This window comes from Hemiscyllium ocellatum, chromosome 10, assembly GCF_020745735.1.
Source record: "Hemiscyllium ocellatum isolate sHemOce1 chromosome 10, sHemOce1.pat.X.cur, whole genome shotgun sequence".
NCBI lineage: Eukaryota > Metazoa > Chordata > Chondrichthyes > Orectolobiformes > Hemiscylliidae > Hemiscyllium > Hemiscyllium ocellatum.
The window spans coordinates 13,393,969-13,538,147 of NC_083410.1; the positions used below are offsets into that span (position 1 = coordinate 13,393,969).

A 144,179-nucleotide genomic window follows, 5' to 3' on the forward strand; every position below is an offset into this window, starting at 1 on the left:
AATTGGATGAATACTTAAACAAATTGCAGGGAAATGGGGAAAAAAAAAGTGATGATTAGGACTAACTCAACTGCCCCTTCAAAGGCTCAAAAGCCTGAAAGCATCCTGCAGTAACTTTCAATGATTTTCTAACAGGATATATTATTAGAAACTGGAACAAGCAACTACCACTAGTTCCAGGAATGTATCTAGAAAAATTGTTTGGAGTTAATCTGCAAAAGGAAGAGAATTAACCTCATTACAGAATAAGCAGCCTACATGGTGCCATATTGGTGGCATTTGTTTACTATGTGAATTTGCATTTTTCACAAATGATACAAGTTCTATTTACAAATGCTTTCAAATTTTCTAAGTTTATTTGTACTCTGAAATATTTAGTAAAACACAAAACAGTTAGTTAAGTTTCAATACCAGAACAATCCTTTCAATGAAAAATCATATTTTTTCAAATTGCAAAAATAGGAGCAGATATGACAAATTGTATATCTAAACAATGTTAAATTTAGGCTTAATGTCTCCAGTAACATGCATTGCATCTTAACTCAAAATTCTAAAAATAAACATTTTATTACAATACTGCTATTCATAATATACAGCATAAACAGTTCCTACGACAAAAAACGTAGTGGTATGAAAATGGCTTTCACACCAACTGTCATGTTCTGGATCCCACAGAAATCTGCTGGCAATCTATGTAATTAAAGTAAAATACATTCAAAACTATGTAAGACACTATCATTTCAAAAACAATATATTCAATTCAAAATAATTTATCATTAAATTTTTCATTTAAAGTTGTTGTTTCAGAGTAGATTTAGTTATAAATGGTTTTTTTAATTGCTGAAAAACAGACATACTATCTTACACGCTTCAGAACTCACGCAAGAATACCAATTTGTATGGCATGAAATACAGGGTGATGACTGATTGGCAAGTGGATTCTGATTTGTCAAAGCCTCTTGCCAACAAATCAACACTGTTTCTCTTCCCAAACATTCCCTTTGAAATTAGTTAAAATCACATAACATCAGGTTACAGCCCAACAGGTTTATTTAGAACCATTAGCTTTTGGATTGCTGCTCCACAGCTACCCAATGAAGGAGCAGTGCTCTGAAAGCTAGTACTTCCAAATAAACCTCTTGGACTATAACATGGTGTTGTGATTTTTAAACTTTATACACCCCAGTCCAACACCAGCACATCCACATTATGGCCCTTTGAAATTGTTATTCTCACTGCTGTTCTGCTGAGTGCAATACAAAAAACTTTGGCAACACAAAAAAAAGCTTCAACATGTCTTCTTTTCGACAATAATCAAGTTCTGTACTTCATGACTTTTTTTAACAACTGCTCTTAAAAAAGCGAACCTGACTCTACCATTTTAAAAGACTCTCTTTGTGGTCAATATCACCACTAGATGGAGCACTTTTTTAAATATTATTTTATTCATACAATTATTTGGATCTGCATCAGTCATGCATGTTTGGACATGCTTAAAATCAGATGCTTTTGAACAGATGAAGAGCACAAGCTCGAAATGTCGACTCTCCTGCCCCTCAGATGCTACTTGACTGGCTGTGCTTTTTCAGCAACACACGTTTTGACTCTAATCTCCAGCATCTGCAGTCCTTACTTTCTCCTGCTTTAAAACTTGCATCCAACAGGAAAATGCAGGATATGATAAACATATAAAAGTAACATCATCAGAACCAAAGAAATGCAAATACATTTGTGAGCAGGGCCTCCAAAATGCTAAAGAGTATTTGGAATTTTGTGTAGATCGTTTTCCCTGAGTAAATAGGCCATACGCACTTGTGTTATTTGCTCAGCTGATTTCCCTGGGACTCTCCTACATATACCCTATCTTAGCTACTCATAATATACAGCATACACAGTTCCTTTCGTTCTATTCTTATTTTTTTCAGCTGGGATACTATATTTAATTGTACTAAAATCAGTTTTTTTTAAAATTCACTCATGGAAACTGGCAGGCCAGCATTTACTGCCCTTGAGAAGTGGATGGTGAGCTGCCTTCTTGAACTGCTGCCACTCACATGCTTTAGGTGGATGCACAATATCTTTAGGGATGGAATTCCAGGTCTTTGGCCCAACAATACTGAAAGAATGGCAATATATTTCAAAATCTGGATGGTGGGTGGCTTGGTGGGGAACTTGGAGGTGGTAGTCTTCCCATGTATCTGTTGCCCGGTCCTTCTCATTGGAAATGGTTGTGGCTTTGGAAGGTGCTGTCTAAGGATCTTTTGAATTTCTACAGACATTTGATAGATAGTACACAAAGCTGTGTTGGTGGCAGGGGGAGTGGCCTTTTATATCTTTCCCCTCTCACCTTGAATCTATGCCCTCCACTTTTGGACTGTCACATCGCAGGGAAAAGATCTTATGTATTTATGCTATTCATGCCCCTGATTTTATAAACCTCTATAAAAGGTCATCCCTCAGCCTCACATTCCTGGGAAAAGAGTGTCAGCCTCTTCCTATAGCTCAAATCTTCTAACACTGGCAACATCCTTGTATATCTTTTGTGAACCCTTTCAAGTTTCACAATGTCCTTCTGAGAGGAGGGAGACCAGAATTGCACGCAATATTCCAAAAGTGCCCTAACCAATGCCCTGCTGTTGAGACTGTTGTCAGATTTGCTGGCAGCTCCAGAGGACAGGACTTATCATATTGCAAAAAATATATTCATTTTTAAAAAAAACTCAATCATTGAATCTCGATGGTGTGAAAGCAGGCCATTTGTCCCACTGAATCTATACTGACCCTCCAAAGAGCATTCCATACCCCTTACCATATCCCTTGCATTTCCCGTGGCTAACCCACCTAGCCTGCACATCCCTGGACAAATAACTTTACAACTCCTATACTCAATGCTCCGACCAATAAAGACAAGCATACTAAACAACTTCTTCATTAGCCTATCTACCTGTGACTCCATTTTCAACGAAGAATGAACCTACACTCCAAAGTCTTTGTTCAGAAACACTCACCACTAAGTGTAAACATCTTGCCTTTCCAAAATGCAGCACCTCACATTTATCTAAATTAAACTGACCATTCTGCATCTCTAAACACCCATCTGGTGACCTTCAACATAATTAATCCAAAAGGACTTTGGATTACCAAAAGGGCAGCACAGTGGCTAAGCAGGAACCCAGGTTCAATTCCACCCTAGGGCGAATCTATCAGGAGGTTGCACATTCTCTCCACATCTATGTGGGATTTCTCCAGGTGCTTCAGTTTCTTCACACAGTCCAAAGATGTGCAGGTCATAGATTGGGCATGCTAAATTGCCCAAAGTGTCCAAGGATGTGCAGGATAGGTGGGTTAGCCACGGGAATTGCAGGGGATAAGGTAAGAGGTGTGGAATGGTTTTTGGACGGTCAATGTGATAAAATGGTCTGAATTCACACTGTAGGGATTTTTTAAAGAAATGCAATATAAAAAGTCCTGTCCTCTGCCAGCAAATCTGATAACAGTCTCAATAGCACAGCCAGGACTGCAAGCAGGCTCAGGAAGATGACAGCCATAGAATTTCAATGACATAGCCAGGAGAATGTTGGGTGGGAAGACTGTGCCCTCTTTAGTGGATAAGGTGGGGTGAAGGTTTTGAAGTACAAGCAGGTAGGGAGGAGGTAACTATCTTCTCAAAGGATGATCCCAGTGGGCAAAGGGCACCCTCCAAAGATAATGAACCCCTTTCTTCCCAGCCGTAACATTTTGGAGAAAACAAAATAGCTGCCAATTTGTACCTGCCCACACCAATTGTTTTATGGCATAGTCAGGGTAATATTAGATTTTGTTCAACTTTTAACAGTTTATTTACATTTGATAGATGTAATGCTGGTTTTGCCACTGTCCTTATTGAGGGTAAGCTCAAGAGTAGGTGAGAATGTGATAGCCTGGACACTTGCCCTATTTTGCATGTCTCCACACTGAAAACATACCTGCCAGATGCAAGTAATGTCAGGCTATAGTCTTTAGTAGTTGAATATTCTGTTGATTGACACCTACAAGATGGACAAAACCACTTGGAATAAAAAAAGCATCATGAACTTTTCATACTACTGTTTCCATGAAGAAGTTATTTTTGAAAACTATTGTCAACTTAAAATGATTTACTCACCATTATACCTTGATTTTTCAGTTCTCCAGTGAAAACTCTAGCAATTAATTTGAACCGTTCAGGTGCCAATTCTTTTGCTATGGTTCTCACATCATCAGAAAGGGCAAGAGTCAATGCCTTAAAATTGTAAATGTCCTTATCTCTTAGCTTAGCCTTTAAAAAAAAATAAAACTTGCTATTATCTTTCATCAATTTAAAACAATTTTGTTACCTAGCAAAGAAATTAGCTGGTTTATTTTCCTCCTCACGCTATCAAAATAAAATGGTGTAATGTTAAGTATTTTACAAGAAGTATTTTCCTACTGGAACCACTAATGACAATCTAGCATGATTCTTTTACCATGGGTTTAATCTGCTCTAATAGTTCCAGTCCAGCTGACTGTATGAACAGAGTTCCATTACCCTTTCCTATAGGCAATTATGTTGCCATTAGATGAACCCAAAAATCAAGATTACTATATTTAGTTGGCTGTTTACAGTTGTTAAATGTTAGAGATTATTTCCACATTCTCCTGGCTGCTTCCCCAACAACCCCTTCCCAAACTTATCAAACATCACATTATCTGGGATATTGAATTTCAGATGCAAAATCACACAGTGACCACTAAACCACATTTGCTTCCCACTTGCTCTCAGGGACAATTAGGGACTCCCATGAAGGAATAACAAACATCATTTTTAAAAACTGTGCAGTATTACACATTACCTCGAAAAGCTCATCCATCCTTCTTGCAACTGCAGCAAAGTCAAATTCTTTATCTGGAACCATTTTATAGGTATTAGCCATTTTTTGCTTCACAAGACTAGGTTTCCAGGTTAAAGGTTCTTCAAAGACATCATCATCATCTTCATCCAGTTCACTCTTGTCTACATGCACAACTTGAAGGATAGTGTCATGTAACCTTTCCTTTAGGATCTCATGAAACTTAATTCGAGAAAGTTGGTGACAAGAAGGATTAGATTAAGTCATAAACAATCTGCTCAGCACATATCTGTGGTATTGCTTACTTTAGAATGAAAATATAAAAGGATGGATAGTTCTAAACTTCTAGTATCTGCTTACAAACAGATGAAATTAGGAGAAGTAAGCCATTCAGCCTGTCGACCTTTCAAAAAGATCATGCCACAATTGTCTGTGGTTTCAATTTCACGTTCTCATCTAACCCTGATAATCTTGAGAGAAAGCATTAATCTACGTCCCTCAAAAAAATTCAATGGCCTGCCTCTATTTTCTTCTGATATAGAAAGTTTGAACACTCATCTTCAGAACAAAATGGCCTTGATCTCTATCTACAAAGGAGAACACAATGATACAAACCATGTCCCCCAGTCTTGGCTCACACACAAGAGAGAGAGAGAGAAAAAAAAATCATATTCACATCCACCTTGTCAAAATCATTCAGGATCTTTCATGTATCAATCAAATCACCTCTCATTCCTCAACTCTAGTGGAAATAAGACCAGATAGTTCAATATTTCCTCAGTCGGTCCACTCACTCCAGGAGTCAATCTTGTAAATCTCCTCTGAATGGCCCCCAATACATTTACATTCTTCCAAAATACAAGATTAAAACCATACACAGTATGTGAGATTTGACCTCGCCAGTGCCTTATATAAATAAAGATTATCATTACTACTTTCAATTCAATTAACCTTCTTAGTCTCTTACTGGACTTGCATTCTAAGACTTTGCCAGTTAGCCTGACCTTGCTCGTTGGTAAACATTTAGAGTCTATTATCAAGGATGAGATTGCAGATTACTTATTAGGTGCATAATAGGTGACTTGGCCATGGTAAATTGCCCCATAGTGCCCAGGGATGTGTAGAATAGGTACATTTGCCATGGTAAACATAGGGATACACGGATAGGGTAGGGAGCTGGATCCCTCTTCCAAGGTTTGGTGCAGACTTGATGGGCCAAATGGTCCCTTACCACACTAACAGTTCAACACTAGGACTCAGTCAGCACAGCTTTGTCAAGGAGAGTTCATGCATGACAAATCTTAGACTTTATGAGCAAGTTAGGCAAAGGAGATCCAACATGCATGATCTATTTGGATTTCTAGACGCCTTTGGTAAGTGCCATGAAGGAAGCTGCTAAATAAGAGTCCATGGTGTGAGAGGCAAAGTACTGGTATGGTTAGAGAATTAGCTGACTGGCAGAAGGCAGAGTGTGGAGATAATGGGGTCTTTTTTCAGGATGCTGTTTAGCAGAATGCTGCAGAAGTCCATATTGGAACAATCATTCACATTAAAGTTAATGATCTGGACAAAACAACCTGAGGGCGTTGTTGCTAAGTTTGCAGTCGACATAGGTGGAGGGACAGGTACAGTTTTGGAAGCAGGGAGGCTGCAGAAAGATATGTACAGACTAGGAGTTTGTACAAAGAAGCAGCAAATGGAATATAATGTTGGATAGCGTGAGGTTATGCAATTTGGTAGGGAGAACAGAGGCACAGATTATTTTCTATACAGGGATAGGCTTCATAGATCTGAAGTCACACCAACTTTAGAATTTGCTTCATATTAACATACAGGCAAAGTTAGAGTGGTGCTGGAAAAGCACAGCAGGTCAGGCAGCATCCGAGGAGCAGGAAAAATCAACGTTTCAGGCAGGAGCCCTTCATCAGAAATGAGGCTGGGAGCCTCCCGGGGTGGAGAGATAAATGGAAGGTGGGGTGGGGCTGAGGAGAAGGTAGCTAAGGGTGCAGTAGGTGGATGGAGGTGGGGGATGGTGGTGATAAGTAAGAGGGGAGGGTAGAGCGGATAGGTGGGAAGGAAGATTGGCAAGTAGGACAGGCGATGAGGATGGTGCTGAGCTGGAAGGTTGGAACAAGGGAAGGTGGTGGGGAGGGGAAATGGGAAACTGGTTAAGTCCACACTGATGCCCTGGAGTTGAAGTGTTCCGAGGCGGAAGATGAGGCATTCTTCCTCCAGTCCTCAAGTGGTAAGGGAGTGGCAGTGGAGGCGGCCCAGAACCTGCATGTCATCGGTAGAGTGGGAGCGGGAGTTGAAATGTTCGGCCACAGGGGCGGTGGGGTTGATTGGTGCAGGTGTCCCAGACATGTTCCCTAAAGCGCTCTGCGAGAAGGTGGGGGGTCGTGGATCTGACCAGGTAGTCACAGAGGGAGCAGTCTTTGTGGAAAGTGGCTAGGGGTGGGGAGGAAAATATATCACTAGTGGTGGGATCCATTTGTATGTGGCGGAAATTCCCCCCCAGAAAGCTGAGGGGAAACATCATCTCTGCTAGTGACTCCACCCCCTTTCACCGCACCACCACCCCCACACCTACACCAGGTCCTAGTTCCCAGCCCCCCCCAAGACCACTCCCTCATTGAGGACGAACATTCAGTCCTCAGCAAAGGCCTTACCTCCATCCCCCTCCGTCCACGCATCAATGAATTCAATATGCGTCGTGACGTTGAGCACTTCTTCCACTGCCTCTACCTCAGAGATTACTTTTTCAATCAGGACTCCCGTCCACCTTCCAAGGACCCCTCTTCACCCACCTCCAACGCACTCCATCCACTTGGACACCCCATGCTGACCTTTTACCTCCCCTCAATCTCTTCATTTCCAACTGCTGCTGAGACATTAACCGCCTCAACCTATCTACCCCCCTCCAACCTCTCACCCTCAATGCGCAGACCCTCCACTCCCTCTGCTCCAGTCCCAACCTCACCATCAAACCAACGGATAAAGGGTGTGCAGTGGTAGTTTGGCGCACTGACCTCTATACCACTGAAGCCAGGCACCAACTTGGAGACATCCTCCTACCGCCCCCTCGACCATGACCTCACCCCCCCCCATCACCAAATCATCTCCCAGACCATACACAACTTCATCACCTCAGGGATCACCCACCCACAGCTTCTGCCCAATCCTACCTCCTTCCCAAGATCCACAAACCTGACCATCCCAGCCAACCCTTTGTCTCAGCCTGATTCTGCCCCTTTGAACTCATCTTCACCTACCCCGATACGGTCCTATTCCTCCCCTCGACCAGGAACTCCCCACATACGTTCGTGACACCACCCATACCCCTCCAAGGTTGGCATTTCCTCAGCCCCCAACACCTCATTTTCACCATGGACATCCAGTAGCTCTACACCTCCACCCACCATGACCAGGGCCGCCAAGCCCTCCATTTCTTCCTCTCCCGACATCCCCACCAGTATCCTTCCACTGACACTCATTCGTTTGACCGAACTGGTCCTCATCCTTAACAATTTCTCCTTTGGATCCTTCCACTTCCTCCAGACGAAAGGGGTAGCCATGGGCACCCCCATGGGCCCCAGCTATGCCTGTCTCTATGTTGGCTACATGGAACAATCCGTCTTCTGTAGTTACACTGATACCATTCTCCACCTCTTCCTCCACGACATTGATGACTGCATCAACGCCACCTCGTGCACCCAAGAGGAGGTTGAGCAGTTCATCAGCTTCAGCAACCCATTCCACCCTGAACTTAAATTCACATGGACCATCTCTGACATCCCCCTTCCCTTCCTAGACCTCTCCATCTCCATCAATGTCGACCAACTCAACAATGACATTTTTTCAAAAAAAAACAAACCCACCAACTTCCACAGCTACCTGGATTACACCTCTTCCCACCCTATCTCCCGCAAAAATGTTATTGTCTATTGTCTAAAATGCTATCCCATATTCCCAATTCCTTTGCCTTCGCCCTATCTGCTCCCAGGAGCACCAGTTCCACCACAGAACACACCAGATGGCCTCCTTCTTGCAAGACCGTAATTTCCCCTCCCATATGGTTGAAGGTGCCCTCCAACTCATCTCATCCACAGCCCTCCAACCGTAACAAAGACAGCATCCCCTTGCTCCTCACCTTCCACCCCACAAACCTCGTATAAACCGCATCATCCGCCGACATTTCTGCCACCTACAGACAGATCCCATCACCAAGGATATAGCTCCCTCCCCACCCCTATCTGCAAAGACCATTCCCGCCGTGACTACCTGGTCAGGTCCATGCCCCCCCAACAACCCACCCTCCTGTTCAGCACCTTCCCCTGCCACCACAGAAATTGCAAAATCGGCACCCATTCCTCCATCCAAGGCCCCAAAGCAGCTTTCCACATCCAAAGTTTCACCTGCACACCCACAAATGTAATTTATCGTAACCGTTGCTCCCAATGCAATCTTCTTTACACTGGGGAGATTGGACGGCTTCACATAGGGCGCTTTTAGGGAACATCTCCAGGACACCCGCACCAATCAACCCCAGCATTCCGTCCCACTCTGCCAAGGACATGCGGGTCCTGGGCCTCCTCCACCACCGTCGCCCCCTCACCACCTGGAGGAAGAACGCCTCATCTTCCGCCTCGGAACACCTCAACCCCAGGACACCCCAGTGACTTCACCACATTCATCACTTCCCCTTCTCCCACCTCACCCCACTTCCAAACTTCCAGCTCAGCACTGCCCTCATCACCTGTCCATCTTCCTTCCAACCTATCCACCCCACTCTCCTCTCTGACCTATCACCCTCACCCCATCGCACTCTTAGCTACCTTCTCCCCGGCCTCACCTTCTTCCATTCATCTCTCCACCCGGGAGGCTCCCAGCCTCATTCCTGATGATGGGCTCCCGCCCGAAACATCGATTTTCCTGCTCCTCAGATGCTGCCTGACCTGCTGTGCCTTTCCCAGCACCACTCTAATCTTGACTCTGATCTCCAGCATCTGCAAGTCCTCACTTTCTCCCCGATCCTAGGCTTGCCACTCGAGGAGCAGTTGAGGCTCCCTCACCCACACTTACCGCGTTCTCCTCGAATACGCTAGACCGCCGATTCCGGCCCCCGGTTCTCCGACCGTCTGCCTCCACGGACGGCCTGGCGATCTTCTTACGTAGCGGCAAACCCATTCGCCCTAACGGCACCTGCCCCTTCAGTTCATCCATATCCGTGGTGTCATCCATCTCCTCTCCCAGGCTCTTAAGAACTTCATCCTCCTCATCCTCCTCCATCGCTGCCTTTTAATTCCTCTTCGCCGAGCTTCTGGACCGTTAAACCACCGTTGCCGGTTTGATTTTGAATCCGGTGCCGCGTGCTCGGCGGGTCGGCCACGTGACCGCCAACATCCCGCGCGCTGGTCTCTATGACGGGGGTATAGGGAGGAGCGCTGATTCCCAGCCCGCCCCCACCCAATAACGCACGCTGGTCTCCGTCACGTGGTAGGGGGCGGGGCGCTGATTCCCAGCCCGCCCCCACCCACCCGATCATGCGCGCCGGTCTGTCACGTGTCAGTTCTACCCGTCCCACCTGGTGGCGCATGCGCGGAGAATTGAAGCTCGGAGAGAAGTTCATAACAATCAGCATGTTCCTCTTGCTAGAGGGATAGCCCGCTGTGATAGCGATCCCCCGGTTAATAAGGACATCAATTGTCTGTATCTGTCACTTCTTCAGGCGGTCAGGAAACCTTTGGTAAAGCCGTCAATCTGTGGTGGCTGCGGGCCATAGAACGCAGTCACTGAAGTAGGCCATTCAGCCCGTCCAAGGCTGCTCCAACATTCGGGGAGATCGTGAAGGATCTGATCTTCATTTTCTTCTGGCTTTTTCAGGAATTCTTCCTCCCCTCTGTCGTAAATCTGTTTTCTGAGGTTATGCGCTCTGAGAATGTTGTGGTGGACTGTCTTCTTCAGGAACTGCAGCAACACTGGTTTTGATAGAGCCGGCCTAACTCGTTGCGGGTTAAACAAAACTTGCAACACGTTCCGTCCAACCAATCTATGACGGTTGATTTAATAAATGTTGCTATATTTGCTGCTCAAGCGGAAAGACGTGCTGTAAAGTACTGAGAATTCTGAGAGGGCACGAGTGGAGTGCTAATTATTTCAGAGTTCATTAAACCTAACGTTTTACTAAGATGGCAATATATAATAATCCTATAAAGACCTGTCTCTCAGCTGAAGTGCATCACATGGTCTGCAGGCTTGGATTGATAGAGTTGAATAGCCCGGAGCTGGAGCACATAGTCACTGTGTCTGGAGAGATTTGTTGGGAGGCTATTACATATTACCTACGGACTAGAGATACAGGTTTTTCCTTTTTTCCCTTTGTTATTCAAGTCAATTGTAAAATTAGTTTTCGAAGGTGCATTCTAGAGAGATGGGGAAATGCATAATCATGCTGTCCAAACTGTTGTTACAGAGGAACATGACCTGGACTACGTAGAAAGTGTGAGACTTCTGGGACCTGTATGTAAAACTGTCCATGTACATCTACTGTCCCTCAATACACAGCAGTTCAACAATCAATATGGACTGTGGTTCAAATGGACTAACAACACAGAGGTATGATTCAGAAAATTGACTTTGTACTATTTTCAGCCAAAATTTTTTTGAGAGACTGGTTTTCTTGAGTGCAAGCATCTAAAACTTCCCAGAGCTATGGCAAGTTTTTATCGGTAGCTTTTCTCACCTTTCCAGTATCCTCCTCAACTGACTTGTATAAATCTTAATTTTAATTAGATATTTTTCACCATCCCCAACTAGAGTCATAGAGATGTACACATGGAAACAGACCCTATGGTCCAACTTGTCCATGCAAACCAGGTATCCCAACCTAATCTACTCCCACTTGCCAGCAATTGGCCCATATCCCTGCTAACCCCGCCTATTGATATACTCATCCAGATGCCTTTTAAATGTTGCAATTGTACCAGCCTCCACCACTTCCACTGGCAGCGCATTCCATACACGTATCACTCGTGGCATGAAAATGTTGCCCGTTCAGTCTCTTATATCTTTTCCCCCCTCACCCTAAACCTCTGCCCTCTAGTTCTGGACTCCCCTATGTCAGGGAAAAGACTTTGTCTATTTACCCTATCCATGCACCTTTCTAAGGTCATCCCTCAGCCTCCAGCGTTCAAGGGAAAACTGTTGCGTGCTGACATGACAGGAGCAGCATTATGAAGTTCTTCAACTAACCTGTCCTGTACCCACCACAATGTTCACCACCACAATGTTCACCTATGGTTGTATGGTGAATAAAAATGGAGGAGCACAGAAGTGTTCCAGTATTAGCTACTGGAGACAGGAAGTACAAGGTGGCAAGTGGCAGATTCTAGCTGCGAATGGGGGAGTCATAAAGCGAAAAACGTCAATTAAAATTTTAAATGACATCCTCATGATTTTCTCAAAGGATGTTTCGATAACTGGAATTGATAATGCCTCCTACAGTAATGGTACTGACTCTGATTTGGTTTGTAGCTGAATTTTGTTGCTAATGTGACCACTATCTCATTTAAATAAAACAAAGAACTGTGAATGTTGGAGACCTGGTCTACTGTATTTGCTGTTCAATGTGATCTGCTGTACAGATGAAACGCAGGTAGGTGACCGTTTTATAGAACACCTATGTTTTGTTCATGAAAATGGACCCGACCTTCCAAATGCCTGCCACTCCAACACACCATCGTGTTCCCATGTCAGCATTTCTGATACGGGCTTGCTGCAGTGTTCCACCCCACCAAACCTCAATGCAAACTCGAAGGGCAACATCTCACTTTATGCGTGGGGATCCTGCAGCCTGTAGAACTCCACATCAGGTTCAATAACTTCAGATAAAAAATGAGGTCTGCAGATGCTGGAGATCACAGCTGAAAATGTGTTGCTGGTTAAAGCACAGCAGGTTAGGCAGTATCCAAGGAACAGGAAATTCGACATTTTGGGCATAAGCCTGATGAAGGGCTTATGCCCGAAACGTCGAATTTCCTGTTCCTTGGATGCTGCCTAACCTGCTGTGCTTTAACCAGCAACACATTTTCATCAATAACCTCAGAGCTTGATTCCATCCTTCCATGCCTTCTACACACCCTGGTCCTATCACGACATGGATTGCTTTCAGCATAGCCAAGTTGTTTCCTAGTTTCCACTATCATTGTTATTTATTCAGCCTCTTTTCTGGCCTGGCCTACCATCAACAATTAACTCAACAACCTACTCCTTTCATTGCTCTCTCTCTGGGCTCCATCTCCACCTGTCTGCTCACATCTTCAAAATGCCACTTTTTCCTGGGTGCTGTCAGTTCTGATGAGTCACTAAACTTGAAACTTTAACTGTGCTTTCTCCCTATAGACGCTGCCAGACCTGCTGAGTTTCACTAGCAATTTCTGATTTTTATTCTGCTATCTCATTTGTTCATTATTATGAAACCTATCTTTAAGTGGAACAATCGTTAATCTGTGAACAAAAACAGAAGACTAACAGTTGATTGAATGGACGTTATATTTGCTGAAAGAAAATTTTGAACTTTTTTTGTAAATTGAACAAGTATAGCCATTTAAGCCCCTTGAGTCTTTTTGACCATTTGAGCTAGATCATGATTGTTTCTACACATGTATTGCACTCTTGTTATTTCATGTAGGTATTGTTTCAAAGAAATCTGTGTGATTCCTTCGTTTTAGTTATTTGTTGAAGCATTTGAAGCCATCAGGAATTCACAATACACCGCTGTACCCCTCAGCATGATGAAGTTAACGGCTTGTCTCGAACGAGCTTTGGGTGATGTAAGTATGAAAGCAACTTTTTTTAAAATTACATACTACTTGATGTGCTGCTGACTTTGAGGGATGGCAGTACTTTTCCTTTCACCAGTAGGCAAAACAAAGGTTTGAAAGAGAGAGACAGACTGACAAATCCTCTTGAGGTCCATCCTGTCTAATAAGCAATTGACAGGATGGACCTCAAGATAGGACCATCCTATGCAGACAAGTCATATTAACTACTTGGGGAGCCAAAACAAAAAAGGGACAGAAGTATGGTGAGTTTCAGCAAATACCCTCAGAAGTGTCTTTGGCCTCTTCTGGAGTACTGTATGCAGTTCTGTTTGCCCTGCTATAGGAAGGGTATTCTTAAATTGGAGGGGGTTCAGAAAAGATTTACCAGGAATTAGCTGGGAATGAAAGGTCTGAATGCTGAAGATAGGCTGGGATTTTGTTTTTCATTGGAAAGTAGGAAGTTGAGGGGTGACCTTGTATAGGTTTATAAAATCATGAGGGGCATCAATAAGCTGAATAGCAAAGGTGTTTTCCCTAGAATGGGGGAGTTCAAAACTAGGGGACTTTTTTTAAGGTGAGAGGAAAACATCTTAAAGAGCAAGTTTGTTTCCACAGAGTGGTTCGTTTGTGAAATGAACTGCCAGAGGAAGTGGTAGATGCAATATTTAAAAGACGTTTTGAATAGGAAAGGTTTGGACGGATATGGACCAAACACAGACAGGAACGTGCTTGGTATGGACGAGTAGGACTGCTGTGTCTGTTTCCGTGTTGTCTGACTCTATAACTCAGTTCTATAATCAAGCAAATTGATTGCTAAAATACCACCATTATTCGTGTATTATCACTAGCTGTATAGGGAAAGTGGAGTTAGCTCAAGCATATTTTCAACTTTCCTTGAGTAATAATCCCATCAAAGTTGGAGCTACCAGTTCCATCTAAAAGAAATCTCTAATCTGAAAAAAATCTCTTAATATCTTAACTTTTAAGAAGATGTGTGAAATTTATCCATCAATATCAACACCCGCACGGTGGCACAGTGGTTAGCACTGCTGCCTCACAGCGCCTGAAGACCCGGGTTCAATTCCCGACTCAGGCGACTGACTGTGTGGAGTTTGCACGTTCTCCCCGTGTCTGCGTGGGTTTCCTCCGGGGGCTCCGGTTTCCTCCCACAGTCCAAAGATGTGCGGGTCAGGTGAATTGGCCATGCTAAATTGCCCGTAGTGTTAGGTAAGGGGTAATGTAGGGGTATGGGTGGGTTGCGCTTCGGCGGGTCGGTGTGGACTTGTTGGGCCGAAGGGCCTGTTTCCACACTGTAAGTCTAATCAAATGTAAACTATATGTCCAAATTACAGAGGAGGAAGTGCTGGATGTCTTGAAACGGTTAAAGGTGGATAAATCCCCAGGACCTGATCAGGTGTACCCGAGAACTCTGTGGGAAGCTAGATAAGTGATTGCTGGGCCTCTTGCTGAGATATTTGTATCATCGATAGTCACAAGTGAGGTGCTGGAAGACTGGAGGTTGGCAAACGTGGTGTCACTGTTTAAGAAGGGTGGTAAGGACAAGCCAGGGAACTATAGACCAGTGAGCCTGACCTCGGTGGTGGGCAAGTTGTTGGAGGGAATCCTGAGGGACAGGACTGATTCGGGATAGTCAACATGGCTTTGTGCGTGGGAAGTCATGTCTGACAAACTTGATTGAGTTTTTTGATGAAGTAACAAAGAAGATTGATGAGGGCAGAGCAGTAGATGTGATCTAATGGACTGCAGTAAGGCGTTCAACAAGGCTCTCCATGGGAGACTGATTAGCAAGGTTAGATCTCTTGGAATATAGGGAGAACTAGCCATTTGGATACAGAATTGGCTCAAAGGTAGAAGACAGAGGGTGGTGGTGGAAGGTTGATTTTCAGACTGGAGGCCTGTGACCTCTACTTTTTGTCATCTACATAAATGATTTGGATGTGAGCATAAGAGGTACAGTTAGTAAATTTGCAGATGACACCAAAATTGGAGGTGTAGTGGACAGTGAAGAGGGTTACCGCAGATTACAATGGGATCTTGACCAGATGGGCCAATGGGCTGACAAGTGGCAGATGGAGTTTAATTTAGATAAATGTGAGGTGCTGCATTTTGGGAAAGCAAATCTTAGCAGGACTTATACACTTAATGTTAAGGTCCGAGGGAGTGTTGCTGAACAAAGAGACCTTGGAGTGCAGGTTCATAGCTCCTTGAAAGTGGAGTCGCAGGTAGATAGGGTAGTGAAGAAGGCGATTGATATGCTTTCCTTTATTGGTCAGAGTATTGAGTACATGAGTTGGGAGGTCATGTTGCGGCTGTACAGGACATTGGTTAGGCCACTATTGGAATATTGCATGCAATTCTGGTCTCCTTCCTATCGGAAAGATGTTGTGAAACTTGAAAGGGTTCAGAAAAGATTTACAATGATGTTGCCAGGGTTGGAGGATCTGAGCTGCTGAACAGGCTGGAGCTGTTTTCCCTGGAGCTTCGGAGGCTGAGGGGTGACCTTATAGAGGTTTACAAAATTGAGGGGCATGGATAGGATAAATAGGCAAAGCTTTTCCCTGGGTTCGGGGAGTCCAGAACTAGAGGGCATAGGTTTAGGGTGAGAGGGGAAAGATATAAAAGAGACCTAAGGGGCAACTTTTTCATGCAGAGGGTGGTATGTGTATGGAATGAGCTGCCAGAGGAAGTGGTGGAGGCTGGTATAATTGCAACTTTTAAGAGGCATTTGGATGGGTATATGAATAGGAAGGGTTTGGAGGGATATGGGCCAGGTGCTGGCAGGTGGGACTAGATTGGGTTGGAATATCTGATTGGCATGGACGGGTTGGACCGAAGGGTCTGTTTCCATGCTGGACATTTCTATGACTCTATGTTCTCCATGGCAATTCTGATATTGATCAGAATCAACTTGCAACTAATCAGCACCATCTTTTCATACAATATAAATTGTTCCCTTTGGAGGTTTAGTTTCCTTGTAATTCCTTCCTGATGAATGCAAAATAAAAAGCTTCAGCAGTATTTCTTTCTCATTTGCAACATTTTTTCTGCCCCACATTTCCTACTCCACATATTTATCATCTGCAGAAATTATATCTTCACCCGTTCTCATGTATGTTTGAATCCATGTCCATAAGCTTGTTCTAATCGGTTCCTAGACTTAATGTACACCAACAGAATTAGAGTTATTGTTTATCTGTAAAGGTAGAAAGGGAGAAATCCTGTTCATCTGTGCAAACTGCATTAGATGCAAGTCCCAAAATATACCTTTTGCTCTGCAAATCCCAGTTGCTCACAAAAAGAAAGTTGTATTTTGACTTGAATTATTCATAGTTTTAAAAAAAAATAACCTTGTCACGTAATCCTTTCAAATAGCACAAGCTATGTCTGTAGTCATCTTAGGCAGTTCCTTGTGATTGAGACTAGAGGAAGTGACGGAAGCTGGTACAATTGCACCATTTAAAAAGTATCTGGATGGGTATTTGAATAGTAAGTGTTAACAGGGATATGGGACTAGATTAGGTTAGGATATCTGGTTGGCATGGACGAGTTGGACTGAAGGGACTGTATGTGATGTACATCTCTATGACTTGCTCCCACACCAAACATGAGTTCTCGGGTGTCTGAAGAGTCAAATGGACGAGCTATAGTCTCCATCACAGATGAAATAAATGGGGGATTGAAGGAATGAGAGGGTGGGATATCTGAGTTGCTGTGCATTTCTTGCTCTGATGCTTGACTTCAGCTCATTGAGACTTGAGATGTATAGATGCTTTCCTGCCATATCAGGTGACCTTGGGTCAGAGTTTTCCCAGGTTTGTCAGTGGAATTATAGCTCTTTTTCAATGAGGCTATGAGGTTGTCTTTGAAACGTTTTCTCTGCCCTCCTGAGGTTCACTTGCTGGGTTGAAGCCTTGAGTAAAGTTCTTGTTTCAAGAATCTTGTGTCAGATGTGTGGAGCTAATTGCGCATGGTCAGTCCTTCAATATTGATGGCTTTGCCCTAAGCCAGAAGATAAATGGTCATGCATCTATCCAGCCAATGAATTTGCAGCTTTTTGCAGAGTTGGCAAGGTGGTACTTCTCCAGAGTTTTGAAGTGCCTGCTGGATATAGTCAATGTCTTTGAGTCGTAAGGAAGAGATGTTCTACCATTGTTCTGTAGACCGAGCTTGTTGCTGTTTTGTGTCCAGTGCTCAAGACACTTTCTATAAGCTAGCTGTTGCACATTTTCAGGAAACATAATAAATACTTTACATTTTTATGAAAAGTTCTGTCTTTTTAATCTCATTTTTACCCCATTTCAACAAAAAGTCTTGAATTATACAGTCAGTGATAAAGTGTTCTTTTCATGATGGGAAGAAATTGCCTTGCATTGAAAATAAGTTGTGTATATCATGTCTTCTGATTTTGTAAACTACTGATTGAGTTTTTTGAAGAAGTAACAAAGAGGATTGATGAAGGTAGAGCAGTGGATATGACCTATGGATTTTAGTAAGCCGTTCAACAAGGTTTTGCATGGTAGATTAGTTATCAAGGTTAGATCACATGAAATACAGGGAGAACTAGCCGTTTGTATACAGAACTGGCTCAAAAGTAGGAGACAGAGGGTGGTGGTGGAGGGTTGCTTTTAAGACTGGAGACCTGTGACCAGCAGTGTGCCACAAGGGTCAGTGCTTGGTCCATTGCTTTGCCACTTATATAAGTGATTTGGAATTAAACGTAGGAGGTATGGTTCGTAAGTTTGCAGATGACACCAAGGTTAGTGGTGCCGTGGACAACAAAGAAGGTTACCTCTGAGTATAATGGGACCGTGATCAGATGGGCTGAGGAATGGCAGATGCATTTGTGCAGCACCTTGCAAATTACTGGAACATCCCAATTTGTGGTCTTATCAAATGAAGTTTGACATTGAGGCAGATAAGGAGATATTCAAACTGTTGACCAAAATCTTAATCAGCAGTAGATTTTAAAACATCTTAAAGTAGCACGGAGAGATAGAAAGTCGGACAGTTTCAGATGAAAATTCCAGTGTTTAGGATCCAAAAGCTGAAAGCACAGGAAACAATAGTGGGACAAATATAATTGAAGTATACTGAACTTCGGAAATTCCTTCCTCTATAAGCATTTGATTCAGAAGTTTAGCTTCCATTCATTCCATTCAGTTTCTGTTAACAGCTCAGTGGTTAGCACTGCTGTCTCGCAGCACCAGGGACCTGGGTTTGATTCCAGCCTTGTCGACTATCTCTGTGGAATTCGCACATTTTTCCTGTGTCTGTATGGGTTTCTTCCGGGTGCTCCGGTTTCCTCCCACAGTCCGAAGATGTACAGGTTAGGTGGATTGGCCGTGTTAAATTGTCCATAGTGTACTGGCTTTTGCAGACTAGGTTGATTAGCCAGTGAGAAATGCAGGGTTAAAGAAATAGGATAGGGCTGGGTCTGCTTGGGATGCTGTTTAGAGGGTCTTCCACACAGTAGGGATTCTGTGATTCAAGCCCTAACACGTCGCTTGATAACGCGGAACATAACTCCTTTCATTTTCTTTTGCAACCCCAAGCTTCAAGAGGTGTGAGAGTTGGAGAGTGGACAAATCTATGTAATGAAGTGAAATGATATAACTTTGGATTGAATGGTCTAAGGGTGAATAAACATGGTCATTGGCAGTTGGGTCAACTTTACTTGAAGATGAAAATTAACCTCTCGTGTGGTGCATGTTCTGTTCATGGACATTGTAAAGCAGATGATTTTCCTGTACATTAGGTATTCCTAACGGTTGGCAAAGAATGTCCCTTTCTCCTGAGAGATCTACTGGCTTCACAAGAGCTGGCTGCTATATTTGGACAGAATGTGGTAAGATTCTTTGCTGCTTAAAATAATAATTTTCTGTTTATCTTTTTAACAGAACATTGCTAAAACTGTATCATGTCCCCTCTAATTAAATTTATCTAAATGATATGTCCATCCCCAGTGTTCTGTGTGAAGTATGTATTAGCTCACGTTCTAGTAAATTAATACCATATGTCATTATCCAATTACAGATGAACGTGCTGCGAGTGTTCTTAGGATCACCACAAAGCTTAAATCTCCGCAACATCTTGTGGCATGGATTTGCTGCTCCTCCAGAAATCCCTCCAATGTAAGTATTTGGTTGCAAATGTCAATTCTGCCATCCTCACATTTATCTATTATTGAAAATTTAGAATAACAACTTGTGTGAAATTGGATGAAAGCAAGGAATTTACCAAGTAAGTGCAAGGCAGACAAGTGGCCCTTTAGAAGATGTAAAGGTGACAGTGTCTGTCGGAAGCTTGGCCAAAGAAATGGGAGTTAAGGAGGTTCTTAAACATGGAGGTTAGGGATGAACTTGCAAAGAGTATGTCTGAGGGTTTGGAAATGGATGAAGGGACACATGCACAGAGGCTAATGTTGGTAGAATGGAAATTGTTAGGAACTGACAAAAAATTGGGGGAAATTACGGATATAGATTAGGCATCAGCTTATGATGGAAGGTGTAAATTGAGTCATAGAGCATTGAAACAGACTGTTCAGTCCAACCAGTTCATGCCAAACATAATCCCAAAGTAAACTAGTCCCACCTGCCTGTTCCTGGCCCATATCCTTCCAAACCTTTCCTATTCATATATCTATCCAAGTGTTTTTTAAACATTGTAATTATACCCACATCCACCACTTCATCAGGAAGTTCATGCCACACATGTTTTTTAAAAAAAAATTGCCTCTTCTTTTTTTAAAATCTCTCTCCTCTCACCTTGAAAATGTGGCCCCTAGTCTTGAAATCCCATATCCTAGGGAAAAGACAACTACCATTAACTCTATCGATACATCTCACTATTTTATAAATTTCTATCAGGTCGCCTCTCAATCTCCTATGCTGCAGTGAAACAAGTCCCAGCCTATCCAGCATTTCTTTATAAATTAGACCTTCTATACCCAGCAACATCCTGGTAAATCTCTTCTGAACCCTCTCCAGCTTAATAATATCCTTCCTATAACTTGGCAACCAGAACTGGGCAGTGTTCCAGAAGAGGCTTCACCAATGTCTCAACTTGACTTCCCAACTCCTTTACTCAAATGACTGAGCAATGAAGGCAAGCATGCCAAATGTCTTTTTAACCACCCTGTCTGTGAAGCAAACCCCAAAGAAATACGTACCTGCACCTTTATGTCCCTCTATTCTACAATGCTACCCAAAGCCATACCATTAATTGTACAAGCCCTACCCTTGTACTAAAATGCAATACTTGACATTTATCCAGATTGAACTCTATCTGCCATTTTTCATTTGGATGAAGATCCTTTTGTAATCTGAGAAAATCTTCACTGTCTACTATGCCACCAATTTTGGTGTCATTAGCAAACTTACTAACCATGGCTTCTATATTCTTCATGTAATCATTTATATGAATGACAAACAAAAGAGGACTCAGAACTGAACCCTGTGGAATACTACTGATGACAGGCCTCAAGTCTGTAAAGCAATCCTTCACCACTCTGTCTCCTGCTGTTAAGCCAATTATGTATCCAGTTGGCCAACTCACTTTAAGTCCGATGTGACCTAACTTTACTAATTATTCTTCCATGCGGAACCATGTTGAAGGCTTTACTAAAATCTAAGTAAACAATGTCTATGCTCTGCCATCATCGATCCTTTTGGTAACTTAATCAAGTCCAATGAGGACTTTAAAGTGGTCAGTTACTGAGGGTGCTAGCCCATTTGGTCAAGAAAAAAACAGAATTAAATGACTGTAATTTAGTTTTCAGCATTGGAGGCTATAGTGCATTCTTGATATTTGTATAACTAGGGATTCCAGTTTCAACCCGATCGGACAATGATTTGAATATAAAGTGGGGCAGATTTTGAGCTGCTGCTTGTGTACGAAACATATGCAAGGTAATGAGAAAAGAATTGCAATTCCTGAGGTCTGCAAAAATGCACAGCTTTCAAATTAAATCCTATTCCTGGTATTTTCAGCCTTTATTAGTCCAATGTTTCATTTAAAGCAGATTATTCAATCTTTTAGAACACATGATCAATCCTTGTTTTGTTGTTATTTAATTATGTCTAGGTACATCTCTATGCTGCTGATACTAACAGCTGGATTAGGGCAGAAATTGAAGGATGTCCTGGCTTGCAGAAATCTCTCACTCCTCCATCGACCTTATTTCAAATTGACACAGCTGAAGGAACTTGCTGTCTTCCCTGGTGAGCCATGTGAAATTTATCTCTCATACTATCTCAGCTGGTTAAGGGAAGGAACTTCTGAGCTGCAAAACTCCCAACTGCACTACCAAGTATTTTCATTGATTTCCTGCCTCCATGCATCAGATTTTGTGAGGGGAGACCGAATGGGCATTGGACATCATTCCATTCCATACCATACCCCACCCAATGTATGCACACATCCCCAACTCCCACAGTCAAAGTGACCCCTTTAAAAAAACCTCAGAAGAATTGGTTCTCCTGGGTTAAACTGACTAGAGTTTCTGTTGATTATTGTGACTGCACATTGGAAGGATGGCCATTTGGTGACAGTGCCAAAGGAGATCGGGTACCTGTAAACCACCAAGGTGCAGTCAATACCTTCGGCAAAGCAAAAGTGAATGAGAAATAGACCCATTTTGCCAAAACGTTCCATCATGCACTCAGGACAATTGCAAGAATGCTACATTTCAAACAACAATTTATACTACAGAAGAAAAGAGAGTCTGTTGTCCTATTGCTTTCTCCATTGAACACCTCAGCTAATCAGACTCTGACTTGCCCATCAATTAGCACACGACAGAAGAAAAGGATACTACCTTGTTGGTAAGTCAGACTCTGGTGGAGCTGTTTTTATAGAGAAAGCAAGAGGAAAGTAGGCACTCTTTTTGTGTAGTATAATTTACTTTGTTTGAAATGTAGCATTCTTGCATCCATCCTGATGAGTTAAAGGCTAAAGATCTCAGTAACGTACCTTTCTTCAGCATTATTCAAGTTGTGGAAAACAAATAATACATAGAATTTACCACTCAAGCATTTAATGTTTTGTTTTTTTTTAAAACAGATATTAATGAAGAGGCTATTGCTGCAGCAGAGGCTATTATTGAGAAATCTGATTTTGTAGTGGAAATTATGCTGCCTTATTGGAAAGATGCACTTGCAGCTTACAAAGATCAGCGGTAGGATAAAAAGAAAGTTGACTTATTGTGGCATTGCTTGAAACTGAAGACTGTGATCCAGGAAGTTTTGGAAAAAATGTTCATTTGTTAGAAGATGCTGCACTGTCAGGAATGAGAGGTTATGATTAGGTCTCGACTGCTGTCTTAGGTGGAGTGTCCACGTGACAAAGGAGCAGTGCTCCGAAAGCTTGTGGTTTTAAATAAACCTGTTAAACTATAGCCTGGTTTTGTATGACTTCTGACTTTGGCTATAAATCACCTGGGACATCCTGTCATTGAAAACCACCACAAATGTAGGATCTTTTATTTCTGTGAAGTTGGACATGTATTCTTCATTCACACCATTGACTGTGTTGAATTGGTGTCAGAAGTCACCACTTTCATAAACAGGACATTGATGGTGGTGTTGGTTTTACGTTAAACAATCAAAATCCAAGGAGTTATAAGTCTTGGGAATTCACTATCCAAGAGGGTCCTTGCAGTTCAGTTGATGAATATATTCAAGACTGGAATCGATTAGATTTCTGGATTCTAGAAGGACCACTGGATATGCTGGTCAAGGGGTTAAATCGAGATTTATTGAAGTTTAACTGGGCATTTTCTGGACTGGGAGAAAGTGAGGACTGCAGATGCTGGAGATCGGAGCTGAAAATGTGTTGCTGGAAAAGCGCAGCAGGTCAGGCAGCATCCAAGGAGCAGGAGAGTCGACGTTTCAGGATTCCTGAAGAAGGGCTCATGCCCGAAACGTTGACTCTCCTGCTCCTTGGATGCTGCCTGACCTGCTGCGCTTTTCCAGCAACACATTTTCAGCATCTTCTGGACTGATTGAGCAGGTTCAGTGATTCTGTGGCCTTCTACTGGGTCCACTTCTTATGTTATTGTGCAACCCTACAAAAGATACATGGGCAGTGTCTAATTCAGTTGATTTATAATTAATTTTTATCAATTACAATTACTTATTCAAATAAACAATGTAAATAAAAACAATACAGAGGAAATTTGAATGGGTAAATAAGTAGACAGAAGTTCTTTGGTTGGATTTGTGTATCTTTGCAAAGAAAAACCTGAGTTTAAGCCCTTTGGCAATCAATAGCAAAAAACCGGGACTTGCGCTTAGTGGTTACGGAGGCGATGATAGACCTCTAAAAGCATCTCGCCTCAGTAGTGAGATTTTTTAGTTTAAGGGGCTTTGCACTATTGCGTTGCAATGGTGAACTCCGACACAAGGAGTTTATTTTTGATTGGGGTCCGGGGGAAAGAGACTGACTGGACTGCTGTGGAGGGAGTTGACACGGAATTGATGGGCTGAACAGCTTCCTTTTGTACCTTTATGACTTTAATTTCTTTTCCATGTTTAAAACAATTTTTGTTCCTAATTTAACTTTGTTTAAAAATTAAAATCTACAGTGAATACACACCATAGAAACCGAGATTTAGATCTGTTGAAAATCAGCTCAGAATGAACAACAGAAGTACGTAGCTGAAAATGTGTTGCTGGTCAAAGCACAGCAGGCCAGGCAGCATCTCAGGAATAGAGAATTTGACGTTTCGAGCATAAGCCCAAAGGGCTTATGCTCGAAACGTCGAATTCTCTATTCCTGAGATGCTGCCTGGCCTGCTGTGCTTTGACCAGCAACACATTTTCAGCTGTGATCTCCAGCATCTGCAGACCTCATTTTTTACTTAACAAAAGTACGTACCTGATTAAGCTCTCATTAATGTTCAGCATTGTTTTAAAGTTAGGATGTTGTGCTGCTGAAGCTTCTTTCAAGTGCATGTGAATCTTACTTCCACAGATATGCAGACTGTACAATACTGCTTTTGCCTCAACTGGAGATGGGCCTCCGCAAATTTTTTACCATTGTTAATAACTGTCCCAATAGGTTGCTGACCGCAGAGGTAAGTATGCTTCTGCCTGAGGGATAGTCTGCTCGCCCTCAGACAGACGTAAACTTTGCCTTAACTAATGAGAGAATCTATTGATTGCAATGTTATTTGTGATTTCCTGCATTTTTTTCTCATTTTGCAAGCATGTCTCTTTGTCTAGCATGAGAAAAGGAGTCTCTGAACCTCTGCCACCTCATGTGTTGTTGCTTTTAGCACTGTGGATACGAGGGTATTGAAATCAGGGCTAGGTAATGTGAAGTTCAGTTTGTTTGTTTTGTAGTAAATCTTAAAAACATGGAAGTCCACAATTGGAAGAGCAAGAGTACTGATGATGGGACACACACTTCCTGTGATCTCGAGAATCACTACGCTATCTCCCATTTTGACACAATTTCTCTCCCTTGATTTCAAAACTCCTTGCTGACCTCAATCATCTTCTGTGAGCTTCAAACTCCACACATCAAACCACATCACCTAATCATTGATTCCTGATTTACCTTATCCCTTCCAGATTTTTTTTAAACGCAGTGAACTCTTGATAATTCCCTGCACTCTTGAGCCTTGAACACCAGTTAAACTGTCAAATAGTATGGCAGTGCAACAGTACAACTCTCTGCCTCACTTAGAACATAATGGACATGGAGGGCCTACAGTATCATGTTTTATACTATCTGATATTCTGCTCCTTTACTTCAGCAGTAGGAGAGGTTGTCATGTACTTTGAATATACCAGATGGCAGAAGTGATTCAGCTTGTTTTCTGTCCCCAAACTTGTCTATTTCATTGTCATTTCCTCTCCACACAAGCAAATAAACTGAGACCTAAATCTGCAGATCAACTGTGCAGACTGATTGCAATATTTAGTCCCTATGTTCAGTGTTTCGGTGAGAAGGGACAGATCCCATCTATAGTTCTATACAGGGTGGACTCTTCATCTCATAGGCATTCAGATATAACAGCGCAGGAGGCCATTCAGTCCACACTGGCAGCAATCCTATAGGTCTCATTCACCCCCACTCTATGACCTTACCCCTCTTAAGTTTATTTCACTTCAGTACTTATTTCATGTTGTAACTATTCAGTGTTTGCATTTCCACCAGCTCTATAGGCAGAGTTCCGTGTCTGTAGCGAAAGTATGTTCCTGTCAGAGTGAAAGGAAAGGCTGGTAGGTATAGGCAATGCTGGATGACTAAAGAAATTGAGGGTTTGGTTAAGAAAAATAAGGGAGCATATGTAAGGTATAGACAGGATAGAACGAGTGAATCCTTAGAGAATAAAGGAAGTAGAAGTATACTTAAGAGGCAAATCAGGAGGGCAAAAAAGGGGACATCAGACAGCTTTGACAAATAGAATTAAGGAGAATCCAAAGGGTTTTTACAAATACATTAAGGACAAAAGGGTAACTAGGGAGAGAATAGGGCCCCTCAAAGACCAACAAGGCGGCCTTTGTGTGGAGCCGCAGAAAATGGGGGAGTTACTAAATGAGTATTTTGCATCAGTATTTACTGTGGAAAAGGATATGGAAGTTATAGACTGTAGGGACATAGATGGTGACAGCTTGCAAAATGTCCAGATTAAAAAGGAGGAAATGCTGAATGTCATGAAACGATTAAAGGTGGATAAAACCCCAGGACCTGATCATGTGTACCCGAGAACTCTGTGGGAAGCTAGGGAAGTGATTGCTAGGCCTCTTGCTGAGATATTTATATCATCGATAGTCACAGGTGAGGTGCCGGAAGACTGGAGGTTGGCAAACGTGGTGCCACTGTTTAAGAAGGGCGGAAAGGACAAGCCAGGGATCTATAGACCAATGAGCCTGACCTCGGTGGTGGGCAAGTTGTTGGAGGGAATCCTGAATTGCAGGATGTACATGTATTTGGAAAGGTAAAAACTGACTCTGGACAGTCAACATGGCTTTGTGCGTGAGAAATCATGTCTCACAAACTTCATTGAGGTTTTTGGAGTAACAAAGAAGATTGATGAGAACAGAGCGGTAGATGTGATCTGTATGGACTCTAGTAAGGCATTCGACAAGGGTTCCCATGGGAGACTGATTAGCAAGGTTAGATCTCATGGAATACAGGGAGAACCAGCCATTTGGATACATAACGGGCTCAAAGATAGAAGACAGAAGGTTGTAGTGGAGGGTTGTTTTTCAGACTGGAGACCTATGACCAGTGGAGTGCCACAAGAATCTGTGCTGGGTCCTCTACTTTTTGATATTTACACAAATGATTTGAATGCAAGCATAAGAGGTACAGTTAGTAAGTTTGCAGATGACACCAAAATTGGAGGTGTAGTGGACAGCGAAGAGGGTTACCTCGGATTACAACAGGATCTGATCAACGGACTGAGAAGTGGCAGATGGAGTTTAATTCAGATAAATCCGAGGTTCTGCATTTTGGGAAAGTAAATCTTAGCAGGATTTATACACTTAATGGTAAGGTATGTGGGAGTGTTGCTGAAGAGAGACCTTGGAATGCAGGTTTATAGCTCCTTGAAAGTGGAGTCGCAGGTAGATAGGATAGTGAAGAAGGCGATTGGTATGCTTTCCTTTATTGGTCAGAGTATTGAGTACAGGAGTTGGGAGGTCATGTTGCAGCTGTACAGGACATTGGTTAGGTCACTATTGGAATATTTCGTGCAGTTCTGTTCTCTTTCCTATAGGAAGGATGTTGTGAAACTTGAAAGGGTTCAGAAAAGATTTACAATGATGTTGCCAGGGTTGGAGGATCTGAGCTACAGGGAGAGGCTGAACAGGCTGGGGCTGTTTTCCCTGGAGCGTCGGAGGCTGACGGGTGACCTTATAGAGGTTTACAAAATTGAGGGTCATGGATAGGATAAATAGACAAAGTCTTTTCCCTGGGTTGGGGAGTGCAGACTAGAGGATGTAGGTTTAAGGTGAGAGAGGAAAGATATAAAAGAGATCTAAGGGGCAATGTTTTCACACAGATGGTGGTATGTGTATGGAATGAGCTGCCAGAGGAAGTGGTGGAGGCTGGTACAATTGCAACATTTAAGACGCATTTGGATGGATATATGAATAGGAAGGGTTTGGAGGAATATGGGCCGGGTGCTGGCAGGTGGGACTGGATTGGATTGGGATATCTGGTCAGCACAGACGGGTTGGACCGAAGAGTCTGTTTCCATGCTGTACATCTGACTTCCTCACATCCCTTTACATTTCTTGCCCAGAACCTTAAATATCTATTCCCCGGTCCTTGTAACTGCAGCTAATTGGATTCAGTTTTGAACGGCATTATCAACAACCAAACCCATATGGTTGCTTCAGTTTCTTGAGTTTAGTAGATGATAGTCAAGGCACAAACCACACAATATGAATTGGTTAACGCAGAAAATACACAAGCCTTTTATGAAACACACAAAAAAAAATCAACCTTCTATGAAGGATTTGAAAGTTGGTAGCAGAATTCTGCAATCGGCGAATTCATACATATGTCTGAGTTGGTATTCTTCCCCCAGTGTTGTATTTGTAAAAAGTATACCACAGCACTCTCTGGAAAGAAAAACAGGGAATACACTAATGATACATTTAAGGTGCAGTATGGCTAGGGCCAGTCACTGGCCCTTCTATGGGGCAGCCAAAGCAGTAGAAGTGGGTGAAAGAAAGGGAATTCAAAATGTGCATGCTCCAGTGAAACTGGTTTCGATTGCTGCATGTCAGGGGCAGTGCCAAAAATGCTTTCAAGCAGAAAATTCACTTTTTTTTGTTTATACTTAGATAATCTTTGTTTTGCTTTTCCACAGTCTACAACACTGTACACAACATTTGATGAGGTAAGTTTGCCATTTGTAATGATTAGAAAATGAAGCTTACCTGCTTCAGAGTCATCAGAGTAAAAATCTTTTGATAAATTATGTCCTGTTTCCTGATCCATGCCTTAAAAATGCTGTAAGTGATCCAGGCAGTTTTATTAGCCTCATAGTATTTTGACATTCACCAAGCAACATGATTTCTTGGGACTTCCATATCAAAGGAAGTGGCAGTTTTAATGCCATCCATGTTGGCACAAACCATGGAAGTGGCAGGTTCCTTGCTTCACTTTCCACAATCTCACATTAAATATTTAAACATTAAAGGGCAATCTTGTAACAAAAAAAATGGTATGAACAGTTCAATTCCATCCATATTAAAAATTGCATACTTACTCAGAGCATGAATGAGATCATTTTGCAGTCAGTGTTGCAGTCTTCCCCAAGATGAGGCTCCAGAGTGGCTTAACTCCACAGCACATGATTGATGCTGTCATGTAACAAGCATATGGAAGTTTTGCTATTCCAGAGTTATCAGTCTGGAACTTCAGCTTGTCACAAACATCCTTCTGTTGGATTTCCTAATCTAGCCATCAATGACAGCTTCACCACAACCAGAGTTTCGGGTTATTTTATTTTGACTCAACATAATTTCACTGTATATGTAAAAAGTCAGTTTACAATTGAATTCCTACAAAAATGTAGGATCCCTAATATTAATTTTTCTCCTATATTGCAGTGGTATGGGATGGCATGTGAATATGGCAATTGTGTATGTCCCTGTATGTAAATTCAAATTGTTCACAGACCATCTGTGAAAGCCACAGATAATATCATAACATTTGTACTTTATTTCTTTTTGTGAAATCACGAGTCACAGCAAATTTCTTTTTCTGATAGATACTGGCAAAATATCTAGACAACGGTGTTATAAACCACCTTCCGACAGCATTGGGTAATCCCATAATGGTATGTCCTTTTCAGTTGAAGTTCTCATGGCAGTGACATGCACAATAAGAAATCTAGAACTCATTATTCGCTGGTTGTACTTACCCAAAAGGAAATAAACAGATCAGAGCATGAAGTGTTGGATTTTCTGTAGATTTCATCTCATTTGTAATGATGTAGAGCAAATAACCCAAGCAGTCTTTTGTGAAATTGTTGAGTGATTGTCCACCATGTTAAATGGAGGGAAAAAAAATATAGTCTTTAAAGCTAGTTCTCACTCGGGGATCCGATTTATCCAGCGTTACCATCAGCTAGGATCATAATCTCTTTTCTCAGAAAAATTGACCCATTTCTGCAATCTGTTTAAGGTAAACTAAAGTTCTTCATCCCTGGAGTCATACTTGTAAATCTTCTCAACGCCCTTTCTAAATTATCGACTCCAGGATTAGCAAAATGTTCCAAAATGAGTCCGAACCAGTGCTTTATAAAAAAAAATTGTCATAAATTAATTTATTTTATAGTTTATGCCCTTATTTGTGATGCCTAGGATCCTTGAAAGCAATTTAACCACTTTCTCAATCTTTCCCGCCACCTTCAATGATTTGTGAATGTATCTGTTTCTATTGGCCCCACATCTGTCTTTGCACCTTTTAATATTTCAAGCAGGAATTAGCAGCTATGGTTGCCTTCTGAATGCCATCAGCAATTTTTAAGTTGCTGCAATGGGCTTGATCAGATCTGTTTGCCATAGCAACTGCTTTGAAGGGACTAGACGTGACCAGCTGAATATTGCAAATGAGCTTATCATTCTTGATTTACTGGTAAGCACCCCCAGAGAAAATCTGTTAGCGGATAAAAGAATATCGATTGCATCTCCAGGGAGATGACATGGCTGCGTGTGCAGGGTTATGGAGAATTTTATCGTAATGCTCAAGCCATCTGGAGTGACCATCATGGTCACAGGCAGCACGCTGTGGCAATATATTCAAAGAAGACCTGCTAGCATAGATGTAACAAATACAACTTAATAAAAAAAAGTGAAACCTGGATTATAACCAAATTGAGAGAGTTATTCTCTAGTTTCAATTAAAAATAAGGCGTCTCCCACTTAATATGAAGATAAGGAGAAATGTATTTTTTCAGAGAATTGTTATTCTGTGGAATTCTTCCCCTCAAACTGCAGTGGAGGTTAGGTCATTGAATATTTTTAAGGCACAATTGGATAGATCTCCGATCCAACCTGGCACTGCCCTGTTGAACTCTCTCCTAGTGCAATGATTATGCATATCATCCTATGAGGTACTGAGCTCAAAACCAATCAAATAATCTGATTTTGTTGAATTGAATTGGGGAAAAATGGACATTGCCAGACATTAGTCATTGATATAAGATATGTGTCACTTCTTTTGTTTATTGTTGTTCCACATGACATAGGAGTGCAGTCGGCCATTCAGCCCATTGAGTCTGCTCTGGCTTTCAGTGAGATTGTGACTGATCTGATCATCCTCAACTTCACTTTCCTGCCTTTCCCCATAATCCTTGTTTTGCTTGCTGATTATAAATCTGTTTATCTCAGCGTTGAGCATTTGAGAGAAGTCGGATTCAAAAGTATGGAGATTGTGCTTCAACTATGGGTATTGTAATACTACATTTGGCATACTTCATAAAGAATTGGTCCCCTTTCTTAAGGAAGGGTGTAAATTCATTAGAAGCAGCTCAGAGAAGGTTTACTGGTGTGAATGGTCTGGTTGTTTTATGAGGAATGGTTGAACAGACTGGGTTGATGTACCTCCAACAACCACAATCATCTTCCTTTATGCTAGACATGACTCCAGCCTGCAGAGTGTTCTCCTCTTGATTCTCATTCATGTCAGTTTTACTGGGGCTCCTTGATATAATCCCTAATTTCAAGGGCAGTCAATCTCTCTCCTTTAGAGTTCAGCTCTTTTAACCATTTTTGGACCAAAACTGACCAGGTTTGCTAGTCTAATACCGCCTTTGGCAGGTTACCCGAATGAGGAAATGTTGTGGAGGTGCCAGTATTGGACTGGGGTGGGCAAGGTCAGAAGTCAAATGACACCCGTTTATAGTCAAACAGGTTTATTTGAGATCACAAGCTTTCATAGTGCTGTCCCTTCGTCAGGTGAGGCTGAGGAGTGATATTTCAAGGCCTAGGAGCATGTTGGGAAAGAAGGTAGAGGAGGAGGAGGGTGCCGGAATCTGGGAGCACTGGAGAGGGATATTGTGAGGTCACAAGGATAGCATCCTGTTTTTGAATAGCTGGTTGTGTAAATTCGCAAAGTTTTGTCGTGTCTCTTCTGCAGGAGATTCTCTGGGACCTGCTAAATCACCAGGAGGGTCCTCGGCTCCGGGATCACCTAAGTCACGGTGAAATAGATTTGAAATTGTTTCCTCGAGAAATGGCTAGTCATTTGGTAGCACTTGCTGTCGTTTTGCTACATCATTGCCATAGAGGGGCAAATGGGATTTCCATGGTAACAAGATATTTCTTCCACTTATCATTTACAAAAATTTGTTTTTTTTTAATGTGTTCATCCTCTAATGAATGCCTTTTGTATATCCAGGAAAGCGAGTGTCTGAAAACAATCGTGTGTTCTACACATTCCTATTGCTCTCGGTTCCATCCGGTTGGAAAGCTTAAACAGCAGGTACCTGTCACATTAAATTGCTCTGGAGGTTTGAATTTCTTTTCCTGTCTTTAGTGCAAAGGCCCAGTGAAGGTTGTCTATCACTTACTGGGCAGAATTATGATATACCGATCTACCTGCACGAAACATTGGGAGTGTAAAAGGTAAAGTCGTCATTATCTTACCAGAGCAAAGAGCTGGTCTCCCACTGGAGAGAAATAACTGGTGGTTGTTTAATTTGTCAGTCACCATACTTCAGGCAAGGTGAAAGGTTGAGAAGGAGAGTCATTTATGGTAACCTTAACAGGTGGTGGAATTGAGCCCTGTGAGCATCACTGTGCATCACAAACCAGCTGTCTAGCCAACTAAATTGGGAGTACTCTATGCAATTTTTGGTTTAATTTGTTTAAAATTGCCCAATGACAGAATTTCTAGTTTATAGCACTTGCTCAAACCTTAGAAAAGATTCTGTACTCTTTCTGTTCACCCAACCAAACTCAGTGACCAACAGCATTTACAGGAATAGTAACGAGGCAGAATTATTCATAGGATCATTAAATAGTATAACATCGGAGGATGCCATTAGGCCCAAAGAGGCTTTGTTGGCTCGCTCAAGAAGCGCATAATTCTCCCTGAATCAAAATCACTGAAACGGATTATCTGGTCATGACAACTTTGCTTTTTCCAGGAGCTTGTTGTGAACAAATTTGTTGTAGCATTTCTGACATTACATCAGTGACTACACTTCAGTGTGTTCTCTTTCACTCTTCATGTGTTATGCCTGAGGGTTGAGTAATCATGAGGCTGTAATTTTGCTGTTGGGTTGGTTGTGGAGGCAGGACCCAACAGCTATCTCAGCCAGTACAGGGACTAAGCCCACTTTGTTACCCACTTTTGCACCACAATTTAACCAACAGGACTAATAGCCCGACATTGGCTCTGAAGTGCCTTAAATAAATAAATATAAGGGTGTTGTCTTTTTTTTCTCTGAAAGGTTGGACTCACTTTCTTGATACTTAACATTTGTAATGATGTAAATTGCATTTGCCTGCCTCCAACACATTGCTACAAACAAGACAAATGATAGGGCTTTTTAAAATTCTAAATTTGGGCTATAATCATCTATGTGAGACAGTGTGGGGCAGGCGTCTGAGTTATATAATTGTTGTAATGTAGGGACTGTACTTGTAAAATACTTTATTTGCAGTAAAAAAGCTTCAGAATATCTTCATGTGGTGATTTTTTTTAATATCATTGGTTTTTTTTAGGGATATTATCTGCTTTTAAAAAGTAGTGTGTTGGCCTTGGTTATATCCTGTGGCATTGCATTTGTCAGAGTTGAAATGGTAACATATGTCTGAGTCTGATACGGCTTAGCAACAAAGCTGCCAGCCTGGCAGGAGGGAAAGTTACTTGTTTGCTAATTTTGAGCAAAATATTCTGCTTTCTGATTTCAACTGCATCAATTTAGCTCATCAAAAAGTGCAAGAACCTATTGTTACACTATCAATTTGTCCAATCAATCCAAGTGATTTCTTTTCCAGCTTCGATGCTGCCTGGAAAGCCTCCAGAAATGGGGTGAGATGCCAAGACCCACACTTGAACAAGCATTGGATAGACCTGGGTAGGAAGACTTTCCGTCAGCAATGCTATTAAAGCCTACCTTGCCAGCCTGACTGGTAAAAATATTGAGGTAGCTGGAGTATAAAAAGTTCATAATGAGGTACCTGATGGTGTATGGCTGGTGTTATGGATGCTACGGTTGGATCCCGTAGCTATTGCTTAGGAGGAACAAGTCATCCAAAACTTTCCTGTTTCTGCTTAATGCAATCTAGTAACCTCTGCTGTGGTGTGTATGTTAACTGGTATCCATACTTGGCTATAACTTGCACATTGTCCATATAATGTTTTTCTAAAAGGCATATTTTTTTTCCACCTTGACAATTCCAAGGTTGAGTTCTACTCCGTGCTGAGTTAGCTAACCTCATTCCACTTTGATTTCTTTGCAATTGACTTTCAAGCTTCTTAAAACATCTTTCAGATGGTAAAGTCCATTATTACAGTTGTAAAAAAATGGAGCAGAGTTCTTTCCAGTGTCCTTTATCCCTCAATCAAAAAATTAAAATGTCTGGTCATTATCACTTTGGTGTTTTTGACAGCTGAGAGGAGAAAGGTTTAAAAGGGACCTGAGGGGCAACTTTTTCAGAGGATGATTCTTATGTGAAATGAACTGCTAGAGGAAGTGGTAGATGCAAGTACAGTTACAACACTTAAGACATTTGATAAGGTACATGAATAGGAAAGGTTTAAAGGGATATGTATCAAACAAATTTGGGAAAGTTGGTCAACATGGACAAGATGGACCAAAGGATCTGTTTCTATGCTGTATGGTCAAATGTAATTATTTGTAATTGTCATGCTGGAACCGGCAAGTTGATGGAGTTTGGATCAGAGTGATACCTGCCACAGCAATTCTGCTGACATCTGACTGTCTCAGCTGTCATTTGAGGAAACTGGCAGGAGGCTGGAAAAACACAGCAAGCCAGGCAGCATCAGGAGGTGGAAAAGTCGAATATGAGGAAGCTGGGCAAAGTCTTTGCTGGTGGAATCATAGCTGAGTACAGGTCACTACCCTTATGAAATCCGGAAAGAAAGCTAAAGTGGAAATAGGGAAATGTGTTATCAAGAGAAAGGTGCAATTCATGTTCGTCTTCCATGCACGGGGACAACTGGGGAAAGGTATTGATTTCTACATTATATTAATAATGCAGCAATTTGATTATGTTAAGGGAGTAAACATCAGTTATTCACAAGACAAATGTACTAATTATTAAATTATTAGTTGGTGTTTATGCATCATTAAATTCATAACCGGAAGGCTCTTTGATTAACAAGTGATGAAGAAATGTTGTTGCTGTTTAACATGGTTGCTTTGTACCACCACCTCACAGGTCTGATTATTCAGGTCCTACAACCCAAACTGTTCACCAAAGCCTGATGGAAGGACTTGTTTCTGCTCTAATAAACCGATTGCAGGTAGTTTATGATGAAGACTTTGATCCCTTACACTACTTATTGGCGGAGAAGTGAGTGTTATATTTCAGAAATTGTTTTGACTGAATATTTTACTCAGATTTGTTCTTTGCTATAGTGCATTGATGCATATTTTTTCACATGAGGTTGGTCACTGCATGAGCATGAGATGTCCTGGAACTGTAATGAGCATGATGGAAACACGAGGCAACAGGAGTAGCCATTCATCTGCTTAAAGCAATTAATTCTGTGCCTGTTTATTGAGGATCAATTTAGCTTAGTTGGCTGTACAGTAGGTTTGTACAGTGGTGATACAATCAGCACAGTTTCAGTTCTTGTATTAGCTGAGATCACCATGAAGGCTCTGCATTCTCAGTCTTGCCCTGCACCTGAGACATGGTAACCCTCAGAATAAACTAACCAATCATTACTTTCTAACAATGGTCCTATGGAAATATAGTGACTTCCATTTCAAACCTCTTGATTTCCTTGCCCAATAATATCTATCAAACTTTGATATTTCACATTTTGATTTTACCTCCAGCTTCAACAGCTAAAATTCTCCCCCTAGTTTTCCAGTTTCTGCGTGGCTTTACACATTGCTCATTTGATAACATCTTCTAGACTGCTCCTTTGAAATCATTTAAATGCCTCCAATCCTGGGCTTTCCACATTTCTGATTTTAATTTCTTCAACATTAGTGCTATTAGTTGCCTGGGCCCTAAATCTCTAGAACTTCATCCCTAATCATGTCCGATTTTTTATTTTTTAGCCTTCCAAGGCACTTCTGAAAATCTCTCTCTTTGACCAAGCTTGCAGTTAACTGTCATGATGCCACCTCACGTTCCAAGTCCATCTTTATTTGATAACACTTCTGTGAAGTGTTTTGGGACATTTTATTACAGAAGAGGCTGTATAAATGAATGTTCTCATACCCTTGCCAAGCTCTTGACAATAGATGTGAAAAATGTCTACAGTGCTGCAGAATTAACTGAGGATACTTCTTCTCATTGCAGGCAGCTTCGTCTGGTAGCTAAACTGTTGACCAACCGCATTTGCACTTTGTATTGCCCACGTGTTGTTTTGGAAGTGGTGTCATTGCTGAGGAAAATTGCCTCACAGTGCCTGACAGTTTCACAGCAGATTATGCATGGTGTTGTGTCTCGCCACCAGCAGTGGCTGAGCAAATCCCTGCGCTCACGGCAAAGGCAGAATTATCTTCGAATGCTGGGCAGGTGAGGTTTTGATGTAAGGTTTCTTTTACAGTTTGAAGTGATTTGAGCTCCCCTGACAATTGTTGTAGTCATCTAGTTCAAAAATACAAAAGTGACTTTAATGAAAATGGAGCCCTCTAAGCATTTGTGTGCAACACTAACACAAGAGTTGACCAGTCTGAATAACTAGAATTGATTGAATGGAATTTAGAATGAGGGTAACATGTATTGTCAGTCTACCTACCTATAGAACAGTGATTTGGTCCAATTTGACACCTTGTGCCAGGGCACATATCACTCCCCTGCCTCCAGCACCAGTAGAAATTCCACATGTAATATGCTGTTCACTTACTAGCCAATACACTGAAAATTCTGAATAGAGTTACATTATTTATTTCTTGAATATGTTGGAGCTATACAAGAAAAAAAATCACATGTAATTTTTCCCTCTTGCTTTTACAGAATGTGGTCATAAATTCCACAAAGGTTATCTCCACTGGATGTGTCAACTTTATCGTAAATGCCATTGGGGCTAGTTTAGTTTGGGATTACTGGTTGGACCAAAAGCTTTGTTTCTGTGCTGTATGACTCTATGTAAATCATTTGCTCCTTTCTGTCGCTCTATTATCCTCTTCAGTTTCCTCCTCTTTATGTTTTTCACTGTAGCTGTTGGTTTTTCGGTTTCTGCTTATTTCCCAGTTAGTTTCAGAAAACACAAGTCTAGTTAATGACCTTATTAACAGTATCACTACACAGTCCTATCCATGATACAAAGGGACTTTAAGCATTCTTATTTTCAAGGTGAAGACATTGATAATTGTGTTCAGGGCAGGGAAGGACCATCTTAAATCAGCAAAAACGGGACAGTGAATATTTAAGCAACTGGGTATAGGATAGTTATTTTTGCTGTGATCGCAAAATACTAACCATTGTATAAAACTGAGGGAGCCCAATTAGAAAGGATTATTTACTGTTGAACACCAAAGTAGAGCTACTATTTGTGATGTGCACAGGCTAGTCCCAGCCTGAACAGACAGTTCTGCTGACCTATCTCTGGGTCTGCTTTTTTTTATTTATTAATTTTTTTCTTTTAGCTAACCTGTTTTTCTAACCAACCTGTTTTGAATGATGTTATTACACACCTGTGGAACAGGTGGGACATAAACCTTGGCCTCCTGCTCCAGGGGCAAGGACAGTACCATTATACCATAAGAGGACTCTAAAATGCAGCAACACCCCACATACCTAAATAATTCTTTTCATCAACCTGTTCAAACGTAATATAACACACCTCTCAGTACAGGTTGGATTTGAACCTAGACTTTCTCACAGTCTGGAGCACTGCTCTGGGTCTGCTATAGAATTTTTAAAAAATGTTTATGTAATCTATTTTTCCAATCAACCTGTTCAGAGATGTTACTACACACCTATGGAGCAGATGGGACCTGAACCTGGGCCTCCCAGTCAAGGGATAGGGCGACTTCTACTGGACCACAAGGATCTCTGAGGTCCAATTTTATTTAAACCAAGGAACCCTTACTCAACGAGCTTCACAGGGAGATTAATTATTGATTTCCCCATCGGCTTTGTAGGGGTTATCACATTATTTAACTTTCACTTGCAGGAGATGGTTGACAGCTGTGTTCTTGCCTTTTACTCACCAACTCTACCCACTCCCCACCCTTTACAACCAATCCTTGGATATGTGTTGTCTATGCATGTGTGAATTGTATGTGAACATGCATCTATGGAGGAACCTCTATTTATCAAACAACACAGGTGGGGAGTATTTTGTTCAGATAATCAAATGCAGGATAACACCGTTTAGCTAAGCATCGGGACCTTGCGATCTTGTTCGGATAATCCAAAATTCAGATAATCGAATGGCAGATAATCGAGGTTCCTCTGTATATATGTAAAAATGAATTAGTTTACAGACATCTATACTAGTTCCCATACTATAGCATCCAAACATATTTTCTTATTCTTTTGCTTTTTCTTGTTGCTGTTTGTTTCACAACAACAAAACTTGGTAACAATGCAAGGTCCCACTTGTCATGACCAGGAATGGTACCAGAGTTTTGCACACCTATGTGTGTGAGAGTTGTACTTGATTGTGCATAATTTTATTTCAGTTATAGAGATGTACGGCACGGAAACAGACCCTTCAGTCCTAATTGTCCATGCCGACCAGATATCCCAATCTAACTTGGTCCCACTTGCCAGCATCCAGCCATATCCCTCTTAAACCCTTCCTATTCATACACCCATCTGGATGCCTTTTAAATGTTGTGGTCGTACCAGCCTCCACCACTTCCTCTGGCAGCTCATCTCACACACACATCACCCACTGTGTGAAAAAGCTACCCCTTGGGTCTCTTTTCTATCTTCCCCTCTCACCCTAAACCTATGCCATCTAGTTCTCGACTCCTTCACCCCAGGGAAAAGACTTTGTCTTTTTATCCTATCTATGCCCTTCATGATTTTTATAAATCTATATAGGGTCACCTGTCAGCCTCTGATACTCCAGGGAAAACAGCACCAGCTTATTCAAACTCTCCCTATAGCTCAAATCCTCCAACCCTGGCAACATCCTTGTAAATCTTTTCTGAACCCTTTCAAGTTTCACAACAGCTTTCCGATGGGGAGGAGATCAGAATTGCATGCAGTATTCCAAAAGTGGCCTAAACACACTCCTGTACCGTTGCAACATGACCTCCCAACTCCTATGCTGAATACTCTGACCAATAAAAGAAAGCATGCCAAACGCTTTCTTCACTATCCTATCTACCGGTGACTCTACTTTCAAGGAAGCTATGAATCTGCAGTTTAAGGTCTCTTTGTTCAGCAACACTTTCTTTTATTTCTTAAGGGTTTTTCCTCAAAAGATCCAAGTTATCAAGTATGACAAAGTTAAGCATGGCACTGAAAGCATCAAAAGCTCTGTTTCGTTTATTAAATCAAATTGACAGGTAGTTCTAACTGGTAGGTGAAAGAGTAGGCTACTTTCTCCAAAGGCGCTGCCAAACCTGCTGAGTTTCTCCAGCACCTGTTTTTATTTCAGATTTCTACCATCCACAATATTTTGCTTTTATTCGATTGTACTTCCCCATTCCGAATGCAACTGAGTATCTTGATAAGTTATGTGTAGTGATTATGCTAACATTTCAAATGGATTTGCTCACTGTCAGGATTTGTATCATTTTCTTTTACAGTATCCAGTACTTGCACCATATTTTCAGTCTGCTAACTCTACTTGTAACGGTGGAACTGCTCAATGCACAGACAATGAAGGATGAGGTTTCATCTGAATATCACTGCTATTTGAAGTAAGTACTGCAACTTACCAGGAAATGTCACAAGTTAGGCCATTACAAAACGCAACATTGAATGTAAAAATGTTGCTCTGATCTCATTAATAATGTGGTACATTACTGATAGAGCTAAGCGATTCCATAACCAAAGGATCAGAACAAAGTGTTGTAGACCTGCCACATCCTGTGGTGAATGGTGCGAGGCAATTAAAAAACTTAGTGGAGGAGGAAGCTCCACAAATATCCCTAGTGATGGGGGAGCTAGCACATTAGTGCAAAAGAAAATATTGAAGCATTTGCAACAATCTTCATCCAATAGTGCAAGGAGGATGATCCATCTCTGCCTCCTCCAGAAGTCCCCAGCATCACAGAGATGTCAGTCTTCAACCAATTTGATTCACTGCATGTAATATCAAGAAAGTTTGGAGGCAATGGATACTGCAAAGGCTCTTGGCTGTGACAACATTCTGGCAATAGTGATGAAGATTTGTGGTACAGAATTTGCTGCACCCCTAGCCAAACTAGCTATCCATCGCAGCTACAACGTTGGTATCTGCCCAGCAATGTGGAAAATGTCTCTGGTATGTCCTGTACACACGAACCAGGACAAATCCAGCACCCCAATTACTGTCCCATCTATCTACTCTCTCTTAATAATGTGATGGAGAGTGATATCAAGGAGCACCTGCCCAGTTGTGTTCTGCCAAGACCATTCAGCTCCTGACCTCATTACAGCTTTGTTCAAATAAGGGGACATGAGCTGGATTCCAGAAGTGAGGTAAGAATATTAGCTCTTGCCATCAAAGCTGCATTCAACAGAGTGTGACATCGAGGAGCTCTAGCAAATCTGAAATCCATGGGAATCAGGGGTAAAGCTTTCTGCTGGTTGGCATCATACGTGGCACAAGGGAGGATGGTTGTTGGAGATCAGTCATCTCAGCTCCAGGGTATCTCTGCAAGAGCTCCTCAGGATAGTGTCCTTGGCCCAGCCAAATTCAGGTGCGTCATTAGTGACCTTCCCTCCATCTTAAGGTCAGAAGTGAGGATGTTCGCTGATGTGTAACGTTCAGCTCCATTCATGAGTGCTCAGTTACTGAAGCAGGCCATGTTCAAATGCAGCAAGACCTTGATAATATCCAGTCTTAGGCTGAAAAGTGGCAATTATGCCACATAAATGCCAGGCAATGACCATCTCCAATAAGAGATGATGTAAATCACCGCCTCTTGACATTCAGAATCCCCCACGATCAGCATCCTAGGGTTACCGTTGACCAGAACCTGAACTGGCCAAACCATATAAATCTCAAAGAACAAGTTAGAAATTAGAAATACTTCAGCAAGTAACTCACCTCCTGACTCCCCAAAGCCTGCCTATCATCTGCAAGGTACAGGGCAGGAGTAATGGAATACTCCCCACTTGCTCCAGCAACTTGAACCGTCCAGGACAAAGCAGCCCAATTGATAGGCACCACATCCACAAACATCCATTCCCTCACTACGGATGATTAGTAGCAGCAGTGTGTACTATCTGCAAGATGTGCTGTAAAAATTCACCAAAGATCCTTTCACAGAACCTTCCAAACCCACAATCACTATTATCTAGAAGGACAAGGGCAGCAGATACATGGGAACGTCACTATCTCCCAATGCTCCTCCAAGCCACTTTTCATTCTGACTTTGGAAAATATCACCATTCCTTCAGAATCATTGGGTCAAAATCCTGGAGCTCTCTCCCCAGCGGCATTGTGGGTGTACTGACGGTAGAAAGTATTGTAGAGGCCCCAGCAGTGCAGATCGAGGCCATTTGGCCCATCAAGTCATCATCCCACCTAATCCCACACTTACCATAGTTAATTCACTTAGCCTGCACACTATGGGGCAATTTAGCATAACTAATCCCCTAACCTGCATGTCTTTGGACTGTGGGAGGAAATTGGAGCACCCGTGGGAGATCTGTGCAGACAAATGGACAATGTGCAAACCTCACACAGGCACATAAGGCTGGAATCAAACCAGGTCTCTTACGCTGTGAGCTACCCTGCTGCCCCTTGGACTGTAGAGGTTGAAGAAGGCAGTTCATCACCACCACCTCAAGGCCAACTAGGGATCAGGTTCAGCCAACACCCACATTCCTCACATAAGTAAAAGAAAATTTAAAACTGATCGTTTAGGCACTTCTTGGCATGTATCATAAAGGTGGTTACAGCCTGATAATGATTCTGTAATGTTGCTAATTAAGACTCAAGTAACAAATAGTTATCGTTTGGAAACCCAAGAGCTGCTTATAAAATGAGTCCATTGAAATATTTGTTTGTCCCATCACTTTTGTGTCTAATGACTACAGAATTGCAGCAAGCTTTTGCTTGATTATGTTGGTTTTGCATTTTTCTTATTGGCATTACTGGGCAGGCCACATTGGAATTAACTCATTCACAAGATCATGGATGCTCAATTGAGTGTATTCACAGGTGAAGAATAGTTAATTTTTGTACTGTAAAGGATTCAAGGCAGATAGGGACAGTTTGAGAAAATGAAACTGAAGTAAGTTGGCCATCATATTGAATGGTAGATTAAGTTTGGAACCCATTTGGCCTATCCCTACTCTTGTGGTTTATATCATTTGAATGAACTCGAGAATAATGACGAGTTTTCTCTTTAAACTTGGAGATGGAGCTCCCACTGTAACAGATTCCTAGATATTGCTGAACAGAGAGATGTAGCATCATAGAGATGTACAGCATGGAAATAGACCCTTCGGTCCAACTCGTCCATGTTGACCAGGTATCCCAAACCAATCTAGTCCCACCTGCCAGCACCTGGCCCATATCCTTACAAACCCTTCCTATTCATCTATCCATCCAGATGCCTTTTAAATGTTGCAATTGTACCAGCCTCTACCACTTCCTCTCGCAGCTCATTCCATACACGTGCCACCCTGTGCGTGAAAAAGTTGCCCCTTAGATCTCTTTTATATCTTTCCCCTCTCACCCTAAACCCATGGCCTCTAGTTCTGAACTCCCCCACCCCAGGGAAAATACTTTGTCTATTTATCCTATCCACACCCCTCATGATTTTATACACTTCTATAAGGTCACCCTTCAGCCTCTGACGTTCCAGGGAAAACAGCCCCAGCCTGTTCAGCCTCTCCCTGTAGCTCAAATCCTCCAATCCTGGCAACATCATTGTAAATCTTTTCTGAACCCTTTCAAGTTTCACAACATCTTTCCGATAGAAAGGAGACCAGAATTGTACACAATATTCCAACGGTGGCCTAACCAATGTCCTGTACAGCCACAACATGACCTCCCAACTCCTGTACTCGGTACTCTGACCAATAAAGGAAAGCATACCAAATACCTCCTTCACTATCCTGTCTACCTGTGACTCCACTTTCAAGGAGCTATGAACCTGATGTTGCTGCAACATGTGAGTGTATGTCACATCATCCTTAGAAACCTATTCTATGTAAACATAAGGAATGCCTTGTGTCTTTTTTGAATTACCCACTGGTTTACAATGTCCATTGCTTTGTCCAATGCAATGTCTTGGTCAATCAGAGTTGACTTAGCAGTCAGTCAGCACATTTTCTTTCCTCTCCGCTAAGTCATTGTGATCATTTGAAGTTTAATGCTATTGGATTTGATCTGGTAAATGCAAAAGGGAAAGCTTTGGCAAATATGTCTCTATCAAGATTCAAGTCACAGGATATTAAATTGATGCAACACAGAAGGAAGCCTTTTAGTCCATCATTTTGGACTGTCTCTTCAAAAGAGATGTCCAGTCAGAATCATTATAGGGAGGTCTGGGAGGTGTTGGTTTTCTAAGAGGTATAGGGAGGTTGGATTTGTAGAAAGCATCGAATCTCATTTAACTGACTTGATGGTTCCTTGTATTACATCAATCTATTAAACTGATATAGCAAAGTAAGGTGAAATGATTGGCACTGTTTAGTTTTTATAAATCCTAAAATATTGACAGTCTTTAAACCAGAGTGAAGAAACTCTGGTTTAATGGGGTGGGAAGATCCTAGCAGGGAGAGCTCTCTTCAGGCTCATAAGCTAAAAGATGTTTCCTTTACTAATCTGTAGCTCGGAGATTTATCAATCATGGCAATGCCTTCATCTGCATGGGCCCTAAACTCAGTAACTCCCTGACTATGTCTATGCATCTGATTCCCTCTTCTTTTTTTAAAACATGTTCATTAAAACCCACCTCTTTAGAACAGCTTATTGTTACGTGGCCTCCTATCTCTATGTTTCAGTGTCAAATTTTGTTTGATAATACTTATGTGAAATAACGAGGCTATATACACAAACTTGTTACTTTTGTTGTGTTGTATGATCCCGATTGGTTTTTTTTAATGACCTTAAGTAGCTATGCTGCTGCTGTTAGACCTCTAGGTAACTGCTGTTTTACGTACCTCTGTTTCTGCACATTGAAAAGAGCATGATCATTTAAAACGTATACATTCTGCAAAGCAAAAGTCCTAGTTTATCCTAAGCTTTCTCTAATACTGAGTGGATTTACTGCCTGTCTTAATGAATCACCGACTCTATATTCCCATTAAACTTTTTTTTAAACCCTGCCGTTTTTAAACACAGGTGCATTTCCATTCACAGGTTTCTGAAGTCGGTGTTGCAATACACAGAAAATATGGTGACATACACAAGTCCAGACAAAAACAAGTGGAATGAGAGCTGGGACCTGACTGAGAAAATGTTACTGAAAGTTAAAAATTTTTACAACAAATGGTATAATATAACTATAGACTGTGCAACTTGAACACAGTAGGACTATTTGGTTATAATCTAGAATGGCTTTAGTGGGAAATTATATTTCATATCTAAAAAGAGCAAATGTGAACAGAAAAAATATACAGTAACTTACCTTTAGTTTTTGCCACTGGAAATGTAAGAACAGAACAAATTTATCGTAAGCTGACATCACAGCATTACTTGCAGAATTGAAAATGGCCCTACAAAATATCATTGATTGGATAAAACCCAAAAGTTTTGAAAGATGATTTAGTGTGAGCAACAAAAGCAGAAGCAGTGGTAGAAGGAATCCACTAGAAGAAACTGGCGTGAAGGTTAAAATAGTGTCACAATCAAATGCATAGGTTTCTGTGTTTAAGGCAAATGATCACAGAAGATGGCAGATGTGATACAGAAGTTAGAAGGATGGTGATATCTTCAGAATGAATTATGGCTGAGGGATAAGTTAATAAGAAAACACAAACTCTGATCAAAGGATAAAAATGTAATGCTATATTTTATCCATTTTTACCGTTATACCTCAGAAACATGGACAAAACTTTGAGATCAGTGAAACACAATGGAGACCTTTGAAGTACGGATGCTAAAACATATGTATATAAATGTGTAAATAGACTGTAATACTCATAAAGAGGTTCTTGAAAATGCAGCAGCAAAGAAGAGCTCTTAAAAGTAATATCTGGGAAAGAAAATGTCAGCATCACAGCCATGTGATCAGAACAGAAAAATTGAAGCAATCTCATCTTGAGGGTAGAAGAGAGTAGAAAGAGGAATTGATCTCCGTGTAGTTGGATATCAGAGTGGTTGCCAGTGAGCTCTAGTGGATGTGTGAGGGTGGTGCAAGGCAGATAAGTATTGCGGTCCTTGACAGCAGATGTCCTGGAAGGAGCAGCCAGAAACAGCAGCTGCAACACACACACTTGTAAGTTTTCTTTCCCTCTGCTAAAGACACTTGCTAGTAGCAATTCTTTCGGTGCAGGCATAATGTGTGTGACCCTTGAACAAGGATTATGTAATGTTTGATTGCGCTGCCTTCCATATCATTCTCAAACAATCTGCTGTTGTACGCTGGACTGTGATCCACTTCCTAACCTGGGGACCCTAGTGTCAGTAAGAAAGATAGCACTACTGACAGTTGAGGGTACCTGTTCAAAAATGTATCAGAACTTGGACCCAGAACCTCCTGCTCTTTATGTTTTTAGTGCTATTGCTAGATGCCAGCTCATCCAGGGAGCTACTGCTGTCATTATTGTTCACACACAAACATTTTTTAGTAACCCTTCTCTCACATTCCGGCAGAGTGAGCAGTCTGCTACCTCTGGAACGGAGAAACCAGAAAGCAGGAAACCTGTCAGTAGCTATGATACTGTAACACTCAAAACCTCAAACTCGAGGAAGCTGAGACCCAAAGAAATTCTAATATGCCTCATTTGCTGGTAAATGCTGACGACTGATAACCTGGAACAAAAGAATTTAAAGCAACTTGGAGACCAATCATGGGGATTACGCTGGGAAATCAAAATCATTTTTGCAATGCCAGAAAGAGGAGCTTTCTCAGCAGTAGCCTTTGAGGGCTGTGAGCATCTCTGAACATGCTCAAAGAGGACCTATTGAAATGAACAATCCGATTCCATAGCCTCACATCATTGCAGGAACAAATTCTGTTACCCACTGTAATCAAATGGTTGAAAATGTTTTTGGGAGGAACAAAAGGCTTTCTGGTATGAATCTCTCAAACAGTCCCATGAAGTAGAGAATTAAGATAGTAGCAGCTGATTAAAGACTCAGCTCCTGGAATCCACACCCACCTTTGCTATTCAGGTTGATGTAAGGGGTTTGATAAACACTCATTGGCTTTTGTTTGATTTTCTTGAAGACTTTGATTCAGTTTAACTCCCACATCTTGAACATGAACATGCACAGAGAATATTCTACGTGGAAGAAATAAATATTCCCTATGACTGTCTGGTTGAATTCTGTATGATGGGGCTTCAGTTAAGCGGGATGCAAGCCAGGCCTGTGTGCTTTGTTGCAGAGAATTGCTCCATCTGCTATTTGGATTCTGCCGGATTCACAGGGAGCAACTGGCTCGGAATTAGGTGATGTGTCGTGCAGGGTCACCTCAGTTGTGAGCTGCATTAACCTTGCCCTCTTTAGCACATCTGGTTGCAAAGCTGTGTGCGGACATGGAGTCTAATCATGTGTTGTTTCATAGAGGTTAACTGTCAGTCAAGAGGAAGGCTACTGCAGAGATCTTTGGGTTTTGTACTTGATGAATCATTCATGGAAGAGGGTGTCCTGACTGACCCAGCAGTTATTGCCCAGCCCCAGCTGCCCTTGAAAAGGTGGTAGTGAACTGCCTCCTTGAACCAATACAGCCTTTTTTGTGTAGGTCGACCCACAATACCATTAAAGATGTAGTTTTAGGTTTTAACATAGTAACACTGAAGAAATGGTAATATATTTCCAAGTCACAATGATAAATGGTTAGGAGGGAAACTTCCATGTGATGGTATTCCCTTGTATCTTGTCCTTCTAGATGTTTGTGTTCTTCGGTTTAAAAGACAAACAGAAATCAACTGCTTACAATTTCAATTGCCAGGCAAGAATGAGATTTTAATAGACTTGCACAATATGCATGCCTTTGTCTCATTAGGATCAGACAAGTGTCCTTTTAAGTTTAATTACAATTGCAACTAATAATGTTGCTGGTTTTTACTCTTGACACTTGGATGTGCCAACAGTTTTGTTTCATTTGAACACATTCTAAAATGGTGAAGGTTCTTATGCTGCTAATTTGTTTTATTTGGATTCTTTGGCACAGTGCTGTTGGTTATTATGTACTGACACTGTTTCATTTTGACACAACAATAAACAAGCGTGTGTATTAACCTTGACATTTTGCTTGGCTTATTTTGACAGCTACTTAGACCCACACCCTAACCAAAAAAGAAAACAGGACTGTTAACTCTGACTTGGGTTCCTGACAATTTTCAATCCTCAATTGGAGTTGCAGGAAAATGCCCGGAATGTAGTGCTTTATAACGAAGGGAAAGGCATTGTTGATCTAGGTGATACTGCATGCTATTTGCTTGATGTCTGATTTGCAATGCAGAGTGATATCAACAGTGTGGATGCAATTCACTCACCAACAGAGTAACAGCTGTACTTTTGCAAAGGCTTCGTGATGCTGTATTCAGTTAAAAGTGGCCTTTGTATCAAGGGCAATCACTATCACCTCCATTATGGAGTTCAAGTCTTTTGTCAATGTTTGAACCAAGGCTGTAATGAGGCTTGGAGCCGAGTGGCCTTCGCAGCATCCAACCAGGTTATCTGTAAACCAGTGCTGCTCCTTCCAGCAATTTAATGCTGATCTAGAGTAGACTAATTGGGGGGGGTTATTGGTTAGATTAGATTTGACCTGCTTTGTGTGTTCAGGAAATATCTGGGCAATTGTCTGTATTGCTGTACAGATGCCTTTGTTGTAGCTATACTGGAAGAGTTTGGTAAGGGGCAGTGCAAATTCTAGAGCACATGTCTCCAGTACTACTCCAGGCATATTATCAGGGCCCATAACTTTTGCAGTATCCTTTACTTTCAGTCAATGATTGATATCACGTGGAGTGAATTGAATTTGACTGAAAACAGGCATCTGTGATGCTGGGGACCTCTGGAGGAGGTTACAATAGATCTTGACTCAACGCTTCAGGCTGAATATTGCTGCAAGTGCTTCAATGTTATCTTTTTGCAGTGATGCACTGGTCTCCAGCATTGACGATACCATGTTTGTGGAGCTGCCACCTCCAGTGAGTCATTTATTTATCCACCACCATTGCTGACTGGATTTGGCAGGGCTGCAGAGCTTAGATCTGATCCATTAGTTCTGAAATTACTTAGCTTTGTCTGGCGAAGTAATCAGGTTAAAACCATACAAGCATGCAGAAGTAACTTGGAAACAAAAAATGGACAAATTCAGAGGTAACAGGAAGGTGTTCAACAGAATATTTTGGAAAAAAAAATAAAATTGAATTAAAATTAACAAAGTTAAACACCATCTTTACAGATAGTCAAATGCATTTTAACTTCATGAAAGTATTTAATTGGGTATATTGCATAAGCAATTTTCTGGACCTAGTACAGCGATTAACTTTTGCCTGTAGAGTTTTGAACTTGGAAACATGAAGGACAGTGTTGTATGTACCGAGGGCCTGTGATCGATCTCAGTGTGCTTTTCTTTTGATCTGAATATTTTGTGCCTGTGAGAGGCCAGGGTACAATACAGTGTATTCGACCAAAGAACTGTTGTGTCCAATGTCTAGAAGATAATTCTCTCTCTCGAGCACATCAGCATAAATATAACTTATGTCAATATTGGCAGAAGTTTAATTTCTTCAAAACAGGAGGAAGGGGGAAACCATGTCCTGTATCTGTGAAGTAATGAATAGTGTGTTAGTTGCAGTTAGGTCATGTTGCCTTGAAGTGGCAGTGTATACCAGCAAATGTTTCAACAGATGAAATCTGCCATCCCAATTGTTGTGTATCTTGGGTCACGAGGTGGCAAAATCAGTCATTTAATGGAAAATGGAAGAATGTTGTTCACTTACTGGCATGTTCAAGTATCTCTTTCCCAAAAATTTTGTTGGGGGCTTGTTAATTGCAGAGAGAATGAGACATTCCTTTTTCTTTCAAAAGAGCAAGTTTGGCTGGTATTATTGTTAACAAATAGGAAATGAAAGCCGCAAAACTTTTGACTGGACTGGACCCAGGGCTATAATTACAAAGAGCATCTGCCAGTCAAATTACAAAGGATGCTATGAGCTAATATGGGCAGAATGTGGCTCAAGTATGTAAGGCTTGTTTGCTGTGGTTATTCTATCTGGATTTTACAATTATGTAAAATAAAGCACTGTTAGTACATTGCATAGTGTACTATTTCTGACACAAGAATGCAGTCTAATCTTACCCTGGTCTCTGGCTTCTAGGAAAACCATGACTGGACTCAAATGGGTTTTTGTTATGCTCTCTAGATTCTGAAATTGATCCTATTCCTCTCCATCTCCGTTCTCACTTCGACTGATAATCTATAATTATGATAGAATATATAGTCCTTTTTTGGCTTGTATGAAATTGTATGATTGTACTTCCATGAAACATATTGGGATGTTGCATAAAGGATCCTATATCAATGCATGTTGTCATATTAAAGTTAAAAGAATAGAATGCTGACATAACTCTGTTTAATGATAGGACTCATCTATGTTTTCTATGAGAGATTTAATACAGTATGAAATTTTGGTTCCTTATCGTGGAGCATTATTGAGGAGCCATTACTGAATTTGTAATTACTTGTAAACAAGTGTGATTAGGAATGATTTACGTGAGTGTGTGGCTATAAGAGACCATTACATTTTATATGTTAGGAGAAATATTGGATAAGCAATGAAACAGTAAGTGGCAGGTTGGTTGTAATGGGGTAACTCCATGTGCAGTGGTAAAGGTCAATAGTGAGGGTGAGACAGCCCTGGAATAAAAAGGGTGAAGTGATGAAAAATGGCCAAACATGTAGGGGTTGGTGACAGTTTGAAGGGGGTAGTGAGAGAATAATTCCTTGCATACATGCAGCTGTGATGGCAACACATTCCCAGCATTGACTGTATGCTAGTAACGGTGACATTTTGTCTATTAATTTTTTTTAAAATGAAGTTTGTTTAAACACTTGTGGTTTATACAAATTAATGGACTAGCCTTGTTGGTTTCTGCATCGACTGAACCTCTGCCAGAATGGTTCTTTGTTTTTCTTCCGTTGAGCTAATTGGGATTGGGTAGGTTGTGTTTTTGATAAAGCACCTCAATTTATTTTAAAGATGTTTTATTTCCCTCCGTTTTTCCACTGATTCATTCTGTCTGCCTCGATCAAACCATCTCATCACACGTTATATTTGCACCATCATTCCACTGTGAAATGACACATCACAATCTGGTCCAAATCACAAACCCCAGCAGGTCACTTCCTAAAATTCAAATTCACTGGAACTGATGAATTACAAAGTGTAGACCTCTCTTTATCTGGATCAATTGACTGGTACAATACTGAGAGTCTGGAGTATAAGAAGTCTATGATGTGGTATCACATGGTGTATGGCTGGTATTATGGATGCTTCAGTTGGATCCAGTAGCCATTGTTTCAGAGGAACAAATCATCCAAAGCTTTCCTGCTGCTGTTTAATGTTATCTGGTAACCTCTTCTGTGGTGTGTGTTAACTGTTGTCCATACTTGGCTATAAATTGCACATGTTTCCACCTTGGCAATTCCAGGGTTGAGTTCTGCTCAGTGCTGAGACAGCTCATCTCATTCCACTTTGATTTCTTCACGATTGACTTTCAAGCTTCTTAAATAAACTTTCCATCTTTCAGGTGGTAAAGTCCATTTTAACAATTGTAAACAAATGGAGCAGAATTCTCTCCAGTGTCTTTTATCAACATCAGAAAATTAAAATGTTTGATCATTAACACATTGGTATTTTTGACAGCTGAAAGGAGAAAGATTTAAAAGAGACCTGAGGGGCAATTTTTTTCCATACACAGGGTGGTTTGGATCTGAAATGAACTGCCTGAGGAAGTGGTAGATGCAGGTACAGTTACAACATTTAAAAGACATTTGGACAGGTGCATGAATAGGAAAGGTTTAAAGCGATATTGACCAAATACAGGCAAGTGGGACTAGTTAAGTTTGGGAAACTTGGTTGGCATGGATGAGTTGGACCAATGACTCATCTAATCCTATCAATGCATGCACCATGTGCTATTTGCTTGCCTGTACTTTAGCCCATGAGCCACCATTACATTTTTTTTCCCTCAATTATTGGCTAGATTATTTCATGAAACCTAGATGAAATATTGCCAGTGCAACAAACAAAATTGCTCTTCTGGAGAGCTGACTCAGACCCAATGTATGGGATGACCTGTTTTTGTCCTGCAACCTGTCTATCATTGTTCTTTATAAATTATATCTCTTGTGCTGTCTGTTTGAACTCAAAGCACCACAACCTATGCCTGTTGTGAAGTAGAGTGAAATGAATCACTGACACTATTCCAAAGCAGTAACACCATCCTGATGGTTTGATATCATTATAAGCCATTAATTTCCCATTCGCTGAAATCACAGCCCCAAAACCACGTCAGAAAATGGGCATCTCACTGCCCATTTAATATTGTATTGGTTATTTTAAGAAAAGTCAGGCATATCAAAACAAACTGAGTTCCTTCAAAGCTTTTTTTTCCTCTTGTACCCTACATCTTCCAGCACCTTTCAGTCTCACTCCTATCTCTAGATCAGAAGGTTCAAATCGCAAAGATGTGAGCAGGCTGGCACTCCAATTTGTTGAGACTTTAGCAGCATTGCCCGTAATATGCTCTATGCAGGATCATTAAACCAAAAGGTGCTTTCTTTCCTTGCATGTTTCATTGCTCAGGATGGCAGTTCAAGATCCTCGGGTACACCTTTTCAAGAAGAGCAGGTCTACTGGCTCAACAATCAAATCAATTGATCCTTTACCCTGTTACTATTTGAAAGTTTTTCTCTCCATTCTGTCTGTGTTTCTATGCAGATTGGTTACCATAGCCCCCCCACTGCTTCACCTCCAAACTCGTGGATGTTCAAGCTTGTAAAATGTCTTTAACAAAGAGAAAGTTCAAACTATTTAAGAATGTGCCCATACTTCAAATGTCTGTAATTCATAGGAGCAGAACTAGGCCATTAAGCCCATCAAGGTGGTATAAACAATGACTGCAGATGCTGGAAACCAGATTCTGGATCAGTGGTGCTGGAAGAGCACAGCAGTTCAGACAGCATCCAAAGTGCAGCGAAATCAACATTTTGGGCAAAAGCCCTTCATCAGGAATAAAGGCAGTGAGCCTGAAGCGTGGAGAGATAAGCTAGAGGAGGGTGGGTGGGGAGAAAGTAGCATAGAGTACAATGGGTGAGTGGGGGAGGGGATGAAGGTGATAGGTCAGGGAGTAGAGGCTGGAGTGGATAGGTGGAAAAGAAGATAGGCAGGTAGGACAAGTTCAGACAAGTCATGGGGACAGTGCCGAGCTGGAAGTTTGGAACTAGGGTGAGGTGGGGGAAGGGGAAATGAGGAAACTGTTGAAGTCCACATTGATGCCCTGGGGTTGAAGTGTTCCGAGGCGGAAGATGAGGCGTTCTTTCTCCAGGCGTCTGGTGGTGAGGGGGCGGCGGTGAAGGAGGCCCAGGACCTCCAAATCCTCGGCAGAATAGGAGGGGGAGTTGAAGTGTTGGGCCACAGGGCGGTGTGGTTGATTGGTGCGGGTGTCCCGGAGATGTTCCCTGAAGCGCTCTGCTAGGAGGCACCCAGTCTTCCTAATGTAGAGGAGACCACATCAGGAGCAACGGATACAATAAATGATATTAGTGGATGTGTAGGTAAAACTTTGATGGATGTGAAAGGCTCCTTTAGGGCCTGGCATAGAGGTGAGGGAGGATGTGTGGGCGCAGGTTTTACAGTTCCTGCGGTGGCAGGGGTAAGTGCCAGGATGGGAGGGTGGATTGTAGGGGGGGGGGGGGGGGGGGGGGGGCGTGGACCTGACCAGGTAGTCATGGAGGGAACGGAAGGTGGAAAGGGGTGGGGAGAGAAATATATCCCTGGTGGTGGGGTCTTTTTGGAGGTGACGGAAATGTCGGTGGATGATTTGGTTTATGCGAAGGTTTGTAGGGTGGAAGGTGAGCACCAGGGGCGTTCTGTCCTTGTTACAGTTGGAGGGGTGGGGTCTGAGGGCGGAGGTGCGGGATGTGGACGAGATGCGTTGGAGGGCATCTTTAACCACGTGTGAAGGGAAATTGCCGTCTCTAAAGAAGGAAGCCATCTGGTGTGTTCTGTGATGGAACTGGTCTTCGTGGGAGCAGATACGGCGGAGGCAGAGGAATTGGGAATACGGGATGGCATTTTTGCAAGAGGTAGGGTGGGAAGGGGTGTAATCCAGGTAGCTGTGAGAGTCAGTAGGTTTGTAAAAAATGTCAGTGTCAAGTCGGTCGTCATTAATGGAGATGGAGAGGTCCAGGAAGGGGAGGGAGGTGTCAGAGATGGTCCAGATAAATTTAAGGTCAGGGTGGAATGTGTTGGTGAAGTTGATGAATTGCTCAACCTCCTCGCGGGAGCACGAGGTGGCGCCAATGCAGTCATCAATGTAGCGGAGGAAGAGGTGGGGAGTGGTGCCGGTGTAATTATGGAAGATCAACTGTTCTACGTAGCCAACAAAGAGACAGGCATTGCTGGGGCCCATACGGGTGCCCATGGCTACCCCTTTGGTCTGGAGGAAGTGGGAGGATTCAAAGGAGAAATTGTTAAGGGTGAGGACCAGTTTGGCCAAACGAATGAGTGTCAGTGGAAGGGTACTGTTGGGGACATCTGGAGAGGAAAAAAACGGAGGCTTGGAGATCCTGGTCATGGCGGATGGAGGTGTAGAAGGATTGGATATCCATGGTGAAGATGAGGCGTTGGGGGCTGGGGAAATGGAAGTCTTGGAGGAGGTGGAGGGCGTGGGTGGTGTAAGCCCATCAAAACTGCTGCACCATTCAGCTGGATCATGCATTATCATCTGTGTATCCCTATATGTCTTTGGTAAAGAAGTCCTCCCTGAAATCTATATCTCATTTAGTAATAATTGAAAGTGATGCTTTCTTATTTCTGTCACTTGTTTACTTTTGCAGCAATATTCTCTGCACCATTGGAGTGTACACATGCACACATAATTTGGTCTTAGAGCTGTTTGTTTATCTGTGCTGGTTGCCGTGGTATCTATAGAGACTAATTCATCCAAAATTGATAATGCAGTGTAATGAAGCTTTATAATTGTGATGTTTGCCAAGTGCTTGTCAAGAACTGATCACTGAGAAACAGCCGTGACCATTTCGTACACTGGGTAAACATTCACTATTTTATAATGCAGCTCATTGGATTTTGTAAATAATAGGTTCAGTTCTCTAGAAAAAGTGCTGGCAACAGAACAGGCCCTCAGATAGTGATTGCAGAAACTGGAGGAGTAGCTGTATATTAAATTTGTTTCCTCTGTTCCAGTTAAGTGTTAGTCAGACCTTAATACAGAGTCTGATGTTCAATGGGAAATAAGCGGAACTGCAGTACTTTTGTATCTGATTAAAATCAGCTCTGGCCTAACATGTAATACTTTCCTAAGATGCCAGATAATAATAATATTTGGTTTCAAGCCCCACTCCAGAGACTTGTGGACAAAAGTTGAGGCTGAAACTCTGTACAGTACCGAGGTGGTGTTGCAATGTTGGAGATACCATCTTTCAGATAAGATGCTAAACCAAAGACCCATCAGTATTTTTAACTGGACATTAAAAAATCTTCTTCTGATTGAGGATCTGATATAGGCAGCTGAAACAGGGACGGAGGCAATGTGCTGTGAAGATCTTAATGATATAGCAGATGTACCTGAATCCAAAAACTTCTCCAGGAGACCAAATGCTAACTTGAGGTGTACATGAGAGACAACCTGAAGTCATTTTTTTTTCCTTTGAATGCGAAGTACTATAAACAAATGAAATGAAAGTAAACCTGAATAAGCAGGCACAACACTGTTATTTTGTAGAGTGGTGCAATATTCAACTCTTTGGATGGCCAAATTGGACTTGAAGTAACATTAAATGTGAATTAGCTGCATTATCCAATTTGGAGACAAAAAAACTGCAGACGCTGGAATCCAGTTCTGATTTCTTGGGCTTTGTTATAACAGCATTTGAATACAGGTGTATGTATGTCTTAAGCTGTTATATAGAGTCTTTGTGAAGCCATATCTAGAGCACTGTAGATCCCTTGTATCAAGGCCAATTAATTCCCTGGAGAGAGAGGGCAACAAATGTTCACCAACCTAATTCCAGGAATGGAGAGCATGTTTTAGAAGGGTAGATTATGGGCGGCACAGTGGTAATGGGCGGCACGGTGGCACAGTGGTTAGCACTGCGGCCTCACAACGCCTGATACCCGGGTTCAGTTCCCGACTCAGGCGACTGACTGTGTGGAGTTTGCACGTTCTCCCCGTGTCTGCGTGGGTTTCCTCCGGGTGCTCCGGTTTCCTCCCACAGTCCAAAGATGTGCGGGTCAGGTGAATTGGCTATGCTAAATTGCCCGTAGTGTTAGGTAAGGGGTAAATGTAGGGGTATGGGTGGTTGCGCTTCGGCGGGTCGGTGTGGACTTGTTGGGCCGAAGGGCCTGTTTCCATACTGTAAGTAATCTAATCTAATCTAATTAACTCAATGGGATTTTTATTCTCTAGAGATTAGAAGACTGACCTAGAACTCATTTAAATGTACAAAATATTTACAAAGTAGATGCAGAAAGGATGTCTGTTCTATCGCAGGGTGTGCAGTGTAGTGTAGGGGGTATCTAGAACCAGAAAGCAGTCTCAAAATAGGAAACAGGCCAATTAGGGCCGAGACGCAATTTCTTCACTCAGAAGATGGTGAATCTTTGGCATTCTTTGCCCCAGAGAACACTGGAGGCTCAGTCATGGAGTATGTCCAAGATGGTAATTGATTCCTAAATGCTAAAGATGCTATGGAATATGCAAGAAAACACAAAATAGAATATAAAAGCAGAAAATGGTATTGAACCCAAAGATTAACCCCGATTTAATTCAAAGGTGGAGCAGACTCGAAGGTTTGTTCTTGTATGTTGGCAATCACTGAGATACTCAGTGATGTACGGCACCTTCCTGCTGACGATTCTTCTTTAAAGTCCCCCTTTTGGTCTTCCTGATGTAGAGAGGAGATCAAATGTAAACTTAGGGAACAGTTCGCCGATCATCTCAGCTCGGCATGCAGGGCCAACCAGACCTCCCAGTCACCGCCCATTTTTAACTCCTCTTCCCACTCCCTTTCTGAGATCATCATCCTCAGCCTCCTCTATTCCCACAACGAATCACACTGCAAATTGGAGGAACAACACTTCATCTGGCAGCTGACAGTCCAGAGAACTAAATATTGGGTTCTCAAATTTCAAATAACCACCCTTCCCAGCCCCTCCCCATCCCTTCAACCTACTGGATTCATTCCTCCCATTCACCAACCCAATCATATCCTCTGCAGTACATATATAGAATGAGCTGCCAGAGGAAGTGGTGGAGGCTGGTACAGTTGCAATGTTTAAAATGCATTTGGATGGGTATATGAATAGGAAGGGTTTGGAGGGATATGGGCTGAGTGCCGGCAGGTGGGACTAGATTGCGTTGGGATATCTGGTCAGCATGGATGGGTTGGGCCAAAGGGTCTGTTTCCATGCTGTACATCTCTATGACTCTATGACCTATCCCCAATTCACCACCCTGCACTGCTACCCCGTTTATCTGTAGCTCCACCTTCACCCACCCCAGTCCTGAAAAACGGTTACACTCAAAACGTCAACTTCTCCACCTCCTGATGCTGCCTGGTTTGCTGTGTTCTTTCAGCCTTCTGTCTTAAGCCTAAGAAATCAGAACTGGATTCCAGCATCTGCAGTTTTTTTGTCTCCAAATTGGATACAGAGTTCACAAATGATTGTAACAGTCTACAGAGAGCGTGGGAGGGAAAGATTGAGGCAAGTGGCTGCAAGCTAACACTGGGTAGGATATGGGTACCAGTTTTGGAGGAGATAAATTTACAGGAGGGTAAATAGGGCATGGGTAATGTCAAGTTTACAATGGTATCAGCATGAATGAGCTTTTGATGTTTTGATGTTGTGGGATCCACTTCCTGCCTTATCTCCATAACCCTTGATTCCAAAGATAGTGGAATCAAGGGTTATGGAGATAAGGCAGGAAGCGGATACTGATTAGGAATGATCAGCCATGATCACATTGAATGCAGGCTCGAAGGGCTGAATGGCCTACTCCTGCACCTATTGTCTATTGAATGAGCTTTTGATGGGCTGAGGCAGGGTCTGATCAGTTGGAGTTAGATGTAGGTGGGCTTTATGATCTGAAGCTCTACACAAATAAAAGTAAGACATCAGTTTTGGAAACAGTTTGATTTTGGGACAAAGTTTACATTGTACCTTTGATATGGGTAAACATCCCACAGAGCACTTTACAAGAATGTGCTCTGGCATGACTTAAAAATAGCTCACAAAAAATATATTCAGGTGGTTATTGAGTTGGAAATGTTTATAATTGATGTCAGTGACTTCAGTTTTCCCAAAATTCAACTTGAGGAAACTGTGACTCATTCAAGACTGGACAACAGTCTGATGGTACATTGGCAGTGGATGTGCCAAGGGAAGGTGCCGGTGATGTTGGGTTGGATGTCATTGGTGTACACATGGAAATAGATACCATGTCTTTGGACCATTTGGCCGAAAGCAGCATGTAGTTGACCGGGAGTGAGCCAAGAAACGATGCTTGAAGGAATATCATGCTTACCAGGAAAAGGTGAGAAACCATTGCTGTAGATGCTTTGAATATGATTGAATAGGGGTGAACCAAGCACTGAGGTGGACCATGGAGAGAAGAGATTATAGAATGTTGTCTCTGACCGTATCAAAACTTCACAATTGTTCAAAGGAACAAGAAGGAATAAGTGAACGTCATTGTACCGATGAGAATGTCACTCGTGACCATAGTTAAAGCCAGTTCATCCTGTGGCAGAACCTGATTGACAGATACAAATGTAGAATTGCAAGAAAGATGGATGTGGATTTGGAAATCAATAGTGTGTTCAAGAATTCTGGAAAGGAAAAGAAAATGTTGGAGCTGTGAGTAATAGTCTGCAAAGCAGTGAGAAAGGAGGTAAACGTGCATTGTTCACAGTTGACTGCAATTATTCCAAATGGCAGCAGAGTAGGATGCTTTAGCCGGAGCTTGTCCACTCCTTATATTTCTTTTTCTTACCTGTTTTTCCTCTTTTGTGTATTTTTTTGTTCTTCTCTTTTTTCTTTCCTCTCTGCTTTGGACTGCCTGCCTCAGCTCAACCACAAATTCCTGGCCTTGGATACCTGGCCTCAGCACAGACCCAGCGAAGTGTTCTCTTGACGTGACATGGTGGTCTCCTGATGAAGGGCTTTTTCCAGAAACGTTGATTTCCTGTTCCTCAGATGCTGCTTGACATATTGTGCTTTTCCAGCACTACACTTTTGACTCTAATCTCCAGCATCTGTAGCCCTCACTTTGCCTATGGCGGTCTCTTGGCATGACATGGCCCTCTACCGGCCTGGCGTGGTGCTTTCTCAGCCCAATGTGGCAAACCTTCAGTGGCCCATGGTGGTCTTTTGTCCTGAAAAAGTGGCTGCGAACTACTTTCCTACAGTCCATGTGCAGAAGGCTCTCCCACTATAGAACAAAGACGCCAAGTACAGCTTTCTGGTGGGAATGGTGCTCACTGTCTGTTAAGGAAGTTAGCTTAAATGTGCCAAATTGGATAATGTAGACAGTCTGGAGGCTGGAAGAACACAGCAAGCCGGACAGCATCAGGAGGTAGAGAAGTCAACATTTCAGGTGTAACCCTTATTTAGGACTGGGGGGTAGGTGTAGGGGGAGCTTCAGATTAAGGAGTGGTGGGGGCAGGGTGGTGAAGTGGAGGTAGGTGAAGACAGGTAGAGGGTACACCCTGGTTGGTCAATAGAAGGAATGAATCCGGTAACACCTTACCCCATAGAATCTGCGCCACATTGGTGGGCAGCACGGTGGCACAGTGGTTAGCATTGCTGCCTCACGGCGCCAGAGACCCGGATTCAATTCCTACCTCAGGCGACTCTCTATGTGGAGTTTGCATGTTCTCCCCGTGTCTGCGTGGGTTTCCTCCGGGTGCTCTGGTTTCCTCTCACAGTCCAAAAATGTGCAGGTTAGGTGAATTGGCCATGCTAAATTGCCCGTAGTGTTAGATGAAGGGGTAAATGTAGGTGAATGGGTGGGTTACGCTTCGGTGGGTCGGTATGGACTTGTTGGACCGAAGGGCCTGTTTCCGCACTGTAGGGAATCTAATCCAAAACTATAACTCCAAAGGCATGGTCGCTTTTCCTTCCCCTCTGTGTTGCCTCAGTATGACTGTGCTGAAAATGCTCCCAAAGCTTTTTCACATTGGATGCCCAAATTATGGAATGGGCAATGAAAAATTTTAGGTACCAGGTTATTAACAATCTAAATACATCAGCCTGAGGGGACCTGGGAGACAGCAGCCCTCATGGTTTTCAGCTGTAAAATTTAGTCCAACTTCTCTGGGATCTTTGTGTATATCAAAAGTGCTCTGTGAGTTGTGCTTAGGGAGAGCATTACCTGACCAAGAGTCTCTGATGGAATGCAGCTTTCCCAATATAACCAAGGAGCTCATGCAGACTCTTGGATCTACATGATTAGCTGCAGTGGAGCTCTGCAGTTTGCCTCAGGCAGGCATGAGATGAATCATCCATGCTGCAACCATGGGATAGAGGATCCGTGAGTGGACCTTCTGATAAAACAGGAGGTGTTTAATAGGTGGGGCAGAATAGTGGGAGATGATGGGACACTTGCCTGGATGAATGCAACTCCAACAACACCCGAAAGGATCAATACCATTCGGGACAAAGCGAATCCACCAATTTAAACATTTGCTTCCTGTACAACAGATGGACAGTAGCAACCTTGTGACATCAGGGGAGTGCGCTACATCAACCCACCCAGGATCTTTCAACTGCAACCTGTACATCCTGAAGCTGTACCATTTAGGATAAGGTTAGTAGAACATGGGAATACCATCACCTGCAAGTTCCTCTTGCCAAGCTACTTACCATGCTGACTTGAAAATATATTGCTGTTCCTTTGCTGTTGCAGAGTCAAAATCCTGGAGCTCACTCCGTCACAAAATTGTGGATGTCCCTTCACCAAATAGACTGCAGCAATTCAAGAAGGCGGCTCATCATTGCTTTCTCAAGGAGGTTAGGGATGTGCTATAAATGCTGGCCCAGCCAGTTACACCAACATCCCATAAACGAATTTTATAAAAATTCAGGACCTCTGCCACCTCACAAATTTACAGCCAACAAAAGCCGAGACATGCTTCAGACTCATCTGTATTGCTCTGTCTCGGAAACCACTTTATATTGAAGCAAAATATAAGCTATTGTAGTAAGCAAAGCAAAGAGAACAATGATTGTGTCATTCCCCTGACTAGCCTTCCTTGAAATGTTACACATTTAACCTGCTCATAATCTTGTAATTGTGAGGTGAATGTTTGAATCGGGTGCCTTTTTGTTTTGCAGTTAAGGGAGATTAAAGCATTTACCAGGGCAACAGGTGTGCACTTAGATTAATTCTGTAAATTATTCTTCTCTGTCTGATAACAAGAATTGTAAGCATAATTTGATTTGGTTAATATTTCTCTCTTTGCTCTGACATGCTTACTGTTTCACCTAGATAAGGTGCGTCAAGTTGAGTGTGTATGAAAGGGATCTAATTGCAACACTGCTCTAGCTCCCACCTGCTTATCTCCCTTTCCTATTCTAACTGCATTTGTTATCAGTCACATTTCTCACATTGATTGCACACAACACAATAAGCTGTCACTCTGCTTAATGCTTTCAGTACTTTTAAAATGGGTGCAACAATGGATCCAACACAAATGTTTCTTCCACTTCAAACTATTTCATTATTTCCCACATCATCAGGCATAAATATGTCACAGAGCTTTTGAGAAAGGGGGACCTGAAATACAACAGAATGTGATGGCTTACTCAAAGTCAGAGTTATAGTGACAACATGCTTTTTACATGTCTGTTTTAGCCTGACACTATACTGTGATGGTAAATACTCAAGTGTTCTTGCCATTGTATGGCTGATCAGGAATTTCTGCTGCTCTGCCCACCTGCAATTGATGTAGGTCAGAAGGATTTACAAATTGATAGGATTATATTAGTAATCCAGAGGATTACTAATTAGTAATTCATCTCCTGTTCTGCCATTCTAGATCATTTACTTCCACACCATATTGTTTTATTCATTCATAGGCAGTGATGTCTGCATCCCATGTCAGAAGTTATAGCCCATTCCTAATTGCTCAGAGGGCAGTTAAGAATTAACCCCATTGCAATAGGTTTGGAGTCAGAGGTAGGCCAGACCAGGTGAAGATGGTAGATTTCCTTCCCTAAAGGAATGGCCATTAGTGAGCTAGATGGGCCTTTACAAAAATTAACAATGGTTACATGGTCACCGTTAGACTGGCTTTTAGTCCCAGATTTTTAAAAATTTCAAATTTTACCATCTGTTACATTGGGATTTCAACCCATGTTCTCCTAAGGCTACGGATTACTAGATAAATGACATTGTCACTGTTCCACCACTATCGCCCTTCACTCTAACAGAGCGTACCGTAAAACCTCATTGAAAAGCCATGCTACCTCATTGTCTTCGTCCAAAATGGTGTCAACCACTTGTCTAACTGAGCAAATACATTGTAATACAGTGAAGGTAAGAATCCCAAACTGGTTTACAGCCAATGAAGTTTTGTTTTTGAAGTAAAGTAGGAAATGTGTGCAGCAAGATCCCACAAACCACAACATGATGATGATTTAAGAGGACAGACGGGCCTCAATAGTTCAATAGTTCTAATCACCTTTTCTGCCATGTGGCTTGGGCCTCCTCACTTGAACAGCGCTGTGGGATTTCTGTGCAACTCCAAAGCCATTTTAGGCAGACTTTATGGGGCAGCCATGTTGTTTTGGGCCTGTAGCCTTCACAGATATTGGCCCGACTGGATAAAAACAGCAGGGCAATCCCTTTTACGTTTCAAAGAATGAGAAGTGATTAAATTGAAACACATGAAATTCTTGAAGAATTTGCTAAGGTAGATGGTAGGAGTTTCTTTTCTGGTTGGAGGTCTGGAACAGGGATATGGTGTCAGAATAACAAGTTGACCATTTAACGCTGAGATAAGGAAGACTTCCTTGTCTTAGAAAATTGTGAAACTTTGAAGTTCTGTACCCCAATGGGCTGTGGATGCTCAGTTGTTGAATATATTCAAGACTGAGATGCAGAGATTTTTGACTCCTCAGCTTATGAAGGTGTTGAGGATTGTACGGGAACTTTTGGTTCCTATTTCTTCTGTTCTGTGACACCTGTACTAATTCTTAACTGCATCAAATTACAGTTCACTTTCTCACAGTTAAAAACACGGTTGATAAAGGGAAGGAAGCAGTAGAAAGGTTTCATAATAGAGTCTGCTAGAGTGAGGGGAGGTGGTGGTAGTGTCATTAGTGATTCACAGCCCCAGACTAATGTTCTGGGAAGATGAGTTTGATTCTCACTATGACAGGTGATGAAATTTGAATTCAATTTTAAAAAGAAAATCGAAAATTAAAAGTTAGCCGAACGGCAACCATATAACCACTACCCATTGTTTCTCAACACCTACCTGCTTTCTTTACTTGATTTGGCCCACATGTGACTCCAGGCCCAAAGCAATGTGGTTGACTCCTGACTGCCCTCTGACCAGTTTAAGGATGGGCAATAAATGCTGACCTAGTCAGCAATTCCAACATCTTGTGAATGAATGAATAAAAAGAAAGGTTATTTCTGGGATCCAGCACAACTTCAAAAATATATATAATTCACTGTTCAGCTTCATCTCTTCGTGCTTAATAAATGTTGTTATGTCAGCAAGTGCCAGAATAGACACACATTAAAAAAAGACTACTTGCTGCTACCTTCCTGTCATCAACACCATCTAACCTTTACTGCCAAGTCAATTACAAAGTAGGCTAGTTAATTCTCCACTCATTCCTTAACCTGATTTAAAAGCCCAAAGGTCTGGGTCTCCACCAAACAGGAATTTCTATTTGCTGTCCAGCCTGTCTATTAATTCAGTTATGTTCTTAAACAATTTGCTAAGTGGAGGAGACTGAACTCCCTGAATCCAGGATCACATCACACAGTTGTTAAGGCTTCTAGGATCTTTCAGTCCATCTTAAAATTGGCCTAGAATTTGTGGGGAAAACAACCGTTCAACGGCTCAAACTTGTATTGGCATGTAAATAAATGGGCAACTTTTGCCAAAAGAAAGATTTGCATCTTGAGTTGCAAATTACCACAAGTTGCAGTGTTCTGCCAATAGCCTCCTTGGTCTTTGTCACATACCTGCACATTTCACAAAGTTGTGACATTTGTGTTTTATGTCTTAATTAAACTCACAACAGAAAATTAAGGCTGGTATTTCATAATATCACAACCCACTTAATGTCAGGACTTATAGTGACCACTCAAACTTTCAAATTCTGAAAAGGAACAATTTAAACTGTGGAAACATGGAGAATCATTACCATAGTAGTAAATTGTTCCTGGAGATTTTCATAATCATAAATACTTCCTTAGTATTTATTTCTGTTCTCTCTTTTTATCTTAATCGAATTTTTCTTTCTTTTTTTCTGCATCTGATTTGAATCTAATTCAACTTCTTTCTTTCTCCCTCAAAGGGCTCTTGTGTTGCAGTGGAAATGGCCCAACCTGTGAGCCAGGAGACACAAGTTCATGTTCCACCTGCTCTGAAGTATGTTATAACACTCAACTTGACAAGTTGATTAAAAATATCTTTCTTCTTCCTCAACAGCCATGATTAAAATGCATTGGTTAAGGAGACAGATGGTTACATTGTTCAACCAAGTCCCAAATATCACATTGACCTTGTCCATTATTGGCCAGCTGACGGATAAGGAATAAGCTAATATAAATTCTGGATCAGTGGAATACTTTCTAAAGTCATAGAGGTGTACAACTAAGAAACAGATCCTTCGGTCCAACTTGTTCACACTGACCAGTTATCCTAAATAAAGCTAGTCCCATTTGCCAGCATTTGGTCCATATCCTTCTAAACCCTTCCTATTTGTGTAACCATCCAGATGCCTTTTAAATGTCGCAGTTGTACCAGCCTGCACCAATTCCTCTGGCAGTTCATTCCATGAAAACGTTGTCCCTTTTAAATATTTTCCCTCTCACTTAAACCTTTGCCCTCTAGTATTGGACTCCCCATCCTGAGAAAAAGACCTTGGCTATTCACCCCTATCCATGCCCCTTATGATTATATAAAACTCTATAAGGTCACCACTCAGCTTCTGATATTCCAGGGAAAATAGCCCCAGCCTTGTCAGCCTCTCCCTACAACTCGAACTCTTGAATCCCAGCAACACCTTGTAAATCTTTTTTGATCCCTTTCAAATTTAACATCATCTTTGCTATAAAGGGGAGATCAGAATGGCACTCAGTACTCCAAAAGAATCCTAACCAATTCCTGCAAGTTAAGTCACTTTTGCCATGTTATAGAGTCATAGTCATAGAGATGAACAGCATGGAAACAGACCCTTCTGTCCAACTGTAGAAAATAGAGCACAAGATTTGCATATAAACGTCTCCCACAACCAACCTCATTTGTTTAATTTTGTTAATGAAGGGACAAATATTGACTAACGTAGTTAGAAGAAGTCTGCTGCTCTGTTTCGAAACAGAGTATTTTAGGTCCATCTCAGAAATGAGATAGTGCATCTGTTTAGAACCTTTTCTGAAAGTAATACCTCCAACTGTTCAGCATTCCATCATTACTGCATCAACTTTATTATGAAAATGTCATTTAGAAGCAGGACATTTGGCCCCTCGAGCCCTGCTGTACCATTCAATAAAACCATCTGCTCTAATTGTGGACTTAAAGCTACATTCCAATGAACCTCTGGAAACCATTTACCCCCCCTGTTAATTCACAGAAAACTTTGGGATCATACTGGCATACACAACCTGCTAACAGAGCAGCAAGTCCATCACCACCTGCACCATGTCTGACATTCTAACCTAGTTCAAATTTGTTTTGCCATCTCTGACCATTAAAATCAATGATCCTCAAGGTAAACTAAACAGATTCAAAATCTAAAAGGTCTAGGGCGTTTGGTCCTGACTGTAGTTTATATAAACAATGAATATTAATAGATCTATTTGTGTTTGGCCGGCCGAAATGAACATCTGGGATTTCACAGAGCAGCAGTGAAACCTCCTAAGGAAGGAGAATGCTAAACCTTTTATATCAACTTGCAAATCAGACTACTGTGTCCAGTTAATCTGAACATAGGCCTGGCCAATGGTCTGGGGACATGAGTTTGAATCCTGTCATGGTAAATGATGAAATTTGAATGTAATGAAAAGGTGGTTAATGGTCACTATGTAACCACTGTCAGTTGTTGTAAAAACCCATCTGGATCACTAATATCTTTTAAGGCAAGAAACTGATCTCCTTACCTGATCTGCCATACATGTGACTCCCGAGCTAAGCAATATGGTGGACTCTTACCTGACCTTTGGGCAGATTTTAACTAGTCTATGAGCAACAGACTCATTGATCTAGTCAGTGAAGGTTGCATCCCATGAACAACCATAAAAATAATCTTATTGATCAGCCTACATCTGGCCAATACCATGCGAGCTGGAATGGGGGGAATACAAACAAAAGACAAAATACAAACATTAGCACCCCCAGCCCAAATACGATACTTCCATGGAGAATCATTGACATTCAATAATGTAAATTACATCAAATTCATAACCCTTTCAAATGTGATTGTCCATTCCACTTCCAAATGAATATAAATATTGGGATGCAAAACTGCACTGAGCTGACCAACATAACTGGGTGATTGTTTATAAGCATCTGTATAGTTGACCTATTACCTGCAGCGTGGCACTAAAATAGATGTTTCAAATGGTTTAGGTGAATATTAATGTTCATACCTCGATGCTAGGTCTCCAGCCAATTCAGTAAATAACATCTTTTATGTTGAGTCCATCTTTTATGTCACCCAGCTGTTGTCAGTGAATGAAGTTGTGCTGACAGTAAGAAAGCTGCAAAACTGCTATTGATATCTCTCCCATTGACTTTCTCTGAAATGCAGACATGAAGAGATGCAGCAAGGAGATAACTGTGACATCTGGGAAATGTGGGAATTCAGCAAGCAATGTAGCTGTTGTAAATAATCATGTTGTATAATTAACCAGGGGTGTAATTAGATCTAATGATACTGAATACATTGTGCAACCATTTAAAAACACAAAACATCGGATGTCACCTGTTCTTAATGAAGGGATCACTGACCTGCTAAGATATGCATCATGTACATCAGTCAGTACATGGCGCAGAAGAAAGGCAATGTTCGTGCTAAGCGACTATGAGAACCTTTTCATAACTAGAGACAATCATGAATTTTCAAATGTAAACACCTTGCTGACTGTTCCATTCAACCAGTTATTTTTCTTCGATGCTTTTGGAGGGTCTGGCTGTTGGAGGAAAGTAATTGTCATTATTTTATACTCAGCAGAGGTTGACTGTTAAATGGAACTCGATACTCAATCTGTCTCTGTGCTGTATCCTCACTGAACTTTGTTAGATTAAAAGAATCCTGCAGTTCTGATGTATAACATTGAGAGTTTTAAATTGTGTGCAGATATTGCTAGGTGAACTTTTGAATGCATCATGTGAAACTTCCTTTAAAATAAATTGCAGTAAAAATAACAAAGGAATTTCATTCTGTAACATTAATCTTGGGAGCATACACTCGACATGACATTACCATTAAGTTTTGTCTGAGTAATACCTCAATGCTGGCCAGTTTGGCTTGGAAGAGATCCTGCTGTTGAGACTGCCTTTCTTGCTGCTTCATTCATAGCATCTTGCAAAGGCAGACATTTCTAGTTTGAGGTGTTGATCACATGACTGATAAACCATGACTTTGGTCTCAAGCTTAAGACCTAGGTCCTCAAATACTGTATTCTTCAGTCATCAAAGGCTGTGCTAGAACATTGGAGGCGATAATAAATTTCATCACCTGTGTCTCTCTTCAACAAGCGGAGGCTTCCTAAGATACAGAAAATGGACGACTTCTTCCACAATCTCACCATTGACCCTAATTGACAGAGGGGAGTGTTTTGCTATGGGAGCTGATTGGAAAATCAACAGGGGTGGCAATGGACTGTTAATTCAGAGACCACGTAGTGTTCTGGGGACCCAAATTCAAATCCTGCCATGGCAGATGGTGGAATATGAATTCACTAAAAACCTGAAATTTACTCAGGGCTCACATGGCACCAGAGAGGCAGCTAAGTTCAAGAGAGGAATGTCTGCAGGATGTCCCAAATGTAAAATTAGTATAGGCACTCTTACACACTGCTTTTGGTCGTGTTACAAGGTCCAGAGATACTGGAGTGCCATAGTAAGGAAATCCTGGGAATTGAAGTCAAAATGGATCTGGTATTTCTTCTCCTGGGCTTGCCAAACTTGCCCTCTCTGGGGCAACACGGGAAGAGGTTGTGTAACATTCTTATGCACTGTGTGAGGAAGAACAATCTAATGAATTGGATGTCAGAAAAACCCCCAGGTCTTTGGGATGGCACAGGCTGGTGATGGAGCACAAAATGGTGCATCACAAAATGGAGCAGTTTTATGAGACATGGCAGCCCTTTCTAAACTATACAGACGCAGTATTAACCAGGGCCGTGGTATAGCCGTGGGAGTCAGAGTAGGCGGCCCGTGGGGCCCTGGGAGGGGGAAGCTGGGAAAATATAGGTACAATGACAGGTGCTTCCAGGGGTGGGAGCTTTAATGGAGGTGCAGTGAGTGAAATAGAATAATGTGATGTAATTTAATTTACCTTGAATTCAACTTAAACTAAACTACAATCAGATTAAGTAAACGTTAAATTAAGTTAAGTACATATGCTTGTTCTGGTAGGTAATAATAGGTATTGTGATGTGACACTGTTGTACTACCTCTATCACTTTGTAATAGTTTCTTTTGTAAATGATTTGAAAACATTTTTAACAAAAAAAATCTAGAATTAAGAATCTAGTCACAACCATAAATCCATCGTCAGAAAAGTCCCATCTCGACCCCTCTGTTTTCATTCTGCTCCGTAATTTTATTTCATTTATTTTATTTAGCTTTTTCATTTTTTTTTCACTGTTCTGTACCTCTAATTTCTTGATTGTCTCTCTTTCTCTCGCTCCCCACTCTCTCATCACCTTTTTCCTCTCCTCCTCCCCCTTTGCTACCCTTCTTCCCTGTTTTCCATTTTGCCTCTGCTTCACCCATCCCCCACATATTTTCTCACATAGCACTGGCTTCAGCCTTGGTCATTCACAGCTCCTAATCTCCCTATAATCAGCTTTGACAAAGGGTCAGTTTGACTCCAAACGTCAGCTCTTTTCTCTCCTTACAGATGCTGCCAGACCTGCTGAGATTTCCCAGTATTTTCTCTTTTGGTTTCAGATTCCAGTATCTGTACTAATTTGCTTTTATCCCTATAATCTCTCTATGCACTGTCATTATCACCTCTTTATTGCTACCATTGCTTCTGGAGCCATGATTCACCTTCTCTCAGCCTGGTATAAATACCTCCTTAATTCTCCCTTTTTTTAAGCTTTGACAAAGGGTCAGTTAGACTCGAAACGTCAGCTCTTTTCTCTCCTTACAGATCCTGCCAGACCTGCTGAGATTTTCCAGCATTTTCTCTTTTGGTGTCAGAAAAATCCATCTGTTTCACTAATGTCCTTCAAAGAAGGAAGTTGCTGTCCTTACTTGTAAGTAAAAAATGAGGTCTGCAGATGCTGGAGATCACAGCTGCAAATGTGTTGCTGGTCAAAGCACAGCAGGCCAGGCAGCATCTCAGGAATAGAGAATTCGACGTTTCGAGCATAAGCCCTTCATCATGAATCAAATGATGAAGGGCTTATCCTCGAAACGTCGAATTCTCTATTCCTGAGATGCTGCCTGGCCTGCTGTGCTTTGACCAGCAACACATTTGCAGCTGCTGTCCTTACTTGGTCTGGGCTACATGTGATTTCAGATCCACAGCAATGTGGTTGATTCCCAACTGCCCTCTGGCAATTAGGGTCAGGCCACAAACACTGCCTAGCCAGCGACACCCACATCCCATAAATATTTTTTTAAAAAAGACCTTCACTTCTGTGTTGTTTTGGAGTATGTCCTTCACCCCTAGGGATGAAATAAAATGCACCATCCAACAAAACAAAAGTTCAATATTAATCACAGATTAAGGTAATCTCTGACCACATTTTTGTACCATTCACCATGTACCATACCACATCCACCTCTTCCCTCTCAATTCTGATTCTGCCCCTGGAAAAATATGATCTCCCAATTCATTTAGAATTGTCCCTTCAAAATTGCACCAGCCTCCGTTCACACAATGTATGATTTTTAATTCATTCTCGGGATTTGGGCATCACTGGCTAAGCCAGTGTTTATCATCCATCCCTAATTGATCAGAGGGCAGTTAAGAGTCTCTCACATTAGCTATGGATCTGCAGTTACATGTAAGCCAGATCAGTTAAGGATGGCAGATTCCTTTCCCCAAGGATATTAGTGAACCAGGTGGGAGGTTTTTCCATCAATTAACAACAGTGTCATGATGATACACTTTGAATTCCAAATTATAATAAATTCAACTTCCACCAGCTGCCATCGTGATAATTCAAATGCAGTTCCCCAGAACATTACCGAAGTCTCTTTGGTTGATAGCCCAGTGATAATACCACTAAGGCCATTGCCTTCCCAATTTCTGCAGCTAAGTGATCTGCTTAACTCTACCTCCACCCTTTAATTCCCTAGTTCCCAGTCAAACCCTTAATTCTGGCCCTTTCTCTGGGATGCTGCCCGATCTCCTGTGCTTTTCCAGCATCACACTTCTTGACGCTGCCTCTACACTATCTGCAGTCCTCACTTTCTCTCAGTTCCTTTCCCTATTGTGGCTTTCATTCAGTTCCAAGGGGTATCAACTGTAGTGGGCAACTGCTTTAGTCATTCACTGTCAGGTCTGGCTGATCCACATGAAGCATCGTCTGGTTCTGCCGTCATCTGCTGAAGCTGCACACTTTTCCAGTCTCATTCTCGAATACAAAGATATATGCCCCGGTTTATTTTCTGCACCGCAAAACCATCTTCTTAAAGGCCCCTCTTTTCAGTGCTCACCTCTAACAACAACCACAAGGAATTTATGAACTTCTTTATCACAAAGATCAAGTGCCTCTGCCCTGTCTCTCCCCTCCACTAGCCCATCCAGCCAAACTTCCTCTCCTGGCTCTCGTTTCTAGTTTCTTTCCTATCTCCTCTCATGATCTAGCTTAGCTTATCTTGTCCATGAGACCCTTGACCCTAGTCCCACTAAACTGTTGACCATTCAATTTCCCCTCCTGGTCCCAAAGTTAGTGATTTTCTCTTCAGGTACTGTCCTCTGCTGCTTCACCCACTCCTCAAAGTAACAAACCAATCCAGAACCTCACCCTCCTCCCCAAAGTCCTTGATTGCTTCCCAAATTCATGTCCATCGAATTCATGAAACTCCAAATTTGAATCTGTTAAAGCTGCAATCTGCTCTAGCACATTGCGGCTCTTATCAAAGTGACAATTGACATCCTATTTGACAAGAGTAAACGTTCTCACCTCATCCTCATGACCTTCCTGCACCTTCTCCACCAATTACCAGCTGCTAGTGACTGGGTTCAGTCTTAGTTGTCTAAACGTGTGAGGAGAATCACTTGCAAAGGCTTCTCTTTCTGTCTCCACACTGGTGTTCTCACCTCTGGTGTTCCATCCACCCATGCCCCCCCCCCTCTATTTCTCAGCTCCAAGCTATCCCTGACCAAAAATATCCTAAAGCACAGTGTTTTGTGTATGCTGATGACACCCAAATCTGTGTGGGATTCCTCCGGGTGCTCCGGTTTCTTCCCACAGTCCAAAGATGTGTAGGTTAGGTGAATTGGCCACGCTGAATTGCCCCATAGTGTTCAGGGATGTGTAGGTTAGGTGCATTGTCAGGGGAAAAGTAGATAAAGAGGGAAGGGGTCTCGTTGGGTTACTCTTCAGAGGGTCAGTGTGTCCACAAGGATCAGTGTTGGGTCCACTACTTTTCATCATTTATATAAATGATTTGGATGTGAGCATAAGAGGCAATATTTTTTGCACTCTTTCCAGTTTAACTATGGCTTTCCTATAACAGGGTGGCCAAAAGTGTACATCATACTCCAACTGTGGCCCCAACAATGACTTATACAACTATAACATAATGCCCAACTTTTGTACTCAATGCCTCAACCCACAACTCATCTGTTGCTGTTGATGTGGTGCACATGGACTTTAACAGGTGTTCAAGACAGTGCTGCACTACAGACTTGTGAGTAAAGTTACAGTTCACAGAATAAAAGGGACTGTAACAGAGTTGACACAAAATTGGTTGAGTTAATAGGAAGCAGATACTTTTCAGGCTGGAGGTAGGATTGTTGTAGGGCTCCTTTAGAGTTGGTATTGGGATTTTTGCATTTTCTGATTTATATTAATGATCTTGATCTTGGAATGCAGGGAACAGATACAAACTCTATGTAAAATACAAAGCATTCAAATTGTGAAGAGGTCAGTGCGGAACTTTAAAGAACGTAGATAAGTAGGTGACAGATGATGTTCAATGCAGAGAAGTGCGAGGTGATACATTTTGGTATCAAAAAATGTAGAAAACTGTACAAAGTAAATAATATGATTCTAAAGGGTGTCAAGGAGCAGAGAGACCTGGGTGTGGAGCTGCATCCACCATTGACAGTGTCAGGACAGGTAAACCAAGCAGTTGATAAAGCATACAGTACTCTAGGCTTCGTTACTTGGAGGAAGTATACTGAACTTGAATAAGACATCAGTTAAACCTCAGCTGGAGTATTGTGTACAGATCTGGAGGCCACATTTTAGGAAAAATATGAATATATTGGAGAAGGTGTAGAAGAGGTTTACCAACTTGTTTCTAGGAAAGGGACTCCAGTTTTGAAGATAGATTGGAAAAGATGAGACTGTGCTCTGTGGAGAGAGAAGGCTGAGGAGGCGTGATAGAAGTTTTCAAAATCATGAGCAATGTGGACAAAGTTGAAAGGGAGAAACTGCTCACACACGTATAAGGAACAAGAAAGAGAGGGCACAGATTTGAAGTGAATTGTAACAGAAATGAATGCAATTTGAGAAAAAGTTTTTTCACAAAAAGTGAGTTGTTTAGGTCTGGAATGTTCTGCCTGGAAGGGTGATGGAGGCAGGTTCAATCAAGGCACTATGGAGGGCATTGGGGGATAATTTGAATAGGGATAACCTGCAGGGTTACAGGGAAAAGATAGGGTGAATATCTCTATGCCATGATGCTTATTTTGAGAGCTGGTACAGACACAGTGGGCCAAATGGTCCCTTTCCGCACCATAACAATTCTGTGATTACCTGTGCTGGTCTAATTCTTGTGTATCCCTCATTTTAAATCGTACACTGTTGGTGCTTTAAGCCGCCGTAGTAGAAAAATCTAATTCCATGTCTAAACCTCCCTGGCTTCTGTTTAAGATGCTCCTCCTCTTTGAACAAACTTGTGGCCATCTGCCCTGATATTGCTTTCTGTGGCTTGGTGTCAAATCCTACCTTACAACACTCTTTTGGAGTGCCTGGGGTCATTTGACGTTAAAAGCGCTATGTAAATATAGATTGTTGTTGTTTGCGCTGTAAAACCAACAATCTCCCAGACATCAGCTATCTACCAATCATTCCGTCACTGCACTGCTATGCAATCCGACTACACAAGCAATGACAGATGGCAACACTCTGCCAAAACTCAAAGCAGATTAGCAAGGGCCTCTCTGTGTTGGAGGGACCAATTACCACACACTACCCTCAGGGAATGATATCAGATGTTCACTGGGGCTAAATAATATTTGAATTGAAAAAAATCTTCCTCTGAACACCGTATTCAGTGTTTAGTGTCAGCAGGTTGTAATTAGCTAATTAAATGAATGGGACTGACAGAATGGCCCAGTGGGGCATGATGTAACACAGACAGCTCCTGAAATATGAGGAGGAAGCATCGTGGAATATTAAGCACCGAGAACAGATAACACCTTGTCCATGAAGGAATACCTTTTGCTACAGGTTCAGAAGTGGAGAGCAATGTCTTAAACAGACCCAACTGAGATGAAAGTGTCCCGTCTCGTGTCTGAAGTTAACAAAGTATATTATGAAGCCACCTCGGAAATAAGATGGTTTTCACACATTAACACATATGCTTATTAATATTGCCCAACCCAAACACACCCTTAATCTTTTCCCTTCCTTGTTAAATGTTTTTGCCCTCCGCTTCTGAAACTCTTGATTCTTTTTGCACTGTGGTTTCCCAAGTGCTCTGACACTTTCTGCAGTAGCCTTCACAAGACTTACCCAGTTAATGGTCAGGCCCTGGAGAGTGCTGCCAAACAAAGAGACCGAAGGGAACAGGGACATAGTTCCTTCAAAGTGGTGTCACATGTAAACAGGGTCTTGAAGAAGCCATTTGGCACACTTGCCTTCATTGGTCAGAACATTGAGTATAGGAGTTGGGACGTCAAATTACAGCTGTGCAAGACATTGGTAAGGCCAGAAGTGGAGTATTGCGTACAATTCTGGTTGCCCTGTATAAGAAGGATGTTATTAAACTCGGAAGAGTGCAGAAAGATTTATAAGAACGTTACCGAAACTGGAGGGTTTGAGTTATAAGGAGAGGCTGGGACTTTTTTCCCCCGAGAGCATAGAAGGCTGAGGGATGCCTGTATAGAGGGACATAGATTATGTGAATAGCTAAGGTCTTTTCCTCAGGGTAGGAGAGCTCAAAACTAGTTTAAGGTGAGAGGAGAAAAAATTAAAAGGTACTTGAGGGGCAACTTATTCACACAGAGGAGGGTCCATACAGCTATATGGATCTAGCTGCCAGAGAAAGCGGTAGGGGAAAGTACAATTACAACAATTAAAAGACATTTGGACAGGACATGGATAAGAAAGGTTTAGAGGGATATTGCCCAAATACAGGCAAATGGGACCAGTTCAGCTTTGGAAACCTGGTCAGCATTGATGAGTTGGGCCAAAGGGTCTGTTTCCATGCTGTATGACCCTATGACTCTTATGACTGGGAGTGTCTACAATCTCAAAAGCACTTCATTGGCTGTAAAGCACTTTGGGACATCTGGAAGGTCAAAGGGTGCAAGCTGTTCCATCTTTTATTTTAAATAAACAGGATAATGCCATTGAGTGGAGGACTGTCAGACTGAATGTGCTAATGTTTCATCATCTCACACTCATTTACAGAGACATAACTGTAGCCAGCTGCAAAGCCACAATTTAAAAAAATGAAAAACGTTCAATTTGATTTTAAAGGACTTAGCAATTGTGTTTAATTGACTTGTGAAAATATTGTAAATGGACATGGTGTGTCAGTACATGCAGAGGCACTGTATAATTATAACTACAGACATTATATTTGAGGAACATGATGGCATAGTAGTAATATCACTTGACTGATAACCCAGAGGTTCAGTCTAATGATCTGAGGACATAGGTTCAAGTCAACTATGTGGAATTTCAATTCCATTAATAAACCAGCAATATGAAGCTACTCTCAATAATAGTGACCATTGCAAATATCATTACTTGATTTAGGGAAGGAAGTTTGATATCATTGTCTAGCCTAGACATGAACATCAGACACACAGCTATGTGATTGACTCCTGAACTTCTCTCAAACCATTAAGTTTAAGAGCAATTAGAGAAGGGAAACAGATGCCCAAATCCCATTTTTTAAAAAATGCAATCCATTTTATTTTACTTCCTTCATTCCTGAAATGTCTTATACGCTTTTCTCCTCTCCCTTCTCATTTTATCATGTTTGTGATGACTAGTTGTATTCATCCGCACTTGTCACCCTTTCTCTGCACTTGGAATGACCTCATCAGCCAGGTCATCATTATTGGTAGATTTTAGACTGGCCATTGAGAAATCCCTCAGCTACCTTGGCCATAAGACCTGGAACTCTCCCGTCCATACGAGCAAACCCTCCTACATATGTACCTCAACGTTCTTAAAATCTACCTGACTGACTACATTGTTAGCCATTTAGCTCATATCAACTCATGTGGCTGTAGGAGAAAGTGAGGACTGCAGATGCTGGTGAGTCAGAGTCAAAGAGTGTGGCGCTGGAAAAAGCACAGCAGGTCAGGCAGTATTCAGGGAGCAGGAGATTTGATGTTTCAACCTGATGAACAGCTGAAGCCAGAAACATTGACTCTCTGCTCCTCGCATGCTGCCTGACGTGCTGTGCCTGTTCCAGCGCCACTCTTTTTGACCCATGTGGCTGACTCCTCATAAGGCTCCTGTGAAACATCTTAAGTTGTTTAATTACATTAAAGCAGGAGAATCGATGTTTCAGGCATGAGCCCTTCTTCGGGCTCATGCCCATAACGTCGATTCTCCTGCTTCTTGGATGCTGCCTGACCTGCTGCGCTTTTCCAGCAACACATTTTCAGCTCTAATCTCCAGCATCTGCAGTCCTCACTTTCTCCCCTAATTACATTAAAGGTGCTATACAAATAAAACTTTTTGTTGCTGGCATCCCGTGCACTCAGTGATACCCTAGATTAGCTGGCAGGGGAGCCCATCACCTTTCTGAATCTTCCCTGACTAGGTTCGAGAGAAGGCTATCACCAGTTTAGAATGGAGCTGCTGTTGAGATCACCGGATCTTTGTGTTGGAGATATTCTAGAATCGTGTGATTGTGTGCTTAGTTTTCATATCCCGCTTTGCCTCACCCTACTTCTGCCAATTGCAGTCCCACATTCCTCTGAGATTCTGTACTATTTCTGGCAGCCTAGCAGTCAGAAATGGTGGTCCTGTGGTGAGCGTAGCTGCCTTCCAAGCAGTTAACCTGAGTTCAGTTTTCAGCTATTGCAAATGGTGAGTTCAAGGCATTCATCAACACTTACAAGCTCAAAATGAATTTGTTTTACACTGTTGAGCTGCTGCGGGAATGGTGGTTGAAAAGAGAGAAAATCCTTTCTGTGATCTCCTCATTAGGAAGCTATGTCTGAATGTTAGTACAGTGAACGTGCTGACAGATTCACCAGAGTTGCTAAAGTGTTGGAGCAACTCACTTGCCAGACCTCAGTGTTCTCCAGAGCTTGCTATGCCGTGTGGTATTTGGTGTTAGAAACAATGAGAAGATTGCTGTTCATTGCAGAATTTGAGGTGCCAGAGCTGAGACAAGTTCAGAGGCAGGTCTAACTGCTCAGGAATATGACTGAGGAAGAGGCTTCTGTAACACTGGAAACTTTGGTTTTGGAATCCAGAAGCACTTTCATCTTGGCATCAAGTACGATTTTAGTATTGGAACGTATGGTCTAGATATCTATGTGGTCATGGAATGGCTTGGTTTTAGTATTTCTGATAAAAAGGTGAATTGGTTCAAAATACAAGATTTCCAATGAGGCAATTTCAGCAAAAATATGATAGCATCCTGCTAGCTGGCAAGTAATTTGAACAAGCAATAAAGCCAATTTCTAATAGTAAAATAATTCCCCCATTATATTCCCAACATTGGTGGTTATGCTTGAGAATTTCTTCTCTAAATCTCTCCACCTTTCACTTTTCTCTGCTTTTTTGAGTAACTGTTTAAAACCTGCTTCTTTCACCAAGCTTTTGGTCATCTACTTTATTATCTGATACAGCATCAACCAAATAGCCACTTCCCTGTAATTTGCTTTGGGCCAATTTATGACATTAAAGATGCTTTATAAATGTAAGTTGTTTCATACAAGAGAAGTTCATGATAAATTAAAGTCATAAAATGTTAAGTAGCTGCTTGCTACCTGTCGTTAAATGTTGATTTAAAATGCATTGTTAAACCAAACACGATGACCCAAATTTCAAAATCCCACAGGCTCGGGAAACTTCTGCAGAAAGGTTAGCTGAGCTGGTTGACGTGACATTAGAGACCCTGGGAAGTGGTTCAATGGTAACATCCCAAGTCTCATGCATCTGACAGTATCACCTGGGTTTATTTGTTCTGATCAAATAGAAGACCTCAATTATTAATGGACACATTCTCATTCATGCTCATTACAAGCAGTTCATGTAGTGTCCTCAGTAATGCCTGCATGCTGACAGTCAGGGTGCCATGATCCACTCTGTCTGCCAAAGATTTTATTTCCAGGCTAACTAGTGAACAATCACACTTCCATCAGCTACAGGCCAAGACAATAAGCTGCTTCATGAATATTTCATGGGACATACTCAGGGGATTGGGAGCTCTATGCAATGGAAAAGCACCTAATACTCTGGAATAATGGAGCAGGATTCATAATCTATGCATCACCTTAGCCTTGTGCTCTTGTTTAGCTTCACTCACAAATCAAGCACAGACCTGCTGACCACTTTGCAGAGTACCTCCATTCAGTCGGCAAGTATTGTGAGAAGTGTTCTTATTGCTTGCTATTTAAATTCTTCACCTTGCTCATCTCTGTCCTCAGCCTGCCACTGTGTTCCACTGAAGCAACCACAAGATTGAGGAATAACACCTCAGTCCGTCGACTGGGTAGCCTTCTTGAATCAAACAAGTTTGCATTCAATAATTTTAAATCCCAGTCTCTTCCAGAATTCAATGTTGTTTTCTTTTACTCTCTTTTATATTTCTTCTCCGGTATGGTCAAACTACAATGATCATCACTCTCTGGATATATCTTTTATTCCTTAATTTGTCCCAATTCCTACTCTCTTTGACCTTGAAACTTGAGTCTTAGTCACTTACTCTGTCCTGTTCTCCACACTATCATAGACCTTCCTTTTTGTTCTTCCTTTCGCCCTATTCACACAAACCTACTGCCAATCCCTGCACCTGTTCAAAATAAATTATAATTGTAATTTTTGACTAATCTGATGAAAGATTACAGATTTGTTAACTTAATTTCCCTGCCCACAGATGTTAGATAAGACTGTAGGATTCGGAGCAGACTTAGGACATTCGGCCTATTCATTCATGGCTGTTATGTTTCTCAACCGCATGCTCCTGCTTTTTTCCTGTAACCTTTGATCCCCTTACACGTCAAAAACCTGTCTATCTCTGTCTTAAATACACTCAACAACTTGAGCTCCACAGCCTTCTGCAACAATGAGTTCCACAGATTAACCACGACCCTGGCTGAAGAATTTCCTCCTCATCTCAGTTCTACAAGGTCACCTCTTCACACTAAGGCTGTGCGCTTGAGTCCTAGTCTTTCCTACTGGTGGAAACATCTTCTCCACACTCAGATCTTTCAGTATTTTGTAAGTTTCGATCAGATTCCCTCTCAACCTTCTAAACTTCATTGAGTGCAGACACAGAATCTACAACTGCTCTTATATGATAAGTCCCTCAATTCCTGGGACTGTTCTTGTAAACCTCTTCTGGACTCTCTCCAAGGGCTAGCACATCCTTCCTTGGGTATAGGGCCCAAAACTGCTCGCAATATTCCAAATGCCGTCTGACCAGAGCCTTACAAGCATCAGCAGTGCATCTCTGCTTTTGTATTCTAGTCCTCTTGCAATGAATGCTAACATTGTAGTTGTCTTCCTAATTGCCAGCTGAACGAGCATGTTAATCTTAAGACAATCCTGAACTGAGACTCTCAAGTCCCTTTGTGCTTCAGGTTTCCAAAGCCTTTCCCCATTTAAAAAATAGCCTATGCTTTTATTCTTCCTACCAAAGTACTGCACCAACATTGTATTCCATCTACCTCTTCATTGCCTGTCCAAGTCCTTCTGCAGCCTCCCCACTTCCTCAACACAACCTGTCCACCTATCATTATGTCATCTGCAAACTAAGTATCAGTGTCCTTTTCTCTTTCACCCATAATATGAATAGTTGTGATCCCTGCGGAATTGCAATAATCACTGGCTGCCACTCTGAAAAAGCCTTCTGCTAGTTAGCCAGACCTCTATTCATGCCTTCACCTTGCACCTAACACCATGGACTCATCTGATTTAGCAGCCTCCTGTGCGCATGTGTCAAAGGCCTGGTAATCCAAATAGATCACGTTGACTGGCTGTCCTTTGTCCATCTTGCTTAGTCCTCAGAAAAATTCTAACAGTTTTGTCAGGCATGGCCTCCCTTGACAAAGCCATGCGGCTCAACCTTATTTTACCATGTGCTTCCAAATATTCCACACACACCTTCTTAATATGAACTCTAAAGTCTTACCAATGACTGAGGTCAGGATGATTGGCCTATATTTTCCAGTCTTCTGCCTCCCAACCTTCTGAAACAGTTTTCCTCATTTTTCAATAGTGTAGGACCCTCCCTTACTCCAGTGATTCCTGAAAGATCAACACCACTGTCTCTACAATCTCCTCAGTTAACTCCTTCAGAACGCTAGGTGTAGTCCCATCCAGTCTAGGTGTTTTAACCACCTTCAGATCTTTCAGCTTCTCCAGCACCTTCTCCGTAATGATGGCCACAACACTCACCTCTGCCCCAGACTCTTTTGAAGTTCAGATATGCTGCTGATGTCTTCCACTGCGACGACTGATGCGAAGTACCTATTCAGTTCCTCTGCTATTTCTTAGTTGCCCATTACTACTTCTCCAGCCTCATCTTCCAGTGGTGTAATGTCTACTCTTGCCTCTAAAAACTCTTGCAATCTTCTTATATTTCTTCATCTCCCAATTTATTCCTTTTTTAGTTATTCTCTGTTGATTTGTAAAGGCTTCCCAATCCTCTGGCTTCCCATTAATCTTCACTACACTATATGCTTTGACTTTTGTTTTTATGTTGTCCCTGACTTCCCTTGTCAGTTATGGTTACCTCAATCTCTCCTTAGTATGTTTCTTCTTCCTTGCAATGAATTTCTGCTGTGCCTCCTGAAATACCTCCAGAAACTCCTGCCATTGCTGCTCCACCATCACCCCTTCCAATCAACTCTGGCCAGCTCCTCCCTCATGTCTTTGTAATTACCTTTACTCAACTGTAATACCATTATATCTGATTCCAATATCCCCTTCTCAAACTGCGAGGTGAATTCTAACATATTATGGTCACTGACCCCTTGGGGATCCTCCACTTTAAGCTCCCTAAGCTCCCTAATTCCTGATGAAGGGCTCTTGCCCGAAACGTCGATTTCGCTGCTCGTTGGATGCTGCCTGAACTGCTGTGCTCTTCCAGCACCACTGATCCAGAATCTGGTTTCCAGCATCTGCAGTTATTGATTTTAACTCCCTAATCAAGTCTACCTTATTACACATCACCCAATCTAGAGTTGCCAGTTCCCTATTGGACCCTACCACAAGCTGCTCCAAATAACAATCTCATAGATATTCTATGAATTATTTTTCTTGAAATCTGGTACCAACCTGATTTTCCCAGTCCACCTGCATATTGAAGTCCCCTGTGATTATTGTAATAGTGCCTTTTTAATCTGCATTTTCTATCTCCTGGTTTACTTTCTTCATGACATCCTGACTACTGCATGGAGGCCTGTATACAGCTCCCATTACAGTCTTTCTTTTCTTTGCAGTTCCTCAACTCTACCCCGACAGATTCTAAGACTTCTGACTCTCTACCACTTCTTGCTATCCCTTTCTTACTGAGAAGGCAATCCCAACTCCTTTTGCCATCTGCCTGTCCTCTCAATAGGACGTTTATCCTTGAATATTTAGTTCCCAGCCCTGATCCCCTGCTGTCAGGTCTGTGTGATTCTCACAACATCATAGCTGCCAATTCTTTATTTCTCTCAGGAGAACAGCCCAAAACTTATTTAAATAATAGCAGGCTCACATCCTTCTTAAACTGTGGAGCCAAGAACTGGACACAATTCTCCTGTTGAAGTGGAAGCAATAGAATATAGAACATGGAACATTACAGCGCAGTACAGGCCCTTCACCCCTCGATGTTGTGCCGACCTGTGAAACTAGCCTGAAGCCCATCTATCCTACACTATTCCATTATCACCCATATGTTTATCCAATGATCATTTAAATGCCCTTAAAGTTGGTGAGTCTACTACTGTTGCAAGCAGTGTGTTCCGTACCCCTACTACTCTCTGAGTAAAGAAACTAACTCTGATATCTGTCCTATATCTATCACCCCTCAATTTAAAGCTATGTCCCCTCATGCTAGGCATCACCATCTGAGGAAAAAGGCTCTCTCCGTCCACTCTATCAAATCCTCTTGTTATTTTATATGCTTCTATTAAGTCACCTCTCAACCTTCTTCTCTCTAACGAAAACAGCTTCAAATCCATCAGCCTTTCTTCATAAGACCTTCCCTCCATACCAGGCAATATCCTAGTAAATCTCCTCTCTACCCTTTCCAAAGCTTCCACATCCTTCCTATAAAGCATGGCTAGAACTGTACACAATACTTCAAGTGCAGCCACACCAGAGTTTTGTACAGCTGCAGCATGACCTCATGGTTCCAAAACTCAATCCCTCTACCAATAAAAGCTAACATACCATATGCCTTCTTAACAACCTGGGTGGCAACTTTCAAGGATCTATGTACATGGACACCGAGATTTCTCTGCTCATTTACGCTACCAAGAATCTTAACATTAGCCCAGTCTCTTTATTCCTGATGCTCCTTCCAAAGTGAATCACCTCACACTTTTCCATATAAAAATCCATTTGCCACCCCTCAGCCCAGTTCTGCAGCTTATCTTTGTCCCTCCGTAACCTACAACATCCTTTGTCACTATCCACAACTCCACCATCAACCGAAAATTTACTAAACCATCCTTCTTAGCCTCATCCAGGTTGTTTATAAAAATGCCAAACAGCAATGGACCCAAAACAGATCCTTGCGGTACACCATTAGTAACTGACTTCCAGGATGATCATTTCCCATCAATCACCATCCTCTGTCTTCTGGCAGCTAGCCAATTTCTGATCCAAACCACTAAATCACCCTCAATCCCATGCCTGCGTATTTTGTACAATTGCCTACCATGGGGGAACTTATCAACCCCCTTTCTGAATTCCAAATACACCACATCAACTGCTTTACCCTTATCCACCTGTTTGGTCACCATCTCAAAGAACTTAATAAGGTTTGTGAGGCATGACCTACCTTTCACAAAACCATGTTGACTATCCCTAATCAACTTATTCCTCTCTAGGTGATTATAAATCCTATCTCTTTTCCAACATTTTACCCATAACCGAAGTCAGGTTCACTGGTCAATAATTTCCAGGGTTGTCTCTACTCCCCTTCTTGAACAAGGAGACAACATTTGCTGTCCTCCAGTCTTCTGGCACTATTCCTGTAGGCAATGAAACATAAAGATCAAAGCCAAAGTCTCTGCAAACTCCTCCCTGGCTTCTCAGAGAATCCTAGGATAAATCCCATCCAGCCAAGAGGACTTATCTATTATCTATCTCTAATACCTTGTGGGCAGATACCTTTGTCCACAAGGTATGAGAGGTAGATAATAGCTAAGTCCCTCTGCTTCTGCACTCCCTGCTTTAGAACCATGATTTGGAACCACAGCTTTTATTTTATATTGTCTCTCTTCATTCTTCTTACCCAAAATGCATCAGTTCACACTCCCTTGCATAAGATTCACCTGTTCCCTTGCTGCGCATTTCATCAGCCACTCTATTCCCTCATGACTGCTATCACCATCCTGCTCACTGTTCAAAATACTTCCAAGATTGGTGGCATCTGCAAATGTTGAAATTATGCCGTGAATACTTAAGTCTAGGTCATTGATGTATATCAGGAAAAGGAAAAACTGTTACACTGATCACTGGGAAACACCACCTTCCTTCCATCCACCATATACCTCCTTCCAGTCTGTTTATTAGTTCGAAGAATCTTGAAGATGGGTGAAAGAAGATCTGATGGTGAAGAATGGTCCAAATAGGTGATGAAGAGGCTCAGAGTTGGACCAGGGTGGGAAGGCAGGGCAGTGTGAGGTTGGAGATGTTGGATATCCAATGGCAGGAGCGTGTGCTCTGAAGAGGCCATGTGGTGAAAACTACAGGAATGCCGTCAGCCAGATTTGGCAGCTCTCAAATTAAGTCACTTGAGTTTTGATGCGAGGCCAATTTCTCCTGTGACTGAAGAATGAAACAGCATGGGGCCTCATGTGTCATTAACTTGTTGCACCCTTGGCAGCCCTGAGAAGCCAGGTTTCTCCACTTCTTTTTCCCAGCTTAACAAACACCTCACATGAAGGAGGCTTAGTCTCCGTGAGTGGGTTGTTGGCTCCTATTAGCTTGAACAGCTTATTGCTGTGTTGCAGCTTAATGTTGTAGCTGATAAATAATGCGTGTAAATTAAGGGCACGATAATTAGTCTGTTAATTGACCAGTAATTACCTACAGCTGTAGTTGCCTTGTCCTGTTTGCAAGTGAACATGCCTGTGATGTGTTCACACCAATTTAGGATGTTTACAAAATGCAAATAGTTCCATGATTCATACAATGATTGGTAAAGGAGTTCCTACCTAATTCTCATTTTCATTTTTCTAATTGGCAACGCTTTGATTGTAAGGTCCCAGAATTTTGTCTCCACAACATCATTAGCATAATACAAACAAAATTTACAGTCTCACTTTACACAGGACCACATTGACTTTACAGCACAAAAACAGGCCGTGCTGGTGTTTGTGGTCCAGATGGGCCATCTTCCAGACCTATGTCATCTCAACTGGTTACACCAAAGGACTGGGTTCTATAGAGACCCTCAGGTTGAATGCCGAGCACCGAATGTACATCATGAATATGAATAATACTAAAATTGTACTAAGGTACCTTGGAGTGGGACATGTCATATTACAGAGAGTTTAATTCTGTTGCATTTTTTGTCATTTTCTGTTTGTAATGATTTGCCTTCAAGCTCCATGACTAACATGGAATATATATGGATAATATTAAGAGTATTACAATTGTGTCGAGGAACCTAAGATATTTAGAGAAAAGTTGAATATTATTTTTAATGTTTCAGTTCCAGTGATGCTGCCAGACCTGCTGAGCTTTCCCTGAAATTTGTTTTTGTTTTGGATTTTTGTTTCCAGCTTCCGCAGTTCTTCCAGTTTTTATTTTGAATTTTATTCTACTTGCTGTAATTCTCAAGTTTAATGTTTTGTTATGTGCTTTTATAAGTCTTATGAATAAAAAGTATTTTGGGGGAAATAAACTTGCCCTCAGTTCCTTCCTCTCGTATGTATTTACCCAAATCACACTGAAATACTTTAGCATCATATCATCCTGTTGTAAGTATTCAAATCACTCCTATCTCTGGTCTGACTACATTTGGAGTATTGTGCACAGTTTTGGGCCCCATATCCCAGGATGGATGAACTGGCCCTGGAGCATGTTCAGAGGAGCTTCACAAAAATGGTCCCAGGAATGAAAAGCTTAACATATAAGGAATATTTGAGGATTCTGGGTCTATACTCGATGGAGTTTAGAATGATGAGGGAGATCTAATTGAAACATATAAAAAACTGAATGGTCTGAACAGAATAGATATTGGGAAGACGTTTCCATTGGTAGGAGAGACTAGGACCCGAGAGCACAGCCTTAGAGTAAAGGGAAGATCTTTTAGAATGGAGATAAGGAGAAACTTCTTCAGCCAGAGAGTGGGGAATCAAATTCATTGCCACAAAAGGCTGTGGAGGCCAGATCATTGAATATCTTTAAATCTGAGATAGATAGGTTCTTGATATCAAGGTGATCAAGGGTGTGGGAAGAAAGCGGGAGAATGGAGTTGAGAAACATATCAGCCATGATTCTATGGTGGAGCAGACTTGATGGGCTGAATGGCCTAACTTACGTTCCTTTGTCTTATGGTCTCATGGTCTTATTCACCTTAACAATTTCTCATGGAGGTGACTTCTAATCACCCCCTGGATAAAGTAACTTTTCTTGCATTCCTAATTGCATTTATTATTAAATGGCTTCTTATCCTATTGTTCTGGCCTCTAATTTTACACTCCCTTATTAGCAGAAAGATTCCAATTACCAATATCTTACCAAAACCTTTCATAATCTTAAAAAAAACAATTTTTTAACCTTCTCTTGTTTGAGCTAGTGGTAACATTACGCTCCCAGTATTCAAGTCAGTACAGGATAGTAGAACTTTGTCATCTCTTAGACGATCCCTCATTCGTCTCTTTAGCATTCAAACCCTCCCTGTAGTGGAATAACGCAGATAGCAACTTAACACGAATGCTTTAACTAGTTCGCAAAGAAAAAGCCAGAACTGAATAACACCCTTTCCCCTTCTCCCTCTACCCCTGGTGAAACTGAAGAATCCCATAAATAAAACGAATGTTAGTCCAAGGAATCCCTTACCTGTGCTGCTTTTATCAGTATTTTCCCCAAGTATTTAGAAATTATATTTAACATCAATCTTTGAAGAATAAACAAGTGATACAAAAACCACCTATCCCCAGGGCCTTGGGATTAAGCCAGGGGTTATCAAAGGAAGAAAACATAAAATTTTCCTCCTTGTGCATTGAACATTGAGATCCTCTCTGGCAAACAATCACATTCATTCCAAATGACTCTCAAATCAAACTGCTGGTTTTTGCAGGTGGAAGCATCAGTGATTTTGCTGCTTGTGTCCCACTTCATACCAATTCTCATTCTCCCTCACGCTGGCCCTCGCTGATCTACACTAGTTCCTGGTTTAGCAATCCACTGAAGTTAAGCTTCTCAACCCCGTGTTCAAATCCCTCCATGATCTGCCCCTTCCTCTTCTCTGCCATTTCGTCCAGCCCCACAGCCCTTTGAAATAACCATACTTCTTCAACGGCAACGGCACCCAAGCCATCACTCACCCAACTTTAAGCTCTGGAGTTCTTTCCCGAAACTTCTCTGCCTCTCTGTCCCTCCTTTGAGATAGTTCTTAAAAACTACCACTTTGACCAGGTGTTTGGGTCACCCATAAGAAAATTCTTTTATGCAGCTCTATGTCCAGAGCTGTTTGATAATCACTCCTCAAAAGACATCCTTGGTTGTTTTTACAATGTTAAGCATATTACATAAATGCAAGTTCTTGTTTTCACAAAGTCAAAGACACTACATAAATGCACGTTGTTGTTTTTTGCTTAGGCTGAAAGCTTCAGAAGTACAGTGTTTGCCAAATGAAAATGCCTCAAAAGTAATGTGAATGTATTTTTTTTCTTTTTAGTTTATGAAATTAAAGCTCATGCCAAACAAAAAAGAACTTTAAATCTTTAGTGGCTGTACAGGAAAAGTACGATTGGGCCATTCTGAAAGACCTGCAAATTGAGAGAGAGAGAGGGGGGAGAGTGCACAGCAGCTGCCCATAGTGGTCTGGCACTGAATACTGTCCAGCTTTTCTCCCAAGGTCACACGTACTGTTTGTCCAGAGCCCCCACAGGCTTTTCACACTCCCTTTTATATTTCTGTTTCTCTCTCTCTCTCCGAATAAAAGCCATAATCAAGCTGGAGGGCAATTGAGGCCATAATACTCTCTCCTGCACCTGCTAGCGAGGAGGACACCTGCCAAAACTACGGCTTAAAAAGTCTTATTGCAGCTACTGGCAAGCGAATCTCATTTCTAATTCACCACTGCAGCTCTCTGGAGCAGTCGACAATGTTGTTAAGAAAATTTGTCTCATTTTCTCTCTCTCGCTTCTGGAGATAACGAGGCGGATCAATGAAATACAATATTGAAATCGCAGAATACTGACTGCTAGGAGCTCGAGAGAGGACACGTTATCTTTGCTATTTAGTTTTCCAGGGTAATTGTAGTGAAAGGACTGAAATAAACAGAGACTTGAATGGTGTGCAATCAAAAGGGAGCATCGTGTTTGTCTTTGAAAATCCATGTGGATTTAACTTTTTAACTAAGTATTTAAATTTGGCTTAAATAGTTACCTAACACGCAAGGTGCAGTCATGTGGCCATGCGAGTGAATCGTGTTGAACCTTAACGAATTACGTTCAGCAACATGGTATTCTGGGTAGCCATTCAGCCCTGACTATGTCTGCTGGCTACTAATGTACAATCCAATCAAATCACCAGCATCGGTGTACATTTATATAGCAAAACAGAGTGAAACATGGTGCAAAATGTAAGGGTGCATTGTCAGGCAAAATCTGACTGTGAGCCATATAAGGAGATGTTTAGACAGTAGTGTCAGGTTTTATGAATGTCATAGAGAGGTGGGAGAGGCTTGAAGATGAGATTCCGCAGCTAGAGCTAAGGCAACTGAAAACATAGCCACAATGGCAAATGAAAATTGCAATAGGCAGCGTTTTTTCCCAAAAACTTTATGCACAAGATCTGGTAAGGTTAGTGTTTATTGCTCATGCTGAATTGAGAAGTTGGTGGTGAGACATTTTCTTGAACCACCGCAATCCATGTGCTGTGGGTATACTCCCAATGCTGTTAAGGAGGGAGTTCCAGGATCTTAACCCAGTGACACTGGAAGAACGGCAATATATTTCCATGTCAGGATGGAGGGGAACTTGCAGGTGTATCTGCTGCTCTTATCCTTTCGGTGGCAGACATCACGGATTTGGAAGAATTGGAGGACAGTAGCGATCTTAGAGGGTCATGGGGCTGGAGGATGTTACAACTAGAAGGCCATTGGAAGCGAATGTGGGTCAGCGAATCTGTGTGTGCTTAAGTTTCTCATGAACCTGGGACCCCCTAAAAGACGAATTCCACTTCCTCTTCCAGCACATCAGAACCCTGCAGATTTTTCATTCAAGTCAGTGATTGTAGAACAATATAGCCAAGAAAACAGGGCTGACAACTCCCCAGGAGGGAAGCAACAATCTCCCAGATTTTTGCCGGATGTGGCCCCAGAAGAACAATCATAAAGGCATGGACAAAATGATGGGACAAAAATGGTCTTTCCTGTTTTGTGGACACCAATGCCACACCTTGTGATGGCACCACCTGTTTTATGTGATTGTAGTATTGTTCTGAATGGGGCACCCACCATTGGTGTAAGAGTGCTTAGCAGAGAGCAGTCATAGACATGTACAAAATGGAAACAGACCCTTCAACCTAACTCGTCCATGCCAACCAGATATCCTAATCTAATCTAGTCCCATTTGCCAGCACTTGGCCCATATCTTTTGAAACCCTTTCTATTGATACACCCATTCAGAAACCTTATAAATGCTGTAATATCGCCAGCCTCTGGCAGCTCATTCCATACATGCACCACCCTCTGTGTGAAAAAGTTGCCCCTTAGCTCCTTTTTATGTCTTTCCCCTCTCACCCTAAATGTATTCCCTCTAGTTCTAGACTCCCCCACCCCAGGAGTGTCTCTTTATCCTATCCATGTCCCTCATGAACTTATAAGCCTCTATGAGGTCCCCCCTCAACCACCAAAGTTCCCAGGAGAAACAGCCCCAGCCTATTCAGCTGCTCCCTTTAGTTCAAACGCTCAAACCCTGGCAAGATTCTAGTAAATCTTTTCTGAACCTTTTCAAGTTTTACAATATCCTTCCGATAGGAGGGAGACCAGAATTTCACGCAATATTCCAAAAGTTGCCAAACCAACGTCCTGTACAGCTGTGACATGACCTCCCAACTCCTATACTCAATGCTTTGACCAATAAAGGAAAGCATACCAAATGCCTTCTTCAATAGCCTATCTACCTGTGACTCCACTTTCAAGGAGCTATGAACCAACACTTAAAGGTCACTTTGTTCAGCAACACTCCTCAGGACATTACCATTAAGTGTATAAATCCTGATCTGATTTGCTTTTCCAAAATGCAGTACCTCACATTTATCTAAATTAAACTCCATCTGCCACACCTCAACTCATTTGCGCCTCTGATCAAGATCCTGTTGTACTCTGAGGTAACCTTCTTCGCTGCCCACTATACCACCAATTTGGGTGTTATCAGCAAACTTACTAACTATACCTCCTACCTTCACATCCAAATCATTTATATAAATGATGGAAAGCAGTGGACCCAACATCGATTTTTGTGACACACCAATGGCCACAAGCCTCCAGTCTGAAAAGCAACCCCCTCACCACCATCCATTCAAAACTAAGGGACATAATCTTAAGATGAGAGGAGAAAGATTTAAAAGGGACATGAGGGGCAACTTTTTCACACAGAGGGTGATTCGTATGTGAAGTGAACTTTCAGAGGAAATGGTAGATGCAGGTACAGTTACAACATTTAAAATACATTTGGACAGGTACAGGAATAGGAAGGGTTGAGAGGGATATAGGCAAATGGGACTAATTTAGTTTGGGAAACATGGCCGGCTTGGATGAGTTGGACTGAAGGTTCTGTTTCTGTGCTGTATGATTCTATAACTCTACAACTGTTGGGTGATAGGCATCTGCATCTCCTTGGCCTTATGGAAGAGATTGCTTCTCTGATTCACAAGGCTGGTCAGCAAGAGCTTGTTACAGCAAGTGTTGCAGAGAATAATGAAGAAAGCCTCCTTATGCTCTCTCTCAACTTGTGGCCAGTTATCATCTTGATATCACAAATGGGAGAAAGTGAGGACTGCAGATGCTGGAGACCAGAGTTGAAAAAATGTGGTGCTGGAAAAACACAGCAGGCCATGCAGCATCCGAGGAGCAGGAGAATTGACGTTTAGTCCCTAAGGTAGGGGGAGGGGAAATGAGGAAGCTGGAGAAATCTACATTCTCCAGCTTCCTCATTTCCTCTCCCCCCACCTTATCTCAGTCCCAACCCCCAGATTCAGCACAGCCCTCTTGACCTGCAATCTTCTTCCCGACCTCTCTGCCCTCACCCCCTCTCCGGCCTATCACCCTCACCCTCACCTCCTTCCACCTATCGTATTCCCAGCGCCCCTCCCCCAAATTCCCTCACCCCCACCTTTTATCTCAGCCCGCTTGGCACACCAGCCTCATTCCTGAAGAAGGGTTTATGCCCGAAATGTTGATTCTCCAGCTTCTCGGATGCTGCCTGACCTGCTGCGCGTTTTCAACTCTGATTTCATAAGTGGTCAATATTTTACACATGGTGTATTTGTGACCTAGAGGCAAGGTGCTAGAGGCAGAAACTATGATATTTAAGAAGTATTTAGAAATAGATTTGCAATACAAAGGCATAAAAGGCTATGAGCCAAGTACAGGAAAATGGGATTGGAATAGTTAGGTGCCATTTTCCACTGTTGCAGACACAATGGGCCTTTTTTCTGTGCTGCTGACCTCTATCACTGTTTGACCTATTCTTTCCACTTCACCAGCTTCCCCCTTTTTGGTTTTCTGTTTTCAGACACCCAAGTACTGCCCCAGCCAGAAACAGCAGCACCAGAAGGAGAAGTGACAGCAGGACCCCAGCACTGACGAGAAAGGCCCCGTTGTTTGATGTGATAGTCACAAGCCTGGCTAGATACCAGTCTAGATGCTAACACATTCATCGGAGGCTGATAGTGAGTTGGGATCTACTCGTGGTGAGTTACTAGGCACCAGCGCCCTGCACTCTGGCCAATGGAAAATATGGATGGCTGTGTGCTCACTCACTGGAGGGCAAGGTGGCCAATGCATTCTGCTTGAGGGGACAGTGACAAGGATCTCAATGGAGCTCCATGCAGGTGAACACTGAGGAGCGGGCACACCGAGATACTGGGAGCAGTTGCAGTCCTGTGACTGTCTGGCTCCAATTTGGCAGAGCTTATGCCCCTCCTCAGCCCCCTGTGCCCTGCGGTCTGTGTGTGGGTAAGCCCCCCCATCAGCTATGAGTATGCAGGTAATACTCCCTGCTGAATCTGACCTTTCACCCATCTGTAAAAGTAACCCACTGTATTGCTAGGCTGTGCAACAACGGAAGTTGCAAATTGGGCGCATTCCTGCTAAATAATGCCGGGCGTCCTTTGGCAGGTGACATGAGCTTGGTAAGTGACCAGCACTTACCTCAAACGGACCCGTCTGATCCAAACTTTAGTAAATGTAGTGTCAGCTCAGATGGCAAGGCATCACGGTTTGCACCAGTTGGGATACTCCTGGCAGGCTGTGGGTACAGCTGGCACTGGTGGAAGGGTGTCATCCAGACAATTGCTCTTCTCGTGCTGATGGGTGAGCTGTGCCTGAAACAGCTGCAGGCGCAGCCTCCCCCATTGAGAGTGCCTTTGGCTAAAACAACCTCTAACAGAGCATTGAGTATAGGAATTGGGAGATCATGTTGCGGCTGTGCAGGACATTGGTTAGGCCACTTTTGGAATACTGTGTGCAATTCTGGTCTCCCTTCTATAGTAAGGAATTTGTGAAACTTCAAAAAAGATTTACAAGGATGTTGCTAGGGTTGAAAAATGTGTTGCTGGAAAAGCGCAGCAGGTCAGGCAGCATCGAAGGAGCGGGAGAATTGACGTTTCGGGCATAAGTTGCTAGGTTTGAAAGGTTTGAGCTACAGGGAGAGGTTGAATAGGCTGGGGCTGTTTCCCTGGAGCACGGAGGCTGAGAGGTGACCTTGTTGAGGTTTATAAACTCATGAGGGGAGTTGATAGGGTAAATAGACAAGGTCTTTTCCCCAGAATGGGGGAGTCCAAAGCTAGAGGGCAGAGGTTTAAGGTGAGAGGGGAAAGATTAAAAGGGGCGTAAGGGACAATTTATTTTCACGCAGTGTTGAGTGTATGAAATGAGCTGCCAGAGTAAGTGGTGAAGGCCAATCCACTTTTAAAAGGATCTGGATGGATATATAAATAGAGGGATATGGGCCAAGGGCTGGCAAATGGGACTAGATTAATTTAGGATATCTGATCAGCATGGACGAGTTGGACTGAAGGATCTGTGCTGTACATCCCTAAGACTCTGTGACTCCATCAAGGAAAGAAACGTCTTTTCCTTGTTCTTACTCATTGATATATTATCCATCTGATCAAAAATGTCCACGATGTTTTTAAAACCCTATTAAAAATCCTCAGCCTTTTTCTTATACCGTACCAGTACGCCTGGCATCTCAAATATCTCTTTACAATTATAGTTTTGTAACCCTGGTACCTGCCCTGTCAATTTGAGAGGCCTATTCACTTTAATTCATACCCATTGGGTCACAAGTTCAAATCATAGTCTTGGGTGGTTGTCATTTGATCAGTGCTGCTCTGCTAAGACCCAGTCTCACACATATACAGCTTGGATGCAACAGGAATAGTGTTAACATTCTGCAAACATACAGAACATCCAAACATCAGCGAGAGAGAGAGCGAGAACACAGAGAACTAAATAAACAGCTACAGCACTGCCATTGGTTAGTGATCATACCTTCTGTGCTTTAGGTTCCTCAGTTCTCCAACTGACAGACAACTCTTCCAAGATCTCTGTAATTCTCCAACGCTGCCCTCATGCTTTGCCTCTGGCCTCATTCTACCCTCTCCAGGTTGTTATCTGGAATGGACAGGTTGTTTATGGTGAAAGGTTGGACAGACTAGGCCTGTACATGCTGGAGTTTAGAGGAGACTAAGATGCATCTTGTTTGAAACATGTAAGTTCTTGAGAGGTCTAGAAAGGATGGATGGGGAGAGGACAAGTTCCCTCTTATGGGGAGAGTCTAAAGGTAAGGAGTCACTGATTAAAAATCAGGGGTCAGCCATTTAAATCAGAGATAAGATGAAATTGTTGTTTCACAGAACATCTTTGGAACTCTCTACCTGAAAAGGTTGCAGAATCAGAGATTGTTTAAAGCAGAAATGGTTAGGTTCTTGTTGAACAAGGGGGTGAAAGGTGACAGGGGACAGACTGGAACGTGGATTCGAGGTTACATTCAGAATAACCATTATCTTACTGAATGGCAGAGCTGGCTTGATGAGCTGAATGGGCTACTCCTGCTCCTCGGCCATGTGACCCTAAGATCGAGAATTCTTTCTCTAAACCTCTTCCCCTTTCCTGACACTTGGAGGAATAGGTAAGTAATGTGGTGTTGGAGAAGTACAGCAGGTCAGGCAGCATCCGAGGAGCAGGAAAATCAACTTTCAGGCATAGGCCCTTCATCAGGAATGGCAAAAGTGGGTACTGCAGATGCTGGAAATTAGAGTCTAGATTAGAGTGGTGCTGGAAAAGCACAGCAGGTCAGGCAGCATCCGAGGAGCAGGAAAATCGACATTTCGGGCAAAAGCCCTTCATCAGGACTTTTGAAGGCTGATGAAGGGCTTTTGCCCAAAATGTCGATTTTCCTGCTCCTCGGATGCTGCCTGACCTGCTGTGCTTTTCCAGCACCACACTGTTGGCTCTGATCTCCAGCATCTGCAGTCCTCACTTACTCCTTGAAATTTCCCTGGCTGACCAAGTTTTTTATTGCCTGGGTAAATTTCTCCTACTGCCACTCAGTGTTCAGTTTTATCTGATTATCCTCATGAGAAGAGTTTTGGGAAGTATTGCTACATTACAAGTGCTACGTAAATGCTACTTCTTATTGTTGTGAGAATGGGAAACAGCAGTGGTGAGCTAAACAGGAAACAATCTAACTCAATGAAGGCTTTGAACGGACAAAAGAGGATGCTATTTAAAGCAACTTGTGGTTATATTTTAAACAAGCTACACTTACAGTAGCTTTTAATTATGCCTTGATTTTAACTATGCTTGTGTTACCTTCTATGTTCTGATCTGCTATAGGAAGGATATTATTAAATTGGAGAGGGTTCAAAAGGACTTACCACAATTTTGCCAGGACTGGAGGGTTTGAATTATAAGGAGAGGCCGGGACATTTTTCACTGGAGCATGGGAAATTGAGGAGTGACCTTATAGAGTATAAAATCATGAGGTGCAAAGATAAGGTGAATAGCAAACGTCTTTTTCCCTAGGGTGGGGGAGTTCAAAACTAAGGGGGATTGTTTTTAAGGTGAGTGGAGAAAGACTTAAAAGAGACTTTAGGGGCAAATTTTTCACACAGAGAGTGGTTCGTATATGGAATGAACTGCCTGAGGAAGTGGTAGATGCAGGTACAGTTGCAACATTTAAAAGACATTTGGACAGGTACAGGAATCAGAAAGGTTGAGAGGGAAATGGGCCAAATGCAGGAAAATGGAACTAGTTTAGTTTGGGAAACATGGTTGGGCATGGATGAGTTGGACCAAAAGGTCTGTTTGCATGCTGGATGCTTCTATACCTCATTCAGGCCTGATATAACACCACAGTGTTGCCTAGCCATTTATAGTTGGGATACCTCCAAGATTTAGGTGTAACCAATGGAGTTCTTTGCTGTCAGAAATGCTGTCTTTCAATTGAACCAAATCTGTTATTTCTGGTGTACACACATAGGCCCTTTTCCAAAAAAGAACAGATGAATTCTCCATGCTGTCCAGGCCTGATTTATGTTGCATGACCAAAACACCATTTTTCAAATCAAAATCATCTGGCCATCTATATAGTTGCTGTTTGTGGGATCATGCTGTGCACCTATTGACTGCATCATTTCCCACCGAGTGACCACCTGTGCTTCAAGGGAATTCATTGGGGCTGCGGAGCACTTTCAGGGGCCTTCAGGTTGTGCTTGGTGCTACATAAATGCAGATCTTTCACCTCTTTCTTTGCAGTGAAGTAACCCACTCATAGTACCTAATCTCACAAGCTCATAACTGCAGCTTTGCTTCAAAGCCAAATGAAAGGAAATGTGTAAAATGTAATTTTTAAGTTTTCAGGAGTTTTAATGCTCCCTGTTTTCAGGGATAGGGTGTTTGGGGTGCAGTGTGCATCATTGAAGGTGATAAACAGAGCTGTCCTCCTCCACACCCAATTTCAAACAGCGCTGCTTTAATTCTAGATCAACCTGATTGTATATTATGATGAAGATTTCCCTTTAATCAGGACAATGGGAATCGACCTCCCTTCAGACCTGCTGAACTCCTGAACAGCTACTCCCTCAGGCATTTTTAACTGTGTGCCAGAGTTGTTGCATCCATGTGGCTTTATTTGTTTAGTGTGTGCTACTACAGACATGATGGGACCTTTCTCATGACCCGCCACTTCCTCATAGTAGCCACTTGCTGCTGCCAAATGAACAGACCTGAACTCTGCACCATGAATTAGGAAGCAGTAGGATTCCCATTGCTCTTGATTTATGAGGGATCAGAGCCTGGCAAAATCTAAAGGGAGCTTTGCCTTGCAATTTTTTATTGATAGGCAGCACAGCACAAGATGCCCTGTGCAGATATGACAACCTGTGCAGCTCATGGAAAAAAGCAACATTCTAATTTTTGTAATCTTCAGAGTTGCCTCTCTTATCTCCTAACAATTGGAAAGCAGTGCACTATTTAAATGTAGAGAGAGATTGCAGAACTAAGTTGTACAGAGGGATCTGAGGATCCTGGTACCTGAAGCACATAATGTTAACATCCAGGTGATTAGAAGGACAATTGGAATTGGTTATTGCAAGGGGAACGGAATATAAAAGTAGGGAGTCTTACTTCAACAGTACAGAGCATTAGTGGGATCATATCTGAAATACTGTGTATAGATTTATGGTCCATTGGTTCCCATCGTTAGCCACAAACAGTCCCCGTGGGGTGGCACAGTGGCTCAGTGGTTAGCACTGCTGCCTCACAGCAGCAGGGTCCCAGGTTCTCTTCCAGCCTTGGGCAACTGTCTGTGTGGGGTTTGCACATTCTCTCCGTGGCTGCGTGGGTTTCCTCCGGGTGCTCTGGTTTCCTCCCACAGTCTAAAGATGTGCAGGTCAGGTGAATTGGCCATGTTAAATTGCCCATAGTGTAAGGTGCATTAGTCAGAGGGAAATGGGCTGAAAATGTGTTGCTGGAAAAGCCCAGCAGGTCAGGCAGCATCTAAGGAGATGGAGAATCGACATTTCGGGCATGAGCCCTTCTTCAGCCCTCTCATTCCTTTTCTAGCAACACATTTTCAGCTCTGATCTCCAGCATCTGCAGTTCTCACTTTCTCAGAGGGAAATGGATCTGTAAGGGGGGTGGGGAGGGTTACTCTTTGGAGGGCCAGTGTGGACTTGCTGGGCCGAAGGGCCTGTTTCCACACTGTAGGGAATCTAATCCAATCATTAATAACTATTCACCCTCCTAGTCAAATCATTATCCACTCTTTTATCTGTCTAACTGTTCTTCTCTCCGTCCTCACCTATCATTTACTCCTTAGCCCCTCTCCCCATCCCATCTTCTGCATGCAAGCTGACATTTTCCTAGCTACCATCAGTTCTGAGGAAAGGTCACTCAACCTGAAATGTTGGCTCTGATCTTTGTCTACAGATGCTGCCAGACCTGTTGGACGTTTCCAGACATTTCTGTTTTTGTCACAGTTTTGGTCTTGCTGTCTTATAAGGTAGAAAAAGTCCAGACGCTATCCAACAGAAAAAAAATTGCTGGAGATACTCAGGGGGTCTGGCAGCATCTGTAGGACGAAAGCAGGGTTAATGTTTTCTCGAGTGCAGTAATTCTTCATCAGAACTGTTTTTGTTTCAGATTTCCAGGGATTCTTTGTTTTATTTCAGACTAAATCCAATGGAGTTTAGAACAATGAAATAAAACAGATGCTGGAGATCTGAGCAAAAACAGAAGTTGCTGGAGAAATTCAGCAGGTCTGGCAGCATCTGTGGAGAGAAAGCAAAGTTAATGTGTCTGGTCCTAACATCCTCCTGCAGAATTACTTCAGTTTCTTAAGAAGGGTCACTGGACTCGAAATGTTAGCTCTGTTTTCTCATCAAAGATGCTGTCACACCTGCTCAGTTTCTCCAGAAATTTCTGCGTAAAAGAATAGAGGGTGATCTTATTGAAACACATCAGATCTTGGGGGTACAGCAGAGGATGGATGTTGAGAAGGTGTGTTCTCTTGTGAGAGAGAGACTAGTACTAGTTTTAATAAGAATACAGTGCCTCCTTTTTATACTCGAGATGGGGAGAGTATTTTTCTTTCAGGCTTAGTAAGGTGTGGATTTGTCTTCTCCAGAAGGTTGTGAAGGCTGGGTCTTAAAATTCATTCAAGGTGGAAGTAGTTAGACACTTGATAGATAAGGGAATCAAAGGGTGTTCAACCAGAAAGTGGAGTTGAGACTGCAACCTGATCAATAATGATAAAATTGAAAGGTGGAGCAGGCCTGAAGGGCTGAATGGCCTATTTCTGCACTGTAGGGGTTTTATAACGACAGACAACAGGCACAGGAACGATGAGCCAAACAACCCTCCATGCAGGAGCGAAGAGTAAATTGAGGGTTTGGAGGAGTGCACACATTTGGAAAGAACAGATAGGAAGTGTGGGACTCAGTGAAATTGAGGTTTCCTTTTGTGATGGGAGCAGAGGGGAAGGGGAGATGGTTGGTGGTTAAGGTGAATGATGCCTCACCGCGTCACAGTGGCACTGGTGATAATCCTTCACCATTTCGACAGTTTAGACATACCTAGGCTGAGCTACAATAAATCTTTAATCGCTTTACTGGCAAAAAAATGTAAGCAACACCAGTACCATTTAAACAATTCCCAGTGTGTGGTACGTCCTGCTCAGCTTTAAATGCCACTCTTTCTAAACAGTAACAGATGTTTTAGCGCAGAATCGGAACAGGGAGAAGTTTTCTCAATAGCAGATTAGAACATCTGTCAGAGATATTCCACAGGGCAAGTTAAATGCCAGAAATATCAGCTGTAGCTGTCAATCACCACACATACACACACTATGCATTAAAGCCCAGGTTTGCTGTGAGACCAATATCTTCAAACACGCATTATTTGCTTTCTCTTGGATTCTGCCATAATTAGGGTTCAATAAAATAGATGGAGTTTTCAGTTTATCAGAGTTCTGATAGAGCGTCTGAACAACCACAAAATGTCAGCCCTTCTTTTTAATTCCTCTTTCCAGATGTTGTCGGGCGCATTGCATTTTCTCAGCCTCTTGTTTCTTGTTTTCACTGAGCTCTTTCAAAACCCTCGTATATCATTCTGAATTTCTTCCTGCTCTCAGTTGGTTGTTTAGATTTGTTGCCTTAAGGGTGACATGCTGTGCACTATTTGCCCTGGCTGGAAAGCATTCATCTTTGCATGTGGCTCAGTTTAGCTTGAAAGCTTGCTTTAAGACCCGTAGTACTTGCTAGATACAGCATTCTATTTGCCAGAAATGTTCATTGAGTCTCTATACAGGAATATTCAGGAGATGGAAACCCAGCGAGTGTGAGATATTATAGACTCTACCAAATGTGTGAGTCGAAGCTAAAGGTCACAGATTGACCTTGCTGGTTTGAAACGAATGCTGCAGAGCAATGATATCTCTGAAATGAAATGGGTGGATATAAATCATCAACTGTCTGATTGTTTTGCAAGGGGAAATACACACACACACACACACACACACACACAAAGACATTGTCAGGAGTATTGGAGGAATGTTGCCTCACAATGTAAAGCTTTGTACAAACTTAATTTGTTTTGAAATTTTTGTTGCCCGTATCCACTCTAATTTTTATTTAACGAGATAACAGGGAATCTGTTAATTGCATGGTAATTGTATTTAATTGTGTGCAGGTGGTGGGCATGAAGTGGGGAATTGGTTGAGTTTCCAGAAATAGACAGGGACTAAAAGTGTGATTGTTTGGTTGGAAGGTCTCTGGTTGTAATATGTAACTCTGTGAGCAAATCTTTATAAAAACATGTAAAATTGTTTCACTGGTGCAGGGAACAAGCAGGAGAATGGTAGAATTAGATAGCTCTTTTAGAGAGCCATTATAGGGATGATGGGCCAAATGGCTTCTTTCAGGGGTGTATTGTATTACTTTAAAGTTTTAGATGTTTGTTGAGCCATTTTCTCCAATGTCTGATTCCTGGTAATGCACACCATGAGTTCTGAGAGTATGTAGCCTCTAATGCATTGTATTGAGGTTTTGATGAAATGAACTATTGGTACCAATAGAGATTCATGGGTTCCATAATGCACTGTGACATTGGCTTGAAAATGATTATTTCCCCAGAACCCTTTGGATCACCAGAATTGTTATCTGATGTGAGGCACCATTCTTTGCGGATTTACTTCACCACTTGTTTTACCAATGGGGTTAGAATCATAGAATCCCTGCTGCATGGCACCAGGCCATTTGGCCCATCCAGTCCACACCTTCAAAGAGCATCCCACCCAGACCCAGCCCTCACACTATCCTTATAACCATGCATTTACCACGTCTAATCCATCTAGCCTGCACATCTTTGGACTGTGGGAGGAAACCAGTACACCCGGAGGAAAACTGCACAGACATAGAGAGCATGTGCAAACTCCACACAGAGGCTGGAATCGAACCCAGGTCCGTGGCACTGAGAGGCAGCAGTGCTAACCACTGAGACAGTGTTATGAAGGTTCAAGTGTTTAGTATGGTACTGGTGCTAGGTCCATGGCAAATTGTGAAGTTAAATTCATTAAATGTCTGGAAATATTTGGTTGATACCAGGAAATTATCATGCAAATGTGTCCATTCATCCAGAGTTGGGAGCCTCCCTTTCCCAGCCAGGTGTTTCAGACTTGACTCCAGTCCAAACCACAAAGTTATTATAATGATCCCTTGACTGCACATTCGATAAGTTTTTAAGAGTCATCAATTTGTATCTGTGTGAATCACTAGGAAGGACCCTTCGACCTTCCCAGGTGAGTGAGGGCTGGTGAATAAATGAACAACATTTCTGGCAGTTCAAATAAAGATTTGACAAGCTGGGGAATAATGGTGTGGCCCCATAAATTCTGAAACCACTGGCTGGATTTTCCACTTGTGGTTTAGACTCCCAAAATTGGGATCAAATCAGCCCTCACACAGTCGGTCAACGTGATATTTTAGGATTGACCAATTAATAGCCAGAAGACATGCTTGTCACCCAATCAGAGGGCAGGATCCAGACACTAGCAGACCAATGGGAAGTTGTAAGGATGCAGCTTGCTATTGGAGATAAGTGAGTGACTGAGGGACCTCCTTAAGATGGAGTGCTGTGAAAAGGTATAAAAGTAAAAGGGAGTCATGGCTTCTGGACTTTCTCTCTGGAACATTGCAGAACTGTCAGGGCAGGGAGTTCTCCTGTGTGTCCTGCCCCATTATTTATATCTCAAAGCAGGTTATGTGATCACCATCATGTAGCAGTGGGATCATGCTGTGCACAAATTTCCTACATGACAGTTGTGAATACACTTCAAAAATCTTTCATTGTTTGCAAAGCACTTTAGGAAGCCTTTTTATTTCTCTAGTATTTTGCCCAGGGCTTTTAAATTAATAAGAGATGAGAATCATGTAGACGTAAAGAAATCATTTAACTTAGATTGTGATCTGATAGCAATGGGATAAAATTAACACGTATGAACTGAGGAAAGAAGCTAGAAGTTTTTTTCCCCTCATAGATTAGCACGTGTGGCAGGCAGAATCAATGTTATCTTATTGAATCTCAGAGAAGTATGTAATTTAGTAGTTGGACTATTGTGGTGTGATGGTAGTAACTCTACCTTTAAGCCAGGAGGCCTGGGTTCAAATCCCACTTGTTTCAGTGATCTGACATAACACTTATGGTACAGGTTGGTTAGAAAATATCTGAAAATTAGTCATGGAATGGATTAAAAATAAAAGTGGCACTCCATCACGTTGAAACAATACTGTTGGCCAAAGAATCAAGTTTAAGCTGTCAATTTCAATTTCAGACCGTTATCAGGATTTGTGGAATATTCCACTCCATGCTGTGGTGAGAGTGAGTATGGTGACAAAAAAGGGCAAGGATGAAAATATCACATTCTCAACATTGAGACAAATTCTCCCAATTTTCCCTTCAAATTTTCAAATGGTGACTTCAGTATCTCAGCCTTGAGTGGTAGCTACTTGCATCTGCACCTCAATAAAGCTTGACTTGCCCTATTTATATCCTGCTTTCATTTCTCCCTTCCTGGTTGGTGCAAATTCCCAATTGTTAAATACTGTGAAGAGGGAACTTGAAGAATGTCTGTCGTGGCCTTTCCTCCATCTGCTGAACAATGTTGATGCGCACTCCAGGGCCAGCATGTCCTTGGTCCTTCATCCATTCAACCCAGACCTACCAGCCTCAACACATCGTCATGCCTGCTCTTGGACCAACTCAGGCCACCAATGCTACTCTGGAGCTGACAGATACCCATGACTGGGAAACTTCTGCTGGGTTGCATTGCGTATGGCGATAGACTGCTTTGGATGCATCTGCACAGGATGCTTTTGTGCTGACACACACACATGCATCTTATGGCTGTTATCTTGCTTGCTTAGCAGGCACTCAGTATAGAGCTTGCTTGGAGGCTGCCAGACTCTATTCTGGGTCACATTGTTTTGTTATTACACAGCCTGGATCTTAACTTTGCCTTCGCACTAGTTCAATACCTCAAGATCAAGTGGAAGACAGGGAGCAAGCAAAGCCCAAAACTAATATTTCATTGCAGAGTTCATGTTCAACATGCTGGAGCAGAACTTGAACCCAAACCCTGTTTATTACAAGCTACCCACTGAGTGACTTCTGATATCCCAGTTTCAAACCAGGATCCAGATGAGCTAGAACAATACCAGATTTGGGGTTTTGTTTTAACCACTCAGATACAACCTCAATGGTTTAACTGGCTTTTTAGCACAGAGGGACAGGCAGGCAGGTTGTGAGGGTAGAGAGCAGTGAACAGTCAATCTCTATCAATCAGCTGAAGATGGTTGGACCTAGGACACTATCCTGAGGAACTCCTGCAGAGATGTCCTGGACTTGAGATGACTGATTTCCAACAATCACAGCCATCTTCCCATGTGCCAGGTTAGATGCCCAACCAGCGTAGAGTTTGTTCCCTGATACTCATTGATTCCAGTTTTGTTGAGACTCCTTGGTCAAACTCAGTTTTGACATCAAGGACTGTCACTCTCACCTCACCTTTGGAATTCAGCTCCACTTGCCCATGTTTGAGCCAGGACTGTAATGAGATTCAGGAGCTTTCTCTTTCACAGAGAAGAAAATGATTCTCAGCTTGTTCAAACTTCCAGTGAGTTCGCAGAAAGATCTTGCACCGTAACTGACTGCTGCCTCTAATAAATCTTATTGTAAGTGAACCATTGTGTGTCTGTTTTTAATCAACAAACTTTGAGAAACTTCATATTTCTGCAATAGCCCTGTAAAATAAAGCAACACTTAGTGTAAGCTGCCAAATAATGATGCCTATTCTAACCATATTAATCATCATACTTATTCTGTATACTGACTCCCTGTTTAACAATGGTTTCCAAGATTTATGGTTAATTTTCCTACTGTACCAATTGCCATTCACAGTGACTCTATTGTAATCGCCAATATATAAACCATTAGCTAACAAAAGGACAGGCAGTTTAAACAATCTTCATCTTAACTGTCAATATCAGACAGTAGTAACACATTTTGAAGTCCAACCCTCTTTGTTTGCATAGTGCGCTGGTTTAGCCTTTGGACTCAATAGCTATAGGCTGTCATGAGAAACAGCAAAACAATATTGGAGTCACTTGGCAGCTGTAGTGAGAGTTTATTCTTGTAACTCAACAGGTCACCCTTCAATAAGTAGAATTATTCTTCTTCACTAGTCAACAAAAAAAATCATTTATTCTTGCTTAGTTTAATGTATCATATAGTGTTCAAACTGCTGCTCCTTCTATTGAAGATAGGCAGGATGTTAACTTTCCCTTCACACAAGATCAAGTAGAAGACAGGGAGCAAGCAAAGCCCAAAACTAGAATTTCAGTCCAGAGTTTGTGTTCAACATGCTGGAGCAGAACCTGAACCCAAACCCTGCTTATTACAAGCTACCCACTGAGTGACTTCTGACATCCCAGTTTCGAACCAGGATCCAGATGAGCTAGAACAATACCAGATTTGGGTTGAGGAAAGTTCCAGAACAGAATTGCTTTTTATTTCATTCATAGGATAGGAGCTTCACTTGCTGAGCCAGCATTTGTTGGCTATCCTTAGATGTCCAAAGAGGAGTTGTGAGTCAACCACATTGCTATGGGTCTAGAGTCACATGTAGACCAAACTAGCTAAGGATAGGGGGTTCCCTCCCTAAAGGGCATTTGTGAACAACATTTCACCAACACTGGTTTCATGGTCATCTTAATTCCAGGTTTAGTTTTACAACATTAAATTCAAGTATCACCCTGTTGGGATTTGAACCCAGGCCCCAGAACATTACCTGAGTGTCTCTGGATTAATAATCTAGCACTAAGCCATCACCACCCCCTCAATCAGAGCCAGATGAGCAATATCCCAGGACTGGAATCTGGAGGTGAAATGGTGTTGTGAACTTTCAGTGCCCTGTGGTTAAACTCATTTCTACTTGTTCTATTGATTGGTCTGAGGAGTTGAGTGGTTTTTAATTGTCTGTTTATTAATTAAAGTAATAGAGCTGTGTATGGAATTATCTCATCTCCGGTCTATCGTCAGTCATGATGAGAGGGTGACATTGGGCTGAATCTTACCATTTTATTGCCCAAGTGCAAGTGGAGGGATTTTCGTCATGAGGCTGAGGAAGTTTTCTTGCTGTTTCTTAGCAAAGTCATTGCTTTAATCTATGATTGAGCTCTCACAGTGAGAATCATGCTTTATTTCAGCCATACCTTACCATTGTGATATCCATAGAGTAGAGTACATTAACATGTTTCAAGTTTGTGGTCTGTAAGTAGTGTTTACATTTGTGTCTCACCTTTCTTGTGGTTATCCCTGTTCAACTGTGGCTGTAGATGCTTTATATCGCCCTGTAGTATCATCAACAAGGTGTAGTTTCTGGGAGTCTGCAGTGATTTCCAGATACATCATGTGGGAGCAGGGGTAGCAATTTGTGTGCATGGCATTGGTTCACTCCGACCCCTCAAATTCACCTTCCCAGCATTGCCTACTGTGTGTGTAGAAGTGAACTCCCCAGGAGTGACAGTGATAGTGACAGTGACAGGGAGGGGTAACCAAGACATCAATGCTGCAGAATGGTAGGTGGTTGGCACTTGGCATGCCCGTGTGGCCAACACCTTGAGTTCATGGAAAACATTGAGCTTCTGTGAAGACCCAATAAATGTTTGCAGATTCAGCAGCCCACCTCCCCGCAACAAGATGGCTCATTCACCCCCACCCATTATGAGTCCTTTCATGGCTGTACTCCCCAACATTGCACTCTGACTATGTGCTCCATGGCTGGCATGACAGTGAATGGTCCTTGGAGTAGTTTTGAGCCTCAGTGTTAACATGTCATTGAGACCCCTACATCAGGCTCTCCTTCCTGAGTGCCTACTCCATTAACCCCACAGACCTCACATTTCCCCAGGTCATCGTCTATGCTGACACCTGCCACCCTCTTTATCTGCAGCTCCCTTCACACCAACTCTCATCCTGAAGATGGGTTACACCCGAAATGTTGACTTTTCCACCTCCTGATGCTGATTCCTGAGAAAGGGCTTATGCCCAAAATGTCGATTCTCCTGCTCCTTAGATGCTGCCTGACCTGCTGCGCTTTTCCAGCAACATATTTTCAGCTCTGATCTCCAGCATCTGCAGTCCTCACTTTCTCCTCACCTCCTGATGCTGCCTCGCGTGCTGTGTTCTTTTAGCCTCCTGCTTGTCTACCTTGGTATCTAGGCATTGGCAGATCAGATTGCTTGAGGATGTAGGCAACGATTCTCCCAGCATCTCCATTCACAGAAATTCAGGACAAAGAGGGGCCGTGGGCGATGGGTGATTGGCTGCAGGTCCGTGGATGTATGCACCTGTACACAGGGTGCTGAGGTGAGGATAAGTGAACACAGGTAGAGGATACAACCTGGTTGGTCGATGGGAGGAATGAATCCAGTTCGTAGCTGGAAGACAGTGTAAGTGGGAGGAATGGAATGGAGGAGGAGGTGCTGGGAAGGGAGTTGGGGTTGGGATGGGAGGTTATTTGAAATTGGAGAACTCAGTGTTGAGCCGTCCGGGCTGTAGGCTGCCCAGGCGGAAGATGAGGTGTTGTCCTCCAATTTGCAGTTTGGTTTGTTGTGGCAATAGAGAAGGCCAAGGATGACCATTTTGGAAAGGGAGTGGGAAGAGGAATTAAAATGGGTGGTGAATGGGAGGCCAGGGATACCTGGCTAGGACACACACTTGACAGTGATCAACCCTGCATTGGTCTCTATGGAGAGTGACTGTGACTGCTCCCTGCAGCACAGAGACATGGTGTCCCATGTGCAAAACCACCCTGACAGGACTCCTGAGCATGACCAAAGGGAGATTGCCTTTGCCTTTGACTGAGCACACTGGGTGGCCCTTCTTGTTGGGCCCCCCAATGGATGTCACTACAAATGACTCCCCTAAGAGTGCTTGGTGCAGACGTCATGGGTTTGGTGTGACCACTGTGGCTGCGTTGAGCAGATGCTCGAGTGACATAGGCACGGTGATGCATGACAAGACGTATACACACTTGACCAAGGTTTGCTGCACAGCATGGCCCCCTGCCCAGCTCTCTGAACATGCCAATCGCCAACACATGATAAGGCATGGCAGAGCAAGACAAAGTGAACGTGCTGAAGGTCTACTTGTGGCACCAAATGAATATACATTTCACAAAATCACAGGAATATTGTGATGCAGAAGGAGGCCATTCGACCTATTGTACCTGTACTGGCTCATTAAATGAGCATAATTACGTGGTGCCAGACTCTAGCTTTTTTCACCTTAACCTTGTACATTAGTTTATCCCAAATATCATCCAATGTCCTTGTGAATGCCTCAATTGAACCTCCTCCACATTTCCAGGCAATGCATTACATCTACTAAGCCCTGACTGTGTGAGAAAGATCTCACATCACCTTGCTTCTTTTCCGGATCACTTTAAATCTATGCCCTCGTATGAGCTGAAACAAATTTTCTCCATCTATTCCATCCAAACTGCTCATGATTTTGAAAACCTTCATCAGACCACCTCTTAGCCTTTTCTCCAATGAGAACAGTCCCAACCTCTTCAATCAATCCTGCTAATTGAAGTTCCTCATCCCCGGAACCATTCTTGTAAACAGCTTCTGTATTCTCGCTAATGTGTTCATGTCCTTCCTGTAACATGCCCCCCCTCCCCCCATAATTTGCACAGTACTCTAGCTGTGGTCTAACAAGTGTCTTGTACAAGTTCAATGTCACTTCCTTCCTCTTGGACTCAATGCCTGTATGGATAGAACTGAGGACGCTGTATTTCCTGCTCTCGCTACCTGTTCTGCCACTTTCAATGATCTCATGTACACTGGAGTCCATAAGATCAGAAGAAGTAGGAAGAGGAGTAGGCCATTCTCCCCCTCAGGCCTGCTCTGCCATTCAATGTGATTATGGTTGATCTGACATCCCTCACATCCACTTTTCTGCATTTTCCCTGTAACTCTTATCAACAATCTATCTATCTCAGCCTTGAATATCCACAAGGACTCTGGCCCAACAGCTCTCTGTTGTGGGGAGTCCCAAAGATTCATCACCTCCTGAGGGAGAAATTCCTCCCATCTCAGTCTTCAATTGATGCCCCTTAATTCATAAACCATGCTCTCCTTCAAACTGACTTACAATTGTACCCCGTACACTTGGACAGCAAAGTAGACAGCCTGGTAAAAGTCATGTCATGGGGTGGCGAGGTGGCTCTGTGGTTAGCACTGCTGACTCATGGCTTAGATCAGAGTGATGGTGGAAAAGCACAGCAGCAAGGGCTTTTGCCTGAAATGTCGATTTTCCTGCTCCTCAGATGCTGCCTGACCTGTTGTTCCTTTCCAGCACCACTCTGATCTAAACTCTGGCTTCCAGCATCTGCAGTCCTCACTTTTGCCTTGCTGACTCATGGCGCCAGGGACTCAGGTTCGATCCCACCTGTGGGTGACTGTGTCTGTGGAGTTTGTACATTCTCCCCGTGTCTGCATGGGTTTCCTCTTGGTGCTCCAGTTTCCTCCCACAGTCCAAGGATGTGCAGATTAGCTGAATTGGTCATGGGAGATTGCCCATAGTGTCCAGGGATGTGGATTAGCCACGGCAATGCAGGGATATGGTAGGAGATGGCTCTGGGTGGGATGCTCTTTGGAGGGTCAGCACTGACTCGATGGGCTGAATGGTCTGCTTCCACACTGTCGGGACTCTGTGATTCCCTGTTTGGGTCCTGCACCCAAGGCAGCTATACAATGCTGATTGTTGGTATGCTCTCCTGAACCAGTCTGCCTTTGTTCGGCAGAATATCCAGACAGTGGAGGATGCCAGAGTGGTAGCAATGGCTCCTTTAATAGTGGAGGGCCAATGTTTGTGCTGGAAGGGTACATGCAGCTCACTTCCTGCTTGTTTATTCCTTATCTGATGATTATGACAAAGTTGAATGGTATGTGATTTCCATGGAAAAATGGAAGTACGGAATGCAAGTATTGGAAAATAAACTCGGGAATAATATAAAAGGAATTTAACGTATTTATAAAGTAATTTGAATATTGACATGTAGTTGGTGGAAGTAAGACAAAGACACAGCTATTTATTTCGCACTGACCAGTAACCTTCAACTTAGTCAAACAATAGCAGTTTTAAAAGGGAGAAGAGCAGACAAAGGAAACACATGGTGGGGACAGTGCAGGAGAGAGGAAGAGAGAGAGAGAGAGAGAGAGAGAGAAAACCTGCGCAGTTACTGCCTTTGCTGTTTTTGAATTCATGTGTCGCTGGACATCGGAGTGCATCTGGGAAAGTTTCACAACTAATCTTGGAGGAACCGGTTGGGTGAAGTTCACAACACAGAATCAGATAAGTTAATTCTTGTTTTAAGTCTGTCCAAGAGAAAGGCTATATTAGTGAGTACAGTGGGTTCTTTTTTGATTATATATTTTTGGGAATAAGTCTCTTGGTTAAACTTAAAATATAAGCCATAGCTATTAATTTAACCTGGGGCAGTGTTTGTAGAGGAATAAGACGGTGTTATTTTCTGGGTCTGTAGATTGTGAAGGAGCAAAAATGGCCTTTGCAGTGATATGTACTTCTTGTCAGATGTGAGAGTTGAAAGAGAGTTTAAGGGTTACTGCGGATTATATCTGCCATAAATGCTGTTGGATCGGTTGGAGAAACAGATAGAAGCGATGAGGAATTTGCAACAGCAACAATATGTGATGGATGGCAGTTATAGGAAGGGGGAAAATCTCAGATACAGTCACATAGATGGGTTAACTCCAGGAAGGGTAAGAGAGGTCGGCACCTAGGGCAGGAGCCTTTTGTGGATATACCTATTTCAAACAGGTATGCTGTTTTGGAAAATGTAGGGAGTGATGGATTCTCAGGGGAACATAGCATGAACAGCCAAGTTTCTGGTATTGAGACTGGCTCTAACGTAATGAGGGGTATGTCGGCTTCCAAGAGATCAATTATGTTAGGAGATTCTGTAGTCCGAGGTACAGACAGACATTTCTGTGGCCAGCAGAGAAAAAGCAGAATGGTGTGTTGTTTCCCTGGTGCCAGGATCAAGGATGTCTCCGAGAGGGTGCAGAATGTTCTCACAGGGGAGAGGGGCCAGCAAGAGGTCATTGCCCACATTGCAACCAATGATATAGGAAGGGAAAAAGTTGAGATTCTGAAGGGAGATCACAGAGAGTTAGGCAGAAATTAAAAAGGAGGTCCTCAAGGGTAGTAATATTTGGTTTACTCCCAGTGCTACGAGCTAGTGAGGGTAGGAATAGGAGGATAGATCAGATCAATGCATGGCTGAGGAGCTGGTGTATGGGAGAAGGATTCACATTTTTGGATCATTAGAATTTCTTTTGGGGTAGAAGTGACCTGTACAAGAAGGACGGATTGCACCTGAATTGGAAGGGGACTAATATACTGGCAGGGAAATTTGCTAGAACTGCTTGGGAGGATTTAAACTGGTAAGGTTGGGTGTGGGACCCAGGGAGATAGTGAGGAAAGAGATCAATCTGAGACTGGTACAGTTGAGAACAGAAGAGAGTCAAACAGTCAGGGCAGGCAGGGACAAGGTAGGACTAATAAATTAAACTGCATTTATTTCAATGCAAGGGGCCTAACAGGGAAGGCAGATGAACTTAGGGCATGATAGGAACATGAGATTAGGATATCATAGCAATTACAGAAACATGGCTCAGGGATGGGCAGAACTGGCAGCTTAATGTTCCAGGATACAAATGCTACAGGAAGGATAGAAAGGGAAGCAAGAGAGGAGGGCGAGTGGCATTTATGATAAGGGATAGCATTACAGCTGTGCTGAGGGAGGATATTCCCGGAAATACATCCAGGGAAGTTATTTGGGTGGAACTGAGAAATAAGAAAGGGATGATCACCTTATTGGGATTGTATTATGGAGCCCCTAATAGTCAGAGGGAAATTGAGAAACAAACTTGTAAGAAGATCTCAGCTATCTGTAAGAATAATAGGGTAGTTATGGCAGGGGATTTTAACTTTCCAAACATCGACTGGGACTGCCATAGTGTTCAGGTTTAGATAGAGAGGAATTTGTTAAGTGTGTACAAGACAATTTTCTGATTCAGTATGTGGATGTACCTACTAGAGAAGGTGCAAAACTTGACCTACTCTTGGGAAATAAGGCAGGGCAGGTGACTGAGGTGTCAGTGGGGGAGCTCTTTGGGGCCAGCAAGCATAATTCTATTAGTTTTAAAATAGTGATGGAAAAGGATAGACCAAATCTAAAAGTTGAAGTTCTAAATTGGAGAAATTTTGATGGTATTAGGCAAGAACTTTCAAAAGCTGACTGGGGGCAGGTGTTCGCAAGTAAAGAGACGGCTGGAAAATGGGAAACCTTCAGAAATGAGATAACAAGAATCTAGAGAAAGTATATTCCTGTCAGGGTGAAAGGGAAGGCTGGTAGGTATAGGGAATGCTGGATGACTAAAGAAATTGAGGGTTTGGTTAAGAAAAAGAAGGAAGCATATGTCAGGTACAGACAGGATAGATCGAGTGAATCCTTAGAAGAGTATAAATGAAGTAGGAGTATACTTAAGAGGGAAATCAGGAGGGCAAAAAGGGGACATGAGATAGCTTTGGCAAATAGAATTAAGGAGAATCCAAAGGGTTTTTACAAATACATTAAGGGCAAAAGGGTAACTAGGGAGAGAATAGGGCCCCTCAAAGATCAGCAAGGCGGCCTTTGTGTGGAGCCACAGAAAATGGGGGAGATACTAAATGAATATTTTGCATCAATATTTAGGGTGTAAAAGGATTTGGAAGCTATAGACTGCAGGAAAATAGATGGTGACATCTTGCAAAATGTCCAGATTACAGAGGAGGAAGTGCTGGATGTCTCGAAACGGTTAAAGGTGGATAAATCCCCAGGACCTGATCAGGTGTACTGAGAACTCTGTGGGAAGCTAGAGAAGTGATTGCTGGGCCTCTTGCTGAGATATTTGTATCATCGATAATCACAGGTGAGGTACTGGAAGACTGGAGGTTGGCAAATGTGGTGCCACTGTTTAAGAAGGGCGGTAAAGACAAGCCAGGGAACTATAGACCGATGAGCCTGACCTCGGTGGTGGGCAAGTTATTGGAGGGAATCCTGAGGGACAGGATGTACATGTATTTGGAAAGGCAAGGACTGATTCGGGATAGTCAACATGGCTTTGTGCGCGGGAAATCATGTCTCGCAAACTTGATTGAATTTTTTGGAGAAGTAACGAAGATTGATGAGGGCAGAGCAGTAGATGTGATCTATATGGACTTCAGTAAGGCGTTCGACAAGGTTCCCCACGGGAGAATGGTTAGCAAGGTTAGATCTCATGGAATACAGGGACAACTAGCCATTTGGATACAGAACTGGCTCATAGGTAGAAGAGAGAGGGTGGTGGTGGAGGGTTGTTTTTCAGACTGGAGGGCTGTGACCAGTGGAATGCCACAAGGATCGGTGTTGGGTCCTCTACTTTTTGTCATTTACATAAATGATTTGGATTCGAGCATAAGAGGTACAGTTAGTAAGTTTGCAGATGATACCAAAATTGGAGGTGTAGTGGACAGCGAAGAGGGTTACTTCAGATTACAACAGGATCTTGACCAGATGGGCCAATGGGCTGAGAAGTGGCAGATGGAGTTTAATTCAGATAAATGTGAGGTGCTGCCTTTTGGGAAAGCAAATCTTAGCAGAACTTGTACACTTAATTGTAAGGTCGGAGGGAGTGTTGCTGAACAAAGAGACCTTGGAGTGCAGGTTCATAGCTCCTTGAAAGTGGAGTCGCAGGTAGATAGGATAGTGAAGAAGGCATTTGGTATGCTTACCTTTATTGGCAAGAGTATTGAGTACAGGAGTTGGGAGGTCATGTTGCGGCTGTACAGGACATTGGTTAGGCCACTGTTGGAATATTGCATACAATTCTGGTCTCCTTCCTATCGGAAAGATGTTGTGAAATTTGAAAGGGTTCAGAAAAGTTTTACAAGGATGTTGTCAGGGTTGGAGGATCTGAGCTATAGGGAGAGGCTGAACAGGCTGGGGCTGTTTTCCCTGAAGCATTGGAGGCTGAGGGGTGACCTTATCGAGGTTTACAAAATTATGAGGAGCATGGATAGGATAAATAGACAGAATCTTTTCCCTGGGATCGGGGAGTCCAGAACTAGAGGGCATAGGTTTAGAGTGAGAGGGGAAAGATATAAAAGAGACCTAAGGAGCAACGCTTTCATGCAGAGGGTGGTACATGTGTGGAATGAGCTGGAGTGGTGGAGGCTGGTACAATTGCAACATTTAAGAGGCATTTGGATGGATATATGAATAGGAAGGGTTCGGAGGGATATGGGCCGGGTGCTGGCAGGTGGGACTAGGTTGGGTTGGGATATCTGGTCGGCATGGACAGGTTGGACCAAAGGGTCTGTTTCTGTGCTGTACATCTCTATGACTCTATGACTCTAATTCATTTAAATCACTGTTCGTTGAATATAGTTTCTGTGAAATGTATTGGAGATTTAGGGAACTACCCAAAGTGTTGTTCATGCATTTTTCAAGATAACAACTCACTGTTTGTGTTATCTAGAACATCTTATTATATTTACATGCTGGACTGATTGCCCCTAATTATTCCAGCAAAAATCTTTATCTCCACTTCCTGTCAATTGCCTGTAGTTTTTCTTTCATTTTTATCTCTAGAAATGCTGTCATGCACAAACAGACAGTTTTACCCCTCACCTGTTTTCTGCCAATATTTAAATCACCTGTGTTTCCAATTAATCAATTCAACTGCAAAGAGCGGTCCTTCCTCCTAGGTGGTGTGCCCTGGCAACGTATTTTTTCCGCCAGGTGTGTCACCTCAACTACGACACGCAGCTCCTTTTCATCGACCATGACAGTTTCGAGGTCGCCCTCAGGACGCTGCCTGACTTTTACCAGGGCCTGATCGCTGTCTGGAACATGGTTAAATCACATCGCGCCTACCGTCCGGCAGGAGTAGCAGCTGTCGTCAGGGAGCCGTTGCTCAGGAATCCGTACCTCAGTACTCACGGGTTCCAGTGGCTGGCAGAGGGCAGGGCCTTGGCGGTGAGGGTGACCAGGGTCGGGGACATGCTGGGTGCCGGGGGCTTGGGTTGGACGCTGCCGCAGGACATAGCGAGCAGGGCAGCAATAGATATCTGGTTCACATCTATTGCCACTGCCATTAGACGCCTTAAAACGGTGGTGCTTGGACCCGACATAGTGCACAAGTTGGAGGATGCTCAGGTATGCAGTGGAATCCCGTCTGCGTTCACTCCTGCCCAGACGGAATTTCACATTGATCCCAAAGTCCCATATTTCCCCAGGAACCTGTGCCCCACAACCTGAGACACCTCTGGAATTTTAGTTTTGTCCCTTTTAAGGGTGGAAAAAGGCGGCCCTTTAGTGACTGTTGCTGCACACTGTCCACCTCTTCTCCCTCATTCACCGCCTGGACACACCTTGGCGTGCCCATTTGCCACCGGGCGGTGGAGATCCCCAGTGGAGGGCTCTCTACATGGGAGTCCTCCCCCATTCTCTTGGGGATCTGGGGTGGAGGGTGCTGCACGCAGTGGTCCCCTGCAACCACAGATTGTGGTGGTTCATGGACTCCCAGCCCAACTGCTTGTTCTGTGGTGCTGTGGAGTCCGTGGACCATGTATATATTGGGTGTGGGCGTTTTCACCTCCTTTCTGATATTTTAAAAATCCTTCTTCTCTTTTGGTTGCACTTCAGTCCCACGCTCCTGATCTTTGAACACCCGGTATGGAGGGGGGAGGATAGGTTAGAGGACCTACTTGTGGGTCTGCTCCTGGGCCTGGCCAAACTGGCCATAAACAGGTCCAGGCAGCGGGCCATGGAGGGTGTCGTTAGGGCCGACTGCCTGCCCCTCTTCCGCGGTTACGTTAGAGCCCAGGTGTCTCTGGAGAAGGAGCACGCGGTGTCCACCAACACCCTTGAGCTGTTCAGGGAGAGGTGGATGCTGTAGGGAGTGGAGTGCATAATTTCCCCCCTCCAACTCTATTTTGATTTAATCCTTGCCCTCCCCTTCACTGTTTGATCACACAGCATTGCCCTTTGATGTGAGGGACACTGCTTGTCACTGGCCACTTGGGTGTTTCTTTTCTTCAAAAAAGCAAAAGGCAATCCTGTAGCAGCAAACGTGAGGGAGAGCTAGCAAGAGAGGGAGGTGGATAAATCAAAACACAGTTGGAGGAGAGATAAGGCTCTCCACACCCTGTGGTGCTCACTTCTCCCCAATGGCATTGCGAGTATTTGGTGCATAGCGCATGCTCCCTCTCCAGAGACACCTGGGACAAATGCAACCACGGAAGAGAGGCAGAGAGTTGGAAACTGAGGAGCTGCCGGTAGTATTTTTTATTATATATGTGTAGTTTTTTTAAAAAAAAACTTTTGTCCTTATGTCCAGAAGTGCTCTTACACACAACTAGATGAATTTTCTCCCCCATAACCAAATCGTCAAGACTTCCTAAAAATGTTTTTAGCTGTTAACCGCCACCAGGTAAATTGCCCATTTAGCCAGTTAGATATTTACATGTAAACCCCATTAAGGGCAATAGAAGCCATCAGAAGTGAGGGTGAGTGGGAAAGGGCTAAATCAAAATGGAGTTGGATGGAGAAATAAAACACTCCACTCCCCATAGTGCCCACCTCCCTCTAAAGGCATCAAGAGCATTGATGGACACAGCCTGCTGTCTCTCCAAGGACACCTGGGCATGAGCATAACTGAGGACGACAGTCGAGTACTAAGACCCTGTCTGTAATTGTATTTATGTTTTTCATTATACGCCTGTAGTTTTATGCATTTTGACTGAAATAGCTGCAGCTGAAATCTCCTGTGGGTTGATTATTGGAATTACATTCCATCTGAGACAAAGTTTTGACTGTCACAGCCATCAGCTGCTCCTGCTACACCGAAGACATGCAGAAAGAGAAATCACTTCCTTACATCAGGAAATGTATCTGAAGGGATGAAATGGGGGTTGGGGGAGGGTGTGGGTCTGGCAGGAACGAGTGGGATCGACCTGGGTGGGCAGAAACTTTGCATCACTCCTCAGCACAAATCATCTTTAAGAATCACTGTCTTAATAGCACAAACACACATACATTACATGCAGACATGAAACACTGAGGTCAAGGGCTAAAGGGCATTTAACAGCTTTATGTTTCCAGCGTTGCACAGAAGGGTATTTACCGAAGCAATATCTTTTACAATACATTCTTGTGGTATGTTTAAGGACATGCAGCCTGACCAGCTGTAGCTGTGCCTTAAAGGTTCAGCAGCTGAAATGTTACTTGCACAAAATTAAAATCAAATGACACGCTGCCTGTTTTTTAGGTGATTCAAGCTGTTGTATTGCAGGTCTATTAAAAAACTGAGAAAAAAAAAGCGAGTTTCTAAACGCCTTGTATTTGAATGACTACAGGCTTACCTTCTGAAGCTAAAGCTGGGGAAACCTTGGGGAGCTCACCATCTTGACAAGGTCTTCATGAGTCTTCTGAAGTCACGGTGGTTGATTGGGAGAAATTTGATCCCCTTTTTAGAAAGATATTACATAAAGACAGTGTCCCCTCCATGACCTTGGAGTGTTCCAGAGCAGGTACAGCCCAAGATGATTTCTTTTTAACTGTAAACAGTGTGGTGGCTGAAGAAACAGGACAGCTAATTTTCAAATTGCAGGATTCCCAATGTGCATCAGTAAGGACACGGGAAATAGGAGCAGGAGGAGGCTATTCTGCCCCTCAAGACTGATCTGCTATCCAATGAGATCATGGCTGATCTATCTCAGTCCTCCAACACTTCCATCATGTCAGCTCCTCATAGACTTCAGCTTCCTGATATTTTTTTTAAAAACCATACCGACCTCCTGCTCAAATACCCTCAAATCTCCTGGATAGAAACTTGCAGGCATTCAAGACTTTTTTGGAGAAGAAATTCCTTCACGTCAGTTTTAAATGACTGTCCTCTTATTCTGTAACTATGTCCCCTAGTTCGAAATTTCCCACAATGGATACCATCTTCTCAATGTTCTCCCTGTGTCGAGCCCCCTCAGAATCTTGTAAGATCACTCTCATTCTAATGAATAAAGACCAAACCAGTTTCGCCATTCTTGATAAATCAACCCTTTCATCCCAGGAATTAGCCAAGTGAATCACTTTTGAATTGCCTCCAATGTCAGTGTGTCCTTTTTTTAAATACAGAGACCCACATTTAAGATTAGATTAGATTCCCTACAGTGTGGAAACAGGCCCTTCGGCCCAACAAGTCCACACCAACCCACCGAAGAGCAACCCACCCAATCCCCTACATTTACCCATGACTAATCCACCTAACACTATGGGCAATTTAGCATGGCCAGTTCACCTGACCTGCACATCTTTGGACTGTGGGAAGAAACCTGAGCACCCGGAGGAAACCCCCACAGACACGGGGAGAATGTGCAAACTCCACACAGACAGTTGCCCGAGCCGGGAATCGAACCCGGATCCCTGGAGCTGTGAGTCAGCAGTGCTAACCACTGAGCCACCGTGTCGCCCTACATAGTACTCTGGGCACAGCCTCATGAATGCCTTGTATGGTTATTAAAAAAAAGGCTTTTTGATTTTTAAACTTCAACTCCTTCGCAACAAAGGCAAAAATTCCATTTGCCTTCTTAATTAAAAGCAAAATTGCCATAGCCCTACTCAACCATACAGCTATCCTACATGTGAGAGAGAACCACTGGTGGTTATCACACCTCAGATGAAGGGAGAGTTTGAGAAGCAGATGCTTCCAACCAACTGAGCTAACTGACCTCCTCCTTGCTGCACCTCCAATTTTGTGTTTCATGCACAAGGACACCCAGATCCTTCTGCACTGCATTTTTCTTTGGAGTGTCTCTCCATTTGAATAATGGCGTGGCTTTTGATTCTACCTACCAAAGTGCACGACGTCACAGGTTGATAAAGACTGAAGAGTCTGTTTCATCAGTGATGTTAGTTGAGGAATAAATGTTGGTCAGCACACCACGAAAAACTCCCTTCCATTTTTCTCTTCAAAGTAGCATGTGTTACATTTTATAACAGCAAAGAGAGCTGAAGGGGCCTTGAACATCTCAGCAGGAAGACAACATCTCTGATTTTACCTCGATAACATGCTGAAGTGTCTGGAGTGAGACTCAAACCCATAACCTAACACCAGGTCTTGGGTGATAAGTGCTGTCAGGTACTGAAGTATGAATATGCTTGTGGATTGGACAATATCTAATGTAACATCTAAATGGACAGAGATCTAATTTTTTTGCTGAGCTTGCAGTCAGTAAAAAGAACGTGGTGGTACAACTCAACTAGCACTCCTGAGCCCCAAGTTAATGTCCCTGGAATATATGTTCAAATCCCACCACACCAGACAGTGAGGTTTGAATTCAATTACAATTTACTCTAATGGTTACAATAAACCCATCTGGCTACTTCAGAATCAGAAAACTCCTGCAGTGTGGAAGCAAGCCATTTGGCCCATCGTGTCCACAGTGACTCTCTGAATTGCTTCCCACCCAGACCCAATCCCCTACCCTATTCCTGTAATTCTGCATGTTCCATGGGTAATCCACCTGGCATGAACATCCCAGGACACCACGTGCAATTTACCATGGTCAATCCACCTAACTTGCACATTTCTGGACTGTGGGAGGAGACCGAGCACCCAGAGGAGACCTACGTAGACACAAGGAGAATGTACAAACTCCACATAGACAGTCACCCAAAGGTGGAAATGAACCTGGATTCCTGGCAGTGTAAGGCAGCAGTGCTAACCATCGAGCCACCCAAGTGCAAGAGAATCTGCCTTCCTTACCTGGTCTGGCTCACAAGTCATCCCAGACCCATTGCATTCAGATTAGCTCCTCATTGTGACTATGAAATGGCTGAGCAAACCACCCAGCTCGTGGGGAAATTAAGAACGGTCAATAAATGTTGGCCTTTCTGTGGGTCTGGAGTCATATGTAAGACCATGTTAGGATGGCTGATTTCCTACCCTTCAGTGGACCAGGGGACCAACTGTTGTTTTGTTTTTAAATGACAATTATCATGACCTCAATTATTAAGATTGACTTTGTATTCCAGATTGTTGCATTGAATTTAAAATTTTACTGGTTGCCATTGTGGGACTTGAACTTAGGCCCCCAGAGCATTAATCTGGGTGAAACTGGGTTCCTAGACCAGTGACAATGCCAACATACCACCAGCTTGGACCTCAGCTATCATTCAGAGATTATCAAAGCCTGACCTTGAATCCATAGGTTCAATCTATCGAAGAACAAAGGTGCTCAAGTAGTTTAGTTCAAAATGTGTTGTGTTGAAGGTAGTGCAGGTGTGGAATGGATTGTCCAGGGAGCTGGTAGATGGTGTGAAAGTGGTTAAGGTGGCGAGCGATGAGATGGATTAGCTCGTGGAAATTTACTGAGAGACTGCAGCCTTTTCTGACACTGGATTTTCCACTATCTTAAATGCTCACATGTTTTCTCAAAATTTAAGTATAAATCCCAAAACGTGTGGAAGAAAGCAACCATAACATTGTTCTTATTGTTTTTGCATTTATTCATTCATCGGTGTGTGCATCATTGGTTGGTGTGGTGTTTATTGTCCATCCCTAATTAACCTGGAGAAGGTGGTGGTGAGTGTTCCATTTGTAATTGCATTATGAATATTTCCTACTAGCATTTGATATTCAATTGTCCACTCTTGCCTCTTCCATCCATTTGATATATTTCTGTCTAAGATCTGTGCACAGTATATGATTCACAATGATAATCTGAGTCTGAGCTAGTGTCTGGGATCTGCATTATCTTCAAATACTCTTGTAAACATTTTGACCTGATACTTATTTTTCTCTGAGTTTCTCTGTTTACTGCCCAAAGATATTTTAAATTACAGGTTACACAATAATTCATCCAATCAATATGTCAAAAATGAAGTTTCAGGCAACATTTAAGAAACATTCAATCCCAATATTTCTCTGCTGCTGTCTGTTGTTTAATTCCAGGGCAAGATGTTGTTTTCTGAGCACCAACTGATCTCATCTTCTGGCCAGATTATTGTCCCGTGGTGGTATGGCATGCTCCAATTAATCTTGGGATATTCCTATGGTATGGTAACACGCACATGCTTATCAAAAACAAAACTGAAAGAACTCCAGATGCTGGAAATCAGAAACAAAAACAGAAATTGCTGTAAAAATTCAGCAGGACTGGCAGCGCCTGTGGAGAGAGAAACAGAGGTAACATTTCTGATCGTGTTCTGAATGAGGGTCACTCAACCTGAAATGTTACCTCTGTTTCTCTCTCCACAGATGCTGCCAGACCTGCTGAGTTTTTACAGCAATTTCTGTTTTTACGTGATTAACATGGGGGGGAAGCAGTGCTTTTAGTGGTAATGTCACTGGGATAATAATCCAAAGTACCATGGGGTGCCATGGTGGCTCAGTGGTTAGCACTGCTGCCTCACAGCACCAGGGACCTGGGTCCGATTCTTGCTTAGGGCGATTATCTGTATGGAGTTTGCACGTCCGCCCTGTGGCTGTGTGGGTTTCCTCCTACAATCCAAAGATGTGCAGGGCAGGTGAATTGGCCATACTAGGTGCACTATTCAGGGGGTAAATACAGGGTAGGGGAATGGGTCTGGGTGAGTTACGCTTTGGAGGGTCAGTGTGGACTTGTTGGGCTGAAGGGCCTGTTTTCATACTGTAGGGAATGTAATCTTACAAGGCTCCTGTTCAAAGGATGTGGCTTCATAATCCCACTAAGCAAGATGGTGAGGGCAGGAATAGGAGGATAGAGCAGATGAATGCATGGCTGAGGAGCTGGTGTATGGGAGAAGGATTCACATTTTTGGATCATTGGAATCTCTTTTGGGGTAGAACTGACCTGTACAAGAAGGACGGATTGCACCTGAATTGGAAGGGGACTAATATACTGGCAGGGAAATTTGCTAGAACTGCTTGGGAGGATTTAAACTAGTAAGGTTGGGGGTGGGACCCAGGGAGATAGTGAGGAAAGAGATCAATCTGAGACTGGTACTGTTGAGAACAGAAGTGAATCAAACAGGGCAGGAAGGGACAAGGTAGGACTAATAAATTAAATTGCATTGTTTTCAATGCGAGGGGCCTAACCAGGAAGGCAGATGAACTCAGGGCATGTTAGGAACATGAGACTAGGATATCATAGCAATTATAGAAACATGGCTTAGAGATGGGCAGGACTGGCAGCTTAATGTTCCAGGATACAAATGCTACAGGAAGGATAGAAAGGGAGGTAAGAGAGGAGGGGGAGTGGCATTTATGATAAGCACATTACAGCTGTGCTGAGGGAGGATATTCCCGGAAATACATCCAGGGAAGTTATTTGGGTGGAACTAAGAAATAAGAAAGGAATGATCACCTTTTGGGATTGTATTATGGACCCCCTAATAGTCAGAGGGAAATTGAGAAACAAACTTGTAAGGAGATCTCAGCTATCTGTAAGAATAATAGGGTGGTTATGGTAGGGGATTTTAACTTTCCAAACATCGACTGGAACTGCCATAGTGTTAAGGGTTTAGATGGAGAGGAATTTGTTAAGTGTGTACAAGACAATTTTCTGATTCAGTATGTGGATGTACCTACTAGAGAAGGTGCAAAACCTGACCTACTCTTGGGAAATAAGGCAGGGCAGGTGACTGAGGTGTCAGTGGGGGAGCATTTTGGGGCCAGTGACCATAATTCCATTAGATTTAAAATAGTGATGGAAAGGATTGATCAGATCTAAAAGTTGAAGTTCTAAAGTGGAGAAAGGCTAATTTTGATGGTATTAGGCAAGAACTTTCAAAAGCTGATTGGAGGCAGATGCTCGCAGGCAAAGGGATGGCTGGAAAATGGGAAGCCTTCAGAAGCCTTAAGAATCTAGAGAAGGTATATTCCTGTGAGGGTGAAAGGAAAGGCTGGTAGGTATAGGGAATTCTGGATGACTAAAGAAATTGAGGGTTTGGTTAAGAAAAAGAAGGAAGCATATGTAAGGTATAGACAGGATAGATCGAGTGACTCCTTAGAAGAGTATAAATGAAGTAGGAGTATACATAAGAGAGAAATCAGGAGGGGAAAAAGGGGACATGAGATAGCTTTGGCAAATTGAATTAAGGAGAATCCAAAGGGTTTTTATAAATACATTAAGGACAAAAAGGTAACTAGGGAGAGAAAAGGGTCTCTCAAAGATCAGCAAGGCGGTCTTTGTGTGGAGCCACAGAAAATGGGGGAGATACTAAACGAGTATTTTGCATCAGTATTTACTGTGGAAAAGGATATGGAAGATATAGAATGTAGGGAAATAGATGGTGACACCTTGCAAAATGTCCATATTTCAGAGGAGAAAGTACTGGATGTCTTGAAATCATAAAAGTGGATAAATCCCCAGACCTGATCAGGTGTACCTGAGAACTCTGTGGGAAGCTAGAGAAGTGATTGCTGGGCCTCTTGCTGAGATATTTATATCATCGATAGTCACAGGTGAGGTGCCGGAAGACTGGAGGTTGGCTAACATGGTACCACTGTTTAAGAAGGGTGGTAAGGACAACCAGGGAACTATAGACCAGTGAGCCTGACGTCAGTCGTGGGCAAGTTGTTGGAGGGAATCCTGAGGGACAGGATGTACATGTATTTGGAAAGGCAAGGATTTATTAGTGATAGTCAACATGGCTTTGCGCGTGAGAATCATGTCTCACAAACTTGATTGAGTTTTTTGAAGAAGTAACAAAGTGGACTGATGAGGGCAGGGTGGTAAATGTGATCTTTAAGGACTTCAGTAAGGCATTCGACCAGGTTCCCCATGGGAGACTGGTTAGCAAGGTTAGATCTCATGGAATACGGGAGAACTCAACATTTGCATACAGAACTGGCTCAAAAGTAGAAGACAGAGGGTGGTGGTAGAGGGTTGTCTTTCAGACTGGAGGCCTGGACCCATGGAGTGCCACAAGGATCCACTACTTTTTGTTATTTACATAAATGATTTGGATGTGTGCATAAGAGGGCAAGTTAGTAAGTTTGCAGATGACACCAAAATTGGGGGGATAGTTGACAGCGAAGAAGGTTACCTGAGATTACAACAGGATCTGGACCAGATGGGCCAATGGGCTAAGTGGCAGATGGAGTTTAATTTAGAGAAATGTGAGGTGCTGCATTTTGGGAAAGCAAATCTTAGCAGAACTTATACACTTAATGGTAAGGTCCTAGAGAGTGTTACTGAACAAAGAGACCTTGGAGTGCAGGTTCATAGCTCCTTGACAGTGGAGTCGCAGGTAGATAGGATAGTGAAGAAGGCATTTGGTATGCTTTCTTTTATTAGTCAGAGTATTGAGTACAGGAGTTGGGAGGTCATGTTGCGGCTGTACAGGACATTGGTTAGGCTGGTCTCCTTCCTATCGGAAAGATGTTGTGAGACTTGAAAGGGTACAGGAAAGATTTACAAGGATGTTGCCAGGGTTGGAGGATTTGAGCTATAGGGAGAGGCTGAACAGGCTGGGGCTGTTTTCCCTGGAGCGTCGGAGGTTGAGGGGTGACCTTATAGAGGTTTACAAAATTATGAGGGACATGGATAGGATAAATAGACAAAGTCTTTTCGCTGTGGTCGGGGAGTCCAGAACTAGAGGGCAGAGGTTTAGGGTGAGAGGGGAAAGATATAAAAGAGACCTGCAGGGCAACTTTTTCACACAGAGATTAGATTAGACTTACAGTGTGGAAACAGGCCCTTCGGCCCAACAAGTCCACACCGACCCGCCGAAGCGCAACCCACCCATACCCCTACATTTACCCCTTACCTAACACTATGGGCAATTTAGCTTGGCCAATTCACCTGACCCGCACATCTTTGGACTGTGGGAGGAAACCGGAGCACCCGGAGGAAACCCATGCAGACACGGGGAGGGTAGTACTTGTATGGAATGAGATGCCAGAGGAATGGTGGAGGCTGGTACAATTGCAACATTTAAAAGGCATTTGGATGGTTATATGAATAGGAAGGGTTTGGAGGGATATGGGCCAGGTGCTGGCAGGTGGGACTAGATTAGATTGGGATATCTGGTTGGCATGGACAGGTTGGACCAAAGGGTCTGTTTTCATGCTGTACATCTCTATGACTCTAAGATGGTGAAGTCTGAATTCAACAAAACTAAATAAAATGAAAAGCCACACCATCTATTCAATGTTAATTGTCATAAGTACCCATCTTCTTTGTTGATATCTTTTGGAGAAGAAAATCTGCCATTTTTACCTGGTCTGGCCTACACGTGACCCAAAACCTACAGTAATGTAGTTGGCTCTATAGGAAAGACATTGTGAAACTTGAAAGGGTTCAGAAAAAATTTTCAAGGATGTTGTCAGGGTTGGAAGGTTTGAGCCAAACAGAGAGGCTGGGACTATTTTCCCTGGAGCGTCAGAGGCTGAGGGGTGACCTGAAACAGATTTCAAAATCATGAAGGTGAGTAGCGAAGGTCTTTTTTCCATGGAGAGGAGTCCAAAAACTAGAGGGCATAGGTTTAAGGTGAGATATAAAAGGAAAGATATAAAAGGGAATTAGGAGGGAACCTTTTCACTCAGAGGGTGGTGAGTGTGTGGAATGAGCTGCCAGAGGAAGTGATGGAGGCTAGTACAATTACAACATTTAAAAGGCATCTGGGTGGGTATATGAATAGGAAGGGTTGAGAGGGATATGGGCCAAGTGCTGGCAAATGGGACTAGGTTTATTTAGGATATCTGGTCAGCATGGATGGGTGTATTTCCTTGTTGTATGATTCTATGACTCTATGACTGTTACATCGACCCTGAAATGGCACTTGCAAGCCGTTCAGTTCTGGGACAATTCAGGATAGGAAATAAATGGCCCCACCAATGATACCCACATCCCAAGAATGAATAAAATCACTCTTTACAAACACACCCTCCTTGGCCATTAAGTGCTGAGATTTGGTGACAGTTTTGTCATGACATCTCTGAACAGGTTGATTCAGGAAATACCCACAATCTATTGTGCTAATTGTCCATGATTCCACGTGTTCTGACTTGATCAAGAGACCGCTGAGTGTGGTGGGGCAAATCAGCAAGAGAAGTTCGGTCTGTTATAAACAGTCTTCAGAATATACCAAGCAGCAGTTTGCAGACCTGAGAATACAGAGGGTGTGTTTACAAAGAACGGTAACCTGGAGTCATAACAGTTTTCAAAAGTTTGCCAGGCACACAGGCCATTAGAGTAGACTTCAAACAGCACATCAACATGATTCAAATTAAACATGAGTAAATAGATCGAGGAAACCTAACTTCACCCTAAGTTCCTTTCCATCAGAGAGAGTGTGTGTGTGTGTGTGTGTGTGTGTGTGTGTGTGTGTGTGTGTGTCTCAAAGGGACACTTTCGTTTGTCAAAGAATTGTTGCATTTTCTTGTTTTCTTTTCATGTCCTTTCACTGTAAGCTGTGCTCTGAGTGTGTGTGTGCTTAGGGTGTAAACAACTTCTTTCAAACCAAACTCCAGGAGCGTCCTGCCCTCATCTGTACACAGAAGCTGGCCATGGGTTACACAAGGCAGCTGTGTCGCTCGACAGATGAAAGATGTCCATAGTTTACACTTTTAGTTCTGCTGTTAGACCACCGTAACCATGTGACTCTTACATATTTTACCTGTTTTGTATAAATATTTTAAATGACTTAAAAACAACACTACTTGTGATGGAAGTGTTAGAGACACCAGCCTAAGTCACGGAACCAAACTCAGGCTAAAATAGCTTCCTCATGAATTCTGGAAACATCCAAACTTGGCCAAACTGATGGATCACAATTAAATATTCATTTGTTTTACTCCACCCTATTGTTTTCCCTCTCTTTCCCCCTTTCCTCTTCCAAACTGATCCCATGATGTGGAGGTGTCGGTGTTGGACTGGAGTGGACAAATCAGAAATCACACGACACCAGGTTATAGTCCAACAGGAAAAGAGGCAGTGCTCCGAAAGCCTATGATTTCAAATAAACCTGTTAGACTATAACCTGGTGTCATGTGACTTCAGACTGTCCCCAGTTTCCCACTGAAGCTCTTAAAATTGGGTGTCACTGAATAGACCAGCATTTATTGCTTGCTGTAATAACTCTGGAGAAGGTGGTGTTGAGCTGCCTTCTAGAACTGCTGCATACCTTGGGGGATAGGAACACTTTTCATGCCTCACTCTAACTCATCAGCACATTTGGAAGTATCACTGTTCAATCACGCTTTTCAACCAGCAACCCCTTCAAATCTCTCCCTGTCCTACCCCTGCTGCATGTCCTCTAGTGGAACTATAACGGACCCAATATTTCTGGGTCATACTTCATTTCCCACTCCCATCCAGGACAAAAAAATAAGACAATAATGTCAGAAGTGGGAACGTTCATTGATAATTGCACAATGTTCCATCTCCAACTCCTTAAATTCTGAATGAGTGAAAGTCCATTCCAGGAAGACCATTCAAGCTTGATTGGTAAGAAGTGAATAATAGGTCATGCACACCTCTCCAGTGCCAGACAATGCTTGTCTCCAACGAGAGAGACTCTAACTGTCTCCCTTTGACTTTCAATGGCATTACAATTGCATAACGTAATAGTTTGGAAGGGGATAATGTTAAAATGGCTCCACCCATTCTGCTGATGACACGCAGAGACACTACATGTCTATATAGGGAAACGGTTTTCAAGAAGGAGATAGACAGAATTCTTCTGGATAAAGAGATCAAGGGGTAAGGGGGATGGGGGGGGGGGGCGGAGGTCAGGTTTAGAGTATTGAACTCAATGGTCAGCCATGACCATATTGAATGGTGGAGCAGGTTCAAGGATCAAATGGCTTCCTCCTGCTCCTCTCTTCTTTATTTTTTATGAATTAGGTGGGTGCCTGGGCACTAGATTTTAAAGGGCACCAATTACGTTATTTCGATTGCCAAGTAAATGAAGTTGAAATTTCATTCTAGATTTTTCATATTTCTATATTTTTGTTGTGAGGGGCACCAAGGTCAGAAAGCACCCTGGTCCTATACAGTCTGTGGGTGGAGACAAAGAACAGACTCTTACATTTCTTTTAGCTAAGTATTGGCTAAGTGTCGGTCCCCTAGGCAAACTGTTCCTATACAGTTAAGCACTAGCATCGACCCAACAATGTGGAAAATTGCCCAGTATGTCCTCTACATAAAAAGCTTGGCAAATCCAACCCAGCCAGTTACTGGCCCATTAGTCTATTCTAGATCCTCAGTAAAGTGATGGAAGGTGTCATGAGTAGTGCCATCAAATAGCACCTGATCAGCAATAATTTGCTCAGTGACAGCCACTCAGCTCCTAACCTCATTACAGCCTTGGTTGAAACATGGACAAAAGAGCTAAATTGCAGAGGTGAGGTACGAGTGACAGTCCTTGACATCAATGCTGCACTGAACAGAGTGTGGCATCAAGGAGCCCAAGCAAACTCTCCACTGTTTGGAGTCATACCTGGCACATAGGAACACGGTCATGATTGTTGAAGGTTTCATCTCAGCTCCAGGACATCTCTGCAGGAGTCCCTCAGAATAGTGTCCTACACCCAGCCATCTTCAACCACTTCATAAATTATCTTCCTTCCATTATAAGTGCAGAAATGAGATGTTCGCCAATGATTGCACAATGGTCAGCACTAATAATGACTCCTCAGACATTGAAGCAGTCCATGTTCAAATGTGACAAGGTCTGGACAATATCCAGGCTTGGCCTGACAAGTAACATTCATGCCACAAAAATGTCAGGCTCTGACCTTCAGCAATAGGAGATAATCCAACCATCACACATTGGCATTCAATGTTGTCACCATATCTCTAAATTGTCTTATTGTTGTTAACCCTGGCTGTGTTGGTAGTATACTTGCCTTTGAGTTAGAAGTCACATGACATCAGGTTATAATCCAATAGTTTTACTTAAAATCACAAGCTTTTGGACTGTACTTTGTTGACTTTGGAAGTTTTGTGATTGTGATAGCTGCAAGATAAATGCTAGTTTTCTTATTAATTCCTAGCCTTTCAACTTATTCCGCTTGTTCTTCTTGGTTGGTTAATCAAATCTTCTTTCTTCTTTCATTTAGTATTTGTAACTACTGTACATGTCTCCATCTGTTGACATTCTCTTCCATTCACAACTTTTACACAGATCTAAAAATCTTTTATCATCTTTTGTTTCTTTTGACTCTGTTCCTTGACTTTCATATTTTTGTGCTTTTGATTTATTTTCTTTAAATGATGTCAATTTATTGTTGTAGGCTTCTTATTTTTTCCAGTAATTCCAACGTGTTTACTTTCCCTCATTCTTCAGTTAATCCTGTTTCCGCCTCTTAATCTTTCCTTCTTCGTTGCGTTCCTCAGTTGGCCTTTTTTATTTTCCTACCACCTTTGCCCTTTCTCATGCACTTTCTCCCTGTCTTCATAAAGGTCCCTGAAGCCACTCAAACTCTTGCCTTCAGACAGGACCAAATGAATTTCTTGTCTAGGTATGTGGACAGAGTCACTGTTCAGAAATTCAGGCCACCAGTTAGTCAAGCGAATCTTAACTAATCTGTTCACCAAACCAAAAGAGATCACTCATGTGTCTATTCTTGTTTTTGCTATATGTATTCAAGGCTCTGAAAGGTTAACAGTCACGTTATATTTTCTACTGGGGCCTTACATGGTCTATGGATGGACTCAAGGAGTTCTCCTCTAGCTTTTGGAGGGAACAGATGTATCTATACCGGCTCCCTAAGAACTTAGTAATTTCCCTGACCAAGTTAGATCTATTTATTGTTATAGTGCAAAAACCTTGTTATTTAAGAACTCTGGATTAGAGTGGTGCTGGAAAAGCATAGCAGGTCAGGCAGCATCCGAGGAGCAGGAAAATCGATGTTTCGGGCAAAAGCCCTTCATTAGGCTTCATTCCCGATGAAGGGTTTTTGCCCAGAACATCGATTTTCCTGCTCCTCGGATGCTGCCTGACCTGCTGTGCTTTTCCAGCACCACTCTAATCTATACTCTGATTTCCAGCATCTGCAGTACCCACTTCTGCCTGTTTAAGAACTCTGCCTCTTCTGAAGGTAGTCTATGGTGGTGCATCCTCTGTCAATAATTATTCGATTCGCCCAAGCACAATCAAAGATAAAGGAGGATGACAGCTCACAACCTCAAATAATCCTTACCCAGCACCACGTTCTGGTAGAGGTGGTAAATCCCTCAATGTAGAGGGAGTGGTCATCTGGGAAAATATCACATTTTGAAGTTGTGTGGACTTAACCTCGAACACAAAGAGGAGAAGTCTAGAAGACCAGGAAGAAAAGAGAAAAATTCAAGCAAGAGTGTTAACCGCTTTAAGAAAGTAAAACTTCAGTCAGAAGCTGGTAAGCGGTGCGATGTCAAGACTGTGAACAAGGAAAAGAGATAAATGCCAGCCTCTCTTAGAAAATGCAGAGGTCTTGGGAATTCTACAAGTGACACTGCAATGTGAGGAGTGTGACAGGTGGAATTATGGTTGGAATCTTCTAGGGATCTGTGCAATGTCACTGACAGTCAGATTTGTGCCAGAAATGGAAGAGCTGTCCACGAGACTGGTATCTGCTTTGGGAGCACCTTTCTCCTTGATGCCTTTAACGAACAACAGAGCATGTTTTTCATGAGGCAGAGCTGAGGTGCCACTTAAAGAATCATTGTTTGTTAAACACCTTGTTGACGGCAACTGACCTCCTTAATATTAACATAGAAAAATACAGCGCAGTACAGGCCCTTCGGCCCTCAATGTTGCGCCGACCAAATCCTACCTAACCTACACGAGCCCAATAACTTCCAAATGCCTATCCAATGCCCGCTTAAATGACCATAAAGAGGGAGAGTTCACCACTGCTACTGGCAGGGCATTCCACGAACTCACAACCCGCTGCGTAAAGAATCTACCCCTAACATCTGTCCTATACCTTCCACCCCTTAATTTAAAGCTGTGTCCCCTTGTAACAGCTGACTCCATTAGCGGTAAAAGGTTCTCAGTGTCTACCCTATCTAAACCCCTAATCATCTTGTACACCTCTATCAAATCTCCCCTAAACCTTCTTTTCTCCAATGAGAACAGCCCCAAGTGCCTCAGTCTTTCCTCATACGATTTTCCTACCGTACCAGGCAACATCCTGGTAAACCTCCTCTGCACTCGTTCCAATGCCTCCACATCCTTCCTATAGTATGGCGACCAAAACTGCACACAATACTCCAGATGAGGCCGCACCAGAGTCTTATACAACTGCAACATGACCTCAGGACTCCGGAACTCAATTCCTCTGCCAATAAAGCCCAGTACACCATATGCCTTCCTCACAGCACTATTTACCTGGGTGGCAACTTTCAGAGATCTGTGTACATGGACACCAAGATCCCTCTGCTCATCCACACTACCAAGTAGCTTACCATTAGCCCAGTAATCCATCTTCTTGTTACTCCTACCAAAGTGAATGACTTCACACTTAGCTACATTGAATTCCATTTGCCACCTTTCTGCCCAGCTCTGCAACTTGTCTATATCCCGCTGTAACCTGCCACATCCTTCCTCACTATCCACAACTCCACCAACTTTTGTGTCATCCGCAAACTTACTCACCCAGCTTTCAAGCCCCTCCTCTAGATTATTTATAAAGATAACAAAAAGCAATGGTCCCAAAACAGATCCTTGAGGTACACCGCTAGTAACTGCACTCCAAGATGAACCTATACCATCAACTACTACCCTCTGTCTCCTTCCAGCCAGCCAATTTCTAATCCAAACCTCTACTGCACCCTCAATGCCATACCTCCGTAGTTTTTGCATTAGCCTACCATGGGGTACCTTATCGAACGCCTTACTAAAATCCATATACACAACATCTACTGCCTTACCCTCGTCCACCTCCTTAGTCACCTGCTCAAAGAACTCAATAAGGTTTGTGAGGCACGACCTGCTTTCTATCTGCGCCAAACAAGTTAGACATTGAGAAACCTCGCCATGGAAATCAGAGCGGGTACCTGGTGGATCCAGCTCACCATGTACCCTGAATGACCTCCATGTTGAATACCAGGCATTGACATCACATGGCATGGGCTATAGGAACCAGTCCCATGCACCTTTTCCATGGACAGTCGCATCCAACATGTCCCAGTTTCTAACAATTCGTAGGGCACATTTCTAATTCACTACAGGACATTTCTGCACTTTATTGCTGTGCCTCAGGCTATGAGGACACTGTGCACAGGGCCACGCACCCAGCTCATGGACCAGGCTGTATCTTGTGATTCTTCATTTACTTTCATAGTATTCACTGACTCTGGATCTACCTTAATGCTCACAGCATCTCTGCCTTTCCTTGCCTTTTTACATTGATATAGCAGACTCATATTATTCCTGACTTGCTCTGCCATTTAGCAGAGCCATAAAGGAAGGAAGCTTGTCATGGTTGTCATCAGGTCTCAATGGGGAACAGTCTTCGTACAAGAGGCCCTAGCTCGACAAGTCAAGGGCAGCCTCCAATACCAGTCCAAGGGCTTGGACTTTGTCAGTCAGCCATGCAGGGTGGTCAAAGATAGGATCATATCCACACATTAGGATACCACCAGTCTGAAATATTTATGCCCCACTGAGGGCTGTTTTGATCCTGGAATGCGACAGGCTGGAATGTGACCAGAGATGAAAGTGTGTGGCACAGCAAATACCGTGGCGTAGTTGGGAAGGTATCTTGAATGATTGAATAGGCAGTGCAGAGGACATGTAGGGGTTATTGGTGTCAAGGGTAGGGGTGGATGAGAATGAGAGAGGGAAGATGTTGTGGACGATAATACGAGTAGTAGAGTTTGGGCCTTGATGGATACAAAGGCAGAGATAGAGTGAGGGTGAGGTATCAAAGAGAAGATGGTGTTATTTGGTGATGTAGAGAAGGTCACTGACTCTCCTCCTACATTGCTGAGCACTCCTGCAGATGACAGAGACTGCCTGAGCCAATAGTAAACTCAGAATTGGTCTGGTGTCGGGGCATTCTGTGCTGGGCCTGGGGAACAGGAAGTCCTATTTGTTTATCACTCCATCCAGCAGGATCTCCAAATCTCTGCCCCTCAAAATAGGGTATTCCCCAACTTGCCTTGTCTGGGGAAAATGTCGGGAAACCGTTCAGGGCTTGCTCAGGGCCACAACAAGTGCTTAAAGATGATGGGAAGACAAGGGATTGTACTGAATTCTGACATCTGCTAAGTGGTGACTATTTCCAGCAATGGTGCATGGTAAAAATGGGGCTGGATCTGGAGGTGAGGGATGCTGCAGGGCCTGATAGTATCTATCAAGGCACATTTTGGAGGATGTGGCAAGCAAATCCATTAGGCCTATGGCAGAAATCCATCTCACGATTTGGATTTAGCTTAAAAATAGTAAAATAATCCCTACATATGGACTTTGCAATTAACACTCCTCATTTTTGATCTAACCCAAAATTTTGGACCTCCTTAAAATGTCACATTTCCTACTAGTTCCAAGAAAACAACCAGTCTAATATCAGCCATTGACCAACCATTCAAGGGACAACCAGAAGAGGATTTCATTCCTAAACTCACCATGGGAACCAATGTGAATAAAGAATCCATGGAGATTACCTATGTTGGCAGAAAAGACATGTTTCACATGGCCAAGGGGAGGAAATGGTCAGCAAGCCAAAAGAACTTCAAATCAGTAGAGCGATCAACAATTTCCTACCATTCACCAATGCTGCATTGAAGGAAGTCCAGACTAAGATTCCAGTGAATTTACCAAGAACATGCACGTTGGTCAATAATGACTTGTCACAATTGCCAGTGTAGGACAGAAGACTAATTATCCCAACCTCCCTTCAAGAAGATATATCATAAAGAATACACTGGGGACACTTAAGCATTGCCAGATATATATTCAAGCAGCATCATAGACAGAGTTCTTAACTGCAGTTTAACATTTCATAACTCACTGTGAAATCTGTGATTCTATGGGACTGACAGGGCTGGCAAAAAGTCCTATCATCAGAAGATAAAATTCTGCAAAGTTTGAGAAGAAACCAAGACTGAAACAAGAATGAGCTATGAGCTCATTGAGGAATATTTAATTAAAGTTGTTCAGGCAGTAGAATACTTTAATGAACAACTTGATACAACAGAATTGTTAATGCCAAGGACAAAGATCATATAGAGAAAGGAACAGTCTGTTAGTAACATGAATAAGGGTATGAGAAAATCTAAATCATCAGTTACTCTCTCACGATTGTGTAGTTTGTGCTGTCCATATAGCACCCTTGGTCCTGGAGCAAGGCTGTTTTGTTTTTTTACTGTATTAGTTGCATATGTTAGAAATGACAAATTAAAAAACTACTCTCTCTACTCTCTAACAAACACAAATGATAACTGAAGATATCTGGCCTGATCAAAAGAGATAAATTGCATACAGCTTCATAATAACTATTCAAATATCCAGATCCAGGATATGGTCAAGAGGAAGGAATTGTCCAGACTATTTTGAGAAAGCAATTGCTGGAAAGATCCAACATATTACAAGGAAAAAATTATTTCTTTCAACATAGCAGCTGTCTTCCAGGAAGGAGATTCAGACATTCAAGATATTACAGATAAGGGAGAACAATAAAGAAAAATGCCAACCATCAAAGGATATTTGAGTCAATGAGATCCTCCAGTAGTAAAATAATCCATGGATCAGACCAGGGTCAACAGTCCTCAAGCAAGAAGCCAACCATTCTTCAAAGTCCAAACACAATGTACCCTGAGAAATGTATGAAATGCTCAGACCATTGGCATTCATGAAGCCAAAGACTTGGGGGGAGATGGAGTAATGAGTGGTAAATGTAATATAATTATATAAGTGATTGATTAATGGATTAATTATTGGAGAAAACTACTCGATGGTAAGATGTATAAGATTATCAATTTTGTCAATCCAATTCAGTGAGGTTAGTTACCAGGGAAAACTATCACTTTTTCATTCTTTCTCTCACAAACTCATACACACAACACTGTGTGCAGCTGAAGATGAAAACAAATACCCATAAAATTGGTATCAAGGTTAGTTTCTGTTTTGGTGCAGACCTGTTGAGTTTTTACGCTGTCTGAAGTGGAGACTGTGGGGTGGCAGGAATGTCAGTAGCAACAATGGCTTCTCAAGTTTATCTGCCAGAGGCTGTTTATAGATTTGGGTTCAAAGGTGGAACAATCTAGAGATGAAGATCTGCTTGTGAAGAAAGTCTGTTTGTTTTACTGAGGGAGGATTGCATCATGTGCCCCGGACAATCTGGGCAACCAACTCAAACATGAGGGAGAAAGTGAGGACTGCAGATGTTGGAGATCAGAGTTGAGAGTGTGGTGCTGGAAAAGACCAACCAGTCAGGCAGCATCCGAGGAGCAGGAGAATCGATGTTTTGAGCATAAGCACTTCATCAGGAATCTGAAGAAGGGCTTATGCCTGAAACGTCAATTCTCCTGTTCCTCAGATGCTGCCTGACCATCTGTGCTTTTCCAGCACCACACTCTCAATAATTCAAACATCAGTTAGTCCAGCTCCCACCTGATGTGGTGGCTTTGCACAGCTAGATCAGTGTCCATGCTTGAAGAAAAGTCATTAAAGTTACTGGAATCTATTTGCTTTTGAGGATATTCACTGTATACAGATGCATTTTTCTGGTTTCCAAGTGTCCCCTGTTGTTATCTCTGGAAATAAGGGAGAGTTTGAATCCACAAAGAGTCAAGTGATCCTCAGAATCCATTTTGAGTCAATTCTTTATAAATTAGTCTGAAATGTAATCTTGAGAAATAGGTTCCAAGTTTTATAATTCTGTGAAAACACTGTCATGACAACAACCATAAGGAGAAGAATAAATCAATGATTTTACAAATATTATAATCAGATTGAGATAATAGAGATTTGACAGTTATTACAGAGGACAGGGAATCTATGGGACAAACTGCCCAGGGAGTCTGTGGAAATGGATAGTGCTGGTAAATTCATGAGGAGAGGAGATAGATCATTGGCAGCATGGGATACTGGAGACAGGGAGGTGAGGGTGCAGAGATGCAATGGCGTCTTCCAACCCTGTATTCACAAAGGAGTCAGTTACAAAGAGAAAATTTCCCTTATGATTTTTGACCTTGTAATGTGCGGGTAGAGACTCAGAGAGGCTTGAAAGGAGCACACTGTCAATAAACTTGTCTCCCACTGGAGCAGATGAAAGCTGGCCAGCAGGAGCAGCTGCAGTTTGTGTTGAGGACTTGAGCCTGTGTTGATTCGAACATACTTTAGGCTTGTTTTATGAGTGCAAGGCCCGGCATCAGTTACCGTGCCAAAAATAGTCTCGCTCTTAAAGAATTGTCAGTGTGGCCCAAAAGTCCTGGAACATTTCATCCCTTTAACAGCTCCACTGCCTCACAGAAACAGGACTATAGAATCAAGCGTTGTCGCTCAAAGGTTTCTTTGTATTTGTGCTGGCATTAAACACTTTGGCTGCTGCAAGCCATGAGAGGAAACAATGTCCTCACTCCTTCAGATATGTCAATTCAGTGAAATCCCATCGCTCACTGCACAACCCAAATTATCTTCATACAACCCACTTTCAAAATTAATTTCTAGCTCCCAATTCCTCACCACGCTTTAGGTTCCCCACGTAACTGACAGCTTCCTGAGAGATCTTTTCCGAGGTATTTGTCTGCGCTGCTCTGTAAAAGTCAAGTAAATATTCCCAGAGGACTGCTGTCTCATTAGAGAGAGAGAGAGAGAGAGAGAGAGTTGGCGCAGACAGGGAGAAGTGTTGGTTTAATCCGTGAGTCACCACATCATAGGGAAGGGGACCGACTGACAAAGAGGTAATTTCACCCGGGTGGAGGAATCAAACTCGCATTGTAGGCATCACTCGACAAAGCAAACCAGTCGTGCAGCCAACTGAGCTATCCGACAATCAACACTGTGCTGTAACTGCCCAGTGAAGGATGTACCACTTAGATCGTTTTCCTTGGAATCACTAAATTGATCGCTGGGGTGAGGAGATTGCCCTGTATCGAAACGCTAACTAAATTGGGTTTGCATTCTCTATGGGGTTGGGGAGGAGATACCATTGAAACCATACCAGCATCTGAAGGGATGTGGGAAGATTTCCTTTGGTCGGGGAACTTAGAACTCAGGGGCCACAGCCTTAGGATAAGGGGCCGATCTTCAGCACCCAGGTGAGGAGAAGTTATTTCCCTTCACCTTGTGAACTCAGAAGTTCATGGATGCTCCATCATCAAATATATTTAAAGGTGGGATGGATAGTCTTGTCTCTCAGGGAATTGAGGGATATGGCTAGTGGGCAAGAAAGTGAAGTTCAACCACAATTGTATTGAATGGCAGAGCAGGTTTGATGGGCCGAATGGTCCACTGCTGCTTTATTTCTTGTGATTCTTATGTGGTGGGGGGTGGGAGACAATCCTCTACTGGACAGCCTTGGGCCTTCATACCCAGGAATGCGAATACACATCTGAAAATGTGTTGTTGGGAAAGCACACCAGGTCAGGCAGCATCCAAGGAGCAGGAGAGTCGACGTTTCAGGCATGAGCCCTTCTTCAGGAAGCCCTTCTTCGGGCTCATGCCCGAAATGTCGACTCTCCTGCTCCTTGGATGCTGCCTGACCCGCTGCGCTTTTCCAGCAACACATTTTCAGCTCTGATCTCCAGCATCTGCAGTCCTCACTTTCTCCTATGCGAATACACATCCCTGTTTCTTAGACCTACGTCATCAGATTGGTTATCAATAATTCATATTTCATGAATTGTGTTGGCTCTAAAGGTTAACAGGAAGCTGGGAGGAATTCAGTGGCAAGGACTTGTGGGGAAACCTATTCAAGTGTCAAAAACTCAAACCTATTTATGAAGCACATAGGCTGTGAGTGAAATATAACAGCTTTTACTCATGTATAATAACTAAGAGAGCAGCCAACAATAACATCCATCCATATAGCACCTTTTGTGTCATTAATACACCCCAAGGAACTTAGCAGAAGCATTCTGTATATCTCTCGAGCTTCCAGTGTTTTGAGCCTTAGGTATCTATCATGAGCTTCCCCTTTTGCCCCATGATCCGATCCCATACCCTCCTTGACACAGGGTTCCCTGGATTTGTTGACCTCACCCTTCACATTGTTGGGACCATGTTGGAACTGGATGCTCACTAGTTCCCTTCTACAGATTCACTGTCCTGATGTAGGTTTTCCATCAAGTTGGTGCTCCTACTGTACTATGGCCAGGATTCACCTTATCATATTAAAATCCACTTACCCCAGTTCAGAACTTTTATTGATGGCACTCTGCCCAGATTTTCAACTTATGGTCAGAGCCATCCAGGTAACGGGGAGGTAAAGTCATCCTCATCTTGTCACACCATAAGGCTGATTAGAGAGAGAGAGAGAGAGATGGCAAGTTTAACCTGAGAGTCACCACCCCTCAGGTGAGGGGTGAGGTTGAGAAGGAGAGTCCTTCGTGATATCCTCAGCTTGTGCAGGATTTGAACCTGCTCTGCTGGCATTATTCTGCATTGAAAGCCAGCTGTACAGCCCACAGAGCTAACCAACCAGCAGGCCTATCAGAAGGCAACACACTTGTTCCCAACACCCCAGGATTAGAGAAAGGGGAAACCAAATGGTGGATTGCTCCCAGCTTCTAATTGTACAGAGTTAAAAATCACACAACACCAGGTTATAGTCCAACAGGTTTAATTGGAAGCACTAGCTTTCGGAGCGTCGCTCCTTCATCAGGTGATTGCCGGAGCGGCGCTCCAAAAGCTAGTGCTTCCAATTAAACCTGTCAGATTGTAACCTGGTGTTGTGTGGTTTTTAACTTTGTACACCCCAGTCCAACACCAGCATCTCCAAATCATGACTTCTAATTGTAGTGATTGTAACAAGGTCAGCTAAGTGGACATTATAGAATAGTAGCTCCTGATTGGGGCTGCTCCAATCAGGGAGCCCTGGCTGACAGATATAAACAGGAGTGTCAGAGGTTCTGTTCACTCTGAGAGCTGGCTCTGAGGGAGCTGGATCAGTTGAATGTGAAGTACTACACATGTATAAATAAAGGGGGACCTGGTGACAGAATACTGGCCTCTGTGGAGTTACTTCACTCACCATCGGCTCCAGCATGAAGCGTGAGGCACCTCCATGATAAGGAAGGTGTGGAGGGGGATAGAAAACGAGAGGTTGGAGGGCAGCAGCCATGTAAGAAGGTATCAGTTAACTGGCAGTGCCATTGTCAAGCTCCCAATTCTCCTCCAACTTTTTCTCAAGGACATGCTGTTGTCATTAGATTCTGCTCAAGACGTTTCCTCCTCAATTGACATGTCATGGTCTGCCTCAGATGTTTGTGTTTGTTGACATGTTCTACGGAGTGTTTACAGCACTGTTTACCCCAATTGGCAGGGATTGGGACTGGGACAGGGACTGTTTGCTCCACATGCTAATTATGGAGTACCATGGCGCAACCTTAATTTTACATTTTTAGTGGTCTGAGTTGTCAGTGAAAGCCTTGCAAAGCTGCAGTAAGAATCGATGGGAGTGGCTCCATGTGTTTCATATTCGCTTGTGGGCTTTTTTTTCTCATTTATTTCCTTGTTCCCCCCCTTCCCCCTCCCCCTCCCCCATGGCCCACCCATTTCCCCTCCCCCAACACACACACACACACACACACACACACAGCTGTGTACTTTGTCTGCCTCTCTGTAGCAAGACATCTGAGTCACTCATTTCCGTTTTGCGTCATTCACCCTCCATATTATAGCCCATCGCTGGATTCCACGTACACCAGTGTGGCCTGCTCCACTCAGTAGCTTTATAAAACCTGTGGCCTGTGGGCACCCGAATGCCCTCTTTGATATAATTGCTCTCTTATGTGTCTGTGGACTGTTTTCCCAGTTGTTTTTCCTCCTTTGCAATGTTCTTTTTTATTATTGTCAGTTCTGTGTCTGCGGTAATCATTGCAGCAATGATGCTTTAGGTATATTAACAGGCAATGTTCCTTTAATCCCAAAACATCATGGTCATATTGAACTGAACACATGTTCTGTGTTTATACAAACCAGACTCTCTCCTTCTCCTGGCTCATATGAACTCAGAGAAACAGCTATCATTTTACATTCAGGGTGGTTAATTGTGACAGGATTAATAGGCTGTAGCGCCGGGGATTCCCTTGAATTTGTGAACCAGCAGTATCCCAGAGGCTTACCATTGACCAGAAACTGAACTGGACCAGCCATGCAAACAGTGTGGCTGCAAGAGCAGGTCAAAAGGGTGGGAATCCCGTGGCAGGAAACTCCCTTCCTGACTCCCTAAAGATTGTCCCCCATTGACAAGGCACAAGTCAGGAGAGTGAGAGAACACACCCCACTGGCCTGAATGAGTGCAGCTCCAACAACATCAAGAAGCTCAACACTATACAAGGCAAGGGAGACCTCTTGTTTCTTCTACCATCTACAACATTTACTCCCTTCACCACCAATCCACAGAAATGCAGAGCTGTTTTGCAAAAGGAACCCACAGCAGCTCTCTCTGAATATTTTGACCAAGTGGCAATTTCTTGCTTTTTACCCATAACCCCGCCCATTTTGAATAATCAGACGAAGGCATCCTGAGTGCCTCAGTTGAACCTGCCTCCACCACATTTCCAGTAAGTTTAGTGCAGACCCCAACCACATCTTGTATCAAAATCAAAGACAGAAGTTGCTGGGAAAGCTTGGCAAATTCTGAGAAAGAGTCACTGGACCTGAAACGTTAACTCGGATTTTTCGATTAGATTCCCTACAGTGTGGAAACAGGCCCTTTGGCCCAACAAGTCCGCACTAACCCTCTGAAGAGTAACCCACCTTGACCCATTTCCCTCTGACTAACACTCCGCGCAATTTCGCACCGCCAATTCACCTGACCTGCACAACTTTGGACCATGGGAGGAAACCCACGCAGACACAGGGAGAATGTGCAAACTCCGCACAATCTGTCGCCCAAGGTTAGAACTGAATCTGGGACCCTAGTGCTGTGAGGCAGCAGTGCTAACCACTGAGCCACCAGGCCACCCCACAGATTTCTCTCCACAGATGCTACCAGACCTGCTGAGCTTTTCCATCATTTTTGGTTTTCACTCCTGATTTACAGCATCCACAGTTCTTTCAGTTTTTATGTTGTGTCAAAGTGCTTTTTTCACCTTGCATTTATTTCTTTTGAAAAACACTTGTCCCTCCATCCTTTTATAAACAGGAACAGTTTCTTCCAATCTACTCCATCTAGACCCCTCATAAATTTCAAACTTACATGAAATCTCCACTTGGCCTTCTCCTTTTCAGGGAAAGCAGTCCCAACTTCTCCAGCCTATCCTCACAATAAAAGTTTCTCATCCCTGGAACCATTCTCACAAATCTCTTTTGCAGTGACTCCAGCGAGTTGAGGTTCTTCCTAAAGTTTGGGCACATCAGCTGTACACAGTGGCAGTAATGTGTACCATTTACAAAAAGCATTGCACCATTCACCAAGTCTCCTGCAATAGCATCTTCCAAACCCACAACCTCTACGGCTTAGAGCAACAAATATATGGGAACACTATCATCTGCAAGTTCCCTTCCAAACCATAAACGTACCTGACATTTCAAACAATACTTATTTATAATTTACACATGGTGTTTTTGCACAAATATTTCTGCCTAAATCTGCTCTTATTCCATCCTTCTCTCAGAGTCTCTATCAGAGTCGAGAGTGTGGCACTGGAAAAGCACAGCAGGTCAGGCAGCATCTGAGGAGCAGGAAGGTTGATGTTTCGGGCTCAAACCCTTCACCAGGAATGTCAACATCAGGATTCTCCAGCATCTGCAGTCCTCACTTTCTTCTGATTCCAGCGTCTCTATCACATGACCATTGAAGTCACAGTGACATTAGCAAATCTCTCTGCCTCATAACTTGCACCAACTCTATTCACCTACTCCCCACTATCTCACTGACATCCTGGCTTTCTGTTTAGCCACATCTTAATTATAAAATTCACCTTCACATATCTAAATCCCTCCTTCTTTCCTAGAACTCTCCCAGATCTCTGCACTCTGATGATTCAATTGCAGACTCTTGGGAGGCCTCCAATTTCTTCACCCACCGGTGGCAGTGTTCAAGAGACCTGAGGACCTGGACTCCCCCCACCCCACCCCCAGACTCGCTTCCCTCTCCCATTCCTCTTTCAAGAGGTTTTTCAAACATCTACATCTTTGATCCACCTGAACTCACTGGGCCTCCCCGCAGGCCATAATGACTCTTTGACTTTTTTTTTTGGTGACTTGAACTAATATCTCTAACTTTATGTCAGTATCAATTGTTTTATTTTGATCATGTTCTTATTTTTGATCAACTTTTTTTAAATTGCAGAATATAATTGCAACATGTTGCTGTATTGCGATGCTAGAGGAGAAAGTGAGGACTGCAGATGCTGGAGATCAGAGCTGAAAATGTGTTGCTGGAAAAGCACAGCAGGTCAGCGGGCATCCAATGAGCAGGAGAATCGACGTATCGGGCATAAGCCTGAAGAAGGGCTCCTGCCTGAAATGTCGAATCTCCTGTTCCTTGGATGCTGCCCGACCTGCTGTGCTTTTCCAGCAACACATTTTCAGTATTGCAATGCTATCCTGTTTGTGGCAAAACATGCAATTGCCAACCTGGATTTCAGAATTAAATCAGGATGGCTCCGTATGACACAATTTCCCATCTTGAAAGAACACCAGGCAACAAACAAGAATAATTATACATCAAAGTAATGACAGAAAATCTTGAATTTACAAACACCAGACATCTCAAAGATTTTTACAGCCAACACACTGCTTTTGAAGTGTAGACAGAATCAGTAATGTGATAATGACTAGATAATCACTTTCTCGTGATATTGATTGCAGGATAAATATTGGCTGGGACATTTGGGAGAAGGCACTACACTCTTCATTTTTAAAAATTCATTTGTGGGATGTGAGTGTCGCTGGCTGGCCCAGCATTTTTTCCCATCCCTAGTTGCCCTTGAGAAGGTGGTGATGAGCTGCCTTCTTGAACTCCCACAGTCCACCTGCTGTGGGTTGACCCACAATGCCCTTAGGGAGGGAATTCCAGGATTTTAACCCAGTGACAGTGAAGGAACAGCGATATATTTCAGAATGGTGACTGTCTTGGAGTGGAAGATGAAGGTGGTAGTGTTCCCGTGTATCTGCTGTCTTACGTCTTGGTGTAGAGATTTTTAATCAACCTGTACAGGGATGTTATGGAGCAGGTTGGATTTGAACCCCAAGCATCCTTACTCAGATGCAGGGACAATACCATTACTCCACAAAATCATTGAAGGCTAAGCCTGTATAAGTGGAGGTACTCATTAGATAAAAATATTTGAACACATTTAAGACTCGGGGGTAGTTAGACTGGACTGCCTGTCTCTCCTCTGAGGTCACCCCATTGGCCTGGGAGTCCTTAGGAAGGACTGTCCACTGACACACTTCAAACTTCCAGCATCCAGGGGGCACCACAGGGCATTATCTCCAGTCATAACCAAAAATTAATTTAAATCGATGTTTCAATTAAACAATTGTTTATTTGTTGCAGAACTCCTTTAAGAGACTGCCTTTATTTAATTTGGTTCATTCGGACAATTTAGATTGATTTAGATGAGTTGCTTTGAGAAAGAGTAGAGAGATACTTGGAGGTTATGAAAGCTGACTACCTGCTTCTTGACGATGCTTTCATTCCTATTGCTATGGAGAGGGATCATGTAGGATCTGCTGGTACATGAGGCCTACTCTGACTGGTGAGCATGGCTGGAGTTGGAACGAATCAGCCTCCTTCCCATATAAATGTTAAATTTCCTTTGATTTCTGTTATGGTGCCCCTTTAAGAGGCTGTCAATCATTTTATTTGTTAATGGCTTTTATTGGATTTTATGAGTTTCTATAATGTTAGGAAGAGGCACTCCTCCTTATGGGTCTATCCTTGGTCTGGCCATTAACAGGTACAGGCATTGAGCTATTGAGGGGGTCCTTCACCCATCCTATTTGTCCCCTTTCCAGGTATCCTTGGCGATGGAGTATCCGTTGGTAAGCTTGAGGCTTTCCATGATCTAGGGTAAACCACAGGCATATTATTTTAAATAAACTTTGATAAGCTTCCTTTAATGTTGTGGCTTATGTGACAGTGCCCCTTTAAGGCCTGACTCATTAGCTAAATTGTACATTTGTTTAATTGCTGTTCCAAAGATATACCCCTTCTTGTGGGCCTGTTGCTGGAGTACATCATCAGCTGCAGTCATTTAATTTAATTTGATGTTTTGGTTACAATGATCCTTTAAGCAGTTGATCATGTTCTCATTACCTAATTAATTTAATTGGCTTTATTCCTAACCAAAAAGGATAAAAGAGGCACGCTTGGACTGGTCGTAGCTTGTTAGGAACAATACATTTGGGCTGATTCTGCAGTGGTAGTGCCCCTACCTCTGAGCCAAGGAGACCTGGATTCAAGATTCACCTGCTCCAGGTGTGTGTCATAACATCCCTGCCTAATTTCCTTTATGGATATATCTAAAGAGTGGGTGAAGATTGACTAATTGGCAGCCAGAGTTAGTGCCACAGGATATCTTACATCCACCTGAGAGGCTGAATGGGTCTATTGCTTGATCCAAAAGATGGCGTCTCCAACAATGCAGTGCTCCCTCAGCAGTCCCTTTGTATTCAGGACTTGAGTGGGATTAGAATCTAGAGCCTTATGACTCTAAAGTGCTTCTTCAACCAGTTGAGCAGAATCAAATGAATTACCAACATATAAAGGACTGGGTATTAGAGAAAGGTCAAGACAGTTCCTACCTCCTTTGAAAAGGGAATAGAATGATCAAATGAGAACATTTGACCAGTGAATCTGGTGTGTATATAGTACCCAAAATATCAGCAAGCTTTCTGATGGAGACAACAACGAAACAACAGATCACTTGCATTTGGCAATCCCTTTATGGCCTACTGCTGTGATTGGGTGACATGGTATCCATATCTCATGATATGTGTTCCCCATTAATCTTACCCAATAATCATGTCTACTTATTCAACATAGAAGATTAAAATGTGTTCTAATTTAGGGGTTTAAGAAGATTGAAAGATTTGACATGGTACAGAGAGGGAAACTGGAGATGTGAATTCCTTCATATTTCCTGATATGAAGTGTTGGGGGGGTCAGTGTGCTGGGTTGGGTGGTCACTGGGATAATTGACCCAATCAGCTCACTGATGAGTTGACAGGCTGAATGGGAAATGAATTTCCTATCCTGTCACAGCCCACAATACTAGCATCTGAACCACCAGGAGCTGCCAGCCAATCATCTTGGGAGTTGCAATTGACTGATCGAGGCAAGAACATTAGGGCTGTCACGTGAATGAAAATCGGTGCCAGACAGGGGGAGGGGAGCTCTGCATAATCATAAACATCGTGAAGGTGGAAGTGTAGGAGAACAGCCAGGGTATAGGTTAGATTCATCAGGTTTAAAAGTAACAATGATTGAGCAACATCCTCTGAACATCCAGCTGGTAATGATCATTTCTCACTGCTTATTTCTCATTTTGTAATGTGTCAGTCTGCTGGAGCTGATGTTTTTATTTAGAGTTAGAAAGAAAGATGACCTTTTATTCATTGTGTCTGCAATTGTCATCGAACATCCATCTATTACCATCCTGCTTTTCAGCTAAATGTGCCATGCCATCCACAGAATATTAGTATTCCTATAATTTATTAATATCATGTAATGATTAATATCCTCAAAGATAGTTTTCAGACCATCGTACTCACAAAGACTGGAAGTCATGTAAAAATATTTCTCTTTGTGTCCTTGCAATACCCACATTATTGACAGAGGCAAACCAATCCTCTCAAATCTCAGCTTCGCCCGATAAAGGAGAATCCATTGCATAATGTGCAAGAGGATAACTGATTCACATAACCAATCAACAAAGATTCGGAGCTTTATAGGCTGTGACTTTGAAGTTTATCTTTAAGGGTAGCTGGTAAAAGAACTTTATTGATTGACATCAGCCATCGCTCCTTTTATCTTCCGACTACATTTCAAATCGATGTACAAGTCTCGAGTATCTCCTATCATGTGATTAGAATCCTGTAGAGTATCCATTTAGAATATCAGGTTTCCAAAGGCAAACATTTTTAACTGGGAACTTGTCTTTCCCCATAATGTTTCTTCTCCAACGCAAGACAATCAATATATCATCCACAAACAAATCTTTATTCTTTGGAGCTCAGTTTGCAAGCAGTGTCCATTGTTCGGAGTTTGGAGGGGGGTGTAAAACCTTCTTATTGGAATGAATACCAAAGTCCCTTCAATGTGAGAACATCTACTTCAGTGACGTTCAAGGCATGATGCTAAATTTCAATTAATTTGTAGCTAAAAAGAAAGATTTTTGCCTCGACTAATTTTTTTGTGTATTAATTCCTGGGACGTAGGCAATGCCGGGGAG

The 144,179-nt window shown here is 42.7% G+C and overlaps 1 protein-coding gene and 1 pseudogene across 3 annotated transcripts; both read left to right on the forward strand.

Annotated features, from left to right (window-relative positions):
- The first annotated feature begins 10,472 nt into the window (after positions 1-10,472).
- LOC132819655 (endoplasmic reticulum membrane-associated RNA degradation protein-like) lies at positions 10,473-66,415 on the forward strand. 3 transcript variants are annotated; one of them, XM_060831271.1, is made up of 18 exons: positions 10,473-11,207; positions 11,320-11,462; positions 13,577-13,678; positions 19,446-19,535; positions 19,724-19,821; positions 21,773-21,909; positions 22,751-22,865; positions 24,662-24,764; positions 28,521-28,550; positions 29,427-29,495; positions 31,799-31,969; positions 32,060-32,143; positions 33,667-33,746; positions 35,074-35,208; positions 36,172-36,390; positions 39,585-39,698; positions 63,907-63,980; positions 66,361-66,415. In XM_060831271.1, exons 1-17 carry the CDS (start codon positions 11,036-11,038, stop codon positions 63,941-63,943), a joined length of 1,899 nt encoding a protein of 632 aa, XP_060687254.1. In that variant the 5' UTR covers positions 10,473-11,035; the 3' UTR covers positions 63,944-63,980; positions 66,361-66,415. The 3 variants fall into 3 exon arrangements, with proteins under 3 accessions (XP_060687254.1, XP_060687253.1, XP_060687255.1); XM_060831270.1 differs by lacking the exons at positions 63,907-63,980; positions 66,361-66,415 and adding an exon at positions 44,303-47,299; XM_060831272.1 differs by lacking the exons at positions 10,473-11,207; positions 11,320-11,462; positions 63,907-63,980; positions 66,361-66,415 and adding exons at positions 12,462-12,501; positions 44,303-47,299.
- Positions 66,416-66,595: 180 nt separating this feature from the next.
- Positions 66,596-76,823, forward strand: LOC132819341 (large ribosomal subunit protein uL5-like; annotated as a pseudogene).
- Positions 76,824-144,179: the final 67,356 nt, after the last annotated feature.

What these genes read in the sequence shown, in the direction of transcription:
- LOC132819655 (XM_060831270.1), top strand. Translation starts at nt 11,036, where the DNA reads ATGGCAATATATAATAATCCTATAAAGACCTGTCTCTCAGCTGAAGTG. An exon ending in TTGGAAAGCTTAAACAGCAG is followed by an intron (nt 32,144 to 33,666) that starts GTACCTGTCACA and finishes TTTCTTTTCCAG; the next exon opens with CTTCGATGCTGCCTGGAAAG. An exon ending in TATCTTCGAATGCTGGGCAG is followed by an intron (nt 36,391 to 39,584) that starts GTGAGGTTTTGA and finishes TTTCTTTTACAG; the next exon opens with TATCCAGTACTTGCACCATA.